At 39.1% G+C, this 144,179-nt stretch overlaps 4 protein-coding genes and 1 long non-coding RNA gene across 7 annotated transcripts; 3 read left to right on the forward strand and 2 right to left on the reverse strand.

Annotated features, from left to right (window-relative positions):
* Positions 1-483: 483 nt before the first annotated feature.
* On the forward strand, positions 484-5,243 carry PIGZ (phosphatidylinositol glycan anchor biosynthesis class Z). Its single transcript, XM_064385761.1, has 2 exons — positions 484-747; positions 1,179-5,243. Exons 1-2 carry the CDS (start codon positions 630-632, stop codon positions 2,735-2,737), a joined length of 1,677 nt encoding a protein of 558 aa, XP_064241831.1. The 5' UTR covers positions 484-629; the 3' UTR covers positions 2,738-5,243.
* Positions 5,244-5,853: 610 nt separating this feature from the next.
* NCBP2 (nuclear cap binding protein subunit 2) lies at positions 5,854-9,419 on the forward strand. Of its 2 annotated transcripts, XM_064385766.1 has the most exons (4): positions 5,861-6,045; positions 6,133-6,314; positions 7,028-7,166; positions 7,741-9,419. In XM_064385766.1, exons 1-4 carry the CDS (start codon positions 5,965-5,967, stop codon positions 7,810-7,812), a joined length of 474 nt encoding a protein of 157 aa, XP_064241836.1. In that variant the 5' UTR covers positions 5,861-5,964; the 3' UTR covers positions 7,813-9,419. The 2 variants fall into 2 exon arrangements, with proteins under 2 accessions (XP_064241835.1, XP_064241836.1); XM_064385765.1 differs by lacking the exon at positions 7,741-9,419 and having other exon boundaries at positions 5,854-6,045; positions 7,028-7,714.
* A 9,693-nt stretch (positions 9,420-19,112) lies between these two features.
* On the reverse strand, positions 19,113-37,659 carry CPB1 (carboxypeptidase B1). The gene is made up of 11 exons (XM_064385762.1): positions 37,503-37,659; positions 37,332-37,407; positions 35,664-35,788; positions 33,246-33,345; positions 32,582-32,683; positions 32,130-32,231; positions 29,703-29,813; positions 29,530-29,620; positions 28,674-28,876; positions 20,554-20,638; positions 19,113-19,340 (listed from the first exon to the last, which is right to left on the reverse strand). The coding sequence occupies exons 1-11, from the start codon at positions 37,571-37,573 to the stop codon at positions 19,153-19,155; spliced, it is 1,254 nt and encodes a 417-aa protein (XP_064241832.1). The 5' UTR covers positions 37,574-37,659; the 3' UTR covers positions 19,113-19,152.
* On the forward strand, positions 27,582-35,979 carry LOC135278883 (uncharacterized). Its single transcript, XR_010346262.1, has 4 exons — positions 27,582-28,955; positions 29,519-29,650; positions 30,122-30,172; positions 30,778-35,979. It is a non-coding gene; the product is annotated as an uncharacterized LOC135278883 (long non-coding RNA).
* Positions 37,660-56,522: 18,863 nt separating the features above from the next.
* Positions 56,523-80,351, reverse strand: AGTR1 (angiotensin II receptor type 1). 2 transcript variants are annotated; one of them, XM_064385767.1, is made up of 4 exons: positions 80,233-80,351; positions 76,488-76,588; positions 75,608-75,725; positions 56,523-62,258 (listed from the first exon to the last, which is right to left on the reverse strand). In XM_064385767.1, exon 4 carries the CDS (start codon positions 62,203-62,205, stop codon positions 61,126-61,128), a length of 1,080 nt encoding a protein of 359 aa, XP_064241837.1. In that variant the 5' UTR covers positions 62,206-62,258; positions 75,608-75,725; positions 76,488-76,588; positions 80,233-80,351; the 3' UTR covers positions 56,523-61,125. The 2 variants fall into 2 exon arrangements, with proteins under 2 accessions (XP_064241837.1, XP_064241838.1); XM_064385768.1 differs by lacking the exon at positions 80,233-80,351 and adding an exon at positions 77,694-77,787.
* Positions 80,352-144,179: the final 63,828 nt, after the last annotated feature.

Here is a 144,179-nt window from a genome sequence, read left to right on the forward strand (position 1 = left end):
CTGAACAGGAGCCGCTGTGTGCCCGGTGGCCAGTGGCATCCTGTCTGTCCTGGATCAGGAACAGCGTGGCCAGCAGTGATTGTCCCCTGCACTTGGCACTGCTGAGGCTGCACCTTGAGCGCTGTGTCCAGTTCTGGGCCCCTCAGTGCAGGACGGACATTGCAGGGCTGGGATGTACCCAGGGAAGGGTCTGGAGCACAAATCCCATGAGGAGCGGCTGGAGGAGGCTCCAGGGTGACCTTATCCCACCCTACAACTCTCTGACAGGAGGGGGAAACCTGGTGGGGGTCGGGCTCTGCTCCCAGGCCGTGACAGGACGAGAGAACATATGCATAGAGCTTATGCTTTCAAACTGTGCCGGGGAGTTCAGGACGGACAGAGGGAGGAATTCACAGAAAGGGTGATTAGACACTGGAATGGATTGCCCGGGAGGTGGTGGAGTCACCGTCCCATGAGGTCCTGAAGGGAAGGCTGGCGGTGGCCTGGGCTCGCTGATCCCCGAGCCCTTTCCAGCCTCATTGATCCCGGCATCCCGTCAACGCTGCGCATGCGCGCCGGGCTCCCGCTGCGGCGCCTCGTCCGTGCGCCGCGCGCCCCCTGGTGGTGCGCGGTGAGGGGCCGGGGCCGCCATGGTGGCGCGGGCGCTGTGGGCGCTGCTGGCGGCGCTGCGGGCGGGCTGGTGCCTCCTGCCGCAGAGCGGGTACCTGCACCCCGACGAGTTCTTCCAGGCACCCGAGGTCATGGCAGGTAAGGCGTGCGCCCGGCACGGGGTGGTCCCGCGCGGGGTCGAGGTGACGCGAGGCGCGCGGCCACGGGCGCCGTGTCCCGCATCGCCGGCCGGGCGGGTGTTCCCGAGGGATCCCGCTCCGTCACAGCGCGCCCCGCAAGCCGGGCACGACAGCAGCCGCAGGGCTGGCCGGCTGGGTGGGCTCCTGCTCTGCGCTGTCCACAGCGAGTGGCGCCTCGAACCACGTTACTGTGAGAGGCTTCTCGATGTTTTGTAGAAATGAATGGTACGCTCCTAAAAATGTCAAGGTTGACGCCAGTCTCAAAAGTTTAGGAGCTGCTCTGTATTGTGATACCTCTTATACCAAGTAGTATCCCTAATGCTGAATTACTGAATAAAATACATTATGTATTTTTTTATTATCTATATGTATTTTTCTCTTCCTTTGTAGGAGATATTTTAAATCTACAGGTCTATTATCCATGGGAGTTCCTTTCCAACTCTCCTTGCAGAACAGTTGTTTTCCCATTAATGACATCAGGAGTTACATACTGGGTGATCAAGTCTTTGCAGCAGTTGGACATTTGTTCAAGTTGCATCAACAGCTACACTCTCCTTGTATCTCCTCGCCTGCTCTTTACAATCTTTTCTTTCATACTCGACTATAGCGTTTATCGCTTGGCCCCTTTCTGGGGAGCAGATCCGTGGAAAGCGCTGGTACTTCTTGCTGGATCCTATGTCACGCTGGTGTTCTATACAAGAACGTTTACAAACACGCTCGAAGGACTTCTCTTTGCTCTTCTCCTGGTACTGGTTTCTTCAAGGAAGTCCAGTGGCTCAGCAGAGCCTACAAGCAGCTCTCTCATAGGTGTCCTAACAACTGCTGGGTTTTTCAACAGGCCAACCTTTCTGGCATTTGCTCTAATGCCCCTGCTTTACTGGGCTGGTTTAATTGTTGACTCTCAAAAGAGCATTAAAACTCTCATAAATGACTTCTTGAAGTTTATCCTATGTGCATGTTTTACCGCTTTTGTTTTCATAACTGCTGACACCTTCTATTTTACCTCCGTGAGCTTAGACAACCTCTACAGCACTAACAAGAGCAGCCTGACTGATGTAATCGTTCAATTACATGACAAAATGGTAGTAACCCCCTTCAATTTTCTCAGCTATAATCTTAATCCTCATAATCTTGCACTGCATGGAAGTCACCCACGAGTTACACATTTTACAGTCAATGGAGTAATGCTGTTTGGTATCTTACATATTCTGGCCATCGGTGCTGGCTTTAAAATGCTAAAGAAGTATGTCCATCAGTTAATGCTGGTCAGATGGTGCTGCCGTGGGCTGCCTGGGCTCTTGGTGCATTCTGAGGGCAGTCCAACGTTGCTGCTGTTTTATTTTGTTCCTTTGGCATTTCTCTCCCTGTTCAGCCACCAGGAGCCTCGGTTTCTCATCCCTCTCATCCTGCCGTTGGTCCTGTTCAGCGCGTCACCGCACAGAGCTGTGAAATGGAAGCTCCTCATTGTTCTGTTCAACCTTCTGGGGGCACTGCTGTTCGGGTGCTTACACCAGGGAGGGCTCATTCCCTGCTTGTTTCACTTGGAGCAGCTCATCCATTCCCCAGCGTCCTCAAGCCATCCGCGGCACTACACTCTGCTCTTTGCACACACCTACATGCCTCCAAGGTCTCTGCTCCATATCAAGAAGACAGATGTGCATGTGGAAGTCGTTGACATGGCTGGGGCTGCAGAAGAAACCCTCTGCCAGACAGTAGAGCAGCGAGCAAGCAATTTTACCTGCAGTGACTGTCACATCTTTATTATAATCCCTGGTACTGTCAGAGCCACAATTACAAAATGTGGTGTCTCATTCAAGAATGAGACTTTGATATTTCCTCACTTATCAATGGAAGACCCACCACAAATACCTGTCCTATCCAGTGGAAACTGGAGGAGTCAGTTAGGACTTTACATCCTTGAGCTAAACATAGATCATCAGAGCCTTTAGATTTTAGGAGAACAAAAGTCTTTTACTTACTTTGGGAGCTGTCTGATGGTGGTGTGAGACCTTCCTCTTTCATACAACCCCCTTTCAGCATCAGCAATGGCACTGAGAGCTTTCCCACATCTCTTTATTCACATTCCTCACACTCTTATGGTAGCCAGTTCTGGACAGAACCTGCTTAAAATTCGACTTACTCAGCCCTATGGTATTTTATATGAACTTTTGTACTTCTCCTGATGAGAGAGGATGAAATCAGAGCCCACCAAAACTGTGATTGAAGCTTAGCTGTTTCCATGTGAGATTTATTTTTGAAAGCTCTAATAATCTGACAGGGTTTGAGGACTGTGGGGTGTTTACTGATAATAGGCATTAATTCAGCTGCTGGAGAGATGTTACAGGGTTAGACAAAAGCTGGTCTGACTCAGTAATCTTTTATTTTATGTTCTTAAAAATTCTTTAGACCAGACTGCACTCGTCATTGCCTTGGGTGGGTCCATCTTGAAAAATCCCCAGCCCTGATTTAGAACGTGGAGGATGCTTCAGCCTAAGTGCTTGTGCTAAATCCTAAAATCCAAGCTTTGCCTGTTTAGCCTTCCCTGCCACAGTTCCACCCTCGTGAACGTGCTACCCGCGTAGCGGGAGGGCAGCACCGCGATGGCGTTCAGCGTGCGCGGTGTTCCGCGGCCGCAGCTCGGGCGCTCCTTCCGAGCGCGCTCCCGCCGCTCCTGTCGCAGCTGTCGCGGCTCTGTCACGACTGTCACCCCGGCAGAGCTGGATGGAGGAGCTGCGCAGACAGAAAGCGGGTAACGGAGGGATTTGATCCTTGGTGCCACTGGAGCAGATGCATCCATCTCTGGACGGGCTCAGCACAGATCCGGATCCCCCGGTGCTGCTGCCGTGCAGGGAGGGCAGCCTCGAGCCGCATCCCCTGCGGCCCCTCCCCGTGCACTAAGTGCTCCCATTAAATCAGCTCCGTGGGAAGGACAGCTCCTATCCTGGCTTTCCACTGGAGAGCAGTCTCTTTTTAAACTGGACACCAGCACCTGGGCTTCAGCTGACAATGACGTATATGCACAGCATGACCTACAATATTTGGTTTTGTCTGCGTGAACTTCTGGATCCAAAACATCCTGACTTGACACATGCATTGTAGATCAAGCCTCTCTCTCTGAAACAAATCTGACATTTGAATTATTTCTGCTCACAAAGGTGGTAATGCTTTTGGCAGTTCTTCACCCACACAACCTTACATAAGGTCTTAAGAGCCAGGCTTTCAACAGAGACAAGAATAATACAGGTTGATGCCAGGCTCTAAGGAGAATCTAGGAAAAATGAATGTATGAATGAGTTGCCTGTATTTTTCAACCTATAGGTATGACCTAGATGTTTAGGGAACATAGCTCTTGCTCTCTTGTAAAGCATTTTGTCTTTTGTTGCCTGTATGTCCATCCCACATCCTTCAGTGCTGGCCTGCCTGTAAATTAAAGGTGTGTGTTTGGGGGGAGGCAGGGGGAGAGAAGGTGCCTGTTTTTGTACTGGTGACTCACAAAATAGTCTAAGTACTTGTGAAAGCATTGTGACAGCAAATGTATTTTCCAAGTTAATTTTCTTTTTGCTCTTTTACACTGGGGTGACACAACCGTGTGCCACAGCTGGTAGTCCATGTCCTGCTTCCCATTTGCAGCTTTCTTAAACAACTTAAATCTTGAACATTTTCATGAAACTTATGAATTCTGGCAGTCTGAGTGGGGTACCTCTTGAAACTCTTGGGGGATGTAATGGAGCACCATTCCCAGGGATGATGACTTCTCTACCACTGCACAGGGAACCTGCAGAGAGCCAGCAACAGAACCTGGACTACAAATACCAACTCAGACTAACCAAATACTGCTTTTGTCCTGCCAGCCAGACCTTTGAATTTACACTGTAGATGCAGTTCCTCCATCCATGCTGGAAGTTTAACTTCACCAGCAATGCAGGAAACTGTATCTCACACACAGTACAAGGCTCTTCTCACCTGGGATGATAAAAGGAGAGGAAATGACCCTGCCCAGTTAACTGAGCCTCTTCTGAAGGAAGCTTAACTGCTCTAGTGTCACAGATGTCATCAGATACAGTGTCTAAGCAAGCCTTCCCTAGGCATTACACGTGATGGATGCATCATAGTCCATTATATAGCTGTATGTCTGTTTACATGTAGGGTGACTCTCATTTTTTCCCTATAAACCCTTCTTGCTACAGTAGACTTGAGGTGTGCTTTTAGGATAGCTACTGAATCTCTTTTACCTTCCTGTAAGGTGTCCATTATCCTGTCCACCACCATCACTTCAAACCCTTTTTGTAACAAAACTGTATCAAATATAGAGAATTACTCCTGTGTACACAGACATTGTTACAGGTACTCCTGTGAGAATTGTGATTTTATTTCAAGTTTCTTATCAAGAGCTTGAAGTGACAATCTTCACAGCATTGTAGGTGATTATAAAGTGAGTCTGCTTGTTCCTGAGAACCGTGGGACGTGTATTCTGTCTTTGAAATGGAAATCCATGAAACCGATGAGGCGCAGCTTCCCGCGTCCATGCATTCCCGAGGAGTCGCTCCAGGTCACGCGACGGGGAACGCACCGTCCAGTCCGCAGCTCCATCGCCAGCCGGGCCCCGCCGGGGTCCGCAGCGCTCCCGGGGCCCTTCCCCCGCCGCTCCCAAGGCGCCGGGAAGCGGCGGCGGTCCCGTCTCCTCGCGGCGCTGTCCGCAGCTGCCCCCGCTCCGAGCGGCGATCACGGCGCGGACCCGGGGCGGCCGCCGCGGCCCGGCCCGCGCGGCCACGGCCAGCCCCGCGCGCGGGCGCCGTCCTTGAGCTCGGCGAGGAAGGCGTCGCGCAGGCGGAGCAGGCGCGGGGCCAGGCGGCGCTGGCCGCGGGTGAGGGCGCTGGCGGTGACGCGCGCGGCGGCGCGGATGGGCCGCGACTCCGAGAGCCGCTCCACGAGCCGCGGGCTGGACAGCAGCAGCAGCAGCGCCCGCAGCACCGCCATGCCCGCCGCTCTCGCGAGAGGTGCCGCACGCCCCGCCCCGCCGCTGCCGCGAGAGCGGCGCACCGGCTCGCCATTGGCTGCGCGCCCGGCGGCCGCGGGGCGCGTGCGCGGGGCGCGTGCAGGCGGCGAGGCGCGCGGGGCCGGAGCGCTCGGTCCGGCTGCGCTGGGGTTGGGCCGGGCCGGCTCCGGCGGTGCCGCCATGAGCGCCGGCGGCACGCTGAGCATCCTGCGCAGCGACTCCTACGCCGAACTCAGCCAGTACCGGGACCAGCATTTCCGGGTGAGCCGGGGGCGGGCGCCGGGGGTCCGGCCGGGCCGGGCCGGGCTGGGCCGGGCCGTGAGGTAACGCTGTGTCCTTGCGGCCCAGGGGACGCGCTACGACCAGGAGCGGCTGCTGAGGAAGAGCTGCACGCTGTACGTGGGGAACCTCTCCTTCTACACCACGGAGGAGCAGATCCACGAGCTCTTCGGCAAAAGCGGCGACATTAAGAAGGTCATCATGGGGCTGGACAAAGTGAAGAAAACCGCCTGCGGCTTCTGCTTCGTGGAGTATCCTTGTGCTGCACGGCAGGAGCCGTCAGGGTGTGGGTGAACTGCTCTGCACTGCAGGCTCTAAATTATGGGGGAGTTCTCCGAGGATAAAATGAATCATTTGCTAAAGCGTCTGTGGGAGACCCTGGCGAGAGAGAGCAATGCTGGGCTCACGGTTGGATGCTGTGGTCTTACAGGTGTTTTCCAACCGTGATTCTGTATTTGAGCATACACTGCATGTCAGGGTTAGATTGCTTTCACTTTGATACTTTAACCCAGACATCTGTTGGGTAGTTGACCTCTGCAGTAAATTCATATTCTCCATGCCGAGGTTAAAAGGTCTTTCTTTTCATACACATGTGTAAGGTTTCCATTGGCATCTTTCATCCCTGTTCTGTGCCTTCGTTATGTGCACGTTTCTGAGGATCATTGTGTTGCTGCTTCCAGTGAATTCACCAGACTGGTGAAAGTTTGCAGCATGAACAGAGCATGCCTGGGGCTTCCCACTCTTTAGCAATGGAGCTTTGTTCTGTTGCATATCGGCATGATGGACAAACTTTTTAATGCTTGAACTGCTGCATGTTTCACCCTTTCACTAGCAGTTTTCTTAGATGGTGTACCTTCATAAAAGTGGTTCAAGCAAAGACTTGGTTTTGTTGCCCATTTGATATTGTTCATTTTCCCATGTGGTGAAAACAGAATTCTGGTTTTTTCATTAACATATTCCTAAGGTATTATGCCAGAGGAGATGCTGAAAACGCGATGCGATACATCAACGGGACCAGGCTGGATGACAGGATCATAAGGACAGACTGGGATGCAGGGTTCAAGGAGGGCAGGCAGTATGGCCGTGGACGATCAGGGGGGCAGGTAGGTTGTTGTACAGCCTGGGGTTTTAAGGGAATGGTGGCTTTGCCAAACTTCTTGATTTTGAATGAACACAGAAAAATTTCAGAAATAGCAGCTTAGGAGTCATTGTTTAAGATAACACTGGAAGGCATCTGATCAATGGCAGTGAAATTCACTAGGAATAAATAACTCCTTCCTGCATTTCACTAGAAGTACTTGCAGAAACAACTCTTGGCTGCCTGGGGAGATAATGCTTTTAAGTAAGCTCAGAAAAAGTAAGGGGCTGTCAGGGACATAGAGGAACATAAAACACTTGGGGCTTACCTCAAGTGGAGCAGGTGGCAGTGGCTTGTACTGCCAAAGCCCAAGGCTGGGCTGTGTTGATCAGAGAGTCCCTAGACATGAAGAAAGAAGTTTGTTTATGCTGTTCTGAGCTTCTGCGTGATGCACTTCACCTTCTCTTTGGTCAGACAGCTCTATGTAGCCACTTACATGTTGTGATGTCAGTATGATTGTATTCTAATGCTGTAGCAATTTTTGAGAAATTGTTTTTCCCTTGTCTTTTCTGGACTTCCCTTTCTCCCTCCTTCGTTAGGTCCGAGATGAGTATCGGCAAGACTATGATGCTGGAAGAGGTGGCTATGGCAAAACTGTTCAGTGCCAGTGACTCCTCAGCCTCTCAAGAGAGCCAGATCTGCATAGTCAATGTCCCCAGGCACAAAGTGGGTTTGTTACACACAGTTCACAGAAACTCCTATCCACGTTCCTGTGAGCACATCCGATGTTCAATACCTCTTTGCTTTAATACCAGGATCCAAAGCATTGCAGAGGACCTGGGAGCAAGGCTTTAAGCATTAGAATGCTGAGGCTTTGGTCTCAAAATGCTGCTATAACTTACTGAAAGGAGCAAAGATGCAATGTTATGGTGCTTTTTTTTTTTCTCTGGCAAAACTTGATTATTCTACTGGGTTTTGTTTACATTGGGATCACAGGGTGAGCAGCAGTGATAAAGGATGGTTGGTGGATGTTTCATAGAGGCAAGCAAAAGGCAAAGAGCCTGAAAAGGAAGTGGAATTTATAGGGAAATTTTTCAGTTTCTAGAGAAGACTTCTAAGTTGCAGATTTTCTGGTTTTAAGGATTAGCATCCTTTTCCACTGATGCTGTTCCTGAAACCTTTACATGAGCAGCCATTATAAGACAAATCAGATTGAGTTCAGGAACCATGAAGTGAGAAACAGAGAGCAGGAAACAGACTCTGCTGTCTTCTACAAATTACAGTTGTGATTGCATGACAGAGAAGAGCAAATACAATAATTACAGTACTATTATTTCACAATTTGAGTATTAGTATTTTGCCCCATCTGGTAGATCTCTACAGCCTTGATATTTGAGGGCAGTGTCTTCCCTGTGCCTGTAAGGGTTGCATGAAGCCAAGTTGCCTCCAGAACTGGGATGTTTGAGGAACTGGGTTTATAATGAGAAAGTTTCTTCCCAAAACAGGTTTTCTGTTTGAGAAACTTGATTTCAGACAACTTAAAAATAGAAATAAAAGAGTTTTGGGAGGAGTTTTGCTTTTTACTGAGCATGTGATAAGAATGGTAAAAGGATTTCAGGATTGTGTAGCTTGTTGTGTTTTGTTTTTTCTCTTTCCCCAGTGGATTCATTTGTACTGCTTGTTAATATGTTGGAATTTTTGGTGTCCTGCAGACGTTGGTTTAAAAAATGTGATCCCAAGATCAAGGAAATGGACCTGCTGAAACAAAATTGTTGAAAAAGAACTGTTACAGGGCTTTGAAATTTCTTCATGGACTTCTGAGTTCCATGTAAACTGCAGTTACTAAAGTTTTGTGCAAATACCTTGTTGCCCATGACTCCTTATAAACTTTCAAAGGTGTACAAAAGGTGTAGAACTTTACTCCGTGAAGGCACTGTAGGAAATTTTGATGTGTTTCTTGCATACAGTTAATCACAACTGTTACTGTAAATTGGAAGACAAGTGAGATTGAACAGCTCCTTAGTTAGGAAGTGCGAGTTTGAGGTTTTTTGGTGTGTCAAGTAAAACTAGACTTTTGGGATTACTTGGTGCTGGTCTGCAGATAAGCTTTGAACAAAATTACCTTTTCCAATACAGTACATTTGACTATGAGTTTACAGTCTGTCATCTGCTCTAGAGCACTGCTGAAGTTTATTTTCCTTGTATCAATTTTGTATAAAAAATATGTTACCAAAAACTCTAAAGTCACTTTCTTTTAAATAAAGCTGCAACATTAAAATGGTTTGTTATTGTGGATTTTTTAACAGAATCAGTGAACTAAAGGAGCTGTATCCACACTCTTGGTGACATCCTCTGTTTTAGTCTCTTTTAAGATAGAAAGAATGAATATTCTTTCCCTTTCACTGGATTTTCAGGCTTGTTCTGTTCTTACCTGGATTCTGAAATGTGTTCGGTTGACGTTCTTCGTTCTGGTTTGAATTTCTTTGGATTACAGGATAGAAATTGTTTCTTGATAGTGAAGTAAATGTGAAAGTCTGTTGTGTAAGAACTAATTGTCAAGGTGATTTCCTTATAAAAACGAGGTCTAAAATTGTTCTTTATTGTAAGTACTACCAGTACTTCTCAAAAAGTCATTCTCAAATGAGGTGGAGGTAGCAATAAGATTGTCTGTCACAGCAGTCACTGTTCTTTGCTGCTTTTGTGCAATGGGTCTGGAAAGAGTATGTTTTAAAGTGTTTTAAAGTAAGATTTTCTCTTTTGACAGATGCCAATCAATGGTATTTAAAACCACATAATATGTCATATAAACTCTTAGAATCTCAAAAGCTCATATAGAGGAAATTGAACGTGGTTTGATTGTTACCTTCCCTAATTGAAATTGCATCTGGGTCTTCTTAACCTAGTGCTTAATGAAAGGAACTGAATCAAGTCTTTGAAAGTTCTCCGGGGACTTCTTCACCTTTCTGGCACGCTGGTGCTTTGTGATTAGGTTGTCTTGGAAGGACAGAATCTCCCATGCTTCTTGGACAAGCTACTTCATTACAATTACAAACACTTTCATGGATGTTCAAGCTCTGTGTTAGCATTTCTAAGTACTTGTTCATCATAATTAGCTACTTTTATGGAATTGTATCCATAACAAAACCCAGCAGTAAAGAATATGAATGGAAACAGATATGCCCTGATGAAGGGGAGTATGTTAGATGTTAAAGCAGTGACAACTTCAGTCTCTCCCTCAGACTGGTGCAGGCTCAGGGGGTGATTTACATACATTGCCTCTCTTAGGCAGCAGTGGCTGCAAATAAGATTTGTATTCATAGCATTTGAGTCTGGGAATTACAGGGTTAAGTCAGTGGAGTGTAAAATCATTAGAGACATTTGTTTTCAATGACTGACACAGTAGTCCTGTTAGCAGTGTCTCAGGGCAGGCTCATTCCAGTGTGGGCTGTGTGTTAGGTTCCTGCCCAGGTTGGTGCAGGCACAGCAGCTGTTGGTGTTAACAGTCCTTTCTACACAGACAATTAAGTAAAATACTGAAACTATTTAAGCTAATATCCAGCACCTCATATTCCAAATCCTGTCAGATTAGGCTTCTTGTGAAGGAAAAAAATGGATGAAAACTACTAAAATGGACATGGTTTGTACATGGTTTCATCTCTAGAGGAAAGGCAATCCTAGTCAAAGGAATGCAGTCTACAGGGACTGACCTGCTCATAAACTTACCACTGTAGGTGGTGTATCAAAAAATTGGTGGAGATGGTGAAGTGTCCTGGGCTTCAAAACACTGTGGTTTTGAATCCATGAAATGATAGTGTTCGTTTTTAAGACTGTGTAACTGTACAAATTCAGAAAGTATATTGCACCGATGCCCAGAGAGGACAGAGTTACATGAGAGGAAGGTTTGCTGATCTTGAGAAACTCCTTTCTGAAAGCAGGTGGGATCAGTTCTTGTGTCAGGGTTCCACAGTTTATGAGGATGACCTTCCTGCCACTCTGCTTCTGAACCTGCTTTCTGAGACAAAGATGTGCTTTATTTCACTGAGATGACATCATTCTCCAAGGTTATTTTAGTTTCCACCTGAAGGCCATTTGAGTGTCTATTTGGGTTCTTTACAGAGAAGAAAAAAAAATAGGAAGCCAAACTGTTTGCAGCTCGGAGTAGCAGGTGAGGTGAGATGTGGCGATTGTTTCCTGCAGCAGGAGGATGAAGTTCAGTGTGGAGGTGACACTGCCACCGGCGGGGGTGGCTGCTGGCGGTGACATGGAGCAAGGGCTGCTGTTATGCTGTGGAGACTTCGCCTCGATTTGGATGGAGAAGTGACCAAAAACCTGATTTTCATTCAAGAGAAGTCTGTAGACCATTTCTCAGAGCAGAGGCAAATGGAGGTCAGGATTTGTAGGTATATATTAAATAATTTTGTTGGATTTAATTTTATTTGATTAGAGATCTCTGATTTCCTTTTCAAGGTGGGCCCAATTCTTCTAGGACTGACATGTTTGCAGTGGAATAGTATTGAAGCACAATTTTTGTTTTTTCAGGTATAGTTCAAAGACAGTTTCTCAAAACATGATTTGAAAACAAATGGGAAGTAAGATTCGCTATTTTGCTGTTTATCCAGTTGCATGCAACATAAATATCTGAATAAATTAGCCTAATTGAGTCAGTTTGTCCTTGTGTTTCTGGATAATGAAGCTTTTCCCTTCTCAATCAATCTCTTCCTCGAAGTGTGAAGAAAAATATAATTTTCTAGTTAGAAAGAGGTAAGAAATAGGTAAGAATATGTTAAGCGTTAATAATTCATACTTGTATAGTTGTACATCTGTAGCTCACATGCACTTCAAATTGTGTTTGATCGTTTCAGTTTTCTGACTTCATTACTTTAAAATAATGCTTCTATTATTTTATGCTTTGTGTCTTTATGGGCAATATTCCTGTTTCGAAAATTGTTGCTATTCTTCAGATCAATTGATTATGAGCTGGTGCTTTTTGTTTTGTGTTTGATTTTCTGCAATGTCATTGTTTCACATCTGAAGTTACTTTTTTGAAGACAGAAGCCCTGTCAGCTGGTTCTGCTGCCACAAGGTGTCGTGAGAAGCCGTGTCTGGCTCCAGGATGGGTGGGGGCTGCCGGGATTCTCAGCTGAGGAGCTGTTGTGGAAGGAATGATGTGTTCTGAAAACATTTCATTTCACTGTGCAGCTAAGGCAGCATCTGCATTTCTTGAAGAAACTCTTGCATCTTAGAATTCTGCTTGAAACAAAAGTGTCTGGTGTCTGATTCAATGGTCTTCTACATGCCCTGAAGCTTTCAAGTTAGAAGTGCTTTAAGGTTGCTTATGTGCAGGATGCCTCACAACACCAAGTACTGTAGAACTGAGAGATTGTGCAGGCTGTCAAAGGACTGGTTTGTGGTTTGGGTTTGTAGGGTTTTTCCCCCTCTCTGAATTTACTCCTGTAAAAGGAAGAGTACATTTCCATGAACTGGAAAGAGCTTCTTCCCATTAAATCTGCATTTTTACTTCTACTTTGAATTTCCAGCTGAAGTTACTCAGATCTCTCACACTCACTCTGTGAGTCATGATGGGTGTTTTGTTGAATTGCTTTATAGGGTCTTGTCAGGAACTTCATTTTATCTCCCATGGAGTTCAGTGAGATCTGTGTGCATAGTGCTAAAGTACTGAATGTGTTTTAATGAACTTTATCTACTTATTTCTCCATAAACTAAACATGTAACATGTTGGCATCCCAGGAGAATTCTTGTAATGCCTTTGGGAGCAGCACTGACTCCTGAGTTACATCTCAAAGTGAGTTAGGGAAGCTGAGCAAAACAGTGTCAAAAAAAGTAGTGAGAGCATTTTGAAAGGGATTCCAAAAACTCCTCAGGATAATTGTCCATAATCATGTGCAGGACAGAATTTTTCTCAGAATCCAAGGCCATGATGGCCAACAAATATTAGTTGATTTACAGTTTGACAGGAAAGACATTGTTTCAGAAGAGTGCAGAAACCTGGAAGGGTATGAAAAGTTAGGGAAGACTCCATCTAATTTGTCAGTAATTCAGGTTCTAGACACATAATGGTCATTAAAGCAAAATTAAATATTAAAAGAGGCCTAGAAGCCTGGATAAATATGTGGTGTCCATCAACAGTGTTGATTCTGTGTTTAATCATAAATTTTCCCCTAAAGATGTTTAATTGAACTTTACCAGGTGTGACAGTGAGTCATTCCCTGTTAGAAAACAAATTACTTTGATGTCTGTGGAGGAGTGGTGCTGTTCCTCTGCTCTGTGAATTGTCCTCCTGCCTGGCCAAGTGCTGGGCAGGCTGGAGCTCTCCCTAAGCAGTGCCACAGCTCCCTCCGTGGTGACTGTGGAACTGAGAATGAGCCAGGGCTCCAACTTCAGACAAATGTGAGGGTAATTAATGATTCCCAGATGAAGAGAGGAAAAAACATTTGCAAAGCTGAGTGCTGCAAGTACCAAAGCTTTCAGGTGCTCAGGGCTGTGATGGGCCCTGACAGTGGAGCAGGCTGGGCAGCACTGCAGAGCTGGTTGCACTGGAGGTTTACAGATGTGTCCACATGAAGTTTACTCTGGATTGAACTTAATGTGAGAGTACTGGAGTCTGTATTTCAGGTTTTTAATATATCACATTTTAATAGATTTTAAGTGAATATGTTAGTGCACATAAATTGCAGAATTGCCTCTCAAGAATTGCTTTTTCAGTATTAGCTAGGAGCTTATACTGGAGTATGTAATTAACAAGGAAGTAGTCTTCTCTTAACTGCACATCATTGTAATCCTAGGAAATGAGCTTTGTGATTTCCAAATGCACAATACCTCAGCAAAGTCAACTGTAAGTGTAGTGCAACAGGGCTTTTTAAAAAGCAAGTTTTATTTTTTTTTTTTAATTCTAAGGTGTAATTGATTTTCTAGTTTAGAAAGCATACAATAAAAATGCATTTTGTGTTAACATTTTAAAAAATCATTATTTTAAAACATTTTTTATTGCTTAATATATTGTTGCTAGAACTTCTATCAGTGACAGTATAACTTACAGTAGAGATGTGGGAGACAAACTGCAAAGGAATTGTGGTGACAAAAGCTAGAGGTAAAGCATCAATTTCTATTCATCCTTCCTTTTAAATGGAGGAAAGGTGTTCTGCATTTGTAAGGATTACATTGTTGCTTTTCAGAAATGATTCAAAGATGGGTATTGAAAGAGGGAAGGTATGAAATGTCATGTCATTAGGAATTCTAGTTCCATTCAAATAGGAAATGTTCTATTTATGATCCTTAAAGAAAGCCCTCAGGTCATGAACAGTATTTCCATTTGTTGAGAAAAATGTCAGAATAGTTTCCTTAAGTCTGTACAAAATGAATGTTCCTTTTGAACCCTTTATTAATTCAGTTTCTGGGCACATTTAAAAAATCATTGAAGAATTAATAAAAGCTATGTGTAAAAATACATAAAACACCCTCTGTGAAATGCCAATTTTTTTTGAGCATTCACAGCCTAGTTTTTGAGTGATATAACTGTTTTCAGTGGGCTTGAACTTGTTAGTTGAATTTAGCATAAGGAGGACCCACTTTTCCTTTGATATTTTTTCAGGGTGTGTGAAGACTTAATTCAGAGACCTTCATGGCATTACTGTGTATAGGCCAGGGAAGAGAATGGGAGACAGAGTTTTTGCTGTCATATGTGGGGGACAGTTTATTAAGAGAAAAGGATCTTTGTTTCTGGATGTGAGTGACATTAGAATATTTTTGCTAAGTGTGCTGAGCACTTGAACTTCTAAAACTTCACATATGTGAGGTATTTTCTTTATAAAGAAAACACATCCTGTGAACAAGGACATAAACCTAGAAGTGAAAAGCTTTTTGCATCTACTGCTGTATTTGCAGTTCCATAATCTGAGTATGTTGCACCTTTGCAATGGGGAAAAAGGCCCAATATTGGTGAGTGCTGATGCAACATACATGTCAGCAATGACATCATTGTTGTACTTCATAACAACACATCTGACTTTTGAGTTCTGTTTGCCATTTATAACATTCGCTAGCATCTCTTGATTTTTGTGGAAGGCTGATTAAGTTCTGGGCTAACTCTGGTGGGAACAGAGATGCTCTGAGCTGTGTCACTTCTGAACATGAACTGGTGGGTCACTGTGATATGGAGCTGTACTCAGTGGCTTCGCTCTCAAATCAGCAGCTACAACATAGGGATTTGTGAGAATGACAGCTGTTATCCCTGAGCTCTTATCCTTTTTTTTTTTTCCCCCCATTATTCCCTAACATATCAAGGTATTAAAAAGAAACCTGAATATTTTATTTTTCCCCATAAAGCCAGGAAATTGCAAGTTGATTTTTTTTATTAAAGCCGTGTGATTCATACTTTCCATGAAGAATTCCAGTTAAGCATCTTAGATCTTCTGCTAAATGCAGAAAGAAAATATTTTAGTGCTTGCCAACTGTTGAATTCCCTATTTCCCTATTTCTTGGCTAAGCTGTATATTCACTTACTGATAGCAAATTTTCTGTTTTCTGTGGTTGCAAAGTTTACCACAAGTAGCCTGGCATCCTTCCTGTAAAGGACAGGGACCCAGTCCCATTATCCAAAGCATTTGGCTGTTTCCTCCCCTCCTGTAGTAAATGCTGTATGCAGCTGTAATGCAGCTGTTCTGAGTGCAGCAGGGAACACAGAGACAACCTGCTTCAATGCACAGCCCACATCTGTCCATGGAAGAATTCAAAGTGACAGGAAGCATGCTGAGGCCATATGTCAGCAAAGCAGAGTTCAGAGCAGGCTGCACTGTAAGCATAGGTTTAATTTCTTGCACAGTTTTTGAGGCAGTTGTGTCTGGATCATTAAGAGTAAAAGTTGCCTTCTCTGAATTATCATTATGTGTCAGCAGTTGCTTGACAACTTTGAGCGAACTTGGAAATACCTTCCCCAGAAGCTCATGTGTAACTCTCACACAATTGTTGGGTCTTAACTGCACTTTATTAATTTGTGTGTGTGAGCTACCTTTTTATGTGTTAAAGAATCAAGAATTTCTAAGTGTTGCCTTTGTTAAGGGCCTTTGCAGCTGTGATCTGTACTGAAGGGACATTTCCTCTGTGAGTGATCTGGTATCTCCAATATCACTCCTGGGACACCTGGCAGAGGGACAGTACATTGTCTTTAAAGCAGTTCATCAGGTCTTAATCCCTTTTGAGTTTGGGAACACTGAAATGAATTGGCTGTTTGAATGCATTTGACTAAACAATAGCTTAATATGAGAAAGATGGCAACTTTTTGAAGTGATTCTTAATCAAGAAAACAGAATGTTCCTTTTCAATTTATCTGATTAAAAGAGCAGTATAAATCAAACAGGAAAAGCTGAAATTATTCATCTCAATCCTTGGTTGACCTGTATCAGGCAGACATTAACAGCATAGCACAAAGCAGGTTGCCCAGGGCCTTGTCCCGCTAAGATTTGAACATCTCCAAGGAGGGAGACTCCACAACATTTCTGGGCAACGTGTTCTGGTTTTTGGGCATCTGTGATAAGAAGGTATTTTCTTGTGTTCACATGGAGTTTCATGTGCTTTAATTTGAGAACAGGTTATCAACCAGTTTTGCATGTGAAATTTCCATGTTTTTGAAAGTGATGCTAGAGTTTGAAGTTTGAATGTGGCTTCTTGATGAACTTTTGCTTCCTCTCCATGTTTTCTTTCAGTGTCTCTGCACCAGAAGCTTACCTGCTAGCGCAGTGTCCTTCCCTGCTTAAAATTTTCCCATATTTGGATAAGCCATTCTTTGGCTTATGTTCCAAAGTGCATGGATGATAATACCAGATTTGATTGCTCTTCTCTGCATCTGTCTAATTTGATCAGCAGTGCTAGTGAGTGCCTTCTGGGGAGAATTTAATTGATAAAGCCAGATTTGTCTGCTGAAAATGAGGAAAGCATAAGGTGACCTAAAGGGAAACTAAGGCAAAAATATGAACTTCTGGGGAGAAGGCACAGAAAAGCTGCAGATCACTGCCTTGCTGTGACTTGATTTGTGAATGTCAGAGCCACCAAATGTTTGCTATATTCTGCCTCAGAGTCACACATTTAAGTTGACTGGGGTAGCTCTAATGTTGGAGCTGGGTGCTGTGGTGTGTGTGCAGCTGGGTACAGCTGGTTGCTGTGACCTGGTCTTCAACTGCATTTGTAGCTGTATGTTTGCTGCCTGCAGCCTTACACAGTGCCTGCCTGGTGCTGGATCATAGAATGGAATCATAGAATCATTAAGGTTGAAAACGATCTCCAAGTTCATCAAGCTGATGGAATTTGTCAATTGCACCATAGTACACATTGCAGTTGGTGTAAAATCTGTGGCATCTTCCCAAAGAACATAGTTACAGTCAGGATAGTCCCTGGATGGTTGTTAATACTTAGTTAAAAATAGCAAAATATTTTATATTCCAATAAATTTATTTTCCTGCCCTTTGTGACATGTTTGGCTCTGGCCAGTATGTTCTGTTCACATCCTGTGCTATTTTTAGTAACCTTGGTTATCCTTCCCCCCACTTCTTCTGCAGAACAGAATGATATGTCTTTTTATTGGTATGTGTTACTTTCACACCTGGGTTTGGTTTCACCAGTGATCAAAACCAGATGGATCAGTCATGTGTCAGGAATTGTTTAATCTGAGTGCTGCTGGACTAATTGGGGTGGGCTAGTGGATGTGTGGCCTTTCTTTCTCTTATACATGCAAATTAAAGTGTAATTTTAAATCAGACCTTGTCTTCCTGTTTCCTTCCACTGAAAAGGGACAAAAAGGCAGAACATGTAGTTTTTGACAGGTCTTGAATTTGATGATTTTCTTTGGAGAAGCATTTTCTATAAAATGCATTTCTGGGCTGTGTTGAGTGGATTGGCTAAGGACCTACCAGAAATGGGGTTAATTCCAGGACCATCAGTGGACAGTGGAAGTCTCTGTTCAGAGCTTCCGGCAGTGGCAGGGAGATCAGCCAGATTCTGTGTTGACATAAGGTTTTTCCCTATGATTGTGCAGAGTGTGTCCCATATAAGCCAAGCTCCAAACAGTATTAATAGATGCCAAACACATTTTCTGCAGCTCTGTGGGAAAGATGTCGAGTGGCAATTTATCACTTTCACTCACTCTGACCCAATCAGACCTACATTACCTGTACAGAAAATTGATTGGGAGGGGATAATTCTCTACAGCTTTTCATGAAAGAAACAGTTATTCATTTATCATCAGACTCTTTATGGCTGTTTATGATTCTTCCGCTCATGACGGTAGGAACATGTGGGGCCCCAGGAAGTACCAGGCCTCTGAGAACACTTTGGGAGATGCTACTGTAGTGAGCATGAGAGCCTTAAATGCAGGGTAGCATGATTTACATCAAGTTTTGGCCATTAATAGTAATTGCAATTTATATAACTGAATCCAGGTTGGACTAGCAGTGACTGCAGATCCAAATTATTTTTCAGTGATGGGACAGATCCAAAGTGGGTTTTGAGAAAATTCACAAGAGGACATAACATATATAATTTTAAAAGTATGTGATGTGAGCTTCTCCTTGCTACTGTTGCCATTGAGGCAATGAATGTTTGGGTGAAAGTCCTTTCATGTGGATCACTTGGTTCTTTTCATTCTGGTTAACAGTTAGGTTGTATAAGCTCTAATCCTCAGCCCATCTCCTCTGTGTAAAGATGATTTTAATTAATAAAGATAATTTTGATCAATAAGGTGACCTTTACCTTAGGTTGATTAATCTTGTGCTCCTTCTTTTTCAACCCCCCAACTATGCCAGTTGCCTTAATAAAAAATATTTTATTTCTCTTGAATTTCTAAAACTTCTCTTGAAAAACTTGTAGTTCTAGTGACCTGTAATGGACTAAGAATATGACTTAAGAACATTAAGTATGAAGAAATAAAAAAGTAATTTTTGGGGAAGAAAAAAAGGAAGTCATCTTTGCATAAACCATACTTTAATAATTTTTAAAACTCCATTCTAATACAAGTGCTCAAGGACATAGTTGGCAATGTATTTAACAGCAAGGAAAGTCTCTTCACAGGTTGGCTTTATCTGAGATTCAGGGAGAAGGAAACCATATCTCCCGGTGTCCCGGAGCTCGAAAGTGAAAGAGTACTTGATGCCTTGGTCATAAGCCCAGTCATCAGAGCCCCCTGCAGCAGGGTCTGTAGGTAAAGAAATTAAATAAAACTTAACTGGAAAAGAGTGGCTACACATCAAATGGCAAATACTTTGGAGTCAAGTCACATATCCAGGAATACAGAAAGAACACATAAAAAGAAATATTTGATGACTTGATTGACTTATCCTGCTCATGGGAAAGCTGCTGTGATTTTAGGCCTTTTATGAGCTTTGTTCCAGCTGATTTGTGCAAACAAATGTAAACAAGCTAAACCGCTCCCTCCTTGTCAGTATTGTGGGGAAACCATAGGAGAAATGTCTGAGGAACAGGAGAGTGGCATGGTTGCATGGGGTGTTTAGAAATACCTGGTATAGGAAGCAAATGCCCTCTCACTGAGTGGCTTTTTGAGGTTCACAGAGATGGGAAAGAATTGCTTATCTGGGATTTCAGCTCCGTCGTTTGCTGCTGGACAAATAGTACCCTCCCTTTTCAGTAGCTGGTATGATAAAATCAGTCTGTTTTGCTAAGGAAGGAGCCTGCAAAATTGCCATTTCTAAAGGAAGAGTCTCCAAAAATATTGTAAAAATGGGAAGAAACTTTTTAAAAATGTTTGGGAGGGGGTGGTTAACAATTTGAGGAAGGAGAAACAGGCAAGAGAAATTAGCTTCCATATTTAAGTAAATTAAGAGATTTAAATATGGGAGATATTGAGATAACCTCGATTTGGCTTTTGGCACTGCAAAGTCCATATCACAGCTGAGTTCCCAAGAAGGGTAGAATAATTAGTCATTACAAATTACAAATAAGATTGTAATTTGTATGTGTCTCAGAATGTAATGCAAAGTAAAAGAAAGTGGTGTTGCTAGAGTGGTTGAAGGATTCACATCAAACAGTGGAATCTGAGGACTCACATTATCTTTGACTTAGAGATACTGCAAATGCAGACAATCTCAGGTCAAGATTTTTATGTTTAAATCTAAGCTGTGTATGATTTAGAAATTCATGCTATGCATGTGAATTCATAAACATTTTACTACATCACTTGGCTTTCCAGGGGTCACACAATTCCTGGGATCCTTGAGGAAAAATTATCCCATAATTTAGAAATGACAGGTCCCATATATACCTCTTTGTATATGCATGTGAAGGAAGAAGGGACCTACTTAGAAAGAGGATCAAGAGTCTCTAGAAAACTGCATTTTGTAGTCCTAGTAGTACTTAATATAGATTGACAGTATATTTAGGTCAATACTTACAGATTGTTGTTGCTCCTGGACCATATGTATATTTAGTGTTGTACAAACTGGCCAGCTCTTTGGAAGCAGCTCTAGCTATGGAATTCTGTAAGAAAAGAAGAATGATAAATGCAGATTTTCAGAAGTTTTCTGAATGAATTTAATCTTACACTGTTGTATAAACTCTAAAGCCATGCAGGAGAAGCTTTTATTAGAAAACTGTTGTTGACCACTCAGTGTGATTAGGTGTAAGTAGCTGACAAGGCCCACATTGTCCTGGTACTGTGAAAAGAGTTTGTCAGCAAAGAACTTATTTTCAAAGGTTTAATGGAGTGTGGTCCAGTCTGTGTATGGTCTGTTTGCAGCCTTGGTGTACAGGGGGTTTGGACAGATAAGGGGACAAGAGGTAACAGCACTTTCTAGACTTAGAAGAAGCTTGTACAAGGTTAAAACTAAATAAGGAACCTTACTTAGAGATAAGAGAATCTTAGAGAATGGTAATAACTTGGTACAGTAAATTGCAAACATACAATAGCCTTTCTTTTCCTTCTGTTCATGCAGCTATACATTCAGAGTCGAGTCTGCTCAGGCAGGGGAGTTGAAAATTGATACAAGTGGAAGCAGATTAAGGTCTTATAAATATTAACAGCCAAAAAAGGCATAAATTACCCTGAAACCATATGTAGTCTCATTAATTTCAATTCATTTCCTGTGCACAGAGGGACTCATTCAACTCCCACTGATTCAGTGAGGGTTGGATCAGGCCCATCAATAGTACTAAGAAGTTTTGTATGTTTGCATTAAGGAAAATTACAGACTTTTCTTTGGAACGTGTGGCTTTTCCAGTTCTTCATTATACAACATGTTGGTAATAAAACATGAAAACTATTACTAACAGATGATAAATATGAATGATTTTTGAAAGCATATGTTCAGTATAAGCAACGGGTTGCCATATATTTCTTTATAGCTTGCAGCTGAATGGCTTACTATTCCAGGAATTTCCTCAAGCCCTTTCCTTCTCTGTAGGTTACACTCTGGCTTACATCCCAGTGGAAGATATATTGTAAAATATTCTCTGTTCATCCTTATGCTTAAGTGTTCTTCTGATTTACTCAAAATGACATATTGGACCATGTATTTAGAAAATTTTAGTTAACTGAGAGAACTTTCTCAGCTGCTAAAAAACAACCTCACAACATGTTTGCATTTTTACTGGAAGCCTACTCTCTAGCAGAATTGCAAGTGTTTCCCCATTCCCAAATACTTGGTTTTGAACATTTTAGAATTATTTGAGTTTGCTCTAGAAATTTGTGGTCCTTTAGGATATGAAGGATATTTAAACAAAACAAACCAAAGCATACTTGAAGCTTGTCTTTCCACCTATAACACTGACTGCCTGAACGTGGGGTTTGGTTTCTGGCCTCTCTATCACACAAAGACAAGCAATTGCAAGGAAGTATGTTGTTGTTCTGCATTTCACAATCTTGGATCCAGAGCAATTGGAGTAGCTGAGCTCTCTCCTGTGATCTTCTTTTTTGTTTGGTTTGGTTTGTTTTTTTTTCCCTTTCTTTTTTAATCCCTCAATAAAAAGATTTTTCTGAAATCCATAATAATTTTTAACACATGTTGAGGGACTTGTAGAGGTTGGAGTCTGCTATCTGCTAGCGATGCCATGTTTTCTTCAGCCATCTGTTGTTTATAATGTACACATTTAATCAGCAGCTGAGATTGAGTCAAATCTTCTCTCAATAGCAAATGAATTTTTAAATGTCAACTGATCCTTCCTCTCTTCAAATATGTGCAAAGTGGCAATAAAATTTGGAAAGATTGTCTGGTTCAATATGCAGACCTGTTGGTAACTGGTATTTGCTGTCTTTAGTTAACTAAAGTAGGGACAATAGATCAGCAGAGCTGCTCTGTGGGGCTGTTTGACCCAGGGCATTTGTTCCACCCAGCAGACAAATGATGGCTTTAAATCATACCAGAACACATACCGGAAAAAGTATGTCAGGAAATCTTTTTACCTGAGGGATTTTTTATTGTTGGCCAGGAAGTTGTAAAAACCAGAAAATTGTAGAAAAAGCAGTTGAGATTTCCAGCTGTTTAGAGCCTAGAATCCAAATAAACAGCTTCCTCAAGCTCTCCAAGTTGGAGATAAAGGTGGCATTTTAAATGACCCTGTCTAAGAGAAAAATGTGCCTAAGCATTTATGACTTCATCATGAAATGAAGCTTTATCAGAAGTTTTGATATATTTTTGTTTTCCTTTAAGTGACTTTAACATTTACTTTCTTAATAGATTTGCAGTCCAAAACCCAAAGGTAGAAAAATAAATTTCAGCTTTATAGGAACTCATGTAATTTGTTAATAATGTAATATAAATCAGCAGGAATAATATGTATTAAGTAAATACTTGTGAGTATAAATACAAAATATGAGGAAAATATGTTTGGGTTGTTTTTTTGAAATAGCTCAATTACTCAAAGCAATCCATAAGAAGGAAATAATAGGGAGGTCAATACAGAGGTATATAAATAGTGCCCAAAGTTTTCCAATAGGGTGAAAAATAGTTTGGGTTTTCAAGCCTGTAAATTATTTGGAGTACACCAGCAAGGAGAAACATTGTTTTCCTTTTGACCTTTGAGGATACTCTTTGTTGTTCAATGATTTTCTGCATCTCTTGACGTAATGGGCTTAACTGAATTGTTGTGGTTTGTTTGGAGTTTGTTTGTTTGGGGTTTTATACTGTTAAGAATGCCTCTTTTGCAAGGAAAATGTTGCTGAGATTTATAGTAGCAGAGAAAAAAGTGGCGCCCTGCAGTCGAAGAAATAACTCCAGATTAATACCTTGTAACTGGGAGCAGAATTGGCTTTTCAGCTTGTACCTCCCAGCTGAGCTCTCAGAGCTGGTCATTTCAGCAGAAGGCAGCAGTTCCTGTGCTCATCACCCATCTGTGTTTACACTGCAATTACCAATATTTCACTTATCTGTGTACAGAGTGCATGAGCCAGGGAGACAGCAGAGTTGTGTTCTCAGTTGTTATCTTACATAATTAACAACTTTCAAGCCTAGGTTTTTTCAGTTATTAGCTTTTAATGAAAGATGTGGTACTGGCATCTCTTTCTCACCACATTGGAAGTTTGAACTAGCAAGATAAATTATCAGGCTAAGCATATTTTGTGTGTTAATAGGTAATTTTTATGGGAGCATCGCATCTCGCTCATTTTACTCTTGTATCATCAGGGTGGATTTGCCAGCAAACCGTGACCATTTAGCAACACTCCACAGATGTTGATATGCAGCTGCTGTTTGTGGACAACTCCCTTTGTCCTCTCAATCTGCGAGTGATCTGGAGAAGCCTTTTCACTGCTTGACTAGACCCCTTGCTCTCTTCCCTCACTGGGCTGCCAACTGATTTGCCCAAGGATGAAAATTGTATTTTCCCTTCATGTCGGTCTTTCATGCTTTACTTGTTAAGTAAAGGGACCCTCAACTTCCTTTGTAATGAAAGGCTGAAAATGTGGATTTGCTGTTAGCTTTAGCCATGTGAATTGAAACTTCTGAGCCTTCTTGTTTTGCCAGTAAAAACAGACTCCCTCCCTCAAGGGTCCATGATGATGTGTAATTTAGTTCACTGTTCTGTTGTGTCTCTTTTGCTCCAAAAGCCCAGGGAATCCAGCCAGTGAGGACTTCAATAGAATGATTTTTTTTCTTTACAAGCCTGTTTCTCTGTCACAGTTTCTACAGTGTTTAAGAAATTAGTCCCTGGTGAGAGGGTTTCCACTGCAACTCAGTTGGGCCCTACACCTGTTAGAGACTCTTGTCTATCAGCCAGATTCACCCGTCAACTTCATCTGGAAGATGCTGCTACTAAACACATCCTTTTCACAATTTTAAGACTGCCAGTACAGAACAGTTCTGTTGTGGTAAACTCTTGTGGAAGAGCTGTGAAGCAAATTTCAAATACTGCTTTGCTGCCCACATTCCTGTTTGTTGTGCTTCCCAGATGACTTTAACAATATTTAATGTAACGAGTAGTACAATCATAGTAATGCAATCTGTGCAATAGTGCAGATACAACAGCAGCAGATTGCAGCTCCTCATGGGCTTGTCTGTCTCTCTTAGATGTAGGATTTTTGCTATCCAACAGTTCTTACCCACAGATCTTCATATGTCTAAAGCATATTCAGGACTTCACAACTAGGCACTAAGTTAAATAATCAGACTGATGCTCACAGTCATGCTATATATTTGAAATTCACTCTTGCAGGCTGCACAGACTCTGGGTATACCTTTGAAATACTTTCTAATATGTTCTATTTCAAGCACTCAAGAGGAAGTGAAATGCTAGACCAATCCAACATGGAAGGTTAATTTTGGTGAGTTGAAACAACAACCCATGCAGCCAATGTGCATTCAAGTAATACAGACTGGAATTATCTTGGGTTGTAAATGAATGTAATATTCTGCAGCCTGTGAAACTGTAATAACACACCTACATTAATTTGATAAGTGAGTGTGAGCTGGCTGCACACATGTACTTGGTGCTGAGTTTAACTGAGAGATGGAATTGAACTGGGGAGGAAGGAAGAGCACAATACACATTCCTCTGCTGTCTCAAACTACAGTTCAGAGCCAATTCAAATACCAACAAGAACTGATAAAGCTAGATTTGTGCTGAAAATGCGGAAAGCTTAATGGGAGGCTAAGGCAAATATATGAAGTGATTAAAAAATATGGGCTGAACTGTTTATGAAAAGTCTGATTAAATACATAGTTCTTTTTTGCAAGAGGACAAAATGTGAATAGTAAAATAAAGATGAAAGCAGTCTTTTTGGGGTGTGGAGAGATACTGGTCTTGCCAAACACATTTTGTTATTGTGAAAAGCTAATACTTCTGTTCCCTGTAGGAGAGGGATTCAAGTGTGTATTCTGTGTTCAGGGCAATACGTCAGGGTATAGTAAAGAATGAGCCAAGAGGATTGCGAAGCAGACCAAATGTGATTCTCCAAAAGGAGGACATATTTCTTTAGGGGTGTCATCACAAGAATATTGTGTAACTTCTGAGAAATTCCTGACCTAGATTTTCCTATCTTGGGTGTTTTTATTTTTTGTTGTTTGGATAACAGCGGAAATTTTGTGCAACTCCTAGGTTAGGGGCACAAAACAACAGCCCTGAATAAAGGGAGATAAATTTGGGGAAAATCCTTGTGAGCTGTGGGATTTATAACCTCACAGATCTTCTTGCATCTCAGGGGAAGAGTGGGAGGTTGTGGGAAGGAAGGGACATACGTGACTTTCATCACATTTTACACCCCAAGACCAGGCATGGTTGAAGGATAGTTCTAGTCCCTGGCTTTAGGTCAGTTAAATAACTTTGAGTTGTTCTGATTTGCTGAGCAATGCAGTGGAACTTAAAGAGATTCTCTGAGTGTCTTGTTCTATCTGACAAACCAAAACAGTTTTAGACCTTCTGGTGATTTCTTGAGGCTGTAAACAGAAAAGGTCTTTTGGGCCCCAAGGACACACTGTTCACTACGTGTTCAGGGAAGCAAGGTACAGGCATTCTCTGGACCTTTCTCTTCTGCAGACCTAGTGTCCTTAATCTCAGATTACTCAATTTTTGCACCCTTCTGTATCTTGGACACTGGAATGCAGTGTATGGTATTATGTTACCTTTAATTAAATCAAATGGAACAAAATGCTATTAATGAGAAGCAGACATGCGAGGTTTTGTTTAAACACATGTCCAGTTGCTCACTGAAAGAGATAAGAAATTGCAGCTATATTTCCTTTAATTTATTAGATCTGTCAGGGTAAAAATAACATCTAAGATAAGATAATGGCACTATAAATTTTGCTTCTTCATTTAAAAAATTATTTATGATTATTTTATTTGCTAAAAAAATAGCTATTAAAAGTTAAGATTCTTATTCTTCAACATTTTTCCAAATTGTAAATTTAGACAGAACTTTTAGACATTAAACACAGCAATTGTCGTATAAAGAAATTCCACTTCTTGTAGCTATCTTGTCTCAAGCAAGTGCAGTTGTTGATTGAAAATGTTAAATTTTCTTTAATCATGGCTTAAATGAATGTATCTTAGTTATTTGAACTAACCCAAAAAGCTGCACTTGTGCACCTGACCCACAGCCTGTGGAAGTCAATTTTTCTATTTAATTCACTGACATTGGAATGCATGAGGTCCTTTATTGTTTAATTAATTAATTAATTAGATTAATCTCAACTACAGGTAATGTTAATTGGGTGATACTCTGGTCTCATTGTCCAAAAGGACTTTTGGCAACAAGTCTTCCCATGTAAAAATCAGATACTGCATAGGTTGAACACATCTAGGATCCTGCTGTCTCTATTGGGATCACCAATAGAGGAAATTCCCTCAATTAAGAGGTGAAAAGCAATCATAAGGTCACCTTGTCATGGTGGTGAGATTTGCAGTTGCTCTGTGAAGAATATAATGGAATTCCATCTGGTACCAGTGTGATTGATTTAAAATATAGGATAAAGTGATATTGGAAAGACTAATGTGAAAAGTGAAATCAAATGGCTGGAGAGGAATATATTTCCTGTATTCCTGAGCAATTCAGTTTTTATGCTCTGTGGTAGCAGCAGAATTGTCTTCTATGGCAGGAAAAGGGAGTTTAAATTTTACTGTGAATTAGAATAGAATGGTGACAATATAAAATTAAAACCTAGCAAAGCAGATAGGTTCTTTCTTGCTTCTAGGGATTGCTTTAGTAATGAGTTCTCAGTGTACTTTCTCTGTTTAATACTGTGAGAAACACACTGTACTTTTAGTTACATTTCATCACATTTGCTCTTCATTCAAAAAATGGGGACAGAATTTCATGCAAATTTTTCACAAATAACTTTGTGATTTTGACAACAAAGAAGCTTCAAGTGTATAATGCTATTTATTACTTTAGACTGAACAGTAATATGCGAATTATGAAGCTTTTGTAAAATATGAAGGCAAGATATTACTACCACTCCCTGAAATAATTTCAATTACAAAACTCCTGGAATAAAAATTAAGAAAATGAAATCTTCATTTTAATTTAATCTTCTCTTTTAGACTTAAAAAAAAAAAATCTAACAAGAAACTTCACTCTTGGCCCCAGTTTGTATTTGTGTTCGGAACAAAGACACGTATTTGGGAGTATTCATAAATCTGTCAAACCTGCACAGCAACACACATTGTTGTTGCCTTGGACTTTTGGCAGCATCGAGGAAAGAGGGGGAATCAAAATGTGTTTGTTTTGTCTTGCTGTGCTGTTTTCCCTGCCAACTGATTCTAATTGCTAATATGTCAGAGAACTGAAGTAATTTTATTATTCATGATTGTTGATTCTTGGCCTATGAAATGTTTATGGCTTTTATACACATTTAATAGTTTTAAACTCTCTATCTGTTTTTAAGGATCAAAAAAAAAAATCTCTCTTAAATGGCATTAGAGTGTGGCTTTCCTCTGGAATTGATAAAAGAGGAACTGTCCTTTAAAATATTGCATTCATCCTCTCTTCTAAAGAAAATGCTGTGTTTAAATTCAGGCCTCTTGGAAAAGGCCTCAAAACTGAAACTTTTTATGTCTTTTGTACCTGTTTTCAATTATACTTTAGTCAAGAGCTGCCTTGTTGACTTCAGGGAGAACTAAGGTTCAGTAGAAACTGGTAGAGATCCTTGCTTGCTGTTGATACCAGTTGAGTTATTTCACAGTTATTACGATTTGTCAAGCCACTACCTTGGTTTACAGGCCATAGTGTTTTTATGTAAAATATTACAGGTACACATACAGCAGCCTTTGGAGTCAGCCAGAGGCAGTGCTGCACAGCAGAGTGGATTTCTGGATGGCACGATTGGAAGACAGAACTGCTATTGTGTCAAATTCATTGTGCACGTGGAAATTAAATAAGGCTCTGAAGTTCATCCTGTGCTTCAGCTATCTTGAAACCATATTGGTTTCCCTTGTTCTTGCTAAGACTAAAATATTTTCACAAACTGGGAATATGGATTCTTTCCAGATGTTAAAGAAACTACTTGAAGTTAAAGGTACCTAAATAGCAAGCGATGATTTTTGCTTATTCTTTTCATAAAGTCAAAATGACAAAGAGACTTACCAGTTCCTGGTAATTCGATGGCAAACTGTAGGTGTATGAATAAGGAAACAGTAGCAGCTGGGAATAGGAGTGAATTGTCAGGTATGCCTTGATTGTAGAAAGATGTTCACGAATGAAATCAGCCAAAGCTTTGGTCTCATTTTCAGACTCAGGTGCAGAGCCACAGTAAGTGGAATCACAGGGGTAGTCTGAGGCCCCAAGAGCTGAGAAGAAAGGTGAATTTAGCGAGTACTTAATGAAGAAGTAGATTGTTAGGAGAGTCGTGTTACACCATGTTTGTAGGTAAGCCTTGGAAATCCTACTAATACACATGCCATATCACAGGAGGGAATATTTTATGGCATAGTTAAGATGCAATGAATAAATATGGCCTTTACAGTGTACATAGTTGGAAGAACATGAATATGGATGTAAAGACCTATATTATGGGAATGTTTTGGGATATTAATTTGCTTCAGTACTCAACAGTCCTCTCCTTCTCCATTTCTAAGGCACTTCTATGGAACAAAGTGGAAACAACTCAAAAGAGACTGCTTTTAATGAAAGCAAGCTCCTTTGGTTTCTGTTCTGAACTCATAGCTGTGTGTATGTCTATATGCATATATGTGTATACATGTGTGTATATATATGCACATGTGTGTGCAGATATGTTCATAGAAGTGACCATGCTGATGATGCTAGTAGCCAAAGTTTGGCTTTTTTTCCCAAAACTGCTTTAAAAATTAACCTCAAGCTGATCCACAATGCTTCACTCAAGCTGAAGCTGGACCATCAGGTAGGGGACATCCAATAGTTAAGTATATTGGTTATTGCACTCGTGTGTAATTATTTGCAACTCTTTTTAGGAGACACTTACTGCACCAGCCAGCATCAAAATTCCTGTTGGGATCTGTCCCAATGCAGCTGGTGCCAGAATTTTTAGAGCGCGTCTTTCTCCACATGCGGTCCTGTAACAGAATCACAGATGAAAACTTAGAGTAAGTTCTGACAGTTGACTTTTCCAGCAATAAGAAAGAAGAATGTCCTTACCTTTGTCCAAGTGTAAACGTAACCATCAATGTTAACAACAGGCAGAACATAGAAGTCCAGCTTGTCCAGAAGTGTGGTCATGACAGTATCTTTTCCGTAGGTCTCCACAGCCTACTTGGAGAAAAGTAGAAAAAGCTGATGATGTCTTCACAGATGTGTATCTCCTGTGTGTATGTAAAGGCCTGGGTCTGGGTCAGGAATTAATGAATGTGTAGAAATACTCATCCAGGTCACTCCACCACATGAGATGGCACCCCTGTGTTCTGACGTGTGCTTAGATTTGCATTGACTCAAACCACACTGCTGTAAGAAAACCATCTTATACTGCTAGATAAATTATAAGATGAAGGAATGTCGATTTTGAACAGAATAATAAATCACTGGTAAGAGATTTTCATCTACTTTCTTCTTGGTTACAGGCAGAACAATATTGCTGTCCATATATATTCCTATATCCTAGCACCTTAAAGGTATGAGTTTAATTTATGTGAGAATAAGAAGTCATTTTTCCATTATTTGTATCTGTTGTGCAGAAATTTTATCAACAACCAGAATAATAGAGAATATTTCTAAGTAACATCCTAACACATTTCCAGTCATAATTCTATGAATGCATTTATTCATAGGGAGGCAGATTTTTCTCTGCACTTTTCCAGACAGATATTGACTAACAAACAGGAACTCCTGCAATATCCTCTGTATCCTGATTATGGTCTGGCACTTGCTATGCTTGTTCACAGATTCATATCAGTGTTGAGAGACCATACAATGTTCATGGAAATTTGCTCTAAGTGTGTTGTACCCATGTTTTGTTTACACAGCCATAAAGGGCAACACAGGGCAATGCAATGGAAAAAGGCATTTTTTGTCCTGTAACTGACAAGTAGGAAGGTGGGATATAAAATGTAGAAAAGCAGTTTCTAATCACTTGAAATAATTTTTCCTGAGTTTTATTTTATGCTTGTTTTGTTTCTTTCTTGTTGTTTGGGTGGGTTTCTCTTTTGAGATACCTATAACAACAATCCACCCTTGCTCATGTTTTTCTCTAATTTGGTTTTTTTACTTTTCTGTCTAGAAACAATCCCAAGTGAAATTCTGATGATACTCAGAGGTCTGCTCTTTTAAAGCACTTCTGCCTATGGACTCGCTGAGCAGAGGCACTGCTGGTGTCAGGTACACCCATGAATTAAGTGACCAGACAGTGAAAATGACAGCTGCAGTGACGTGAATTGCTGAGAGAAAAATGGTACCACATACTGTCTGCAGCCTTATTAGGCACTAATGAAATCATATTCCCATTGCCTCCACCAAAATGTCACTTCCAATTTCCACTGCTCCCTACACAAAACCGCATGCCTGTCTGATAAGACTGAGATTATACTTGCCACCAAGGCCTCTGCCAGCATGGCTGGCTCATTTGGGTTGGCTTTCCTCATCTTGGGTTTTAGATTCCTGCTGCTACTTCTGGTGTGGTTTTATTTATTTGTTTGGTTGGTTTTGTTGGTGTTTTTTTCTTAATCTTCCAACAGAAGTTATTACAAAATTTGAGATTTTGTCAGTAAGTTGCCCTGTTAAATTACTCCATCTGAGAGGTAATATACCTGCCTCAGGTATAATAATATACAGGTAATATACCTGTGAAAATGGCTGTGCAGCATTTGATAACCCCCACCTGCTTTATATTGGTAGTGAGAAAGAAAATATAAAGGACATAAAATTGTTTAATTCAAGACCTAAAGTCTCCCAGACTGAAGTGAAGCTAATTTCACCTGTGCAGCTCTTCCTTCAATATGGTTTCATATTTAGCATGTTTCTATACAGCCTGAGGTGGCAGCTCAAAGGGTTGTATATGCATTTGCCTCTTCCTGAGTGGAGCTCAGGGAGCTTCATTTACAGTCTTCCTCCTTTCTTGGGCACATTTCCTCAGTGCTGAGCTGAAGGTAGGTTTCCATCCTCTCTGTTGCCTTACTGCATAAAGCTGGTTGCAAGGAATCCACCATGTGGCACTGTAGCAAGTCAGCTGTTCTGAAGTGCATTCAGGTGCCTTCTGATGTGCCCTTGAATTTTCTTATTCCTGATGTCTGTGTGCAGAACATGGCTATGTTTGTGGTGTTACTAGAGCTACTTGCTTTTCTCTCACCTTTCTCCAACTACAGGTGCAAAAAGAATTTACAAACTGAGCAACTGTTGTAGTTGTCAGTACCTCTTAGACACGTTTCATGTTGCCTTAAGCTGCTGAAAGATTACAGGTCCAAGGACAAAGATCTGGTTTAAGTAGTTGCACCTTAACCCTCTGAGGTGAGAAGAAGGCACGAGCAGACACGTATTTAGAGGGAAAAAGGCAGTGGCCTAAGCTCTTCCTTCTCATTTAAGATTTTCTTAAACATAGGTTTTGTAAAATACTTTTTCATCATTAGGCTTACTGACCTCTTTGACAAACCACTGGCAGAAAGCAGGGCTGATCCACTCTCTTGCATGGAAACCACAATCCATAAAGATGGCCTTCTTATTTGCACCACTTTTTCCCATCTAGGAATAAAAACCAACAAAAACAACACCCCAGGGCTTGAACAAAATAAATTGTATGCTGAACAAGTTAGTCAGCTTGCTGACCTAAAAAGTCAAACTTTATACAAATATGGTATTCCTTGTTTAAAATGGAAATCTATGGAGAGCTCCCAACTGTACCTGACCTTGATATTCAAGCTAAAAAAAAAATCTTAATAATTTCATTTTTATTAATGTTGACAAGCTTCCCCTAATTATTTGATTACTCTGCATTGTTGATTTATTTCCTGCAGTGTCTCTAAAAGTTTATCTTGTATGCTTGAATGATATATTACTGTAAATAGAGGAAAAGAAGAAATCAAGGCACTTACTTTGAGAAGGTACATTGGCCGTCCTTCATATGTTTTCCCAATTTCACTACGAGAGACAAGGTCTGGGTTCTGAGCAGCAATATCAGCAGTCCAAGCAGCAATCTGTTTAATAAAGAGGTTAAATCTAAATCTCTGTTCCTCAGGCCCAGACTGATTAATTTGCAGATTTCAAGCCAGAACAGTCTTTCTGAGCATCTAATGTGGCCTAATAGTTAATACAGTTTGTAGATTTCCAAGGAGCCACTGCAAAGATGTGAAGAGTTACATGGCCATGATTACATGTTAGGAAAAATGAACATGGCTGTGAAAAAAGGAGGAAGGGATCTTTTGACAGGACATGAAGGCTAGAACTGAGGCAGGGAATGGAATCGAGTTGTTTAGCAGAGGAGATGGGAGAAGTATTGAAAAGTAAAGGAAATTAATAGTGAAGCATCTCAGCCTGGTCATTGGATTTCTGCCAAAGGTTCTTTGCAGCATTAGGAGCAAAGCAGAGGAAATAAGAGTAGGTTACACAAACTAGCTCAGTAACAAAGAGCAAGGAGAGTTTGGAGGCATTATCATGTCAAGGGATGGAGCAGAAGAGGAAAAGGGAAGAAGGCTGGAAGCACTCTGACTACAGAAGCTAAGGTACCAAGCTGATAGTGTGGTGAATTCTAGACTTTACCGTGTCCCAGCTGTTGTACTTCACATAGCTGTGGCTGGCAGTACGAGCTTGGCTGTCAAACTGGGCATCCAGTGCAGCCTGCAGGTTGTCAATCAGAACTCTGCAGGAAGGCACCACAAAAAGTGTGAAGAGAAACATACAGCAATCCAGCAGGAAAGCAAGATATTTCAAGGTCTGCCCAGCATTTGGACTGCACAGATTGTGAAAGGAAAGGTGGGCAAGTTGAAAATAAGCTATGTGAGTTTCAGGTTTCAACCTACACCCTGCCCAGCCTTGCCACAAGAAGGACCAGGGAGCAACAGGCTCCTGCCAATTAGCAGCTGCCTCACTCCCATACTAACAAACCTCCAGGGTGGCAACAGTTTGGTTGCAGAAAAATGGCAATGCTGAGGCAGAGTGCGTCTCAAAACGAGCTCTAGGCTGATCTTATGTTGCCAGCTGCTTCTGCCTCAATAGGAAAAGGGTCTTCTTGAAATTTTGGCACTGAGGACAGTTAGACTGCAGCAATGTTTCAAAACCAGGCAACAACCCAGAGATGTTTGCCTGATGAAATTCTCTGTAAAACCAAGTTTCCAAAGGTTAGATGTGGTTTGGCAGCTCTGTTGCAGGTGGCATTATTCATCCTCCAAACTACTTTGTTGCAGGTGTGGTGAGCTATTAAATAGAACACACAATTGCAAGAAAACCTCAACAGCCTGTCTGGATTGGTTGGATCTCTCCTGTTCATTTTTCCCTGGGGCTGACATAAAGGCACAATTTATCACTGAGCAAGCTCTTGAGGACCTTTTGCTTATATTTCAACCTTGGCTATCAAAAAATGAAGTCCTCTTGTTTTTCCAGTGCCTGTCTTAAAACTTTTACAAATCTTATTCATCCAGGATATGTCCTTGATCATTTGTGATTTGGGTAGAGGAACAGGAGGCCAGTTTGTGAGGCACCAGCAGCCTTCAGAACAAACATTGCAAGTGACATGATGTCACGGCACTGCAGCTGCACTTCAAAAGGATTATAACAGCTTGGGTTGTCACAAGGACGATCCACTCAAGTTAGTCAGGGACAGCTTCCAGACATTCTGGCCTTTTGTTGCAATAAAATGATTTGTGCATGGACTTGAAGCAGTTCATGAATATTATAGGAAAACTAACACATGTAGAGTAACTCCTTTGCTAAAGAGGAAATTCCACTGAAACGTGATTCCTGTGCTGTATGTGCACTGTGGGATTATTCTAAACCATTTATTCTAGAGTGTTTTTAGATGTAGTTCCTGCAGAGGCATCCAAGTCAGACACAGCTGATGTGAGGCCAGTAAATTTAGTGATGGATTAACTCTGAATTTTGCAGATCATAAAAGTTATCCTGAGAACTGTGTGATGTCCAGTGAAGGAGTTTGGTCTAGTAGAAACAACAGTGGGGCTGAAAGAAAAAAACTCTACACTCAGCTAAATGAAATAATAAAAACTTGATCAAATACTACTGACTTTCAATGTCTGAGTACATGATGTTGACAGACTACTTTACACATCAAAGAAGCCTGATAATGAAGTTGGGCAGAGCTATTCTTAAGTGGAGTGAAAGGAGAAATGAAGACAGACAATGTCACTCCACTCCAGCTCAGTCAATTTCTCATCCTCACTTAATGCTTGCACAGTGATTGGAAGGTATGAAGTGAAGAACAGGATCAGGCAACTCCTCATTCTCCTTATTCTTCCATTAGTGCTCCTCACTGCAGAGCTTTTGTTCCCAGTGGTGTGTAATGTGGCAGTGGGCTCTGTTTGCTCCACTTGTGCTGCAGTTGTATTCGGTCAGCTCACTCTCTGGAGACATCCTTGCCATGGATCTGCTATGTGACTTCTGCCAGCCCAAGGCTTTCCTGGGAATCTGTTTTCCATGCTTCCTCGACCTTTCACCTGGCAGCTGTCTTCTGTCTGTCACCTGTTGGGGTTTTTTGGCCCTGTAGCTATTGTTCTGCAACTCACTGGGGACATGATTATGGTCCCCAGTCCCCTTGGGGCTCACCATTTTATTTTCTGGCTTTAGTTCCCTGTCAATTTCCCTCATCTAGTATATTTTCTGGCTCTTTCTAGACCTTTGCTGCATTTTGTCTGTAGTAGGAAATATTTCTATCCCCATTCATACTCCAGCCTTGTGTATTGCAGTGAGCTTTCACCTCAGGGAAATTTCTGGTACTGCATCTCTGCTTCCTGTCTCTTGCCTTTATCAACATTTCATCTCCCCTGTCAATGCAGAGTAGTTACAGTCCATTTGAACTGTCATAGGAAAGCTGAACCAGTAAAGGCATCTATAGGAGGGATGAAGTTTTTAATAGGAAAATCAGTTGACCAATATGAAAAGCTCAAACACATCCTCCATGGTGTTTAGTCCCTTCTATTCAAAGTACAGTAGTCAGAACAAACTTACTGATACTCCATTCCACTTTCTTTCAAAAGATCTTCAACCTTAAAAGACTTCTCAGCTTCAACTCGGAAATCAACTTGCATTTTTGGCCTTACCAGTGTGACAGAGTCTGGCTGCCAAAAGTCAACCTGAAAGAAAGGCAAATAAAGACATAAACAAATAAATACATATGTGTGGCTGTGATTTTTTTAGATTGGTGTATGTGTGCTGGTGAGGTTGTGATTAATATACTGAATTTCATGCCTATCCTATTACACTGATTCAGTATTGCTTCCCACAAGTATCAACCTAAATTTTAACTGGAAATTGATTAAGATTTTCTTAGGCCCTGCATTTTATATGGCAGAATTCTGGAGATGACAGTGACAATTTCACAAATATCAAGAATTCTCCGGCATCTGCATCCATACAGAATTGTGAATATTATAACTACATTTACAATTTTCATTTTTACAGCTTCTTTCATTTTTTTTGCTCAGGTTTTTGCCTACAAATGTTAGAGAGAAATTAACTCAATACCAGGGGTGAACTGTATGAATATTTTGCATAAATCAGCTGAAAAAGACTGTTGTCTGTACGAGTGCTTTTAGAAGAGATCACTGAAGTTGAATGAGAAACCTGTGCCTTTGAAGATGTTTCATTCCAAATGGACAAACAACAATTTCACTTATTTTTGCTGAAGTAAGCATCCAAGTCTCTGAATTTAGTGCTCTGCTGAAGGCCAGTGGAAACAAAGATGATTTGCCAGCCTGATGCCTTTTCACCCTTTCATCTCATGAAGGTAAAAGAAATTTGGGCTGGTTGTTTATGAATTATGTGTTATCAAATGAGGTGATTGTTCCAGAATATACAATTACATCAATCCTGACTAGCTGCTTTGTATAACAATGGTAGTTCAGGGGTCTTTTCTTAAAAGAAAAAGAAAACAAACAATCCTTTGATACTTCACACTTAAAAGCAAGCATGGTATATATTAATTTCCTTAGTATTGGCAGCATCATTCCAATAGTATGTTGTTCTACAGAAAACTGTTCCAGCATGCTGTAGTAGCCTGTTGACAATAGGTCTCCACATCTGTACTTCATTAAAAATACCATCCTTTCATCCTACAGCTAATGGTGTCTTTTTCACCAACAGCTATTTTACAACATCAAAGCTGAACAGAAATATTGAAAACACATTTGCTGTCTTTGTTGTTTTTCATCGTGTCATTGTGTCATCATATATCTACATCAAGGTCAGTGAGAAACATGCAGCTTAGAGAGAAAGGAAGCTTTAAAGAAAAGTCAGAGAAGAAAAGATAACATGAGAGACTAGAGGCCAAAGGAAAATTCATTTTGCTGGGAGTATAAATTTTTAGATTATTTACATGAGGAAAATGTTTCGCCTATAATGGTAAAAGTTCTGGTAGTTGGAATTTCCATGGTTTATCTGAAAGAACATTCTTGAAAACACCTCACACTGAATACAGAATTTAAGATTTATTTATTCTATTAATAAAGTCTGCTGGGCACTTTGACATTCAGATTAGGTAAACTAGATTTTCTTGGAAAGAAATCAAGATTAGGTCTTTAATTCAGTAGCACAATTTAAAAAAAAATCTGTTATTTGAGAAAAAAAGGAGAAATATTTCTTTCAACTACAATATAACCACTTCCCCAAGTCCTTTACCTTCATGATGCTGGCAAGGAAATTGAGGATTTCCACCTGCTCACCATTCTGTGGAATCACACGGAACACCTTCTGTCTGTAAGGGGAGAAAAAGATTTGATTTGAAAAAGTTGAAAGCCTTTTGATCATACAGAAGAAATCACAGATATAAAACTTGATGTCTGTTCTTACCCATCAAAGGAAAGGTCCTGCAGGTGAGCAGAAACAGATGCAGCACCTATGAGAACCAAGAGTGCCCACATTTTCTCAAACAGGTTTTCTTTTCTTTTTTGTGCTGCTTTTATAACTTGTTTTGTCCTTCTTTTTATCAGTTATACACAGAACAACCCACTGATCAACTGATAGTTTACTCTCTTGGCCTTGTTTTATTTGCATACTATTTATAGTGTGTGTTTTCCTCTACACCTGTGAAAACAGCTGAAAGTCTCACAAAGGCCTAGCTAAAGAATCTTTATTTGAGCTGGAGGAATTCTAGATATGAGAAAGTGAATTTAATTTACTTTGATATTTTCTATTTGGTATACATTTAGATATTTTTTAATAAGGTGGTTGCTGAATTACATACTTTATAATATTTTGTTACTTTATGTAATGGTAGATGTCCATCAGATGTTGTTGCAGCATTTATTTAATCACAATGTTCCTCTTCATTAATAATATAGGTTTGGCTTTGATATATTTTTGTCAAAGAGGACTCTACCAATTGGGATATACCAATTGGCTTTTTTTTTCCCCAACCAAGAAGGAAAGTACTGAACTGGTTCTTTGCTCACTTCACTGAAATTTGTCAGGCAACTGCAGAACTGAAAGCACAGAAATTTCTAGTAGCAGTAAGGTTGTACATATACTACATGTGATACAGCTGCTGATTCTTGTATGTTCTCTAATTTCATCATGTGTGGATCAGAGGTAAATATCTTACAGGTTAAGCAATACTGTGGAATTTACTAAGATCAAATGAAATGTATTCATACAAAAGCATTTTTAACTTTCATGTTGTGCCTGCTCTGAAGAACAGCGGTGTGTTTGCAGCAGTGCACTTGCATCTGTTTAGGTTTCATTAATGAGTACTTGGCACTGAATGCAACATTAATTGTCTGTTGATGCTGTGTCCTAATGTGACTGATGTTTTTGACAGGGAGCCTCTAAATGAATCAGTGAACAAATAAATAAAAAATGGAATTTATGAGCTCAGTTCTGTCTCCTGTTATGCCTAATAAACTGGGCAAATTAAAGGAGTTCAGACACAGATAATCTCTACTGTGTATTACATAATATGTGAAAATTTATTAAGAAGAATAGTATAATTCATCTCCAATTAAAAGATGTAGTTACAGCTTCTTGAGCATTTTAAGAATGACTGTGACATCAGACTTGAAACCTAATTTTTTATGGGCTTCTCTGGAGTCAGATCACTAAAGCATAGATACAGAACAGCTGGAAATATAATTTTAAATCAATGTACAGTTCATGCATATCAATATAACCTGTTATTAATACTTTCCTAAAAGGAGAGTCAAAAAATCTGCTGGGCCTACTTATTGAAAACTATCTCTGCCAAACCATAGGATTTAAACTTAGGTTGCAATTAATGGCCTAATTTGTAGCACTGTGAGCTCTTGCCCAGTAATGATCTTACTGAGAGACAAGTCTCTGAAGACAGATGACATCAGAAACTGTTCTGACAGTGTCAAAACAATAATGCACAGTCTCCAGAAGTTTTAATTTTATGATGATGAGATCATCACTACCGATATCAGTATCAAATAAAAAGGTCTGATCCCATAAAGACAATTGCAAACACAATAATGTGGAGATGATCAAGCACAGAACCGGCAATGAATAAATGATCACAAGAAGTAATCAAACAATTTGCAGATGTCATCATTCCCTGTTGAGAAGCATTTTGGAAATAGAAACTGCCAGATTTCAAAGTCTGAGTTTACTTTTAATAAATTTCTTCCTTATTCATGCAGTTGGAGATGATGGGGTTTTTTTTTGGTTTTATGTTTGGGTTTTTTTTCTCCAGACAATTAGTGATGCAGCGTTGACTACTGAGTTGGCAAGCATCACTGAATACCAGAACTTGCAATGGCAGTTTTTGCAGTTTCCTTCCCAGACTACATCAGAAACAAACACTGACCTGGAATCCTATTTAAGTGATTTATTTTGCATCTCAGGATGGATATTTGTCAGGTTAGTTCATAAACTAGCTCTAAACATTGTCGTGTTCTTCTAACTGTATAGCATAAATGTTTAATACTTGTATATATACTTGATAAAGGGGCAGCATAAGGATAAATAAAAGAGCAAATCAGATTTGGTTAAGCCATCTGTCCTTTTTAGCATCTGATTACAAGCCAGCATCATCAGTTGGCCATGGCTGAGTAAACCTTGGCCTATTGCAGAGAGCAGAGCATTACCTATATCTCTGAATAGATTCAGAAGGAAAAATTAATTTTTTCATAATCAAGGAAGTTACAAAATCCAAAAGGAGAATGTGTGGTAATTTCCTTCAGGACAGGCATTTTGTCTTATACTTATCACAACTGAAGCTAAAAACAGTGACAGCAATTGCAATTTTGTTGTAGTTGTTTGCTTTATAGCTGATTAAAAATACAGTCTCCTATGATGCTGTCACTCACAAAGAATATTCCCTGTAAATAACTGGCTACATTCCAGCTGAAATTTATCTTTGTAGTAATTTCTTATTTAAGTTTTTGGAATAGAATTACTGTGGTACTCCACTTTGAAAAACATATGAAGGCTAACCACAGACTGATAAAAGGAAAAAATACACATCAATGTTAGCATTTCAGAAGCATCCTTTATCCCATGAAGCCTTTCATCCCATTTGTTATCAAACTGAGTCCAAAAGTCTGAGGATAAATAAGGTCTGTTTTTATAGGAGTTTCAGTAGATAGAGATTTTCTGAATCCAATAGTTTCTTGATCTACATTTTCTAAAAGTCCACCATTTTTTAGTCACAAAATATTGTCAGTTCTTACAATCCCTGATTGACAAATTTATCTTCTTAATATTCTTTAATATTTAATGTGTTCCAAAAGATCAGCAATGTGCAAATCTTAACACTGCTTATGTGTGTTATGTAGCAAAGTCCTAGCATGTGTTCCAGACCAGGCACATGTATTTGATGTATGGCACCCTCTTAGGGTAATTTTTTTGTTAAGGTAATATATTCTAACCTTAGTTTTGAAGAGTAAAACTATTGAATATATTCTGAAGACCTTTGAGAATACTTTGAAGAGGCCAGGATCAGCAGAATCTGCTACCTAGCATACGATCCAAGCTTTCTTGATACTTTCTCTTTATTTATATATTATTAATATTCTTTTAATTCATCAAAGGCTTTTTCAACTTTAGGGCCCTAGGACATGCTCATATCCTACTGTTTTGGTAGATATGTGTAGGTATCTTCTTTTTTAATTTTTTTTCACATTTGCAGATGCTACTTAATAGGTGAAGAGGTACTGGATAAGAAGATAAAAGAATGGAAGTGATGAGATCAAGGGCATGGAGCAAAAAAGGAGGGAACACTCATGACTTTGGGATGTAGTTGTACTTTTGTTATTGACTCGTCAGGGGAGAAACAGCAGAACTTGTGACTTGTTCTTTTGTAGAGTCAGTGGATTCTTGCCAATGTATCTCCTGTGAAATAAGTATCATATTTTTACTATTGGCCTTCACTATTGGTCAGGGTTTACTATTGACCAATTTGCTACTGGTCAGGGTTGACCAATAGTATTGCAGCTTCATTGCATGATGCATGCCCAGCTTGCTTAGGATTTAGAAAGTATTTTATTACCCTAGCTAGAAGTTGAATACATAATATATATTCAAATACATATTTGTTTGAAAAAATGTGTGAAATATACTAAAATAGAATAATGGTATTTGCAGTACCAGAATTCCTAGAAACCAAGAAGTGAGAATCTATTTAGTGCCAAAAAGAGAAAAGATGTTTAATGAAGCAATGAGAAGGACTGACCACACACCCATTGGTTATGGACATCTTCTTAATTAGCTGGTCCTTGGGCTGAGCTTTCTGTCATGTACAAGACTGTGGCCAGTTCTCATACTTGAGCCTATGCCATGATCTCTGAGGCTGGCAGGGTCATGGCAGGACCCAGTGACTGTTCAAAGACACAGAAGCAAAAGGCTCTTCTCCTTACAAGTTCAAGGCACTGAGATCAGCATGTGCTGTGAAGTGAGATCATAACCACAGCAAAAAGTTCCTGCTCCAGAAAAGTACAGGAGTAAGTAGACACTCAGTGCTCTTACTATTGGAAGCCAGTTTTGTCTCACATCTTTGTGCAGGTTCTGTCTGATGGGTTTAGGAGTTTTTCTTCTGGGGTAGATCAGCACATCATTCTCACGTGCAAATATCTCCAACAATGCCAGAACCAGATGCTGCTGAGGTGGTGCTAGAATTATTCCGTAGCAAGGCACAGGAGTGTCTGCCCACTGCTGAGGCCTCTCCAGGGTGTGTAGTTCAGACTGTTAGCATGTTGTCTTCCACAGTATTCCCTCAATTCCCATCCTGGGCTCTTCAGGGGCTGAAGGTAAATCAGGATGTCAGTGTGCACTCACCCACCTCCAGTTTTAACAGAAGGATTTAGACAGACAGATGGATCTGCATTTCAACACAGTAAATATGATCCAGATAGTGATGCTCTATTGGTGCTAACCAAGCACAGCAGGATCACCATGAGTGGGAGCAAAGGCACATGAGAGATAACAGGAGAGTCCCGGACTCATGAAAAATCATCAACAGGAGAGGTTCAAGGAAGAGAGTGGACTGAGCAGCTTGATTCCACCCTTAGGCCTAACTGAAATTTCTTTTTACAGCTTGGTGGGTAATTTACTGTTCTGTTTTGCTTTTTGTATGTGATGGCCCTCATGGGTGATGTAAATTATGAACATTTTTCTCCTGCATAGCTTGTATTTCACCTGCAGGCTTGATAAATCTGAAGCCTAGTGCTTAGATAGATACCTTCAGCTCTGGATGATTTTGAAATCCAGTGCCCTTTGTTCAGAGACAGGTTATAGCAACTGGTGTTATACCTGGGTAAAGGTCAGAGAGTTCTACCATTTCAGAAAAACAAGGCCATTTAGAAATTAATAAAGTTTTCTGTTCACATCTACTGAAATAACCCAAATTCACAAGCTACAGATGAGAGTAGAACTGTACTATAATCAAATAAAACTTTGGCTAATTCTCTGGCTTCCTTCCCAACAAAACATACATGAAAAGATCAATACAATTAGTTCTCTTCCTACTTTCTAGAGGAGTTTGGAGTTAGACTTCAAAAAACATACTGGAAAAAAAAAAAGAAAAGGAAAAACCCCAAACCCACACCAAATGTAGCATGTAAAAATACCAAACAAAAAAGTTCAAATAAATTCTACACATCAGTTTGTTCATATAAAATATATTCCCTTTTAAACAGACTGACAGTTATTAATTGATCAAGAGTATGCATAAAACTCTTCTCAAAGCAATTATTTGGACTAATAATCTCTACTTGGACAGCCTTATTAAAACATACTAATTGCAAAAAATAGTGAGAGCTCACTCATTACAAGAGTATGGGGTAACAAATTAAGTTGAATGAATTAATCTTGGCACTCATTGTTCCTCTATGAACGTGTAAGTAAACAAAACTCAAACTGAGCAGACAACCTGTCTGACTTAAGCAAATGTATTAATTTTTTGTGAGATATCACTGGGAAAAAATGAACAAAAAATCAAATCCATGCTACTGAGGAGTGTGGAACCAAATCTGACTGAGGTATGGATTTTTTTCCTAGGTTCCTTTTATTCAAAGAAGGATTTAATCTACAAAAGATAACAGTGGAATTTTTGAAAAAATTAATAATTTGCTATTTTCAGTAAACAGTAGGTTTCATGGAACAAAGGAAAACACAGAGTACAAGCAATTTAATCTTGTCATTATAGTCAAACTTCATTTCCATGAATTCATCTGAAAATAAATTCAGTTAGACAAATGTCTGTTAAACTTGTATGACAAGAGCCTCAATGAAGAAAAGAGAAGCAAGGTTCAGAGCATAAATTGCACGATTCTTGGGGAATACTTTTGCCTGTGCACATGGAAATATTAAACATCACAGATAGGATAGCTGCTTTAAATTCAGTGTCTGTATTCTTCTGTATTACACCCAGGCAGCTGCAGATGTTTATATTATTTCCATTTTTTTTTTTGCTTGGTAAAGCACAATAGAGCAAAAATATTCCTTGCACCAACTTGATTTGGAACAGTTTGTAAAACTAGGTTGTAATACACAAATACTGGGACTGATCAGGTCCAGTTTTGGACACAGGGTTTTTGCTACTAATTTATCTCTGCTTTTTAGTTATATTTTGGTGCACTTCTCAGCTTCCAACCCTGAAATCAGATCTAGTAGGAAGGGGTGAAGGAGGAGTAAAGAGGGAGACCATGCTTTGATCCGCTTCCTTCTGAAGCATCACAGCTACCTGAAATCCTCACATTTTCTGTGAATTATTTAAAACATTTTCTGAAAAAAAAAGTATTTTGATGTGGAAATGTTGCTGTAGTAGTGCTTCATAGAAAGGTAGAAAAGACATCCCAAGGCCCAGTGCTGTACTCTGCAGCCTGTATGTCACACCCATGATGGGCTGTGACTAAGGACTCCAGCCATGGAGCAGCTCAGCTGCTGGTTGTGTGCAAATGTCATCAGGAAATCTGGTCCAACAGCCTGGCCAGACAAAATAATAATTAAAATCTGCAATATAGGATCTTTAGCTATAGATATAAAAATAGTATTTTCTCCCCTATAAAGCTCCATAATACTCCTACCTTACCTTGAGAAGTTTCATAGTGAAAGGTGAGGTTCCTTCCCTGTTGTGGTTAGCTGATTTTGACTACTATGCAGCTTCTAGAAGGGTTGGGGAATATTTTCCTCTTGGCCAAAAATTTTCCTACCTCAGCAAAGATGCCTCTTGGTTTGTTCAGTATGTTGCTCACATTTGACTTTGTTTTCTCGCTGGAAGGCTTGAAACATAATATGTGAAGTTTGGGATTTTGCTTGGTTTTGATTAATACATTTTTTAATTAAATATTTTGCTTCCTTATTGCTGCTTTTCTCCCAGTGTATTTTCTGAATTAGGTAAATTGCTGAAACTCCTCTTATGTTTGAAGAAACTGGTAATTGTTGTCCAATGAGGAAAATGAGAACAGGTCATGATGTGCAATATCTCCCTGTCACTGAATAACAAACTTCTGGGACTTGAACTAAGAGATATTGTCATGAAAAAAATGACTACTTTGGCTTACTGGAAATAATTCTGGATCAAGTTAAGAATTTGTGCAAAATCAAGTTAAGGATTTATGCAAAATAAAAGGTGAGAGAATGTCCTCTCCATCAACTTTCTCCTTCATTATGCTCTAAGATGTGACCCTAACATCCACAATAGTGACATTTATGGTCTGTCTAACTCACATTTCACTAAATTCTAATGGCTCGAGTGGTGGGTGGGTGGAAGGTGAATCACTGTTCAGGGCAGATTTGTCAAATTTTGCATGGGAATTGCTTGGAAGAAAACCCATTAATTTTAAACCATTTTGTGTCACTTCTCCTTTGACACTCATTCTTGTCTCTTCATAGCCACAAAAGAAAGGAAGCACCTGCTTGTACCTTCTCCTCACACACCTGCTAGGAAAGCAAATCCTGCTTTAGTCATCAATGTCACTTTAGTCACTCTGCTGTAGCTGTACAGGAGCGTGTAGTGGAGCCTTCCATTTAAATGGCTGTTTTACTTCTACTTTTCCTTTGGGACCAAAGAACCACAGAAAGTAATGGGAATGCAGATTGGAAGTAAGAGGTATTGCAGACCCACTAAGAAAACCAGCATAATGAAAACTGAAGACCTTGAATGATAATAAAATAACTGAGTTGGTAAAAACTCAACCAATGGAGATTTCACGTGGAACATACTGTGTCTATAACGTTACAGGTAATTTCCTTTGCCTTTCTCTATAAACATGTTTTTCAAATTGGTTTCATGTTGGTCCAGCTGTTTCAATCCCAGTGTATTGAAAGCATATTCATATGACAGATGACCAGCAGCTGTTGTTGGAAAATGGACAAAGCAAAGGGTAGATGTTGCTTGGGAGGATGAACTTGAGCTTCCAGGCAAAACATCTTCCTCAATATTTTGCTCCTCCATGAGTTTTTCATTGCAAAGGCTGGGCCAGTGACACTGAGAGGCCTTTTTCTTTCCAGATACAGCTCTAGGAAATGTAGCAAAGAAAGAAGAAACAGAGATCTTGGTGAACTCTTTGGTCAAGGGACTGAATGATAGAGGAAACCTGTTGTTATTCTCTCTGGAATTGTTCTCTCTGTTAAAGAAGGTCCTGTCATTTGTTAATCCTGGCTCTGATTTATTCCTAACCATAGAAGTATTTTGTATTGAAGATCTGGGAATGGTGTATGAAGCAATACACATACCTCTATTCCAGAGGCAATCTAATCTATTTAACTGTGTCCTATCTCCTATCTCTTTAATTCAGACTTTTTTTTCCCAACCTTTTTTCCCCCCGCTTCAAACACAGTTTAGTTAAAATACAGGAAAGCTATGCTTTTAATGACTAAAAGAAATATAATTTTCCTTTCTTTTGATTCTTGTCTAAAACATTCCATGCTTGTCCTGAGAAGGAGAGAAAAACACCACAATCCGTTTAACTGGCAACATAACATGCATATTTTGTATTTAAATCCGTCAAGATATGTACTGCTTTAAGTTTATTGCCATTTTGATCCTACAAGTTCCACAAAAACATTTCTTGTAGCTGTCAAATACTGTGTATCTTCCTTAGTAAGAGAGAGTAAACATATACATACTTTGATCTACTTCATTGCTTCAAAGTTTGAAATGCACTCAGAGCTTTTCATGGAATTTTGAAAAATAATTATTGAAAAGAGCAATTATGAAAGTAGTGATTTTCTCCCTGATATTATTTTTCTATAATTGAGAGTTAGGCATTCTGTCTAATTTTTTCCCTGCAGTGTAATCCAGAAAAAATTTGATTTTTAAAATTTTTCTTTTTTTAATTCACTCTGCCCTGAGGAACTTCAGTCAGGCAGAAGGCAAAGAGACTGTAAGAACTGAAGCTTATGTATGGAAACAAATATAAACAAGCTGACAAGCACGAAGTATTGAAGAACTCCAATAAAAATCTGCATTTCAAATAGGGTTACACCACAAGTCCTTAAGCTTGTGGCTAAGGCCACATGGTTAAAGAAGGACTGCCTTGTGCAGCTCATATCCATTCACTCAGAAATTGTGCTGACCTTCATTCCCTTCATAATTTTCTATCATTACAGAAGTGGTAGTTTTCCAATTACTTACATAGACAAAGGGTTTAAATGTAGGTTATTACTTCTTTTACTGCCAGGAAAGTGTCTGCTTCCTGGAGACCCTTTTTGAGAAGTGCTCAAACTGAGGCCACATTCCAATACAGCCACAGGGATACAAATGTATGGAGCTCTTTGCGGATCATTACAGGGAGCTGTGTAATGTTACACGTTGGTTTTATTTTTAAGTTGCATTGATATTATTTCAGGTACTTACTAATTTTTTTTCCTTTTGTAAAAAATTGTGTATTCATTAACTAGCTGTTTAAGGATTATGATCTTTTCGGAAAAATGTAATAATTTTGTTATGAAGTAGCCCAGTGCTGACAGAAGGGGAAAGTGATGAACCTTGTAAAACGCATATGTTCACAGAACAAATGGTTCATCGTAAATATAAGTCATGACTCATGGCTCTTTCAAAATTTACAAATAACAGCATTTACAAACAAAGCAGAGGCTCTCCTGCCATCTTTGAACTGCATATCATGATACCAGTGTTTGAAGGTGGTTGGTGGGAGAGACTGCAAGTTCTGAAAGAGTCAAAAGTAGTTAAAGAGCATAGATTTTAAATGATTGCCTGTGAAACCCCACCTATGGTAGAGGAATACCATCCCAAGGGCCAAAAAACCAAAAAAACGTGCTGGAATTGTGCTGAAGCTCCGCCAAGGCCTTTTCTAGTTCTTCCAAGCTTATCACAGACTGTATTTGTCTGCTATAAATTAAAGTCAGTATCATGAACTGTAGCCTTAGCACAAGGCCAGCACTGTTTGTAGTGAAAGGCAGGAGCTTTGCCTGCTGGTTTGAACTGCAGCAAGAACTGAGGAAGCTGATGTCTAACAACTGAATTATTCCATCAGCTCCTCCTCTGCCTCAGAAGAGTCTCTAAACCCGTAGAAAGTTCTGACCAATTAGTCCATGGCTTTGTCACAAAGCTGGATAATTGTGTCATTCCTGACAGGTATCCAAACTCTCTGTTATTAAAATTTTCCTATGGTAAAGTGCCAAAACTTTTCCTTTTCTGTGTTGCAAAAAGAAGTGGTTATATTTGGAAAAAGCTATTTATGAATGGATTAAACAGGGTGAACTTTGAAATGTGGAACCCATGCCTGGTTTTTTGTCCAATGAGCCAAGAAGAAAATGGTGAAGGAGTACAGCTGCAAGTTCATCCTGCCAATACAATACCCCATTTGACATTCCTCCTCTAAGGGGTTTTATCACTAGGGCAGACCTATCTGCACAATTCTTCCCTACCTGGTTTTTAAATCTTGGCAGGTGGACTGCCTAGGTTTGGGAAAAACCTTTAGATCACCTTAAATATCCAACAAACTGAAACTTATCCCCAGGTGAGACTAAGCCTTAAAAAGCAGATAGAATCTAAGATGTGACTGAAATTATTTTGACAATCCTAACCAGTCATTATGAATTCTGATGAGGGACTTGTGAAGGATGCAATTGAGTAAGCTTGAGTGGAAAATACATCCTGATCTCTGCTATGGCCCCCTCTTGGCCCAAGGGACCAGAGTAACCTCAAACCTCTCAATGCTCTTCTTTGGGCTTGGTGAGGGGCACCTGGGAGGGGCACAGCATGGGATGGCCAAGCAGGGCCATGGAGGTAGAGCTGGGCTGGGACAGAGCTCAGTGTCCATCAGCATCGCTGGGGCTGGGACACAGCCCAGGCTGGGCTGAAGTGGGCTGCTGGGCCAGGGCAGGCTGGGAAGCCCTCAGGTGCTGCTGGTCAGGCTCACTGAGGCACAAAAGTGTCCTCAGAGGCTGGGCGTGGGTCTGGAGGAGTGTGGCAGCAGAATGTGTGTGCCCTGCCAGGAGCCAGGTGGGAATGGCAGCACCAGGAACCCTCTCTTGAGTGACAGGGCTGGGGTCTCTGTGAGCCCTGTACTGGATGGGGAGCAGTCTTTGTGCTGTGGGAGACTGATGAAAATGCTTCCCCTTCAGCAGGACCAAGGCACAGCCTCAGCAGCCACTGGGCACCCCGCAGTGAGAGGATGGCACCGTTCTCTGGGGCAAGCTGGTGGTTGGGTGGGCTTTGACATGACAGAATCACAGTCACCCTGTGCTCGGGGCAGCTGATAAATGAAGTGAGCAGGCTCTTGGTGTTCTGCTGGTCAGTGTCCTGGTGAAAGGCAACGTGAGCTCTGAGCTGCACACCAGCAGGGAAGTTATTGTCCGTGCATCTGTAAGAATTTATATAGCAAGGATTGTGCTTGTTGGGCCAGGAAAGCACAGATGCGGCCAAATCCTGATCTCAATTGCACGTGCACAGCTCCCAAGGTAGCAAGGCTTCATTGTGGCTCAGCGCTTGGCCTAATGAGGGCTTGCAGGATTGCCAATAATGTGCGTGGCACACTGGAGAGTGAGCAAACAACAGCTCCCTGTGTCGCTGTGCTCTGCTCCGCAGCATCTGTTTTGCTTCACCATTTTTTAAAAGAAAACCACAAATATTTTTCACTAGGGAGTTGATAAATAACAGTGCTTACATTAAAAAAAATAAATTAGTGGGGATAAAAGTAAATCTTCTAGTATATAAAATCCTTATGCTTTGATTTGAGTATTAATTCACAGATTGTCTCTTATTGTGTTGTTCCTAGCTCAGTAAATCTTATGGAGTTTTCTCCCTCAGGAAATCACATGGGGTGATGTCTTAGTGTGATTTATTTTTATTTGTATGTCTAAGTTTGCACAGAATTGTCTTTCACAGCAGCATTTTTACATGAAGATTTGTATTCCTTGGAAAATTTGGCAAACTGGGGAGTATTTAATAATTTGTCAATGAAACTTTAAATTAAATTTGTTGCAACTTTGTGGATACACATGACGAGTGTGATGTGGTATACTAAGTAGATATTTTAAAGGGATGTGTTCAAAAGATTATGTTACATATTTTTCATTCTTAAATGGCTTTCTGAGAGGAAATGTGTTCTGGAAAATGGCAGACTACATGTATGAACAGAAGCAGGGCTAGCCTAAAATCTAGTTTTACTATTTCTCTAATGCTTTGTTGTCTTTCTTGTCTGCATAACATTTAGTTTTAAAATTAGATATAATGAGGAGGTCAACAAAAAAGCAGGGGAAACAGCATACACATGTGAAATGGAAGAGGGGAGTCTGAGCTCTCTGCTATGGAGGGGCTCCCTCTCTGTCAGCCCTGTGCTCTCACTTGGAAAAGCAGAACAGGAAAAACCCACTTCTAGAAGCTGGTGGCATAAGCACAGGATGGTGCTCACCTCTTCTGGAGAGAGGAAGTGGTCTGTAACAATTACGTGTTTGATAGATGCATCTGCTTGCTTGGTTGGGATAGGGACTGCTATATTTTTACCTTTATGGTTATAAGCTGATGATGAGCTCTGCAGTGGTGTTTAGAGTGAGCTGTTGTCTGTCTAAAGTTTTGAGCCTTTTTATTTTTTTTTTTGAGTTATAGGGTTAGGACTGGACCTTTCCAGTTTATTGAAATAATGTGATTAGGTGAAAGATGAGATTCAAATAACATTAGAGAATACAAAGACAGAGAACCTTGTTTGGGAAACAAAAGAAAACAAAATAAAAAGGGCTATATCTAAATAAAGAGGAGAGTATGTGAAACAAAGAAGAAAAACAGACCCTGAGATCTGTGCTTTTTCTAAATGAGAAAACAATTGTAGTAAATGCACCCCCTACATGCATAACCCCTGCCCCCAAAACAAACGGATATGTAAAAATCAACAGAACACACAGACACACACATTCCCCTGCTGCCATGTCACTGACAATTTCCCAATATTGCTGTTCTGCATCAAGCAGCTAAGGCAGTATTGCAATGCAGTTGCTACAGGGATATTTTCTGATTTTTGAATAGGTGACCGGAAAAGAATGTGATGATGGGTCTGAATGTGGTCCCTGCTATGAAGAATTGTAGAAGCTCTCCATTCCATCCAAGCCTTGTTGTATGAACTTGGTAACACAAACCATTTTATATTTCATGACAGCATAGAAGTAATTTTTAGCTACTAAGATAAAGGTGTATCATGGTACAAATACTGTTGAAGTTTGGATGTCTTTGTCTATGTAGGCACACAGTTTGTGGTGATTGGGATGGGCTGGCCCAGCCTCATCCCCAGTGGGCACAGCTGTGAGCAGCAGGTGAGCAGCACTGACAGCAATGAGCCATGGAGTGCCCAGGGGCACTGAGCAACCACCAAAGGGAGCAGAGGGCACACAGGGGCAGGGCATCAGCAGGAGGGGATAAAAGGCTGGGACAAAGAGCAAGAAGGGCAGATGCTTTCAGCCTCCTGAAGGTGTTACTCTATATGGGCAGATGCCTGAAGCCTTCTGAAGTGGTAATGTGTTACTGTGTGTGGGTTAAAGCTTTCTGGTATTGTGTGGTGACACTCTGTGTGTCGTGGCCCTCTTGACTGTGACATGTGCTGTGGCCTGTGCTGTGATATGTGTAGACATTACTTTATTGCAATACTGATTTTTCTTTTTATAACATACATCTTGATGACAATAATTCTGGTTGATTTTGTTGAAATTATTTAACAGTAACTTATCTCTTTTTATCTCCATTAATTCCTTCACTCTATTTGATTGCATATTTTCTGTTGTTCAGCATGATCTAAGTACCAGGTACTGTAGTGCATATTGCTGCCTTAAAAACCCTGAGTGGGTGACAAGAATTAATTACAAGTTAGTGCAGAAGTCTCCTATTTGATAGTGGGAGCTTCAGGAATATAAGGGCACTGGGTGATTAGCCAATGTTAACCTAGGTATTTAGTTTTGGGTAGTCTAAAGTAAATTAGATGTTTCATTTCCTGAAATAAACAAAAGAAGTTTCTGAACTGTCAGAAAATAATAGTAGTTCTTAAGGGCTGGTTACAGATCTTTGTTGTGGGATTGTAGTTGTTCCTTGAATTCTGCTTCAATCTGGGAGAAATACTCATAAGTGCCAATAAAAATTTTTATGCTGCTAGAGTTTCCTCCTGCCTTCCTCCTCTCAACTTATGACTTTATTCCACTGTCTCTGTTACTAAGTGACACTTTGCATAGTTTGAATGTAAATTACTTCAAACTCCCTGTTAGTGAGGCAGAATCACATCAGGTTAATAGCCTGATTAGTATGTGCTACAAAGAAGTGCTGGGTACTGCACAAACCAAAGAAGATGGCTAGGAAGCTGCTTCGCAGCATAAGCAAATAGTGTTTAATTTTTTAGTGTTTTCTACATTGGCTTGGCTGTGTTTAAAGCAACCTTTATAAGCAGATGGATCAAATGCTTGGCTCTGTCATTTTGCCTTGATCTGTTCTGTGTTCATCCTCTCAGATGATTTTCATATCTGTCTTCGAGAAGATAAAATGATTTTTCAGATGCTATTTTTTCTCAATTTCTAAAGTGAACAGTAGTATGTGATATGTTTTAGAATCTAATGTTGTCTCTTCATTGAAGCCAGTAATTAAATTCCAGCTGATGTTAGTGTGAACAGGATTTAGTGTGTGTTTTGTGGTTTTGACAAACTTCTTTTCCACACCAGTGCCACTCATTATATTGTGCGCTTAGGTGATTGCAGTTTTCTCCTTTTTTTCATAATCTTAAGAATGCAGTCTCATTTACCAAACTAACAATTGTAATCATGTCCACAGAGCAGTACCATTTTAGATGGGAAAGAAACAGATTTTGGCATTGCCCAGCAGAAACCTTACAAGGCATGTATAGTCTGCACACAGGAACAGTTGTGACAGGTTTATGGCCAATGTTTACAGACCTGCTTTGACTTCTCTACATCAATGTCAATACTTGCTATAGCAAGCTGTAGTTTGAAGGTTGAAATGTAGAATACCAAGGGATTTAAAGTATACTTAAATGCATGTTTGCAACTTCAAGTCCTATAATTCCTGAAGATTTATATCTTTACAAAAGCCTGAAATAATAATGAGCCTTTGGACCACTTCTCTCCCTTAGAGAGGCTCTTAGTTTGAAATTGTACCATTTTCAACATAATGAAATTAATAGTGGGTAACACAGCTCTAGGAACCGCAGCTGCATTGACCTGTCTTCCAGTATTTATTGTTCAGTGTATATTTTAATTTTTACCCTCTGTTAAAAGAATATTTTATGTCCTGTTACTCAGAGGCCCTCTGAAGGACAAAGAAATACTGGAATGACTGCCAGCAAAATCCTGTCAAATGTGCAGTCAGCAGTTTGCATCTAAAATACTGTCTAAATTGTGATTCAAAGCTTGTGCAAAAGAATGTTTGTTTGTTTTCAAATTTGTTAGAGACCTCCTGAGAGTTGCTCTGTGCTTTTGGGAAATCAAACATTTCCCAAATTGAAAACATATAGGGAAAGTCTTAGATTCTTTTGTTTTCTGTGAAAACACATATTTAAAAACAATGTGGGATTAACACAGTGTGTGTTGGAGCAAATTGTTAGTATTGCCCATGTGTTTTTCTCCTGTGTTATAATGAACTTAACCCCTAGAGTATTTCGTGCATAGCTGTTAGGAAAAAAACCCATAGGGTGGAAAGCCCAAAATTTAAGTGTAGACATGATAAATTAAATGCAAGGCTTTGCCAAATGAAAATAAGCCCTAGTGTTTGTTCTAGTCCATACTTCCAGTGCAGCAGTGCTGTGTGTTGGTATGTGCTGGCTGGCAGTCAGTCAGTTATCAGTAAGTGAAATATTGTAGGTATTGCATAGGAGTTGAATCTCAGGGATATCTCTACCCACGATAATTTTTGTTCAGGATGTCATTGCCTCCATGGCTGTATGGGGCCAGGGGAGTAAGTTTTATTTTGCAATCAGTGAAACTGGATTCCACTGCTGTGCTCTGTGCTCACTGACCTCCTGTGCAGGTCTGGATGCCGGGGTGACAATTTCCTTGGAGCTGGGATTTCTGGGGCTTTGTGGTGTTGATCAGCTTCTCCTGTGGCATAACCAGATCATCAATCAAATGACATGTCAGGAGAGATAAAGGCATGTTTTGTCATGGGATAACCTTGTCAAAATAATTGAACGAACTTCACAGAAAATATAGCCTTTAAACAGCTCCAAGATAAGCAGTGAAGTGTAAGGAAAACTTTATCTTGCATGAAAAGTTTGCAGTTGACTTTTGGGCTGGAACTGAGATAAAAATTGGAATATGCCCTTAGCTCTTTTTTTTTTTTTTTGTGAAGTGTATACCTTTCTAGTGTCTTGACAGTATTGTGATTCAGTTCCACGTTTAAATCAAATGCATATTTCTGGGTCACAGTGACATTTTGGGACTGATCTGTCAAGCACTTTAAACAAATTTGATGTGCACATTAGTGGTGAATCCCTCATGAAGAGACTCATAGGAGCACATCCCTTGGTAGAATGTTATCTATGCTTAAGTAGTAAGTAGAGTGTATTTTTTCCAATAAATGTTTAAAGTCTTCTTTAATTAACAGGCTATTGAATCACAACCATTGCTGATTAAAAAAAAATAAAATTGAGCAACTGTAGAATTTCCAGGGTATAAGCTGTACAGGTAATGTACCTTTTCTAGAATCAAGTGTTCATGTCAGACTCTGTACATGGTCCCCCTCTATCTTGCTGAGTTAAAGATAAAAACAGTTACTTGTAGGGTTAATGATAAACAAAATTTGAGAGAAACAGTCTAAACATACAGTGTGAAGAATAAGTTAAACTGGCACTTATTTAAAGTTATTTTGTATTGTTTTAATATTTTCAGTATTTCAAAATACAACCAGTCTGATGTAAACAGCTCTGTGGAAATGGTTACTGGTTTTGAAGTTGTGTTAGACAGAAAGGTGTTGAAAATGTGTTATTTTCTTTTTAAAAAGAACAGTGCACGTAAAAATGACAGATCACAATATAGAGAACTATCACAGATAAGCAGAGAAAATAAAAAATGCCAGAAATATAATTTTTCAGAATTTAACATGTAAAAATGGCACTGTATAATACAGTCTAGTATACAGACTATGCCTTTCTACTGCTTCTTTCCACTTGTATCTAGAATATCACATCACAAAAATCAGGTTCAACATTAACAATGCTCTGGCAGGTGACATTCCATCTCAGGTGCACTTATTTATGTCCTGCCTTTGAAAGGCATCCTGCAAATCATACATGTGGCCTCACCTTATAGGTGCTGCTGTACAGAACGAGGGCTTTGGGTCTGCAATCTTGCTTCTCGTGCCTGGAGATCTTTTTACAGTACAAAACATAATGCTTACAGAAGATTAAAAATTAAAAATTACTTAACTTTAACAAGTTTATAGTCCTTTATTTTAGATCCTTTAGTGTTTCATAGGTGATTTAAAAATTAAATAACATTACTGCGATACATATTTTCACAAAATTAATTTATTTCTGTTTGGTTTTCTGGTTTAGCTGTTTTGGGGTGGTTTTTTTTGGTGTAGTTGTGTACCATGTGATAAACTAAGCATGAGGAAGATTCAGGCTTAGCTAAGCAGGAGGAGGATTCAGGCTAGGTATGCAAAGCTCATCTAAGCCCATAGGCAGTATGTTGTTTCACTTTCCTGAGCATGTATTTATCTGATGGATATCAAGTGCATAATTCAACTTTTTTTTCTGAAAGAAAAGTCAATAGCAGCAAAGTGGCTGCTAGTATCTTACACACATCTTTTAATTTCAACTTTTCTGTTTATTCACTCAATTTCACAGAAATGGCCAGGTTTGTGTTTGCTTAAGAATATGAGTTGGAGGTGCTTGAAATTCTCTGTAATTCTAAGTGGAATTGAAATTCTCTTTCACCATTTTATATTCTTTTATTTGCTTTATTATTTTTAATAATTTGGCTGACTTTGGTTCAAAAACTTTTTAAAAAAAGCTACTTAATGGGGTTAATTATCTTTACCGTTTTGTATTTGTTCAGCAACAGTCTTTGCTTTCCATCCTTTTCTAACAATTCTTAACCTCTGATCACTCATGATAAAGCTTCAAGGTATGGCTCTGTCTGTCTTCCTGCCCCAGAGCTTTTGCTTAATTGTAGCCTAACAACACTACCAGTACACAAAGCTCAGGAATAACTAATATACATGGAAAATAAGTGATGCATCAGATAAGCTATAAAAATTTCACAGGCCCAACTGTTAACTGTTTTTCACTTTTTTTCCGGTATGTGACACTGTAAGACACTGTACGATGTGAGGACTAACAGGGATGTGCAGGACTGAGTCCTATTTTATTTTCATACAAATTGGAAATGGCAAAATCCAATCTACCATTCTTTTCACTGTCAAACCCTCCTCCCCTCCCCAATCCCTTTTTATTATCTTATTATCATATCTTATCATCAGGTTCCCTTCTGGAACCTGATGCTGTTCCCACTGCAGCTGCACAATGTGGCACTGCTTATATTCCAAGTGGATCTATTTACATCAAATACTCAGGTACAGGCAGCCTGAGTCAGGTTGTTCAAGGCCATTATTCGTAATGGAATGTAATCCTGTGTTTAACACAGTATTCTAAATAAATCTGTCCCAAAAATTAAATTTACTTTCTAAAAGGTTAAGCCTAAATTTGGCTTCAAACTCCAACTTGTATGTAGGAAAATTGGAATTTGCTAAGTCTCCATTCCAAGTAAACTTCTTAGTCTGTTCTGGGATACAGAAATGAATTACTGAACTGCTGTTCTACAAGTGATTTTGGAGCTACCTAGGTATTTTCTCCAATAAGAATTGCAGACACAAATCTCAAAGATTTAAGGGAGAACTGGGTTAGGATAGAGGCTCAAAACAGTGAGGAATAGTGGTAAAAATGTTACAGTATTACACAGAAATACTTTAAGGATGATATTGCCTAAAAATTATTTCTATATACATATATATATAGCTGTAGTTGTACAGATAACAGTATAGTACTTACAACAACACAGAAACAGATCTTTGCTTTGGCTGCTTAACACAGCAGTGGAGATGACTTTCACAAAGACATTTACTGATGACCTGTATGTTTTCAGTAATACTTCAGACAGTGAAAGTTGCTATATAATCAAGGTAAACTTCTACAATATAAAACTATGGCTATCAAAAGAGAAAACAATTAACATCCACGAGTCACAAATTGCAACTGCACAAAAATATTGAAAAAAAATAATACCTAGTTTTTGTTACCTAACTTTTCAACTACAAAGCTGGAGCCCATGGCACTAGTCCACTAAAAAGATCACACAATGCTGTTCTCAGACATGATCTGCTCTGTCCCTGTCCCTCGAGTGTCCTGCCACACCTGCAGAGCTCACTGGTGGCACTGAGCTTGGGCTGGGCTGTAGCATTGAGGGTTTGTTAGCTCAGCCTTGGCTGGGAGGTCGCTGTGGAGGTGCACGCAGTGATTGATAGAACAGCCCTGGCTTTGCACTAAGCTGAATGATTTATTCTTTGTGTGTGTGTGTTTTTCCCTCCAGTCTGTTGCAAAACAAAAATAAATATTTACATTTAACACTTAATATTTACAAATTCAACAAGTCCCTGTTTTAGGCCTTCAACCACCCTCTCCCAAGGATTTGTTTCTCTTTTCAGTGGCAAATATTTCCCTGGGAATACCTGCACTTCAGTATCCTTAAAAAGGAGGTCAGGTTTATCAAAAGAAACCTTTGCTGAAGCTATTCAAGCAAAACTAGAAAACTTACTGTATTCTCTGCTGCTGCTGTCATAGTTTCAAGTAGACAATGGAAACTATCACCAAAATAGTAATGCTGGCAAGGTAAAGGACTTTTGGTCTTGTGCTTACCCTGCAACCTCTTGATTAACAATGTAAACACGAGGAAATTGTTAGGCTGAGAAGCCAGATTAATTCCTGCTCTATCTGTAATGATTTTGTTGGAATTCAGGCTAACCAGTGTAGATTATACAGTATGATTTAGGACGGGCGTGCAATGGGAGAACAAGCAGGGAGTAGAGCACAAAACATGAGTCACAGAAAGTACTATTGCACAACAAATAGAAATAGATAATATGCGTGTACATGTCAAATATGTAATTTAGTAATTATTCAGCAAAAAAAGAGTTGTTCATTCAAATAAATCAAATTGTGGTGGAAGGGGGGTTGTACTGCCTGTATATGCTGTTCCTATTAGTACCGACTTGGGTTCCTCACAAAAGGAGAGCACAAGGACAGATTAAGAGTTTGTAGTATTTTACTCTGGTCATCACAACAATGAAAAGCACAGTGGATGCTTCTTTTAAAAATAACTGCATACTATTGCATATTAATAGTTTTAGTTTTGTGGATTTTAAGGTAATGTGAATTTGTTCTTAAACGTCTGCAGCCAGTTTTCTTTTGATATTAAGAGGACTTAATCCAAAGTTCCCCAAAGATGGCAAAGTCATACAGAGCCAAATCTTACTCCCTCCTTTGCTGGCATTGGGTAGGTCCTTGCACCAAAGAATATTGTGCCCCTCAGTGGGCCAAGGGTCCCCAGCAAAGGCCAGACTGTCCCCTCTGCCTCGCCTGTGCTCTGCCTGCCCCATGCACAGGTGGGCAGGGGAGTGTAAGGCTCAGCCATCACATATTTCCCAGCACCTGCCTAGGTTGCAGATACATCATGGAAGAGGTGTGGGTGCCCATCCTGCAGGCTATTCCCTTGGGTATCAGTTTGGGATGTTGTGAAACTGCAACATCTGGTTGTACACAGTAACTCTGTGCTTCAAGGAGCTTACTTTCTGCTGCTACCCAGTTAGAGTGGCTTTCCAGTATCTGCTATCTGCTGGTTTTTTTTTTTTTAATTTCTTTTAAGGAGCTAGCATATTTGGCAGCTGATGATTGTTTCCTTACTCCTTCGGAGAATGAAAATCTCCCTGTGTTATTTAGGAAAGCTCTCCCCTCCACTTTCTTTGCCTATCGATTCAAGGTCTGTGCTGCCCTCAGAGCACACCAGGTGCAGTCCCTTCCTACCTTTCCTGCAGTAACACAGCTGAATGTGCACGCTCCTGCTTTTTCACATGGCACATGCAGGTGGCACCAGTACCTCAGGATGCACAGCCTCTTAAAACTGCAGGATTTGGCATGCAATGATCAAGATCAGTAACCAATGGCTTTGATTTTTGTCTTCTCTTTGAGACGACTCTTGTGGTAATGCAGTCAATGTTTTGCAAGTGAGTTCCCTGTTGTCACTGGGGGACACTGGGTTTCAGTGACTGAAGGGATGAGCAGGTGATGAGAAAACGCTTGCTTAGACCCTGTCAAGGAAGTTACTGGCCTCCCAGATGGACAAGTTTGTGTTTTATTTATAGAGGAGTTTAGCCACAGGTGAGGATCTTCAGATCCTTCAGGTGGCAGGGAAGTGTTCCTGTTTCTTCCTGTGACAACTTTTGAGATGTAAAGCAAATTTGTGGCTGCATCCAGCAGGTGGCAAGCACAGCACACAGAATTATGGCTGGACAGAGATGCTTCTGCCAGACGAAGCTCCCACTGCTGCTCAGCATGTGTGTCCATGAACAAAATATAGAGAAAAATGGCAATCTCTGCCCGTCCTTTGTCAGCTTAGAGGGTGCTGGGGCACTGGTCCTCTTCTGGGTGCTCTTGATAATGCATGGGCTTATTGCCATATTCAATTTAAGCAAATGGCTGTCTCACATGTAAGGATATGAGCTAAATAGAAAGTATTCAGTATAACAATTTAAATATGTCTTTAAATGACATAGTAAAATGACGTTCAGGCTTCAAATGTCAAGATACTAGCTTGCAATTAGTTTTAATGAAAGAGTTTTCTTTATCATATAGCTTTAGAAGTTGTGACTTGTCACAGCGCCTTGCAATGTATTTGAGTAGACACATTGTTCCCATTTTTGCAGCTGGAAGAACAGAGGCAAAACTGGAAAAAACTTCCTTTAGTATAAGTGAATGAAAGAGTAGGAAGATTTCTAGACCTGGCTGGAGGCCCATTTTTTCCTTAAGAAGTATTCAACTACAGAAATAACTTTTGTGTGTTTTGATTTTGATAATCAGAAAATATGGATAATCCAACCACTCGCTACTTGAGACAAAGCCACATTAGAGGTGTGATTTTGAAGATAACAAATACTGTAAGTTCTTAAGGAGCATGTAGTTTTCCACATGATATATAAAAAGTTGTGGATTTTTTCTTAAGTTTTGTAGTGTCAACAACTATTTATGAACTCGCTATCTTTGAGGACAATAAATGGGTGTGAATCAGGCATCAATATTTTCTGAAGCTCATTATTTGAGATAAAAAGGACACATATGAGGATATCATTGGTGGAAACTTCCCACAGTGCTTGTCACCTTTCCTCTTGATTTGTAATGAGACTTTGAGCCAGACTTTAGTTCTGATTTATGCTAGTATAAATCTCAATTTGTTCCATGTAAATAAAAAAAATGTTCTACAGTGAGAAAATACCCTGGGCATGATTTTATATAAATGGGGGGAAGGTTCCATAAAAGCCAAGAGTAAAGTTTGATCTTGGATGTTTTGCAATGGGACTAAAATTATTATTAGTTAAACTGATGCATAAGCATTGTCATTTTTTTGCTTATTAGTATACGAGTTTATTAGATGTGCAGGAATTTGAAATTTTTTAATTTTAGTCATACAGAGTGTGGAATCAACTCCCTCTGTATATAAAGCTGTTCAAAGTCAGGGAGGCTTATCATGAAAGGCTGAGTGAACCCTGTTTCTGTGCACATAGTTATTTTTTTAACTATTACAAAAATACCCACTGAGATAGAAATGTACATTTCTGAAGCAATGTTTGAAATGTAGGAGTAGGAATATAAATCTAAAAATATATTTATTCTATATTTAATAAATAAATCTGCATTTTATTGCATATAATATTATGAAAAAACTGCCATTAAAAAATAGTAGCATAAATCAGAATAAGATCAATTTCAAGGACCTTAAATTTCCATTTGAGTTTAAAATTGGGCCTCTATATATAGCATATATTTGAAAATATATTATAAATATGATTAGAGGACATTTATGTAATTAAAAATAAACCAACAAAACAAGAAACAAAGCTTCACTTCTTCAACAGAATAGCTCGCATATATGCAAGTCAGGTTCTTTGTGTTTCATGTTATTTATACAAGCTTTTCCTTTTGAAACACCTGTGAACTTAAGTTAGGAGTTTTCCCTCCCCTTCTTTCGTAGTTCTGAGCAAACGGTGGGATGTGGCAGGAACTCTGACACACCTGTCCAACACTGAGGCTGCTTTCAGTAAAGAAAAACCAAATGCAAATGAAGCAGTCCTCTTTACAACATGAGCTGAAAGGCCACTGCTGACTCTTTCCAGTATGATTTCTCTGAGGTGATCCAGTGTTGCTGTAATGAGCTGTGACGTTCAGGACCGCAGATGAATCTTGTTGTTCTTGCTGCTTCGCACACAAGGTTGTTCAAAAGAAGAACCCTGTGAAATGCCTCAATCGGTGTCGAAAGGCCCGGCAGTCTTTTTGGTGTGCAAGCGGATATTTTCTGGTGGCCGATAGGAGAGGGAGCTCATTTTGGTTGTGAGGCTTGGATGCGTGCTGACATTTGGTGGGATGTATTTTATTAGCTGAAGGAAGTATTTTTTAAAGTTTTTTCCAAAAAAAACATAAAAAAAGGGATTCAGACAGTTGTTAAAGTAGGCGATACAAATGGTGAAGGGCATAGCTGTATCCACAATATCGGTGATTTTGCAATCTGTTATTACATGTAATTGGATCAACACATCCAGAAAAGTGAACACTTGATGAGGAATCCAGGAAAAGAAAAAGAAAAACACAATTGCTACAATCATCTTGAAGATATCATCATTTCTAGTCTTATTTTTTTGAATTTGATATGCCTTCTTCAGAGTCTTCCAAATTAAGGTGTAGCTTGTTAATATGATCAGAAAAGGAACTAAAAAGCCCAGCAAATTTTTGGATAACCCTAACCCGACCCGGAGCGTCGTGTTATTGCTCTCGTAGCGGAAGCCGCAGACCGTCATGTTCAAGTTCTCGGCGAAGAAAATGTTGCGGTGGATGATGACGGGCAGGCTGGCCACGCCGGCCAGCAGCCAGATGGCGATGCAGGTGACGCGCGCCACGAAGATGGTGCGGCGGACGCGCGACTGCACCGGGTGCACGATGGCCAGGTAGCGGTCGATGCTCAGGCAGGTGAGCAGGAACACGCTGGCGTACAGGTTGAAGCTGATCCCCGCCGAGGCCAACTTGCACAAACAGTTGCCAAACGGCCACTGGTACTCCATGGCTGTGTAGGCTGCCCAGAGGGGCAGAGTTATCAAAAAGCACAAGTCAGCCAGGGCCAGGTTGAGAAGAAAGATGCTGGCTACGGTTTTGAGTTTCATGTAGCAGTAAATGACGATGACGACCAGGCTGTTCCCGAATATGCCTATGATAAAGATGATGCTGTAAACGGTTGGAACCATAATGTAGATGTAGCTGTGCCGTCCTGAAACGGGACAGTCCACGTGGATTCTTTTAACAGTTTCTTCAGTAGAGTAATTTGGAATCATCTTGAACTCCCCAGCTGTAACCTAGTTTCAGGGAGAAAATATGAAGCTCACACCTAGGAGGGGGAAGAGGAAGAAAACAGTATTTGTGACAGGGATTTAATTTTTAACAATTCTCAACTAAATGTCTAGTGTTCTGTCAAGTCTAACAAAACGTGTCAATGTCTTTGAATTTTAAAATAAGCCATCTTCAAGTGTTTTATCAACCAATTTGTATTTTGATACAGACTTTGCAGGGTAAACAGAGGTAAGAATGTTAGGAGTAGGCTGAACATTTTTAGTTTATTTTTAACATAAACGAAATCTAAAAAACCTCTTTCAATTAACAAAGTTCCAATTTAAAATAATACTGGTTAGAGAACATATGTCAAAAATAATAAGAGACTGAAAATAGTAGATAACTATAAAGTCAGCAGAGTATTTAGATTATTTTCTTTCCATAAATAGGTGACATATTTAATGAGGTAAGTTATTCAGATATCTCAGAAACTAAACTTAAGCACTCTGAATACTAATTAAGTATGTAAATACAAATGGCAATGAATTAAGAAAATAAGTGAATTTAGATTAGGTACTAATTTGTATCTCTGAGATTAATCACTAGAAATTTTTTTCTATGCATTGAATGTAATTCTTTGAGAAAATTTTTACATAACAGAAAAAGATGAAAACACACAGTCTAGTATTCTGTTCTGCCAAAAATACCTTAAATATTCAGAGGTTACTTAGCTCCCCATCTGGCTTGGAACAATGACATTTAACTACTAGTGAGGAGATAAAAAAAATCTGAAACTACAGACATGTCCTGATCTGTTGTACATTAATTACTGTACAAAGGGTTTAAGAAGGGTGCAAGGGGGAACATATTACTTTTTCAGTTGCTGACAAAATTTATGCATTCAAGAGTCGAAGGTGTATTTCTGGATCATATTAAGTGTTCAGCAAGGGTATGAAATCTCCTTTAAAGAGCACCTGTTTGGTATGCCAAGGCCTGTGTGTTTTGGAAGAATACTTTCCTTATTAATGACTGATTGCTTTGGAAAGCAGGTAATACAGTGTAAGTGACTCTAATACTTGTTACTTTCCAGAGTCTAAAAACAGATAGTCTTCCCTGAATAATAATGTTTAAAAAAAAATTTGATAGTTATTATTGCAGAGTGGTGTTTATCGCTGTTTTCAGGATCCAGCTATAAGCCAAACTAACTTGTGCTCCTTAAAACAAAGATTAACTGAAATACTTTGGCTTCAAAACCAAAAAAAGCCAACCCCAAAGAGCAAAGAAACCCTTTATAAATGTAAGACCCACCCTAAGACCCTGGGCAGTACAGATGCATTCAGAAAGCAGAGGTGCCCATCATTACAGACACACCAGCGATGTTATAGATGTGGCTGCTCGTTATTGGAGTGGTTCAGCACTGATGGTCCTTTAAATTCGGAATGCCACTGTGTTTAGTGCTTGACTGGCTCTTGTTGGAAGACAAATCTTTTTACAAATTATTCTATTTTTAATAGGGAGGCGAGGCACAGATTTGTTTCAGCAAAGCCTACACAGAAAGTCTGAAAGAGGCACGAACTGAACTCAGAATAAGGGTTGCAGGCAGGATCTTGTGAGCAAGGTCACCTTTTGGCTCTTAGCCTTTTGAAGACTTGTTATTTCTCTGTCTTAGCTCATGTTGTAGCATATGTTTGCATTCATAACCTGATTCACTTCTACAAAACTAGCAGGGTAATGCCAAGATTTAGGTTCTTGATAAGTCTATCAAGTTTAGATCATCTAGTAAAATACAACTAATAGACACTTTGTCAAGATGTACCAAGCAATGCTTCCCAGTTCCTTCAATTCATTCTGCATTGCTTCAGTTGGTATAGATGTCTGAAAATGACTTCAGCTATTTTTGCCAAGTTTAAGAAGTTAACAAGCCAAGCAAATAGAGCTAACACAAAGAAAGGTTCACCATTCTGACCACATGTGGCACTTTAGTACATCCTGAGCAAAACCTGGCTTTTAAACTGTGCCAAATCTCAAATAGAAGGTGTTTGGCTCTGTGGAAGGTCAGCCTATCCCTGGGACAGGGAAACCACAATAGAAAGATTAAGATATATCCTTATCTCATCCCTTGGTTATGAAAGTAACTTTGACAGTAACTGATATGTTCTGCAACATCAAGGTCTGGCAACATTTGCCTTGTCCTAGCTACAGGCTGGTGCTGCATGGTCAATTCTTTGTTCCCTTATATACCCACTAAAATTACAGCCCAGAACTTTGCAGTAAGAATGTGAAGTTTCTGCTCAGGAGATCACCTGTGCAAGTGTGACTGGCAATATTCTGGGTCAGGCCTGGTTATGGCTGGGCAAGACCTTTCTCAGTGACAACATTCACCAGTCTCTGGTACAATTTGGCTCTGTGGGTACTGAGGGATAGATTCAGTGTTTAAAAGGCAAATGCAGCTGAGAGTGAATATTCCCTTCTGGTGGGGTTGATTCTGCACAATGGTAGATGCCAAGGCAATTTTCCCATGGTCTCTTCACGTACCCCTTCAGTGTACTGTGTTGTGGTGTTTTGCTTCCAATTTCTCTTTTCTACCCACATGGCCACCTGTACTGTTTCATGTCAGTAGTAGCTTTAGCTGATACTAATTAATAGCATATGTACTTTCAATAAAGAGTAACAGTGATTCTATTACATTTTCAGAAATGTGTTAAAAAATAATTCAGTTAGGAATAATTGTCTGGCACTCTGAGGTATTGAATTGCTTGAGCATATTCTGGAGTGCTTGGGAAATAAAAAAAGGCAGAACAATTCCCATGAAGAATCATGAATTTTTTTCAAGAAATAGTATTATACCTCAATCTTCCTCTGCAAGACTGTGTAATCCTTCTGGAGGTAAAAGGCTTTTGTGTAACACAGAAATCAGTGGAATTGTGCAAATGATGTGTCTGGTATGCTGCCGCTTTTAACTAAGGAATTACAATCAATAATTAAAAGAAATCCATCAATATTTTCAGTAAATGACAAGGAAGCAGAAATATGTAATGTGGTTGCTTTTGGGTAAACACATATGGATTGCCATCTGGGTATCTGAAAACTGTCTGAACATTGCTGTGAGAACGAACCTCGTAGGAGCTCTACAAATGAAGCACACTAAGGAACGCACTGATAATCCCAAATGGAATTTTTATATTTCCTGAAAATTCTAAACTTTCAGGGCTAGTCTCAGGTTGGATGAGGACAACTGTAGCTTCAGAGCATTAGGAAAAGCTTCAAAGTTGGAGAAGGTAATTTTTTTTTGAAGGCATGGGCCCAGGGCTGTGCTGAGTAGTGAGGGCCACTGCAGCAATGTGAATTCCTCACAGGCAGTGATTTATTTCCCATACCACCTTCAGTTTTTCCTGTTATTCTCACTTGCCACAGTTCATCTGCTTGTCCCAGGATCATGGCTGCACAAATGCAAAGCAGATACTGGTCAGTTAAATGTGTCCATTAAGTTGTGCACATTGATAATTCCATGTAAAGCATCTCAAATGACCTGTGTTAACAAAATGATAATTAGATCATTTTAAGGCTGACACACAAGGTGCTTTTCTAACAGGACTGAATTGTGAATGGTGTGGTGGCTCAATCTCCAACAAATTACCTGGTGAGCAGCAAGTACCTGTTCTGAGGTACTGTCCTGTTTGACTTTTTATCTTTTTAATTACAATGATTACAATGAGTCACCGATAATGAAATTCTTCAGACTGCTCAACTATTATTACCACTCCATTCATTGCTTCTGTTGGGCGAACATGCATCCTCATTAAACTGCCTGTGGAAACAAGGAATGCTGGGCTCATGCAAGGTAAACAGCACTTTGCCTGCTGAAAGATAAGATAGCAGTGGCTTTCTGTGAGAACTTCATCAGCTAAAAATAGGTAAGCAGGTGTCACAAGTCAGATTTTGAACAAAAATGTATTTAATATTTGCTTTGACAAAGACTAAATAAACTTAGGCTGATCAATCCTGCCACAGCTCATCCGCCTTATCGCTAGATAATGCGCACTTTACTTCTGACAGTGGGTGGGTTATTTGCTTTTCTTACAAATGAGAAGATAGTTCCATGTTTAAGAGGATACTGCATTCTATTTTTGTGTAAATTTTATGCACAGTGAGAAAAGACAATGAAAAATGTTTGGAACAATATGTTCAGTATATTAGCTATATTTATTTCTTCCTGGTGGCATAAACTTTCCTTTATCTTAAGCATTTAGTCCCTCGCTTTGCTAATTTATTCTAATTGCTGCAAAAGTAATGACACTTACACATGCTTCATTGCAAAGGCTTTTGGGGTCTTTTTCTATACCATAGAGCAACCCTTTCTATCCTCATGGTCTTAGTGAATAGAGCTACTTCTGTTTTATACCTACATTTCAGCACCCTCTGTGCTTTCCTGGAGTTCCTGAGCAGTACCATTGTGAAGCCACAGATTTACCTTCCTCCTAGCTCTTATTTCTTCAGCTACTTCTAACAGTGGATTTCCCACTGATGGCTTTCCTAAATACCTTTAATCCAGAGTTGACAGATGAATTGTGAAGGGAAGGAGCAATACAAACAAGGGTACATAATTGCAGCTGTGGTGCCATTACAGTGGGCTCTTGTCATCACTGCTGGTACCTTCCAGAGGTCAGCATCTCACTTTGTAAGTGCCAATAAATCAAAATGCTGCTGGAAAGGAGCTGTGATAGGTAGTACAGCACCAGACAGTGTCTGTACATCAGCTCACAAACACCAAGAACACAAAGCAAACCTCAGCAGACCTGTGTCAGCAGCTGTCCAGCTGCTCAGCAGTTTTGGATCAGGAGGTGTTCTGACATCAGAACAAACAGAACTTGCAGGACCTTGTACTGGCTTTAGCATTTTCTTTTAACAACTGTGTAACTGAGGCAACTGCTAGTCTGTTGAAATTGCTGTTAATTTTGAGGTGTTTGCTTTATTTATTTAAAAGTCTGTATCTTTTTAATGCTCTAACCTATTTTTGGATTCTTTGTGCCTTCCCCTTGCAAGAGCTCAAGCTGGTCTGCTTCACTTGTGCTTGCTCTACGTAGCTGGAAAATAAACTGCCTGTGGCCCTTTCAGGATCTGGTTCTCTAGAAGATCAAAACCTAAATTGATTATTACTTTTTTTTGTGCTAGCAGAACAGTTCCTGTTACCTTGCAAATGTGAACTGTTTATGTACTCTGACCTTCTCTGTAAGAACTTCTCAGTATTTATTTCCTCTGCCACACTTCAAAAGAGTCTGTCCTTCTGTAGGATGGCTTTATAGCTTATTCTGAGAAGCATTAACATCCATCTTCTGTTTGTACTCATGGACTACTCTCATTAATTTTCTCTTCACTTCCCAAGTATCTCTCAACTACTCAGTTTCAGTTATAAAATTTATGTGAAAAAGGACAGAAGAAAGGGCTTTTTCCTCTGGGAAAAATCAATGCTTGTGGGATGTTTGAACAGTGGAATTGGGGGTGTGTATGGTTTTGCATGATTATGGGGGAGGAAAATGCAAAAAGTTAAGCATAGTGACGTTTAAATTGCTTCAAGTTTAACTCCGTATAGATTTTGACCACTAGAGGTCTGTATTTCCTATTTTAAAATAAGAGGAATTGCTGTTTTAGACTCAAGTACCATCACTTTTCAAAATATCCCTTTTGTTCAAGATTATTTAAAATGAAAACATATAGCAAAATATATATAATTGTACCTGTACTTATTTAAAGTCCCAGAGGTAACTATTTTCATCACTTTATTTTAGCATCTACCAGCTCCTATTTAATTTCCTATATTCTGGCACATTCCTGGTTTTGCTAACCTTCAGTCCAGTTCTTGCACTTTTAAGACTTGGAATAAGATTCTATTTTGTTTTTTTTTTTTCAAAGACATATGCAGCTTATGGTCACTGTTTGAGATTACCTGAATTAAGAATATTTTAAAGCAACTTCACTTTAGCACTGCAGATGGAAAAATAGTGATACTTATTCAATTAAGATTATTTTAGATCTAACTAGCCATGTTGTTAATCCAAATATCAGACAATTTTGAATGAAGATATTTTTACTGCTGAAAATTACACTTTAGAATTACCTTTTTTTTAAAGCAACTTAAGGGACTTTTAGAAATTGAAAGGTAACACAAGGATAACACAGTGCTATCCAAATGGTGTGTATATTTTATGAATTTTAAGCAATTAAATAGTTTGAAAATAGAAACATATTTAACAGTTTTTACACCACCACCAACCCCCACTTTTACTAATATGCTTGGATTTGTCATTACCTCTTTGCACAATGTCAGTGCATGATACTGCTATTCTGTTTCAAATTATGTGTTTACCTAAATACTTCCCTAATCCTGGAAAGGGCAAACAGCTTTCAATTCAGATGGAGCAGAAGGGTTGTTTGATAATGTTTATTTTATTGAAAATAGTAAATGAGCAAACTAGAAACAAAAAAAAAGACAAAAACTGTAGTGTCTTGTGCCAGATGAGTTGGACTAATGAGTATCTTGTCCTGTACTTATGTCCAGTGGGTCATTCAGTGTATCTCTGTGCACTTAAGGGATGTTTGGGTACAAGCATACAGTGTGTGTATCTAAGTGGCTAAAAATAGGAGCATTTAGAGAGAATGGAAGTGGCATATAGAGATAGCAAACCAGCAAGCAGTTGGCTAGATTTAAAATGAAGAATAAAGAAATATAATCTACTATTTGGACACTTACACTTTGTGGTAGAAATCAATGTGGCAAAAAATGGGTGTAAGTGTAAGGCCATTTATAAGCACTAATTTATGGGACTGTGCAGTGATGAATAAAATCTTTCAAGTTTTTTTTTTGGACATTAAATGCTAATATACTACAGTGACAATTTTTCTCTTTTTAGCAGTCCACAGTGTAATGATGTCACAGTTATAATGAGAGCAGCTGCAGTAGCAGGGACATTTTGGACTATTGTTGGCATATACTCTCACTGTACATACAGAGTCCACAAACACTGGAAATATCTCTTCCTACTACTTAGCTCTTTGGACAAAGCTAACTATCTATCCCCAACTTGTGTATGTGTTTTTTGTTTTTGTTTTCTTTTTTTTTCCCCCCAGATTCTGGGAAGCCCTGATGTACATACTTCTATAAAATTTTACTTGTAGAAGTTAATGCCAAGAGAGATTGCTCAACTTCACAAGAGTTGCTCAACCCCACCAGAACTTAGTGATTTAGTGAATGCTACCATAGCAATGATGATGGGGATTTTTTTTTTACAAAATTTGTTGACTGACAGATCAACAGGGCACTCATTAGAGCTAGCCAAAAGCAGAGAGTAAGTATAATTATTTTAGTTTATAGGTTACATTTTTAGGATTCTCTAGATTTAAGTTTCAAAGTAAACATTGATTTCCTCTTATACACACATTTCTTTTCTCTGGTGTTAAGGGTAAGGAAATCATTCTTGGGTTCAGTCCATGCAGGACTGGACTCCAAAACACTGAAAGATTAACCACTGTCAACATGCAATGTGTTTAATCTCTTGTGGAGAATCAGTGGGGTGGTGGTTTTAGACACTGCTGGCTCTGGCTTGACAGTGTGTGCCAGATATTTTAGACTTTTCTAATTAATTTTCTGGTCTCTTTTCCCCATTTAATCATCAGAACAATCTCTGTTTTCTTTCTTTGACCAAACCTGCATGAATGTGTTGAAAACTCTCTGGTGTTTAATATGTCTTAGGTATCATATAACCTTAAGGATATGAATATAAAATTATCCCCAGAGCAGTAAGTTAGAACTGAAAAGATAATTAAATAAACAAAATATATTTCTAGATTAATAGTTCTATTTCAGTACTTCTGAAACTAAACATCACAACACTAAGCTTCAGAAAAAAGATGTTAGAAAGGATTCTCATGGGGTCCTGTCATCTTGGCTGGTCTGTCTTGATAGAAACAAATATCATCTTTTCCTTATCTAGGTTATTAAACCTATAGGAAAATTAGTTTTTAAAGATGAAAATTAGTTGTTCTAGCAGGAAGCAGTCACTGGTCTTGCTCATAACACAAGGTAAAAGATTCTCTTTCTGTAGAAGAGGCTGAAGACATGCAGGCAGCATATTAAGACCTTGAAATAAGTGCATTAACCACCATCATCAATCCAGGGATTTTGCACCTCTGCTCTGGCCATTAGCTTTACCAAAAAGGAAGATTGGCACCCTTCTGGGAGACAAAAATGATCAATAATCAGCAGGCTAACCTAATGTCTGCTCCTCAGGATCACGTCATTGCCTCATACTGCTCACAATGTCATTTGCTGCACATTAGATGAAAGTAAATGAAAGACAAAGGTATTTCTGAACAAGGCAGGATTGGCATTTCTAAGGTTTTCTCCACTGACATGAAAAGTTTTTTGAAGATGTAATATTTTAGTATGAATACACATTTAACTGCAGGTTTATAGCTTCAAATTTGATGCTGGGTTATGAAGTATCTTTAGGGTATTTGGAAGTACCTGTAAGAATCAATAATTAACCAGAATTAAGCCATCAATCCCAGAATGAATAAAAATGAGATGAGTTTGAGCTGTGAAAGGTTACATGCTGCACAGTTACTTTCTCTGAGTGATAGTAAATGAATGAATGAACACATTTCCTTTATTGCAGTTGGAATTGCCTATATAAAATACAGTGTGCCCCATGTGATTGTTTTTAATAAAAGACAGAAATCAAATTCAGGTTTATTAAGTGCAAGTGAAATAATCTGATGAATTTTAAGTTTTTTCTAATAGCTTAGTTGCATGAGTAAGAAGTTTTAAAGTTTTTGTGTGTGGTTTTTTTTGTTTTAAAGTTTTGTATTATGTTGCATGGCACATCCTACACAAATGGATACCTAACTCCACATCTGAAATCTCTCTATTGCTTCCATATGTAATGCACCATAAGATTCTATTGTGAATGCCTCCAATCTGAGAAGTAAGGGAATTTACATTAACTCTGGCCTTGATCCAGATTTATATTTCAGCCTTATATTAAAATTGCTATGGAGAGGTTAGAAAGAAAAAACCATACTGAAATGAAAAGCGTTGCTGTGAGCACAGCTTATCATGGCCAGTTCTAAGGGCAGAGGTGAGGTACAATCTCACATCCTTTCAGTTCCTGTATAAACCACAATTGGCTTACTGGGCATCCCATACAGTCATGAGTCTGTCCCAAGTCACACAGGAATCCTCTTCACTGAATCTTGAGGATTCCTTCTTCAGTATTCAAAAAATAGCTGTTACAACTATCCTTCCTGCCCAACTTGTAGGAGAAATGCTGTTATATTACTGTGATTTCAAGCAAGTAGAGCTTAAGGGGTTACAATATATTTTATGTGCTGTTTTGAGTATCACTGGTCTCTGATCCTGTTCTTGCTGGAAGGAATGTTAGCTGGAGTGCATCCAACACTGAAAGAGTTTAAGTTTCATTGTCCAGATCTTAGTCAGTGGTTGCACTTGTCCTGCAGAAGGGAGCCTCAGGTGGAGAGTGGCCTTTTGGGGGGGCAAAAGGCTACTTCCATAAACTGCTGTAATTGCAAGACAGAGCTTCCTGACCAGCCTCTAGGTAAAAAGAGGTGAGATTTACGTAAGCTTAAACTCTTGGTTGCATTAGTGGTTGTTAATAATTAAGCAAAAAAAGCTATTTCATGCATTTAAATCAGAAGTAATTTCATAAAATGATTACTGCATGAGAGTGACATGTCCATAGCAATATAAAATCACTGTCAGAACCTCTGCTGGTTCTGTTGCTGACAGAGATTGCAATGGAAAACTTCAACTATTTCCTCAAGAACCAAATCCCCTACTTCTGGGCGAAAAGGATTTTTCTCAATCTTTGCCCTTTTTCTGTCTTAAAGCTTTAATGTGAAAAACACAACACAATGGTGTTACTAGTATAAATGTACCGAAAGTAATGTTTTAATTAGGTTTCTGTTGCTCCCTCTAGGCAAGGATGTTTCTAGGAAGAGGGGTAGGGGATACAGCTAATAATTTTGTAGACAAAGTTGGGAGGTGATAGCACTTTGTGGAATTTCCAGTTAGTCCAAATAGAGGCTTCCTTTTTTTCCCCAGTAGTTAATTTTTTTCAGAGATCCCAGTGTCATTTGCCCCTCTCCCAGAGGCGTCTAACTCTTCTGCTGAGGCAGAAGATACAGAAAGCAAAAATGAATATTATGCAAGCAGTTTATTTACACTCTTGAACAACTTGCCTTAGCTAAAGGTGAGATACTAATGAGATCAGCAACAAACTCTGAAAAATAACTTCTGCTTTTCTGGTACAAGGAGCTGCCTTTCTGTACCTTCCTGTAAACCTGCAAGAAACGGGCCACCAGGGAGCTTACATAGATTTGTTCAAGTTGCAAAGCAAATCAGCAACATTTTGATGTGCGTGGCAACATTGTGATGTGTGTTGAAGCCTTACCTGGTATGCTAATCCTCAAAAGAACATTTTCCTGCCACTGAGCTAAATCACCAGGCTGGGGCCATGATGCACCAGTGAGCTTTACAGGCTCAATATGCAGGATAGGCTTTTTCATTTTTACATCCCTCTCCCCCCCAACTATAAAAGGCAAATGTAAATTAATGAAGGACAAGCTTTAGAAATGCATTGTGCACAGCAATTACCTTTATCTGTAATGATGGCTAATCAGAAAGCAGAAGGGAAAAGAAACACTGAAAATTCTCTGCTTCTACTCCAGAAATGGAGAGATATCCTCCATACAGGGGTGTTCACTTTTTGATCTAATGGAAATGAGATGAGTTGACTGAGAGTAGCTCAGATTGCATAGTGTTACCTAAAAAGACTTTCCCTCTAATGAATCCCATTCCTGTTACCTTTCACCAATGCGGTTAAAGTTAGAAACAGAATCTTTTGCTTTGAGTGATGAAGACAGGAACTGAAATACAAACATGTGTGCAGATGCAGCATTTCTATGTGAACACAAGACAAACCAGTATCACTGAAGTGTCTGTCATGGTAACTAAACCAGCTAATGTGAAAGCTTTATCACGACATTTCCAGTGTCATGGCAGGTGAATTCCATGTAACTTCCCACCAGTCAGTGCTACAGCTCTGAGGAAAGCAAACCTTGCATTGAACACTTTTTTTATTTTGACTTTGTGCTGAGAAATAGTGTTTGTCTTACTGCAGAAGCAAAGGCAATGTATTGTGGATTTCTGGGGAAGGAAATGGATCTGATGTTTCAACACCTTAGTTCAGAGGAAGCTTTGTCTTGTAATTCAGCCATCTGTAATAGGATTTGGTTCACTGTGTCTGACTGAGACACTTGATTACTTTTCTTATTATATAATTAATTTGGACATCCTTAGTGCGGGAAAATATCACACAACGGCAATACCCCTCAGAAAAGACTTTTCTTCCCTAAATGAGAATGTTAGGAACAGCCTGGAGGGAAAAGTTAAAAGATTAAAAGCAAAAGATCAGCATGGAGGCTCCTTAATGAATCGCTCATTAGGGTCAGAAAAAGGGAACCAAAGGCAGAAAGAAAACAGTATGAGTAACTGGCAAAGTACAAGATTTTATTCAGACAAAAAAAATCTTTTAAAATGGTAATGTAGCTAAGCCCAAGAGAAGTTAGTATCATTGTAACTGTTGGTAGGTATAACATTGAAAGGATAGCGGCCCAATTGTGCTTTCAGTTGCACAAAACTCGTGTTAAGAGCAGATCATTATGAGGACTAGAAGAAAATTTGAGAATATATGAGTCAATTGAACCTAGTGAGTTTCTAAGGGGTTAATCAAAGAGAAGGAAAGGTCAAACATAGACACCTTAATCCATGTCAGTGTGAAAGGTATTATCACCCATGGAAAAACAAGTTACTATGATCCTTAGTGCTTTGTCTGGAAGGCAGCACACTTAATAGAATGATCCCAAAATAGATGTTCTGACAAATTTGTACATCTTGCTTCCTGTTTTTTTCCCTCAAAGTAAAATTTATTGCTCTATTTTGAAAATAAAATCAATTGGTGAACCCTCTTTGCTGTCCTGAGATGTTCCTTGTGGGTACTGAGGACCAGCCAGAGATAGCAAAACAAAGACAGCTGTTGCAGCTGGAGCGAGCTAATCCATGATACTGTGAATCAGTGCATCCTCAAGCAGGTGCAGTCTCAGTCCTCAAGCAAACACAAGCTCAGAGAAGCCCAGAAGGGGTAGTGCTGTGCCTTCCCAGAGATGCTAAATGAGATTCACTTCAGTGCTAGGAAAATTACTGTGCAATTCCTTGGGTGTGTGGCTGTCCTTCACTGACATGGCTTTTTTTTTTTTTTAAACATTCTGTTTAAGAACATGGAATGGCATCATAAAATGTATTTGAAGGTAAAATGATTTTGAACCCTTTTTATTTAAAGTGCATTCTAGGAAGACCATGTGAAAAGAAATGTTTTTACCTGATTTGAGAAAAACTGTAATTGTTTAATCATGCAAACTGCTAATAACAAAACCAAGAGGAAAACAATAAAGACAGCACAACTAGAGTCCTAGTTTGATAACACATGTTGATTCTGGTCCCATGCCTTCCATTTCTAACTGTTGTACATCTAGTAGAGAGCCTGAGGATGGAGAAAACAAACCCTGAGCCACTCCAGTAGTAGCACACTTACCCCTTGGCGGGGAAGAAAGTAAAACTGCATAAACACTTAGGCTTGGGCAACAAGAATGAGTGGAGAAAAGATGAAAACCAATAGGAGTTTATAAAGAAAAAGATGAAAGGGCAATATACATCTTATAAATGTAGACTGGGAAGGGCATGAATGGTTTCTCAGTAAACAAGCCCAGGCTGCATCTTTGTACATCATGTGCTGCCTGCTTCGAGGAAAGGCTCTGGCCAGGCTGTGCTGATGCTAAAGCAGAGTTAAATGGAGGCCAGCTGCCAATAGAACATTTTTTAGAGAAGTCAGCTTGTGCATTTTTCTCCTTGCGTAAGCCCCCCATCATGACAGTACAGCTGTTCAGTGGTTTTCTGGAATGTTTTACTTATTTGAATGTGTCCCTCTCAGCTAGAAATGTTGAGGCACAGCACTCCTCTTCAGTGTCTCCTCTCTGTTTTCTGAAAACTGAGTGGATTCAAGAATCCACTGAATTTTAATTTCTATTTCTGTTCCTATACTTCACCTACTGATTATTAGATTGTACTAGCCAAGGATCTATCAGTAACTCACAAAGTTGAATGACCTACAAGTAAAGAAAGGAATAGATGAATTAGCTGAAATTAGGAGTTTAGTTAAATCATTCTTTGTTCTGGCTGTAACCCTAATTATAGCTTTCGCCTCAAGCAGTGAAATATTGTCTAAATATTGACCTTGCCCAAATTCAGTACTAGTTTCTTCAGATATTGCCCCTTACCTTTTGCTGTAGCCTGCTTTTTATCTTGTCTTCAATCATGCCACTGACTGCTGCACTGCCAATCTGATCTCACTCTCCTGCTGTGAGGCCATCTTCGGTTATTACCTGTGCTCTGTGCCTACAAGAGAAATGCTACTCAGCTGCAATAAAAGGAGATAAACACCACAAACAGTAACCAAGCATTCTAGCTAGCCTTGTTATGTAGTGAATACCTGGACAGTTTTGCTATCAAACAAAACACAAATGGAATAAAAATGTTAAAAGACCTGACTAAAGGCCAAAACCCATAGTTCTTTCGCATGATGGTGCAGCAGAGAATACTAACAGCATGTCATTTGGAACATGATAGTTTCCTATCCTTTGCAGCAATTCACTTGAAAGCTCAGAGTAATTTTAGTATAATCTGTCATTTATCTGAAGATAAGACCAAAAATTATTAGACCAGCAATTTTATTTCATATGTGCTTTGTCTCAAACAATCACTGTAGCTGTAGGACTTACAGTCAAGAAAACCTCTTTTCCTTTGTTACAGCTGAGGCAAAAAAATGTTAAGTATGAGTATCCCCTTGTTGGTCAAATTTGTTAAATTCCCCAAAATGTTCCAAAGGGACAAAGATCCTTCCAGGGTACATCTGGCATTTTAGGTTTTGTTTTCTTTTGTTGGCAAAGGACACATTTTAGAAAATGGTATAGAACATGGAATGAGTGCTTTGAGTAGAATGACTGTCTATTGGTGAAAGTGATCTTAAGAGACAAATTTGTTGATGGAAAAGGAATGGAAAGAAACACTGTCATTAGCAAAAGATTGCTGGCTTGCTCTTCACTGCTAGGGTGTTTGGGATCAGAAGGAAGAGACAGAAAATGATACTGTGATTAGTACCTTTCTTACATAAAGCCACAATTGCACTGAAATTGTTCTCCTGGAGCCTTTCTGTTCTTCAGGCTGCAGTGTTTCAGCTTCATGAATGAGCTCTGTGCATCCTGAAACGCAAAGCGTACATTAGGCTGCCACCTACTCAAACTCTCCAATGCATTTGAATTCACCTTGTGCTTACATGCAAAATTTTTAACTTTTATGCAAAGTTAATTCCATGTAAGTAGGTGAGGTTAAATACTCAGAAACAGCAACTTCTTTATTCCTGTTGGTGTTGTGGAAACTAACCCTACAATAGTGAAAAGAATGATGTAATATTTCCCTCTCTCTTCAAAAGCGATCCACATTTTTTATTTTGTTTTCAGAATTCCATGAGATTTCTAAGTATGTTTCTTTGTAACAATCTGTCATTTTATGTTCTCAAACCTGAACCTGAAGTGCAGAGGCTGACTCCTTAAAAACACCATAGTCACCCTTAGGACTAGCTGTCCAAAAATGTGAACTTCCATCCAAGCATACTGAAAAATTCCTAATTAATTTTCGAGAGGAACACAGGGTAAAACACAACATCTGTGTCACTGCATTTCTGATGGAATTGTTGTACAGCTGAGAGCAGGAGGAACAAACAGCAGCAATAAACTAGATAAGACTTGAAAACTGAGCCAAGATTACCCCAAGGCTGGAGATTTAGCTGAACATGCCACAGAGCCTACATGACAAGCAGGCTGCTGTGGACCTGTAGTGGCCCAGCTGTAGCTTCACCCAGTCCTCCCTGCTGTGAGCTCCCAATCTCACCATGCTTGCAACTCTGGAAAGATTCTAAGCTTATGCTTCTCCTTTTGGAGAGATGGTTGCTGTGCTGCCAGCACTACTATCAGAAATAGCTGAGGGCAATTCTTTGCTTTGCTGTCCACCACCCTTCCCAGCTTGGTAATTTACCCTCTTTTTTCATGTGTCCAATGTAAAGCCCAAGCAGATCTATTTGTAGGCCAACAAATCTTGATAATCCATCTCCCCAGCTCAGCTTCAGATACAACATATCCAAATTCAATTTTAGTTGATCTTTCCTCTCATTGAGGTAGTCTCCTAGCAGATAACCATTAAATTCAGTTTAAAAAATGCACAATATTAACCATGTAAGTCAGATGTAGTATTTGATTCAAGCAATGCATAAATATCTATGTTCTGTACCCACATCAAGAGGAATATAACCTTTTATGAAGTCACCAAGGCAGAATAGGATACTTAAGGTGCACAGAACATGCCAACAACTCAAACAATTGCATGCTTCTTAGAGTGGGATTAAGACCCCTAAAATTTGTGCAGCTATAGCCACAGGTGAGCTTATGAATGCTGCTGGTGACACCATAATAACTTCTGGAACACAGGAAGTTCCAGAGAAAAAAGAGAGGTAATGAGCAAATAGGAGTAATTTGTGACTGCTTAAAATGGTTTAAAGTAATACTATGCCTTTGTATAAACAAGATTTTAACTAGGGCAATGGAATGAGAGTTTGTAATTTATGTAACTTTAAATTACCATGTCAGTTAATGTGTTCAACAATAGGCAGTGCCAGAGAAAAGAACTACTTAAATAAGCTCCTTTTACAAACATGGAGGATAAAATTACCACAGAGAAGAAAACTTAGGAGTAGAAAAATGCTGTCAGTGCCCATTATCCAAAATAGAATTTTTTAAAATGGGCATTAACTTTGACACTGATTTCCATGTCAGTCCATACATTTCTAGAAAGTGTAAATAAATCACTAGGTTTACATTCTGCACCTGCCTCTGTTTTTATAGTATGACAGAGTGAAATTAAATATATTTTCCAATATTTAATACAATTAATATTAGTCAGGAAACAAATACCATCATTCATCTTGCTGTTCCAAGAGGACTGTAAAAAGCAGGTTGTTGAGTTGTGGTATTTGAGCGTTAAAGGCCGCACTCTCCTCACTTCTGCAGTGCTGTGGTACTGACACTTGAGGCTCGCAATTGCTGCCTTTTAAACCAGTAACTTCTAGCTGCAGTTTGCACATGCTGGCCAGCCCAAGATACTGCTCCAAAGCAGGGAGGCAGGATGCCTCACACCATAGAAAATGAACTTGCTTCTACTCTCCCTCAGTGCAAAAACTCTCTCTGTTTTCATCTATTACTGTGACAAAAGTAAGGGGAGAATGAGACTAGCTACATTCAAATTTAATGATAAATGTGACTTCTCTTAATTCTACAGGGCCACTTTGCTTTGTCAGTTCAACAACACCAACTAGGAAGCACACAATAATCACAACTGATTTTTCTCTGCTACGTAGCTCAAGTTGTAGAGAAGAAAAGAAATACCATGTTCCTGCTGGAAAGGTATATATTTTAAACTCTTAATACATGAGCAAAAGCTGAATTTGTAGGCACTTAATATTTTTGAAAGAGGCTGTAATTTAAAAGATTATGGTGGCAACAAGCAAAATGGACTGCCATAGTCAGGAGTATGAAACATTTGTCTGACACTAAAAGAGACTTTAAAAAGCCTTTCTACATCATCATGGTAATTACCTGCTTCAGGCCATACTTAATCCTCCCATTCAGACAAAAATCTAATCGTGTTAGTGCTGTGGGTTCATGCAAGTGACAAGAGAAGAGGCTTCCCTATACAAAAAATTCCCTCTTTATACCCTCAACCTGTGATTTTACTGAGCCAATTTACTACCCTGTCCCATGCTATGCAGCACAACACAATCCAAATGAGTGTTGCTACTTCTGGAAGTGATGGAAATTTACACTGAACTGCAGCATGCTCTGGGCAGAATCCTGCTGTCCCTTATTGCCATACATCTCATTAATTCTAGGAGTTTTTCAGAAATATAGAAATAGTGTAAGTGAATACTACAATTTTACTGTTTGTACACATCATGACCTGACCGATGCACCAGCTGACTTAGAGGAATATAGGGCTTGTAGTTGTAAGTAACTGGTAACATTAAGTGTTTTGATGCATGGAGAGAGGGGAAGAAAAGTAAATATACTACACGACTTGATCTAAACTTGTTGAAGAGCTCTAGTCTACTGTGAGTTCAAGTTTAGAAACTGGCCGGGGGAAAAAAAGGCAGGGAGGCATTTTAATGTTACTAACTAAAATTAATCTCTGGTTGTAGATCACTCAAATTCTTTCTCTGTAGAAAAAGGATAGATTTGGTTATGGAGAGTATATGCTACAAAATTCTGATTAAACCAATACTTGCTGCTAACTGCTGGAAGTGGCTTTGCCTGCCAGACTGAGAAACTAAACTGTTTGCACAACTCCCAGAAGCCACGAGCATCACTTTTGCTGTTTGATTAATTTCTGTCGCGAGCTTAGCACAGCGATAAAAATTTAATTGCTCATCTGATGCTGAGCAGAGGCGCGAGGGCTGCGTCTCAGGATGTTGGGATGAGCCTCGATGGAGCTCCTGCTCCCAGGGCTGTGCCTCCTGCCAAAGGGCGCCCTTGCTTTCTCTCAAACTGCTGACAAGACTGGAGAGCTCACACGCGGCACGGCTGGCAGCCTGTGGGGCACTTAGTCCTGTCTAAAAAATCATGTGGAGCGGGCTTAGCGAGCGGGTCTCGCAGGGCAAGGCAGAGCACGGGACATTAAGTGGCTGCTCTTGGTGCGGGACGGAGCCTTCCCGAGCCAGCTCCGCCTCAGCCCAGCAGAAATTCCACTCGCAAACGCTCTGGCTGCCCCTGGCCCAAGGTGCCGGCCGGGACGCGCTTACCTGGGTCCGGGCGGGGGTGGCTGAGCCCCGGCTGGGCTGGGCTGAGCTTGGCAGGGCTGAGCCGAGCTCCGGTCGCGCTCCTCGCCGGCCGCGCCGCTCCTCCCGCTCCGCTCGCGGCGCGGCCCCCGCGTTTATAGCGAGGGGCGTTGCGGCTCGGCCCCGCTCGGCCGCTGCTCTCCCCACCCATCGCCCGGGACCGACCCCGCTGACCCGGCTCCCTCCCACTTCCCCGCCGGGCGGGACGGGGCAGAGCCAGCGCCGGGGAGCTGCGGGAAATGCGGCTGCGGGGATGCGGCGAGGGATGCGCATGAGGGGCCCCTTCCTTGCCTTTGCCTCCAGCTTTCAGGGAAAGGGGTCGGCAGTGATGGATAAACATTCCCAGTTCCTCTAAGGCTCCCCCGGGCCGCCAGTGAGCACAACTGAAATGTTCTGATCATCACTAATGGAGTTAAGCGTGTACTTGCCATAATAAATCTGGCAAACTATTCTCTGGAAGCAGAAACAGAGGAAACCCCTTTGGAATACATGTTCTAGGGGGGCTTTTCATGTCACCGATACTGTCATTTAAAGAATGGATTTTGCTTATTTGTGTCTCTCTCATTCTGCTGAACAGGACAGGGAACAACTTTTCGGAATTTGTGACACAGAATTTCGGCAGAATTTGTGACCCAGAACAGGATTTCAGAAATCACGTTAGGGCTGTCACACCTCAGGTATGGATAGAGCTAAAGATTCCAATGGGAGCTGCACAACAGTGGATTGCTTCCTAATCTTTTTATACTCCTAGTGTGTTTTTGAAGGCCCTCTTAAGAAAGACATGATCTAGGATGGCAATGTCCTCCAAAGGTTGGGAGCATAACATTATTGTGACTAAGAATAATTACAGTCTATTGAGTCCTAATGATAGGAGAGGCAAATCAAGAGGAAACATTTGGATTCTGCAGTGATAGCAACTAGTTTTTCAGTATCTGCACATGCACAATCAGTAAGGTCTTGTCTGGCTATAATTTGTTTTTCAAAATCTGTTAGCTTAATCAGAGGTTCAGATAGAAATGGAGAACTGCAGCACATTGCATAAATTCAATTGTTCCAGGCTGTGTCTGATGGGCCATGAGTGTGTTACATGGAAGCACTAATTCACCTGTCACATAATCTTTTGCCCTGATGTTATTTATGTCGTGACAAGAAAAATCATCTGCATTTTCATCAGAACAGCAGTCAGAACTGAAGCAGTCTATATTGGCAGCATGCTGCCCTCCTGCCTCTTGGGGAGTTTGTAACTGGCTTCCTCTCTAAAGAGATGGTGCTGGGAGATCTTTGATGATGAACCCATGTGCATGTTCACAGATTTATCATGACAGGGACCAGAAACCACTTGCTATAAGTACTGTTCAGCCTGTGCAACACCTAGAGCTGGCTACAGCAGTGTTAGGGCTGTGTTACCCCCATTTTTGTTTTTGGTTTTATCACATGGAGTTCTTGATGTGTGGGACACATTTTTTCTATCCAAACCCTTCTTTGTACACGTGTGACTGATTTCCAGGCTCTGCTCAGTAGCAATATATTTGGCAGCTGTTGCCCACTTCTGCCTCAGTGTGTTCTGTGGTAGAACCTGCTGGGTGGAGCTGGTGGGCAGGAGATCTCCATGAGGTGACATTTGCAGGGCTTTCAGTTCTCACAGAGCTGAAGGAGCTGTAACCAAATCCCACCACCAGCATCAAATGCTGGCTGCTTACAATGCCTCTCTGTGTGTGGATCACTGCCTAGGAGCACTCGTGCCCTTTATTGCATTCCATCATCTCTCCTCTTCAGGAAAGGAGGCAGAAAGTAGATGATAACTGTATTTTTAACCAGAATAAAATGAAAAACACCACAGCAACTTCTTTTTCAATTGGATTCTTTCTGAAAAGATGCATGTAAAATTGAATTTGGGTCTGCATTTCTCTGCTGAGTTCAGTCCATCTCTGGGATATGAAAGAGAGAGATGTAATTTAATGTAATTTTGGGAAAATCTCCTCACTTCCAACAGTTTTGTGTCTGGAATCCCAATAACAGAATTGTAACATGATGAGCACTGCAACATGCACTCACTATAGAAATGTGATTTACAGGAACATCCAGTGAATAATAGACTTGATGACTAGAATTCTGTTTTCATTGAGCTGCTGTAAATAAAGAGGCTTCTTCCCACCAGAATTGATTGAGGTGTCTGTAATGTGGAAAGGGTTTCAGGGAGCAGGTTTCATTCTATTGCTTGTGTTAGACCAAAGAGCTGTCATTAGGAAGGTGACTGGACTGGGAAATTTGATTGCTACAAAATCAAATAAATAGCTCTTCTAATAGCAAGTTTTATTAAAGTCACTAGTGGTCTAGTGAGAATAAATAGTTTAAAACAAATTCTTTATTGGGAACTCAAAATTGTGTTGCCTTTAAAACCCTTTATTTTTTAGGAATATGTTTGGAATGATTCACATCTGAACATTTTAGCTGTTGTTCTTACATTTTCAAGATATTTTATTTCTTTTTGCTGAAACAAGAAGAACAAAGTTATTTTCTATGTTGAAAACAGCTTCTTACATATATCCCCCTGCTTCTGCATCTCAAGAACCAGGCTTGAGGAAGGCACCATAGGTTGTGAGATTTGTGGCATTCTGGTTCTCTTCATTGTATCCTTTATGTTCATTTCTGATGCATTTTCCCACTGCTGATTTTTTTCAGGAAGTAGATTGGACTGTTGCACTTAGAATATATCTGTGCATTTGCTTAGAAGCAAATTAATAATTCAGATGTAGAATTGCTGGAAACCTGGACATGTCCTGGTAGCAATCTGATGTGAGTAAAGCTGATGATTCTCCCGAAGACAACTTAGAAAAGTTATTTTTTAAGAACACTTTTTGTCAAAATACTCTTCTGCTGCCATAAGGAGTATTTCAGTTCTATCCTGTTTATATATCCCTAAACTTTTTCTGAGAAAAGGAACCTAGAATTGATCCCAGGCCAATGCATCTGTGGTTTAGAAATTTTTATCCACTTTTGTCTATGATGAACTGTGTTTTCAGAGTGTTTCCTTCTATCAGGTCTGCTGAAAGGAAAGTTACTGGGAAGTATTAAGGAAAGAAAACTTTGAAAAAGATAGATTTTCATTCTCACTGTCTCTGTCTAGATCCCAAACCTTTTCAGCTGCAGGAAAAATGTTAGCTTTTGCTGTAAGAACAGGAAAATGTATTACTGTTGTCATCCACTCGCTATGTGAGACCAGAACATTCTGCTTGGGCCAGCAGAGTAATAGCAGAGTAATCTGTGTTTGTGTGTGTGAGAGGAGAAGAGAGCAGGAGAGGGTGAAATGTTGTTTAGGACAAGTGAAGAAGGTAATTTGTGGGCTTTTGAGCAGCAGTGGTGCTAATATCCACAAGGTCTGCCTCTCCAGAGTGATGGAAATTTACATTATTATTTTTTCTGATGAGGTCTGTGAACAATTAAGGTATTTAATCTCTTTCCAGGAAGCTATATGCTTTCACTTCTAGTCTTCCTCAGCTGGTATGCTTTAATTGTATCCCTCATAATCATCATAGCATACAGCAAAAGGGGAGGTGGAAAATATGAAGATTCTAAAGAAGCCAATGTTTCAAGTCTCAGCATTTCCATAACGCTTTAAAGTTTAACTGGTTTGATTTTGATTGATAAATAGAGATTTTTTTGTTTGGCTTCTACTGTGAGAAGTCTGTGACATCATTTTCTGAAGTTTATAAAATACTACAATTATGTACTTATTTGTATATGTAGACTTGGTAGTGCTTGATCATTAACAACATGTTATTTAACAGCAGGTGGGTTGGGTTTGAGGGTTTGGGCTGTTGAACTCAGTGGCATTTATGCTATGTGTCATGGGCTGGGAGTGCAGGGTGCCAGCGAGGCCAGCAGAGAGCCTGCTCTGGACAGAGGGGGTGCAATGAGAGCCCTGCTCCCAGCCCTGCTCCCAGCCCTGTGGGGCAGCTGCCTTTGCTCAGGGGGACTAAAATGAGGTGGTTCTGTGGGCAGGGGAGGGATGGAGACTTTGTTTTACCTGTAGAGTAAATCCTACTTGGTGAAACTGCCCCCTCGCCATTGAAATGCAAACCTCTGGGACAGATACCAGGCTGGATTTGAGGCAGGGATCTCCACAGCAGCAGGTGCTGGGTGTTGCACTGCTGGGAGCCAGACCAGAGCCAGCCCAGGCACTGCCAAGGCAGCACCTGGGGCTGGGCTGGGCTCCCTAAACTGTGCTCACACTGCTCTGCAGTCCACAGGGTCAGGGAATGATAGTCAGCACTACCAAAAATAACTGGAAAGAACTGTAATTTTGGGATATTTCCTCTTCTTCTGAAGACTTTCTAGGATTTTTCAAAAAAATGAACTTAATGTCATAAGCTCTTTTAAAAAAGTCTTTAGAAGAGACTGTATTTGCTGCACACGTGCTCCTCTATCTGCATAGTCACAGGAGCTGCTGCTGGATGGGCTTTACAAAATGCAAATGTTTCCCTTCCTGTGTAGGCAAAATCTGTGTCCAAACTGGGTGCAAAGTAGACTCTGAACAATGACTGCTGGAGTCATTGTTCACTTTAATATTGGAGCAGGCAGCAATTAAGTTTCTTTTAACTACATTATGTGTAGTCTTCTTCTTGGGTATCCTTCCTTTTCTTTACCTTGCTCATTTCTCTGTTGTGCTTCTGTCAAAAACCTGCTGTTTTTTAAGGGAATGAAAGGCCTTCTGGATAAAGAACCTTTTCCTCTGCTCATGATGCCTTTCACCTCACTTGAGCAGAGAGAGCCAACAAGAGCCATCTTTTCAATACCTCCAAGAAGGGTCAGCCAGGAGTAAAAGCCTACAATTTGAAAGCAGTCAGGTATTTCAGGTCCTTTATTCATCAAACATATTGCTGTGGTTTTGAAAATCAGCCCTTTCCCCTCAGACTTATGCTTTACTTTTTAATAGTTTTGTTTTATCCCAGACACACATACCAACTAACTTGGGTTTGCCACTTAAATCTGGCCTGTGAATCTTCACCCCTGCTGCATGACCATGGCCATGTTCTCTCTGTGAACTAGCAGCAAAATGTTATATTTAAAATGTGTTTTCTAAAATTATGCATGCCATTAAATATAATATTACACAGATTGTGCCATTCAAAAGATTATTTTTATGAAATTCAGCACAGGACAATGAACACTGAATATAGTCACGATCCAAAGTCTGTGAAGTTTGGCTCCCATTTCCAGCACTGACAGTCCTCTCTGAAATTCAGCTCTGATCTCCACACAATGCCAAAGGAATATCATAGTTTATGTTTCAGGTTTTATGAAAGCAGGATTTGAACCAACAAATTATTCCAGAGAAAGGAATTGTGTTTAAATTCCTTAGAGCTGGAAGCAGTGATGATGACAGTGAAGTATGTTTGGACAGGCCCTGTGATTTGTTCTCTATATGTGATGCTGTTAGTGGGGAACACATTGTAGCCCTTCATTTACCCTTCCTTTGAGTAAATCCAGCTCAGTTGAAGAAACCTTTATGTAAAAACTATGTTCGGAGTAGAATGGAGTTAAAATTTGAAAGAAACAAATATTGAAATAGAGAATCTAAGTTATGGAATTGGTGACTTTTTATGTGGTTCTTTTGTTATGCAGTAGAAAAGGGTAGTGAAGGCACTTCCTCTTGACCTGTTAATGATGTAAAGCTCTTGCAGGTCAAAATAACTATCCCATTTAATTTTTAACTGATCATAAAATTATCAGTTTCTGGGAAAGGCTGCAGTTATGATAAAGAAAGATATTTGCATTAGTCACCTTTGAAAATGGGTGTGGACTAATGTGTAATTAGTAATTTTTTAAATGTCATTTCTCTAAATGACAAACAAGACTTCCCATTGTGGTAAACTTAAATACAATATGTATTCATAAACCCATATTTATACTTTGGAACGGGAAGAGAAACAGAAATTGGTGTTTGAGCTGGCCTCTATTTCTTGTTGACCCTAATAATTGTGATTAAAATTTGATGGCGAGTATATAGTGCCATCAGTGATAATTACTATGTGAAAAACTGTCTTTCCAGCCTGAACATGAAAAGATTTGAGGTCAGTTTTTACTTCTGGAATTCTGTAAATTTACCAGGAATTATAGCTAGAAGACCCTCCTGACACTATTTACTGTGTTCTTTGGGGTAAACAGAAGCACAAATAAATGGGTTTTCCTCTCTCTGCAGATTGTTTGGAAAAAGCACTATTTTCTAGTTAGCAGGGAGTTTTGCTGTTTCTGAAAAAGAAAGGTAACAAACAGGAGAGTAAAAGATGGTGTTTTTAACAGAGTTATGGACCAGCACCTTTTGGTTCTCTACAGAAAACCAGAATTTCTAGAACCCCTTTTCATCAGAGCAGTTCAGAGTGGGGATGGCAATCATTTGAGCTATGGCTGAACACCCAGTGTTTCCAGACACATATTGCTCATCAACCTAGCCCTGCCCAATTGCTGTGGGATGAACAGAAAGTGCAGAAGTGTTATCACCACCTCACAGGGCCATTAGGCTGTTTGATCACACAGTAACTTGGAGATCCTCACAATGCTTATTGCAGAGTGACAATTCAGTCTCCTAATTCCCTCAGCCCCAGAGCAGTGCTGTCTGCAAAGCACTGGGGTCTGAGAATCAGCACTTTCTAATCCAGTTATTATAAACAGAGCAAGCATTCTATAGAGTAAGATAAAAAGCAGCTAAAATCCAATACTCATCAGGCTTATAATGTTAAAAACAGGTGCAAGTTTCCTAAATGGAGGAGTATCTGATCTACTAGAGATATAACTCTTCCTTGAAAATCTGTCGCTTCACTCAAAAGCAAATCAGAGTGCCCAGTGTGCTGCTGAAAAGTTGTGTGTGAGCTGCAGAACCAAAGAGTTTGACTCTTTCTTGTCTTATGTCACTGCTCACTCACACCTCTAGATGGACAAAATACAATATCCTGGCAATTAATACCTAATGCAAACATACCTAATGCATATCTAGAAGATGGGAGCCACTATTTTTCAGGAATTCCTCACATTTCAACATATGTATGTGTCCTGAACTGGAAAAACAGTTGGCCTCTCTTGTGAAGGGAAAAGTTTGGAAAAGACATGCCTAGAATGACTGGGTTGATTTGAAAGGTGATAGTTTAAATCTTATACGTGTTGTGGTAAATGTAATATATGATTATGTGTTTATGCCTACTATGTCATTAGGACACCATGAAAACTAAGGAATATGTTATAAATACATCATTGCATGATTGAAGCAACTTATCTGATCAATGATTCTATCATTGCATGAACAAAACTAACGAGACTTTATCTTTCAGTGTTTCCGTGCTAGTGAAATACTTGATGACTGGCATGAAAATATGAAGTTTTAATAATCACCTTGGATCTATAACACTGTGTTTGAAAGTGATTTTTTTCCTTTCTTCACTCCTATGGATAGCTCAAAAAGTATCCATGCTCTATCTGACACAAAAGCCAAATTCCCAGTATGTAAGTTTGTTTACAATTTTTTTCCAAACCTGTGAATCTAGTTTGCAATTTTCAGGCATTCCATCAGTTTGGAATGTTTGCATTGGAGCCAGAACTCTGGTTTTGATCCAAATTTCATAGCATAAACTCCCCCAGAGCTTCACAGTTTCACACATGGAGTGTGCCTTTGGAAGTGCCCCCAGTGTGGAGCTGGGGGAGCTGCTGGGTGAACAGGCTGTGGCAGGAGCTGCCAGCTCTGCACTGGCACACACAGGAGCTCCCCTCTCCCCTGCCAGAGCTCTGGGTGAAATGACACTTCTGGCTGTCCTTTGTCTCTGCCCCTCCACTCACTGCATGTCACAGAGGGTGTTGGGATGAGAGAAATGTTGGGACTGCATAAGAAACCCGGGGAAAGCTGCTGGGGCAGGGTGGGGGGATGACACTAATTAGTGGTGCTAACTGCCTGATTGGAATTGTTGTCTTTCACAATTAATGAATGTCTTGAAGAGCAAGTTATTTGTGCTAATTTTGGGTTTAATGGTGTTAAGGACATCTCTCTATGATTACATATGATTTAGCAATCTTATTTCAGTGGCTGCTTTTTTTTGTTTAAATCTTGGCCAGCCCATGCTGTCATCCCTACTTGTAAGCCATTACCTCAGTGTTCTCAGACAGCCTGGCCAGGCCAGGGTGTGCCTTTGGCACCCCGATTTCATGGCTTTCGGATGTTATCTGTTTTCACTGCACATTTTGGGGCTGAATTGTTTATCCAGACTCTGGCTGTTTTTCAAAAAAGTAAAAGTAGTTCCTAGGCAACCTTAATGAACGTTGAGAACATGTTAGTTTGTTCATAATTGAGATGACTTTAGCTTGTTTACTGTGATGTTTGGTTTATTGCAAGGGTCTGGCTTAGCTTATTGACAGTATAAATATGAGGATGAGAACAACAAACCCCCAGAGGATCACAGAATGGTTATTAGTTGGTTTTTTAAAATCATTTAAGGTTTTTTATTGAATAGGTTTATACTGTGAAGCTTTTAGCAGCAGAGTAACATTTAGAATGCTTTTCTCTTTAAAAAACACAAGTTACGTAAGGTGAATCAGTTTCCTAAAGTCTTTCTTAGTGTAGCTACAAAGAAACAGAAAAATGTATAGATATGTAAACATATCCATATAAATTTACCTGTATTCTCTGTACACTTATATAAACATATATAAAAAAGCATGTTGTGTATTATAACTGCCATTCAATTTTTTTTCTTAAAAGTACAGTTTTGCATTTTTGTGGTGATCCTTTATTAACAAGAGTTGGGACTACTAGGCTTATGAGGGGAACTCTGGTCATAATGATGATGACCTCTGAAAGGGTCAGGATCACCCTGTCAGATGGTGCAGTCAGCAGTCATTAGATATTGAAGTCATCTAATGCATGATGTCAATGTGTTGAAACATTATCAAAATACTAGCAGGGGTATATAACTCTTTTAAAAAAAGTACTGATTGAAATACATGAGCTTCCTACAGGTAACCAGGGAATGAGGCTCTTTTTATGAATACATTTAATCAGTAAACTAAATTTTTTGAAGAGTCTGAGAAACAGAATATTGTTCCTGCCATCCCCAGTTTATATTCATTCCACAGTGTGTTCTCCTGACCTATCTGCAAGTATTTGGATGCATTTTCTGAAGGAAGAGCTGACACAGCCCAGCTGGAGCAGTGCTGTAGCACTGAAGGAATGTAGAGTGCTTTGAATAATTGGTGAAGAACATACTTATTACCTCCCTGTTGTGGCATGTTAACTGTAAAACATAAGCACATATAAATCTTGGGGAGTAGACACTGCCTTATAAACCTCTGTCTTGGAAGTGCCAGGTACATGTCTTTGTTCATATTTCAACAAACTGTTTAAAGACATCAAGATTCCACATGCTTTTCAAGAACTGCTGGTTTGTTTTTTTTCCAGTTTGAGTCTTTGTGCACAGGGCTATAACCACAAGAGATTTACTTCAGCATTAGGGAAAGTCGACTGGAAACCCTGTCTGTTCTGGCTTAATTACATTAAGCCAAAAAAAGAGAATCCATACAGGAAAATGTAGCTATGTGACATAATAACTCTTTATCAATTCACAGAATCAGCAACATTCTTGGTCATTTGCCTTGTATCTGAGCAATGTGAGATGGCAGGCTATACTTGGTTCTCATTTTTTTATTTTAGGGCTAAAACATTACATTCTTTCTCTCACAAAACTTACATTGTTTTCTAGTTTCCCTATTTATTTCTATAGGCCTGTTTAAAAAAAAAAAAAGCCGTTCTAATTTGAAGTGGTACTAGGAGGAAAAACTAGGTTTTTGCTTGCCTGGAAGTTACAACTGTAGTGAGCTCTCCAGAAGTGCACGTGGAGAAGCTGGCAGGACGAGAGCTGTCTGACACATCTGGCAGGTCTCACTTTCACTGCAAGCTTGGATGGGTCACAGGATCCAGAATATAGGAAAGTCACAGAGATGGGAGGAGGGACATTTGTTGCCTTTCTGGGTAGATTGTGTACAATGTGTTTCAAACCTTGAAATGATGCTTTGCAATCCAGGGTGGGAGTGTGCCAGCCTACCAGTAGCACCCAAGCAGAGATTTTCATAGCTGGGCAAAGAGTCTTGCCACCTTCTCCCACGTTCATTGTGCTGTGTCTGAAGCAGGGATCAGACAGGAATGGTGGTGCTGGCTGCAGCTTGGCCCAGGAGCTGGAGTCTCTGGTCAGCCCCTGGATGTGAGGACAGCATTGCTCCTGGGCAGGCTGCTCCAGGGCAAAGCAGGAGCTGCTTGTGCATTCCTTGAACCTTCATCCCTAAACACCTTGATTAGGAGGCCTTCTGCAACCAGCTTGCCACTTTGCCTTTTCAGAAGGATGTTCCACCTTGTAGCAGTGATCACATCCTTTCTCTTGTGTAGCTTTTTCTCTCATGTGATCTGTGTTTGTTTACTTTTTGTTCTTCATGATGTTGCTGCCTTTGCACCTGTGACCTTTATTTCACTCAGGGAGGTCTTAGAGCATTTGTCTGTCTCTGTGTGTTGTTTGGTATCTTTTGCTTGTGTGCTCTGGACAAAGCAAAAGCATAGTTTGTTTATTTGTTTATTTTTAAGAGCTATTTGGAAAAATCATTAGCATTGTAGAAAAGCCCACAATAATCAGGAAATGAAGGAGAAGGAAGAACAGCAATTTAGAAGCAGATATTTTGCTTGATTCATTGCATTCTCAATTATTTTATTTTATATTTTATTTTATTTTAGTGCATCAGTATCCTAAAGCAGCATTAAGGTCTGTGACTGTTAAATTACTTTTTGAAGTGCTCAGCATTTTCTTGTGTATTATTGCTCAGAAAAGAGCATAGCTCAATCCTAAAGCCTAATATAGGGTGGTTCAGGCTGAAAATTGGTAGCAAATACCAGTGTCAGGTATTTGTTTCCAGATGTATTTAATCAAGACAAATGAAAAGAAAATGGCTTGGAGAGTTTTAACTTGGTGGCAATGTCCTTTCTTGGAGATACAGTCTGTCTGCTATAAAGTGGTCACAGAGGTAATGTCTGTAAAATAAAGTGACTGAAATATTATTGAGTGTTTTTCTTCCTGGTTTTAGTGATAGGTGTCTACAGCTTGTTTGTAGTAGGGAAGCTCATAGGAAAGGCAAGAGCTCACCAAAGTAGAGTAGGATGTTATAAGAACTCAGGAGTTCTTATACTCAAAAAATCAAGATCTTTTTGCTCATTGACTCAGACCAGAAAGTCCTGATAGAAGTTCAGCAAATCAGAAATTATGATTTATTTTTACTCTCCTTAACCATTTTTTTTTAACTTTGCTGAAGCATCAGTGCTTACGATTTTCTAGCCCCATTATCTCCAAGATTCATTTTGAGACTTTCTTGCAAATGTTTGTGATTTGTTTGATTTTGTTTTGTTTGATTTTATTTTGGTGGAGTTGTTGTGTTGTTTTGTGGTTTTTTAATTACATTCCTTTATCATCTAAAGCATGGCTTAGAAGAAAACAATCTGCTTTGAGGGAAACCCTTAATTCTGTTTAGGTTAAGGGAAAGTGGTATGATGAGAATTAATTTGTCTTACTAGTGAAAGTTATAACCCAGAATTGAAGTGCTGCTGCAGGCAAAAGTGAATTCAGGAGAACAAAATTGGCAGAAAAAAATAGCAACAGGATTTTAAAAATATTTTATTAAAACAGTGGTGGAATTGGTCAAGATTAAAATATAAATAGGAAAAGAATTTATCATAAACCCAGAACATTTCTAGAAAGAATAACTGCATGTTAAGACACCCAAATTCTGTCAATGTGTAATTCTCATGCCTTTAAATGCAAAGGTTTATATGAACACTAATATTCCATTTTCCTTTTTCTTATGACATTACCTTATGGAAAAAAGTGTGATCAGATGTATTCCATATTTTGTCTCTGGGATGCCAGAATTACTGCCTGGAGCTCATGGATTTTTTAATTTGTTTTTGTTCATTTTAAATGTTACTTTATGGAGAAAATGGGATGTTCCTGAAGTTAAGGCTTGTTTTTTTTTCATGTGTTCAGTTTACCAGTTCGCAGGTCACCATTTGGATTAGAGATACATTTGCTAGAAATGCACATTTAGCCCAATATGGTAAGAGTGAACAAAGAACTGAGATGGCTCAGTTACCACATCCAAAAGGCAATGCACATGGTAGCTTTTGTCTGAAGGTTTTCACAAGGTGAATACATGCTTACAAATCCAGAGTTCTGCTCAAATACAATGAGAGGACATGGAGATGGCAACTGAGGAACAGGAGTATTTGAAATGTAGGAAAGGTTCCAGGAAGGGTTTGGAAGATGTTGCCTAAAGGGAGGCAGCACCCTGTCCCTGGAGAGGGCAGGCTCACTCTTCCAACCCCATGACTATGAGCAGACAGACAAAACCCAACAGCTTCTGAGAGACACAGGCAGGACTTGTCTGGTTTTTGAATCTGACCACTGCAGCTCTCACCTGGGGGAGGTGCATGTGGAATTTCTATCATCAGTTAGGATGGACTGGGGTGTTTGTGAGGTCTGGTGAGCCCTGTCCTACTGCATGAAGAGTCACAGCTGATGGAATGTCTGGGTGGATGATTTTCTTTTGCAGGTGATAAAAGAGTGTTCTGGTAGCTTAAAATGTAGCAGAGCAAATTGGTTCATGTTGTTTTGTTGAATAAGGAATGGAAATCATAAGACCCAGTGAAGCTGTGGGTACAGTACCTACATCAGATACTGTACCCACAGCTACAGTACCTGATGTAGCTGTGGAAAGGTGGGGAGGGGGCTAAGTTGTAATGAGCTCACCAAGGTGCATGCATGGCCTTGCTTTAGGAGAAAGACAGAAAGGAAAACAAGAGAGAAACTTGGTGGGGGCCTGTTCTGCTAGTGAAAATACAAGGAAGTAGAAATTAGTCATAACTAGGATTCATTAAAGAGAGTAACTGTTGTCAGCTGCAGAAAAATGGAAGGACCACTTCAGGGTTAAATTCTGATGCTCATGAGAGGCTTGAATGAGTGGAGCCCCAGCTGGATGATTAGGAACTACAGCTGCAGACCTTGGGGATAGAGAGGAGCAGTGACTCAGAGGTCAAGCAGTTGAAAAGAAACAGGCTTTATAAGAGGTGAGGCTGAAATGCCTGTTCAAGAGTGGGAGAATAAGTTAAAAAGGTAGGTGGCTGGTGGAAATATAAACATGTATCTGACTTTGAAGAGTTTTTATACTGCTTGTAGGATGTGTGAAAAACCATTCTCTCATCAAGGCATACAGTCATTAGGTTTTGTGGTTGACCTGCAAAAATGTAATGAACTCTTTCCTTGAATACAATCAATACAAGAGGAGCTCTCAGATGGTGCACAAGCACTTGGAGAAAAAAAATGGTGATGATCCAGCTAAGAAACATGGAAATTAATGAAATCTATTGTGGTCACTACAGTGGTTTTTTTTTAGAAGTAGTTGCTGTAATAATTTGATGTGCCTGGAAACTTAAAATGTAGCTAGTGATTAAGGATATAAATTACAGTTGTATTCAGAAAAAGTGGCATAAAAAGAAGAAAAAAAGCCAATTTGCTGTGGTGATTTGCAAATTGATGTGCATTTGAAAGACACTGATGTCAGGAAAAGGACTGGTAACTTGTCAGGAGCCCTGAGAATGCACCAAGTAGGTGACAGGAAAATACATTTTTCTATCAGCCTTTTTTAGACAGCTTGCACTCTACTTGTGTAGTGTTAACCAGGTCAGGTCTTGAGATGTGGGAATGTAGAAAGTACAACTTGCTATCCTGCTATCAGAGACAGCAGAGTTGTGTGTTTTTATGCAAACTAATTGTACTCATTTGTAAGGGCCTGGAGGTGTTGCCGTACTGATGATTTGTAAAATGTTTTCATAGAATAGTTTGGTTTGGAAGGAACCTTAAAGATCATCTAGTTCCACACCCAGCCATGGACAGGGACACCTTTCACTAGACCAGATTGCTCAGAGCTCCCTTGAAACCTGGCCTCGAGCACTTCTAGGGATGGAACATCCACAACTTCTCTGGGCAGCTTGTTCTAGTGCTTTGTGCAGAAGCACCAGCTATGGTTTAGAAGAGAGCCCTTGGTGAGTGTTTGTAGGTTTGCACTCTGTTTGAATTTAGGGGCTGTATAAAGTCACACTGACTGCCATGCTCTCTGTGTGCTGAAGGTGGCTGCTGCCTGCTCAGAACAAAATATAAACATTGCTGCTATAGCAGTGTCACTATTCCTTCAATTGCTGTCCCATTCTGTTTCCTAAAATTTACCAATAATTTGGACAGGTCCAGGAGTTGCCTCCTCCTCTTTTTAAGCTTCCCACCTGTTTTAGAGCCTGCTTTTCTCTGTGTGGTAATGGCAGTCATCCATGTTCAGGTGGGTGTGGGCATGGATCACAATGTTCAGCTGATTTTTGGTATGTCAGGATCCGTTATTTGCTACAAACAGGTCCTAAAGTAAACCAGAGCTGATACATTACACTTTCTTTCTAAGCAAGTCTGATCTATAGTGATTACTGGAAAGCCCGGGACAAGTCAGGGTTTGGTCAACAGAAATTTTTCCAAAACATTAATGATGTGAGGCTTGCTATAAGCCAGAAACTCCTGCAAACAGTGCCTTCATTTCAAACACACTTGTTTTGCTGACTAACATTTACACAAAGTTTATCTTGTATTCTCTCCCATCAATAATTATGTAATCACCCATGCTTTGCTTGCTTGCCTCCCTGTTTCCCCTCATACACACATGAAATGAAATGTCTTCTAGCCTTCAGACTGTTGTCTTTTTTCCTCCACTTTATTAAAAAAACCAAAACAAAACAATAACAACAAAAAAACCCCAAAACAAACCAAAAAACTCAAAAGCTTAACATTCCTTTAATTAAAATTTTCTAGTTCATCTTCACATGGGCTTGGTTTAGCATCCCTAGATGACATGATTATGACACTGGTCCTGAAACCTTTGTGAGTTTAAATTTGTACATGAGGGTTTGGTAACTGCTGGCTCAAGACAGCCAAGGTGCATATTTTGTGTGAGGTCTTATCCGATGACATTAACAAAAAAGTTTCCTTTAGCTTTGGCTCACATAAATCCTTGTGTCCTGAAAGGAAACATAAACAATGACGATGGATACAGCAATGGCTCACAGAAATCATGTAAACTAATGTCAAAGGGATGTTAACAGCGGGATCAGCTACTGAGATCTCTGTTATCAAACATTATTTCAGCAATCCTAAGTGGCAGATTAAAATCTCAGTGGAATTTCCCTTTCTTCTTTCAGGCAGAGCTTGCAGAATATTTGGCCCCTTTTAAAAGGGGCCATTATTTCAATGAATATGTTAGAGTTCTTGGCAAAAAAACAGTGATCTTTTGTCTAATTTTATGTTATGTAATGTTTCTATTAGAAGGAAATGTGGAAGGAAATTAGTACAAGAATACCCCTTCCATTCTTCCTAAAGAAACCTACAATCAGTGATAAAAACTCCTTTCCTACTCTTACTTTGTTTGTATATTGCAGCACTTTGGAGATGTTATTTAGGCTTCACAATAGATCAGAAAATAGAAAAAAATTGTTAGGTTCCCTTCCCTAAAAACATTAGGTTCTGGGTGGAAAAACAATATCTGTTTTAATGCTAGTTGTGATGCTCTGAAATAAGCTGAGGGAAGATATCACACATATAGTGACAGTCAAAATGTTTGAGAAAATTAGGAAGGGAAGGAGTAATTAATTAATTGGAAAAAATTGCTGGGAGCCTGGAGGTAACAAATCTAAATTTCTGAGAAAAAACCCACAAATTTCATAATGATTATATGCAGAACTACCCTTCAAATTTTTTCCTTGTACCAGTAACAATTTTGATATGCTAAAAAATTGTTTTATAAATTGAGTCTGAGATGTAATTATAAATCTGGTATCCAGCAACAGCAACTTAATGCTGCCTCGTAGCACTTTGGAAAGCAAACAACTGCCACGTTCAAAAAACAGGAGCAAGATTAATCTATGCTGTTCCTACAAAGTCAAACGCTGTGTTGGCTTAAGGCAAAATCCTTCTTTCCTGTCGTGTGCAGTGCGCTGGTGGCTGATGGGGAGGTGCAGGAGCTGGGGGCTGAGTGTTATACACTGCACACTTCAGTGCTAATCCTAAAAGAAGCAATCAATGCATGGTCTGCTTTCACCTCAGCATCTGTTTCCTGTCTTTGGGGCCGCAGCCGAGGTGCTGAGAGCTGGGGAAGGTGCAGGGCTCCCACCTCCCGTGCAGCACAGGGCAGCCCCAGCTGGGCCCCAGGTCACCCAGCCCGCTCTGCTCCCCTGTTTCACTTTCTGGCAGCCATGGGACAGGTCTCCAGTGCTCAAAACCAATATTAGCTGATTTTTTTCCTTTCATTTTTAATACATTGAGACAGATTAAAATGTTATTACCTTCCCTGCAAATTAAATTTTATTTCCAAAAGGTGCAAATCCTTGCTGGAAGCTTTCTGGAATAACACTATTGGTTGAATGTTAATGGCGCTTAAAATCCATGCAATTAATATACTTATGGACTTAGAATGATAGATATTGTCCATAAAGTCTGAAACTGTCAGAGGGTTATATACCCTTTAGTCAGTGTTTAACTGCATACATTTTAATAAGATTTTAAGTGTCTAATTTGTGTTTTTATTTCAAATAGCAATAACATAACAATTGCGTACAAAGGGGATTTATAAACTTTAAAAAAGGCCCAACCCACATAAATTTCATGATCTGCACTAATGCTTATTATACTAATTACAGTGGTCCCTTTTGAGGCAAGCTTTGGTGTAAAATAATTAATTTTGATGCCTGCAGCTTAACATGTGTAAGTTGCTTCCGCCAGTTGTCTTATTGTAGAGCCCACAAGGGTGGAAACTGATACTTAAGTATATTTTGTTATTCTAATCAGTCTTTTCATAGATTTATAAGCCTTATCTGCCTTAGGGGGATCCCAGCATACATCATTATTCAAGGTTAATATATTCCCAGGTAAAAAGAAACCTAAGAGTTCCCTAAAGCATATAGGAATACAGAATTGGATTAATTTTGCACCAAGTTGGCTGGCACATGTCTGCATTTTCAAGTGCATGACTATCTTCTTTCCCCAAGCTGGGGTTGCTGGTGTTACCTTTGGCTGTTTTTTCCCATTTGCTCTAACACAGGTTAGAAGTCAGTCTTGGAAAGGCATTATCAGTTTGAGAAGGACTTCAAGGCACTCCCAGTGATTGTGTTTGATGGGGAGGGCAGATGATTAAAACTACTTGAATACTGGAAACAGCTATCAAATAATGACAGCTCGCTGGGGGTGAGGGAGGTGCAATGAATGCTGGTAGCTTCTGCCTGCCCTGCATTTGTGGAAAATGCCAAGCACTGGCAGTGGAGCTTTAAGTGGGCAGAGGTGAGACAGCCCAGTTGGGTAGGCTTCTTTTTCCTGGTGCGGAGGCTCATTTGGTTTTAGTGTCATTTGGATCCCAGTGACAGCAGGTTATGGTCAGGTGGATACAGGTGCAGTACTGAGCCTCTTTCAGCCTGCTGGTAGGCTGAGAACAATACAATTAAAGCAGCTTGCAGAAACATTGGTATTGACCAACTACTTTGAGATGGCTCCACAGTCCTTGGTACATCCAGACAGAAATCTCAGACTGACAACCTGGTGTCCAAGACCTTTAAGCAACAGCAAAGAGGCTCTGCCCTTAGAAAGGCAACGTGGCCCACTGTGATTAGTCCTGCCCTAGGGACCTCACACTTAGCTCAGTGCTGGCAAGTAGGAGAAAAAAACATTGTCTAACACTGGCAAGAAGAGCAGCAAAACAAGGGAGCAGAAATAAAATGAGAATGATTAAAACATTCTTTCATAGAAATGGATTTGAAGGAGATAATGTTGGGCACATACATATTCTTGTTAAATGCGGTTTCTATCAGAGTTGTGTACTGCTTGTCTGCTTTTTAACTAAGAAAATAGACATTGTGACTTTTAAAAACTATTTCTGTAATTTGATTTGGCTCGTCTGCAAACAAGAAATTCATTCTAAATTATTATTTGTCCAAGAGTAGACAGGAAAATTGAGACCCCTCTCTGAGGTCTCTACTTTGCCTTACACCTTTACCATTTATGAAACTTGGACTGAATAAGAGCTGGAGTATGTATCTGGGATCACAGATATTTTAGCCTTGTTTTAATTTATTGTCCTTTTTGATTTTTTTTTTTCATTCTTAGAGAAAATCCTATTCTCCTTTACCTAGACCAGCTGAATTCTAAATCTATGTGAAATTAATGATGTGTACAAAATCGGCTTATTATGCAGGAGGAAAATCTACAAAAGCTAAATTAGAGTTTAAAGGGAAGGGGTTGGTTTGTAACTTTGATGTCAGACTGGGTAGGTCTTCTGGCTGTTTGGAGAGCTTTTTCTCTTTTGTGTGCTTAGGGGTTAAGAGCCACGTAGTAGCAAGCTGTAGAATTTCTGATGTTCTGCTTGAGGACCTCACCTCACTGGTGCCTCCTGGAGCAGGCAGTGTTGAGTCTACAGAGGTGGTAGCTGACTTTGATCCAAAGTGAAGCAATTAATTTCTTATTCTTGCACACTTATTTGCATCCGTGAAAAGATATAAAAGATATGAAGTGAAATTGCTTTTTTTTTAATATATATTCTAAAGCAAAGTGTGAAAGTTTTTGTTCTAAAATTCCAAAGCAGTTAGCAGTGTCAGATGAGTCAGCTATCTGGAAGGTGACCAACCCTTTGGAGCCTTCATGTGGCTAATAGAGAAATGATGTTTTTTTCCCCTCAACACAACTAAATGTTGATAGAGAAATGCCATTGAAATGCCAGTTAAAGGTGGGGGTTTTTGTCATTGTTCAGTGTAAAATCTATATTGTACTAATGATTTTTTATGAACAGCCAGGCACTGAAGTTACTGGCTTTGACTGCTCCTCCCAAAATGAAAGTTTCAGATTAGATAATGCAAAAAGACACCTTCCATTAATAGAAGGGGATATTTCTAATTGAAATGTCACTTATCTGACACCTTTAAGTTGTTTTCTGTTGCTGGCACACACTTGACTTTGGGTGAGTAGCTTTTTATCTAATATTGCTCATCAGTGAGGGCTGTAAAATTGAAAACAGAACTGCAGATGCCCATATGGCCATCTCTTCCAAAGCATGTGTGTAAATGGCCTCTGAACAGAATGAAGCACCATGTCTGGTACTTTCTGTCACTTTTTGTTATAACTGAGCAAGATATGGTCTCATGCAGAAGAGGGAGAGACAGGATTTACTGCAGTGCTGGAAGCAAACCCAATAACTAGCTCATCCTTTTGGTAAATTCTGAAGTATTACAAATGTAGGATGTTTAATGAAAATCTTGTCCTCAGCTGCCCTGTGATCAGTTTTCAGTGTTTTGGTCGAAGTAAACTCCATATCCTAGCTCAGAATCAAGAAAATGCTCATGTGTTTTACTTAACACTTTGAAGAGATTTGAGGTTGGGTATGGTCTTGCCATGTCTTGTTTTGTATGTGAAAAAATTCTCAAATATGGCAAAATGCACACTTGTGTATTTTACAGCAAGTGGTAAAATTCCTTGTCAGTATCTTTCTTGTTTCTACAAGAAAGCATATGTATTTGTCAGTTTTCTAATTAAAAAGAGTAAAGGGAACAGAGGTATCTGGTTTTAATTGTGGTGTTTATTGGATAATACATAGCAAATTCCTCACAAGTGTTTTGTCAACATGTGTTGCATTGTTCTCTTACTGTGTTAATGCAGTGCAGTGGCCACAGCCACAGTGTCAGATGTGTTTGCCAAGGTGGTCAGTGGAAGCACCAGCAAGAGCTAAGGGCAGAGTAAGGAATCCACTTCTACAAATACTACCAAATTCAGAGAGAATCACACTGATAAGTGAGATCTTGACTAAAGATTAGAAATGCACAGAACGTGGTTTCTGTAGTCTGTTCTTCAGCCTCAGAAAATTAATAATGGCCTCAGTAACAGAATGAATGTGATTCTTTGCAGTGAATGTATTTCCTGTGCAGAATGTGGGTTTGGATGTGCTGTGAAACTGAATCACTTCTGGGTAAGGGGGCATCTCACAGGCTATTGCTAAATCTTTTGCTAATGAGTCCTGATGGAATGGTGAAATCAGTTTTAGGCAAAAGCACTTCTCACTCATGGAACAAATTTTTGGAAGATGCACCTTTCACAATGTTCTCTTGAAAATCTGTTCCATATGGAATTTCTTAATATTTAATTATTCTGCAGTCTCTTGCACAGACAATATCTTGCAATGTGTGAATGTTCTTTTGTGTTAGTTACCATGCATGGGTGTTAACTTTGGATACATACATAAGTATTTTTTTAATCCTGTCCTTTTTGTAGCTGCTGTGATTACTCATTCTTATCTGATGGCTTGTTGATTTTGATAATAAGTTTTCTGCAAATAAAAGACAAAATGTTTTTGAAATATAGGGCTGAGTACATTGTGTTAGCAAACAGCCATGTGTTTGTTGCCTTCTAAACAGTGAAAACTTCACTCCAGGTCACCTGAGTTCATCTGAGCCTCACAGTTACTTTCAGTGTGTTGTTGAAGGTCCCTCCCTCTCTCTGGACTCCTTTCTGCACTCCAGCTGCAGTCTGTGGTGTGATTCCCTTGGTTAATTATCTGTCTGTCCTACCTTGTCTCACTGTAATTTCTGTCTTTCTCCTTCGGTACCAATGCAATCTCATCCTTATGCCAGTGGACCTTCAACTTGTGTGGTTCAAAAATAGACACACAAAGCACAATGTGCCCATTGTGAGTCCTGGCTTCGGCCAAGATGACATGGCCTAGGCAATGTTACAGTCCTTGGAATCAAGGCAGAATTTGCCATTAAGGTGGCTGCAGGAAAATGTATGGGCTTGGTTTCTGAAAGAATTGCCTAACACAGATGTTCCCACTGCAGATCTCTTTGACTTTGGCCTTTCAGTCAGTTTTGCTCAAGGAGTTAGATTCTTTTACATCCAGGAATCATAGAAATATACATTAAATAGAATTTGTCTACATGTCTTTCTTTCTCTTCTGATGCCTTTGTCCTGTTTTTCTATCTCAGTGTTTCTATTTGCATGATTAAATACTGTTGTATCTCTAGGCTAGAACTGTGCAGTGTTTACTGTTCTACATGGAGAAGATCCTGACCTGAAAAGACATTTCTTTGTCTGTGTTTGCTGTTAGGAATTAGCTCGCAGAAAATCAGTGTGTTACATGAGTTTCTATGTGCCTTTCTGACTGAATCTTGCCACATCCTGTGCGCTATATAATATTTTGTTTGTTTTTTGTTAGCCTATATACATTGACTGAGGGGTGATTGTCCTGAAGAATAAATGATGCAAATACAACACAATGCACATAAAAATACTGTCAATAAATACCAGTTTTACTGGGTATTATTTTTAAAAATGGTTAAAATATGGCACTTGGCTTCAAAGTGAAACAGGCTGATTGTGGGCAAATTGTTTATAAGATTACATCTCCTTAAAAAATATTTTAAAAAAACACCCTCATAAAACAATTAGCTTTCACCATTCTCTGTAACTTTTTTCCTCCTTCCCAAGTGCACTGGAGATAATTTGTATTTGTTCTCACTAATACCTGTTCCTTCCTTAAGAATCCATTCATTCCTTCTGAAATAACATGGCTGACTGGCAATTTATTATTATTTTTGCCTGCTGTTGGAGAATTAGTGAAGAATAAAGCTGACATTTCCTAGCTAAAGAATAGGAAGTCCAAATTTTCAAAGAAGGATTCATATCTAAATTCTCATGACCATAAGAATAATTGAAATGTCTGAATACCATATAGGCTTATGGTATCCCAAAGTGTCAAAAATCATCATGTTGCCCCATGAAAACTGTTCTTGGAAAGCAGAAAAAGTGCTTTAAAAAATATACAAATTACTTTTGTCTGCCGTTTGACCATGGCCTTGTTAAATGCACAGTTGTTTTTTCTGCATCTTTTATTAATGTCACTGTTGAAGAGTGCAGGACACTTTTATAATTAGAATAATTCTGGATTTTAATTAATTATTTTTATGAGTGTAAAAATGGGACTGGTTCTATGTTTCGTTAAATATTGCCTTTGCATGAAATTCAGAATGTCTGTATGGCTAATAAGAAAAATATCTTGGCAATGCTGACCCTTCAGAAACTTCCAGATTGTTTATCTGTTGATAAGTATGCAGCATTCTGTTTTTATTTTTTGTTTCCTGTGCTTCCAACAGAAAGTAAAACCTTGTGAGTGGATAAATACCCTCCCTTGAGTTATGCAGGACAAACACCATTTTCCGTTTCAAACACAAACCCTGTTATTATTGATGCTTTCCTTCTAGTTATATACTAGGGTACATTAAATAATAGGTGATGATACAGCTCAACCAACTCCTCTCTACTTGATGAGTCAGGTAACTCCCCAGTGATCTTTCCAGGCAATGTGAATCACATGGATTTTGGTGCACTCTGTGCTCCACCTTGTGCATCATTTCCCTTCTCACAAAAGCTTCCTGGTATTTTTTCCCCTTCTGGATGTGTCTTTTGGGCTTTCTGGCATCAGGTTTTGTATGTCTTGTTCTCTCAGGCTCTCCTAGAAGCTCTTGGTGGATTCTCTGCTGTAGTTATCCCAGCTTTGTTGTGTTGCTTTATTCCCATGTCAGCAATGACAGCAACTTCTAGCTGATAAAAAAAGTTATATTTTATATATTTTATTTTATATATTTTTTTTGTTTACTTGTTAAAATGTAGTCAGTTATACCATTGCTGTAAAGGAGACAAGAAAGGACTTCAGTCCTCCATTTCAGTACCTAGAAACAGCAAGGTGTAATATATTACTACATCAGCCCTAATGATGAACCACACAGTTCTGGTAGTGATACAGATCAATACTGCTTCTGCACCTGGGTGTGGAAATGGCTGTTGCTGGTTGCAGTCCCTGCTCCCTGGCTTCCCTCAGCCAGAGTGATGCATCTCGTGCGCGCGGTGTCTGTCCTGGGGCCGCGGAGCTGTGACGCATTTCTGCGCTCCGGGAAATGAGTCTCGTCGCCTCTGAGGACACTGTGCTGTCACTGCTGTCACACACACGCGCTGCACTGCCAAACAGCTGCTAGGAATGGCAGATTCATGCTCTGCTACGTTTATTTCACACTTCACACATTTGTTCTCGCCTCTCAAGTATTACATGGTGCTGTGTCTAATCATATTTTCATTTGCGGGCGAAGGAGATTTGCAGAACATCTCAGTGTGAGTGGTTTACATTAGCTATAAAATAATTTGGTATATTTGAGGAGGCTGATAAAGTGGATTCATGCTATACTAACAGATTTAATCCTAAATTAATAGATTCCTACCTCTTGACAATCTGTTGAAAAACTACTGCTAATGCAAATGTTTAAGTGAGTTGTGTATATATTTAGTTTTATACAGCCCTATATAAAAACCGCTTTATATACTTTTGACACATTGATTTCTAACATGACCTGACAGCTACTCTTTGTATAAACAGCTGCTATGTATATAAATGAGATTAAAAAGAATAAAACATCATAAATATAATTGAGAAAAGCCTGTTTACTTTCAATTGCAAAACATCATAAATACCAGTGACTGGAGTCTATTCTACTACATGCTGTGCTAGAATCTGATTTGTCTGATTTATTTAATGAATTGCTGAATAATTCAATTCTAAAATATGGGAGACATTGCACCAGTAATGCTTCAGAACGCAAAAGATTTGAAATATATTGTAGTACAGCAGCATTAAACATATTGCAAAATAGGTCCCAAAGAGCAAAATCTTGTAATTGGACATTATTTAGGCGTATAACTGGACATTTTTACTGTGTAATCTACCTTCATTTGTGTAAACATCTCCATTGGTAAATAAGGACTTAACTTCATTTAACACCCATAAAATTACTTATTGCTTCAAAGCTGAGCAAATTAATTCCTTTCTAGTATGGTAAAAGAGGAAATTGTCTTTTGGCTCTTTTTTCCTATTACAAAGTGCTCAAAGAGCACCTTCCTTTTAATCAGAGTTGGATAGCAAAAGGGAAGTAATGGAGAGAGACCAAGAGACTCCAAAATGGATTAAATGAACTTTCTTTCAGAACTCTAGGGAGAGTCTCCCGTGGCTCTGCTCTGTTTTCCAGCGTGGTGTTGTGAGAGAGGAGGGTCACTGTCCTGAGAGAGCAGCAGAGGAGAGGAGCCCTTCCCTCCTGAGGGACCCCCCTGCAGCTCTGCTGGCTGCTCCCTCTGGCACCGTGGCTCTGCCTTTCCGAGGGCACAGCTGCTGCAGGGATGGAGCTATAAAAGGCTGCCAAATCTCACACTCTGGGTCACGTTTTCCTGCTTTATTTATTGTTTCTGTGGGGCGATATCGTGGGACCTGTATTTGACCGTGTTGTGCTGTGTATGAGCTGCTGTCCAAGTCGGCCTTAGGTGGTGCAAGTGTGGCCAAAGTCAGAATGTAGCAACTGATCTGCCTGTGGTAGGTGCTCACTGTGTGTGCAGCTGTAGAGACAAGAGCTGGAGTTCTTTTTTATTTAACAGAACCCCATGAGGTTTGCAAAAGTGACCTGTGTTTTCCCCAACACTAGCCAAATAAAGAGTAAGGTATTAGAAAAAGGTGTGTCACCTTTTCTAAACTAATGCCACCATCTCATTCCTGAGATTTCATAGGCAGAAATAAGTGATTTTTATTTTTTCTAAGTCTTCTAGATGAAGCAAACCTGATTTATTCCTTCAACTGTGAGTCCTAACTCAGTGTGTGAAAGGAATGACTATTTTATTAAATTCCTAACTTACCAATCTAATAATAAAATAATAACTGCCTATTATCACTTGAACAAAATTCTCAGTTGTAACTAGGAAAACCCTGTGTACTTCCCTTTATCCATTTTTTCCAATCAGTTTAGATCTTACTTTTTTCTTGAGTGGACATATTGGTGCAATACCTCATCTGTCAGGTAGAATAATTTTGGAGCTGTATGTCCACATTTGAAGATAAGAGTTCATACAAACAAGCCAAGGTTAATATGTTGCCCCTTAGTCTATTTCCCACAGTAAGACGGAAGCACATCCTTAAGAGGAGATGCTTTTTATATTTAAGAAAAATGGTTAACCACTTTTCTGTATCATTGTTAACATTCCCCTTGGATAAAATCCAGTGATGAACAACTTCCTCATGGAAGAGGTCAAGGTTTTTCCTTCTCCCATAAGTATTAAATGTCAGTAATATGTTTGAGAGTAGTGATGCAGAGAAAGATTTAGAGTCATGGGGCTAGTGGCATTAAAAGAGTAATGTAAATTGTCTGCTTTTAAAAGAGGTACAAAACATGTTTATTATTAGGAGCAGGGTAAGAAATTAAAATTCTTTGAATTTCTTGATGTACCTACAGTACTGTAAGCATGGCAGAGCATCTACCCATGTATGGGAATGTGTTAGTGGAATTCTGCTTGTGCTGTGTAACTGGGCAGAACAGCAACATATCAGACACCAGATGCTAAGGAGGAAAGAAAACCTTTAGGAATTTTCTTCTTATTTGAAAGTCACAGAAGTTTGGTAAATTTAAAGTTCTTGTGAATGTCCCATGCTGATGGGTGGGATTTGTGCTGTGGCTGGCAAGACCCTGCAGCTGTCTGTGCACTGCCTTACACACATAGTGTGTTAATAGAATACCAAATTGTTAACCTTCCTCATATTCCACACTCTTGTTTCCAGCAGTATAACTTACTTTGGCTACAGTGTGGGTGGACATTTTAATTTGGATAAAGAACTAATTTATTTTTGTGGTTGTATAGTAAAGCAAAAACCACTGTTTTGGCACTGATCACCCAAAAAAATAGTGTTTTCTGATTTTTTTTTTTCTGGTTGGTATCAGGGAACTTTGATTCATTGAGGGAGAGCTGCTAATTCATACACTGAAGACAGCCTGATAGATTTTTTTTTTTCCCTTGCATTATTACTGGGAACACTGTCACCATTTAATTAAGAGATTAAATTAAAAAAAAAAATCTAAGTGGAACCTTTATTAAAACCTTTAAAGGGAAGACTTTGTTCTCAGAAAACACAAGAAACTGATGTTTTTTTCTTTGACAATCCATCAGATTTGTGTGGTCATTTCCCCTTGGCGTCAGACCTAAACTGTTATGAGATTTAAGTTTAAATGTGTGAAAAATGGGGAAGTGAATGGATGATTCAGGACTCGTGGTACTTTTGTCTGGGGCAGAAGAAAAATAGCTTTCAAGAAAAGTATTTGGATCAATTATTAAATTCAGTGAGGGAGATGAGATTTTATTTCAGAAAGTGTCCAAATTCAATTCAGAAGCTGATGTTTTAAGGCTTTCTTCTGCCACCCACAACACAATAAAGCTGGTGTTTCCAGGGAAAACCACTTAACTCCTGAATGGCTGTATAGGCTGAATTATTCTTATTTCATGTGATTAATACCAGGCATTTAGGAGAAATATAAATTTGTCCTACTGATGGATAGTGATAGGCACATTTGAAACATTCAAACCTTTTACTGAAATATCCCCAAGCTACACTGGGGCCAGAGAGTTACAGGAGAGCAGAGACTTGGGACTCATGCTACTGACTTGAGCAAGATCAAGATTTTGGTGCAGTTAACTGTAAGCACCAAATGGGTGATGGGAGAGCTGGAGCTGTGGGCTGCTCTCGGCTGTTCTGGAGTACAGAGCAGGAGCTGGATCTTTGTTTCCTGTGGCTCTTTTCAGATGGTTGGTGTGCTCTTGTGTGCTGCTGTTTTCCATGATGGTTGCCTGTCTGAAATCAAAAAATCATGGAAGATTTTAATTAGAACTTTGTATTGAATTCTGAGGGAAACTGTTTTCATAATATTTTTTTTAAGAAAGGAAGATATATTTCAGGGAACTTTTATGTTAGACATCCTATGCTTTGGAGCAGGAGGTTCCTGTGTGAAATATGGTCTTAGTCAATTTTTGCATGTGCTGTTTTGTGGAAAAAATGGAAAAATCACTTCTACTTTCCTAACTCCTTATGCCTGACACCTGGTCTTTGTGTGTTAGACCTGAAGGCAGGGAGTGTGTGCTCGGATGCCTTGTGAGGAGAGCAGGGAGGCCATGGCTATCATCAGGTAGTAGTGTGAGTGATGGGGATTTCACTGTAGATCTGCAAATTGCAAGTCTTGTCTCTTGAATTTTGTGATCTCTGTTCTGTGATGCAGGAACTGATTTTTCTCCTACTTATGCATGCACCTGTAAGCTGGTGATGATGACTAAAAAAAATTTTAATGGATAGATTTTCTGGGAAAAAGTTGTGGAAAGCTGCTAACAAATGTTGTTTAAAAAAATGGGTCCAACCACTTTTATCTGTTATTTTGCCTGGTTTTGTAAAGTCAGCCTAATAAATGTCTGGAAGCAGAGAGGCAGTTAGGTGCCCTACCTTCACGTCAACTAGCATAAGACATGGTTTAAAGTTTCCCCTCTTTCTGGGAATATACACAGAACTAAGATTTCTCAAATGCTTGGTTCTGTAAGCATTCCATTGGCCAAAATCCATGTAACTAAAGGAGAGCCCTAGCTCCACTCCTATTTGGAAGGCAAAGTGGTTTACACGAGAAATGAGTCCAGCCCTGGAAACATGAGACCCTACTCAGTGTACAAGAGGGTGCTCTCTGTTCTACAGTCCTGTGGTCTCATGATTTGTACTCAGTAGTGAACAGCCAAGGTAATTTCCTGGTTACAAGGCCTTTTAAGAGGCGTTTGCATGTGCTAAAATAGTTTCTACAAGGCTTAAAGCAGAGCTTAATTGTGCAGAGGCCTTTGAACATACATGTCTGACTTTATCAGTGCTGAATCATTAGAGCTACTTGCCATGATACATATCTTCATGTAGTAATCTGCCTTTTTTCCCTGAACTGTTCTAAATTAAGACAATGTAAAAATGGTATAACAGGTTGTATATGGCTTTTTATGAAAGTGTTCTTGCTTCACATGTAGTTCTTGTTGCTGTGCAATAAAATCAAACAGTAAATTCTAAAATCCATGTCAACTGAATGTTTTAAAGATGAAATTGCATCTGGTTCTCTTAGGCTTTGTACTTTACTATTTTGTATTACCAACCTAAATCTATTTGTGCAAGTTTTGCTTTTAGTGGCAGAACTGTAAAATAACCTAAGAGGTATCTGAGGAAGTGTCATAAAGGGTTTATGATGTCCATAACAAGACTGTCACTGCCACCCCAATCCTTCATTTAAGAACAGCTTGCTTGGCAGACTGATGGAGTAATGCACAGTAATCCTAAAAGGGTCTTCAAGATGGAGTTCTGATGAAGTTGTGTGGCATGGTTGTAATTTTGATGTGTCTTGCCAACTCTACTGAGCATGGACGTAGGAGGGAGTTTGGCACCGAATTGCATTGGCCTCTTCAAGTGCTTCTTCCAGAAGTTTGTCAAAATATTTGGAATAGGATCATTTAACTGTTAAGCAATACCTGATCTTTATAGTGAAGTTGTAACACTGGGAGAAAGGGAGAGACATAAACATTATTTTAAAAAAAGGAGGCAACCAATATAAATGACTCAGAAAATACCTGAGAAGTTTTTTTCCATTGCAAAATTTATCTAAATTAAATATACTGATATTAAATATCTATCCCCCTTTAAAGAGGATGGAAAGATTTCATTATTTCTACACAGCTGATATCTTTCCAAACGTGTATTCCATTGACCTGGCCAACTTTAAAATAATGTGTTTTCCTTCTTGGCACAAGATATCTTAGTTATTTAGAGAAGTTATTCTTGGTGAGCTACATTCTCTGAATAACTGTAGCCAGTGTTTTTCTTTTTATGATGAGTTAATAGTGGCCTTCTGTGACCACTTTTTTTTTTCCAGATAATTTCTTTTTTTCTCTATATCCAGTTTCTACAGATTTTGTGCCATTTAGATGATCTGTTTTCATGGAGTCCTAGATCTGTTTTCATTGTGCCCATCCAGGAATATTGCAGGGCAGTGATTAGGACAATCTTGAGCCACAGGCTGAGAGACTCAACCTGAAGCTGGAGCTCCCAGAGTGAGGTACAAACCCTCACATGGTTACAGCTGCTATCCCTTGTGAAGGCATTGTTTTCTTCTAAGACACTGTGTGCAAACCAAAATGCATTTGAAGTGTTAGTCAATGAGCTTATGAATTCTTTTTTGTCTTATGATATTATAAAAACTTATTGGACAAAATTTTAGCAAACTAGAACCAAATTAATGCTTTATTTTCAGTTCCCATGAAAATGTGTCTTTTTTCATTGTTTTGGTTTTTTGTATATATGTGTGAAGTGTCTAGAGTTATAATTTGCCATCACTGAGTGGTTTTTGTGGAGTGTATTTGGTCTGAGCATAGAAGATTCTTCTCTTCTATGTGCATTTGGAGGTTTTAGTGCCCAGCCTTCACCCAGACTCTGTGAGAGTTAAGGCTGCCTTCCTTTGAAGTAATAGAAAGTCTCCCTCCTCACTTCAAAAACTGGAGGAATATAAAGAGTTAATAATTTAGCTCCTTGTTTGAATTTGGTCAGAATGCTTTAGCATTCATGAACAGTTTTGTTGGTGTTTTGTTGTTTGTTTTGGGTTTTTTAACAATATCTTTAGTAAAGTGAAATAAACTTTGTTTCTTACATTGGAAAGCTTCACTCTCCTCACAAGTTGGGGCCAGTGCATGCAGGCTGCTTTAGAATTTAATCATTAGGAGACTGTAATGTCTGTGCCAATGCTCTGAACTCTGGCCATTTAACAAACATGTAGATTTCAACTAAGCTAAAACCTGGGAGTTGTTCTGTCTTTTTTTTAGATGTGATATCTTAATTTTTGCTTCTTACAGACAATATGTGATCTCCAGTTCAGCTCCATGGAGCTTTAAGTACATTTTGCCAATCTTAATCTGATTCAATCCTCATATTGGTTTAAATCAGGATGTATTTAATCAGATGGAGTGATGTGGAAGGATGGCTGGACTCTCAGGTACACTACTTTACTATCAAATAAAAAACCCTTTTAGACCATGAAAGACAAAAATTGATGTTTAGTTCCTTTTTATGTTTAGAATAATGGAGACTTTATAGACCAGTTGCTGCTTCTAACCCCCTCAAGGCCGGCTAAAATGAAGTCATGAGCATTAATTCATGAGGGGAAAATGTATTATGGAAAAAAAACCTCAGCACTGCCAGCGGTCTTGCTGGCTCCTGGCAACATGGAAATATGAATGGTGGCAGGCATGTATGCCCATATTGAGCTCTATATACTCTCTATGTGGTTTGTAAATTTTCTGTTCTTGGGTCATTTTCCAGTGTAATGCCCAGTTTCATTGTTGTAAGAACGGAGTAAATACTTTAAAGGAGAAGAAATTGTTTACCAGGAGCTATCCTGCCCTGCATCAATACAAACAATAAAAAGTCTGCAATGTGTGTGACATCTCTTTTGTAGATTCTCGTCTGTACCTGAGCCCTTTCTGAGCAATAAAACTGATGAAGCTTGGCCTCCCTCCATTATCTCATGTGGTGCTACATTTCTGCCTCTGCACAGGAGGAGACACCAGAGCTGTCCCATGTGAGGTCTGATACTGGTGATGAAGAGAGGAGGGGAGACTGAGTGGTGCTGCTCAGAACCCGAATTTATTGTGGGTTACATGTGCTTATATACTATTCTAGGAGGGCTGGTAATGTTTTACTACAATGAATGGGTTAATCATCACATAAACAAACGTGTATACATTTTGCAACATCTCCTGCTTGTAGAAGTTGACTGAATCTTCTTTCTTGATTCAATTTTCTTACAATCTTCAAAGCTCTGCTTGTTCTTACCAAGGCATCCTGATTATCAAATATTTCATTCTAATCAGGTGCAAAGTACAACAGTCTGACCTGCTGGTGTCTCTCAGGCTTGCTGCTTCTTTTGGTGGCTTACAAAGACTTGGAAAGCCTTGGCTCTTGGCTGCTGCACAAGAAATTTGTCATGTAGGGTGGAAATTGTCTTGTATAGAGATACAATCTATGCCATGATGGAGCTGAGGACTTTGTCTTACTTGTTTGAATAACTTGTATATTTGTGTTTTATCGTGAAATTTGGACAGACAAAAACTGGTATGTTTCTTCTGTAATGCCAGTGAACTTTAGGGAAACTGACCTGAAGCAACAGACAGGGACAGAAGCAAAGTAGAGCATGGATTTTCCAATTTCCAGTCCTCTGCCTACTATGTAATGGATAATTATACCATCAGTGGAACTGGTAAAGCTGGAACAAAACCGGGCTCTAACATTCAATGGAACCTCATTCTTTAGTTAAAATGCATTCTATAAAGCCTAAGCAAAAAAAAAAAAAATTGGTTCCTACTAGCCCAATTTATATTAGTTAAAAGAATAAAAATCCAGAAAAAAAAGAACAAACCTTTATGCTCAATCTGTAGGCAAAAAATAGTAACATCTGAATCTACTCCTTTTTTATCATTGTAAAATATTTTTCTATTAATGGAACTTCTTTGTTTTTGGAAGTGCCTTTTTTCCCCTCCCAGGAGATTTATTTAAACATGGGAAAACTGCAAAAAAAAGCCTTTAAATAAAATACATGATAATTTCAAAGGATTCTTGTCAAAACAGTAAAAATAAATGGGGAGTTACAATTTAGATTTATTACAGAGTTGTGGAGGGGGAAGCCATCTGTGTTATCTGATTCAAACATAAACACAGCAAGCACTTCTTAAATACAAGATATATAAACAGAACTCAGTATGCTAAATATTGTCATGGCTTACTGCGTACAAACAGAAAATCCTATATAAAAGTCAAAACAGGGTTTAAAAATGTTACAATCTGTAACAAAGGGATTGAACTCTTCCTTCCCTGTTGATTGATCATGAATGATACCTGGGTTAAATTGCTTCTCTATTAATTTAGTTATTATTTCTTCCGTGAAACCAGGATAAGAATTTCAAACAAAGCTATTATAAAACTAAAAAATCAGTTAGTATGGAGGGTTCAAACCAAAATAGATTTCATTGTAAGCTCCAAAGCCCTTGTTGAACCTTAAACTGCATTGGATTCGGTCTTAGTGAAAACTTTGAGGCTCCAGAGAGGAGTGAAACTTGCTCAAAGCAGATCTTAATATGGGAAAAGCATGTCAATAAAGCTGCACAGAGAAACTCCAGTGTAGGTATTAAGAAATAAGGATTTAGAGGTGCAGTTTTTTCTAGCTCCTGTGGAAAATCTTCAGTACCAGCTTATTTTGAAGTAGGTAAATAAAGCTTTATTTAGTAGCCACAAAGACAAATACTATAGCAGAATCTAAATGGAAACCAAAATAGGGATCAGAAGAAGAGATTTTTGAGATTAAAATGATAAAAAATTCTAGATAGAGATGTCAGTATCTCAATAGCTAGGAAAAAAAAGGACATTACAGATTGTACAGAAACAAAACAAATCATGTTTGAATATTTTTAAGGGGAATAATCATTATTTTTCCTTTGTGTCTGTGGAGGCCATGTGGTATGTGAATACTTGGTTGTCATGCCTTTGGTATTTAAAGTTCATATCCTGCTGGGTGCTCTGAATCCTATATGGAAGAAAGTTCCTGTATATGATAAAATTCTTCCAACACTCTCACTTTTAATATCAATGTTTTTCAAGAAAAAAGAGACATTCTTTCTTATGACTCTTGTTCTCTCACCATTTTTATTTACATGTGATATTTCCAACCTCTAGTAGGCAACTTATATTCCTGCACATTGCTGAAAACCCACATTAAGTGTATTCACTTTCTGAAAGGAAATTCATGGTATGGTTTGGGCTTTTTTTTAACAAGGTCACATCAAGCACTTGGAATCAGAAGAATGGCATTGCCAGTATCTCTAAATTTTCATCTGAGAGGGATTTGGAACTGGGGAAGATGAAGTCCAGCCATGCCATTGCTTTGTTTAGAGTTGTGACATGCCATGTGCTTTATATACAGTCGAGTGAACAGTTTGGAACAGTGCTGGGATACTGAATTGTGTTTCTGTTACTGACTTGCTGTGGAATGTGATTATATGCTTTAATTTCTTCTTTTCTTGATTTCTCTACCTGCAGAAGAATTATATAATAATATTATGATGATTTTTGTGAAAAACAAATTCTGTGGATGGGAAGATATAATTCTTACTAACTAGCAGTAGAACATCATCTGTTCCTCTTGTATAATTTCTTTTTACAAAGATAAAAATATTGGATGGTGTTGGAACAATATCAGTTCTATTAGTTCTGATGTGCCACGTGTAGGCATGTTTGGGTGCTAAAATATAAAGGATGTAAATAGGCATACACAGACCACTGACTCCTGTTCTGGCTGTTTATGGAGTGAATGGATGCAGGAGGGGTGTTTATGTCTTCTGCTTAGGACTGAATAAAGTAACAGGCAGATTACTTCAGAGTCAGAGGTTGACCACAGCAATCTGTAGTGTCCTGCCAAAATCCACTCCAAACGTGAATGAAATCACAGTTTTTCATTTAGTTTGTTCTCTTGAAAGTAGCTGAGAACATTACAGTAGCCAAGTGGTAAACTCTGGGTAAAGTAAGCAATCACACAGCTTCCTGCTGTTCCAATTTCTGTTTAGTCAGTACTAATGATACAAGACAGCACACAGTTGAGCTCTTAAAATGTTTTGTTCAGCACATTTTTTTCTTTCATGTGCAGTTGACAGTAGAAGTGTTCTTGTTAATTTCTCTACAGTACAGTTCACTCAGCTGCTTCTAAATCCAGATGTGGAATTGTGGTCACTGCACTAATGAACTCCATGTTTAAGCCAAATTGAGGGTATCTCTGAACTCTGACATACATATACATATATTATGAAAAGACATATAGAAAGATGTGTCTTTGCATAATTATGTCTTGGTGAAGTGCAGTGCCTTTTCCTTGATGTGAAAATTTCTTATTTTTGTACCTTGCATTATTTGGGCAGTGGCTGCTAAAATTACTTATGTGAAGCTGTGTCTCCCTATGATAGAACACTCCAGAAGCAGTGTAAAAAGTTAATATTCAGAATGTTACTCGTGCCATTAGATGGTGCTTTCAAGCTTCTCTAGCATGAAGCAAGAAGCAAAGGAGGGCTGAGCTTTGTGCAGGACGTGCTTTCACAGGGCTCAGGAGGGTGCAGTAATGAGGCCCAGCTGTGCTGGAACAGGACCCAGCCGAGGGGCTGTGGGAGAAGGAGGTGGGTGAGGCTGAGATTTGGCTTGTGAAGAGTTTGATGGAGGAAATCACGTGTGGTCTGCGTGCTGTAAGCCTGGAAGATGATTCTGAGCCAAAGAAGTTAATGAAGACAATGCTAGTTTGTATTAACTGAGGGTCTGGCTGACTGCTCCTTGACTTTGGATGTGCCCTAATGTCTTTAGCTCTCACTTTGCTGTAGATTGCCTGCTGTGCTGCCGTGTTTGTTTAGAATGAGATTAAGCCCTTTTCCCCAAGACATACACACTTCTGCTTTCAAGGAAGGATTTTTGAAGTGTGTACAGGCTTTTGTGGAATAGACAGGTATATTCTGGGGACCAGTTTTACTGGGATTGGCCTTAATCAGGCCCATTTCCACCTCCTCAGAAGCTCTTTGCACTTGAGGAAAAGAAACAAAAAGTTGAATCTGAGCCTGTCAGTGCAGTTGGATGGCTGATATTGTTTACCTGGGTCACTCTCCAAACAGCATTACTTGGACATTGTTGAGAAGTGACAATAACTTACATAGGTACATATGATGTACTTCAATCTTTGTCACTGTGCTAAAGGATGGGCTGGGGACTGGGCAAAGGGTTTAGGTGCTTGGCTGGTCCAGATAGGAGTATGAAGCTTCTTTGAGCTCCTTCCTAAGGTGATGTCCTTCTGCTCTGTAGGCCTTCTGAGGTACCTGCTTAGGAACTGTTGTCATCGCTGCACCTAAGATACAGAAATGATGTGGTTGGAGCAAACAGTGCCCTGCATGGAAGAGGGGCCAAGGCTCTCTTACCTTCTGTGTTAACCACATGGGTGGAGAATGTGTCCAGTGCTGAAAATACCCTTGGGGCACATCTTCATTTGTGGTGAAAATATAGCCTTTGGGATCTAAGTAAAAATATCTACAGGCAGAGTAATCTGTCCTTGTAAATTTTGGGGATTATTGCTGCCTCTGGAGAACTGTTTGGAATCACTGTCAGAGGCAGAACATTTGTGTTGTTGAATTACAGCTGCAGCCCAATATGGCAAGTCCAGCTTTATGTAATAATGTTAATTTTATGGTAGCTAGATCTTGTCCCTGCCAGTCTATTATTAGAGTACTTTACAGTAATTTTGTGGCTAAAATTTACTATTAATTGATTCCTTTTTCTGCTGTTCACATTCACATATTTTTGTTTTCAATAAAGTTCCAACTTGCAGTATAGCTAGTGGCCCTGTCAGGCACCTGCTCTTCAGTTTACAGAAAGCTTGTGGTGGAAAAATCCCACAATATTCAAATGACCAATATTCAAAGTGACATCCATTTTAATACACTGCCATGAGTTTCTTTCTCTACAGAAGTCTGTGCTTTTGCACCTTTTATTTTCTTTTTCAGTTTTTATGGAAATCTTGCCACTGGTGTTTCTTCTAATGGCTTTTGAATGCTACTGGTGCTAGTTCACTTTTCATGGGGAGATCTGACTTATGTGGATAAAATGATCTTATTCTTAAATATTATCTTTAAATAAGATTGCTATTCATTTGTTCTGGGTTATTTTTATTCTGATATCCAACTTTCTATTTCTGTGGTTGCTTCTCAAACTGTTTTCCTGGTGTTTGTGGCTGGGATCCCAGGGGATATACAAGCAGTCATTTCACTTGCAGTACTTTATTTATTAAGTGCTTAAACTCTTTTTTGGTTACATTTTTGCACCAGTATTTATACTAAAATAGTACTGAAATATTATATCCAACATTGAAATCCTTTTTCTGCAAGATACTGTAAGCATGTAGCTGGGAAGACACACTCAGAAATAAAAATGTGTTGTTGGGGATTGCATAGAGTAAAAAAAATCAACATGCAGGTAAGATAATGTTCAGTATTGTTGTCTGTGCTGTGGGCAGTAACATCTGCCTATGAGAAAGGGCAGTACCAGCAAGTTAAATTACTGTGGCTGTAAAGGTGTTATTCTAGGGCAGATCAGAAATATCTTTGCCACGATAAAATTAATTTTATAACCATTAACACCTAAACAGAAAGTTCAGCCTCAGAACAAACAACACTATGTTCTGTTCCTGGACCACAGTGCTGATCTCTGCCAGAAGCAATGAATTGTAGACTAACATGGAAAGGTTATTATGTTTTGACTTAGATTTCAGATCTGACCCTTGATAGGTTTTCAGTTTGCTCTTTATTATTACTATGAGCCTAGATTTCTATGTAATTTGATCAGTAATAATCTGTAACATATGTGCCATTCTTCTTTTCCATGGTTAATGAACAGATGTATACTCTGTTTCTCTTCTATGCAGCATTATTTTACTGTATTGTTGGAAACTACAAATGTCATGAAGATTTAATTTTTATGCAAATGGATATGGGACCAGAAAAATTATGTCTTAATTACCATTTATAGTTAGGTTGCTCTCTTTGAAATTAGAAAGGAATATATACTTGTGTGCTATGCACAGCAACGTATGAGTGGGGAGTGCTGTGTACTGAACACATGTAACTTGTGTGTCCTACAGAAGGAATGCAAAGCAGAAAAACAAGCTCCTGCTGTTTTGTTGTGGAAGAGAAATATTTCCATTTGCTGTACTGTTATTCCAACTTAGATGCATCCTTATCTTTGTTGAACGATACACGTGTGGGACTGCAGGGCTGACTCTGCCCACTCCATACCATTTTCCACACACAGTCCAAAGGAAAGGGAATTGTTAGACAAAATTTTATAGCTTGCATATAGTAGGTGTTATTTTTCATAGGACTTCAATACTGCCAAACTACTGCTGTGTGCCTACCAAGTGAGATAAATGACAACAGTAGGAGATAATTCTCCTGAACATAAAACACTTGTAGAAAAAAATTCAGTCTGAATTTTATGAAAAATCAATGAGAGTCTTGTTATCAATGTACTTTCTGTACTTGTTAAGACGTAAATTTGTTTCACAGTTAAGGGGTATATATGTTATTGCCTCTTGAGGGTGACTGTGACTATAATAGACTTGTTTTGCTAAGGCTGTATTGAAAATAAGGATTAAATTAAATTTGTAAATATACAGTATAACAAGTTGCAATGTCACTGTAAGTGAAGCATTTCTGGCATGTATTTGCCCTTTATCTCATTATAATGATGCCAGAGATCCAATGTAAATATCCTTCTGTTGTGTCCAGCAACACATACTTTAATTTGCTGTAATCAGAAAATAATAACCTCTGTAAAACAGCCTGTCAGGGAGAAATAATAGGGCTGTTAGACATTTGGCAAAACTCCATTGCATACTGCTGAAATACAACGTCGCAGTTTTCCAGGACGTTTGTCAAGACACTTGGTTGCTGTAATGTGCTGGGATGATCTTCTGTCATCAGATAGCACCTGACAGAAGACCATGAACAACCAACTCTTCCCAATTTAATGAGAAAATCTGGAGCAGTGATCCTCTTAGGAAGGGCATGTAGTGTACCTCTGATTACTGCATGTGTCACCAGGTTTGTACTTAGAGTTTTCATGCTTCTTCCTTCTTTCCCTATTGAGACATTATTTTTTCATGGCAATAACTGTGAATTAACCATATTCTATGGAGAAAAAAACCTTTAAAACATATCTGGGTCTTTCAGCTGTTTTTTATTTTCATATTTAAAAAGTATAATATTTATTTTTCTGAGCAGATTTTTTCTTCTTTATTTGCCGTACTTTGGGAACACCAAATAGTCTTTAAAGTGGTTGTTGGAAGAAGTTAAAGACTTCTTTTAGCCATGCTGTAGTGACTGGCAGCATTTCAATTTGCTGCTGTCAGAGGACTTTTAGTACATCCAGTATATGGACACGTGTGAAGTCTTGCATGTGGAACACCATGTGTTGAGAAATGTGCCACTGCCTTCTGTACACTCCTGACACAGTTCTAGAGGACTCGTAAATAAAAACTGGGGGGGAAAGGGAAGTCTATTTTGAACATTCACTACAGGAAAGACAACTGAAGGGAAAAAACCCATATAAATGCAAGCAAAAGCCATTCATTTAGTTATACACAAGGGGCAAATTAATGGAAAAATGGGATAATTTTCAAAACATAGTCCAAGACGACTTTTGTAAGCCTCTTTTTCAGTGAAAAGCTGTTTAAGTACAAGTTTTCCCAAATGGAACAAGTGTTGACATTTGGGGAGAAAGGAAAAAAGGCAAAATTGTTTTTGACTTAGAGAGAAAATATTCTTCATAGCACGCAGAATGTTGAGAGTTCTGTAAATAAAAAGGAGATCTGTGCTATTAGACATGGCTTTTTACCATTTTTTCTTACAAGTACATCCTATGATAGCTTTGTAAGTGCTGTCATGGAACATTTGAGCCACCCAAGATAGGATTTTTTTTCATGTTTTCTTTTTAAAATCTTGTTTCCAGAGTAGTCAAGATTTTCAGCTCTTTTAAAACTGGGATAGTTTGTAACTCATTTGTGTACTCTGTGCTGTTGAAGGTCCGTCCCATGGAGTGGGGTCTGGGAAGTGTTGCTTTTCCTGCTTGTGGCAGGAGAGCAAGAAAAATCAACTCTATCCATCTCTTTCATCCTGTGCTGAGAAGAGCACAGTGTGAGCTCTCTAACCTTACAGCACTGAGCTCAGTCCTTGTCTGCTTGCCTAAAGGACTCCACTGTTGATTGCAGAAATGTAAACTTGGTGCTGTTTTTTTGGATATCAGCACTGAGTGATTTCCCCAGTTTATGAAAGTGCTGTAATTGGGCTGGAGGTTAGCTTTCAACTCTCTGGATGGTTGACATGTGAAGAAAACTCAACCTTTGTGTTCTTGAATAGCATTTTTGGGAGTTGCATGTAGTAGAAGTTAACACAGATTTTGAGGACTGTAGCCAATGTGAAAGAAGACAGGAGCAATGAGTGTATGGACACTTAGGCTGAGATAAAATTGCAATTTCTCTTGGGAAAAGCAAGCTGGAGCACAGGATGGGTCCCATGGTGCTTGCAGCTTCCTTTACTTCATGCAGTTACATGCAGCTCTCTTTCTTGTTGTCATTGGTTTGTTTGGCACTAGAGTGACCATATTAACAACATGCCCCCATTCTTTTCTTTGCTAGAAGTGAGGTAATTGCCTTTGCAATGTTGGGAGAGCCCTGCTCCCACAGTCTGTGTCCTCTTCCAGCTCTGCAGTGTCTGAGTATTGTCAGGGATTGATCTGTGTGTGGTAGACTGTGGAGATGCCAGTCAGACCTCACTGGTAAGGGCAAAGTTGATTAGAGAACTGATTCTGTCTGATCCAGAGAGAAAATTTAATTCCAAGGAAAATGTGAAAGAAATATTAAAATCTTGTCAGGGCTGTGGAGCTCTGTTGATTTTCTCAGCTTGTTCTTTTTATTAATTTAAAGGTATCTGAATTTTCTATCTATAAATAATTTCATTAGCAGTTTTTTTCCTGTTTGTGTATACTTTATGTAAAAATCAGCATACAGGATTTTCCTTGTGGTTCTTACAGAAGTCATTCAATTGGAGAAAGTAAATGCATTGAATTTGCCAATCAGAGAAAATAATATACATTATTTATATATATTACTTTTTTATATAATGTATTTATATTTATATATTATAGTGTTCCAGTTTATATATGTATATACATATATATAGATTATATATATGTTATATATATATATATATATATGAAATTTGTTATTAGTACTATTACAAATGTATTTGTTTTTTTAGTTTTTCACCTTAGTTATTAGAATTCTACTACATGCTTATGGACTGTTTTGAATAAGAGAAAATGCATCTAGGGAGAATAATTAAGTATCCATTTAGATTTACTTATAGTAATAATATCCTCCTACAACATCACCTTACAAAGAATAACTACAACGCTTTTTTGTCTCATTAATTTGGTGAATTAAATAAACACTGGCTGTGGACTAACACATACTATGTGTTATATTAATGTCTGTTATTTTAAAATTACAAATAATTTTAAAACAAGGACAATATGAACTGCTTCAGATGCAAATGCATTATTTGTTAGTTTATCAATCTGTAGATCCTGTGACTTGTTTTTTCCCTGGTATTTTGTCTTTGTGCTGTTGCTGCCCCATCATGCCTTATTACTGGAGTTATTGGAATAATGTACTTTATTTCCATGGTTAGAGCTGCCTCCTTCTTGCTTAGTTACAAAACCTTGCTCATGCAAGCAGCTTTCTCCCTTGGCTTGTAAATCTCAGTCAACTGTGAAAAGTTCAGCAACCTATGTGTATAAAAGGGAAGTATGATCTAGTAAAAACCCTGAACATGATATCTTGAAGCAGTAATAAAAGTTATAATGTTTGGAAAGTGGCAAAATGGCCAACTATATTCTTTTGCAAATGAAGGTGAAGGTGCTAGTTTCAAGAAAATGGGATTTAATATAAAAAATATTATTTGTGTATTGAGTTGGTTTCATTCTGTGGTATCTGAAACTAGCATTTATTATGAAACCAGACTTAAAAAATATATGTGAAATATATAATTCACTTGAAAAATTTTCCTTGATCTGAAGACCAGCCTTCGCTGCTTTTGAAAGACTAATTCTCTGATGTGGATTAATTTTCTTAACAAGTACTTTTGCTAAAAGCAAGTTCTTTTACTATGGATATTAATATTTTTGTTCAAATAAAACAAAATAGATAAACTGATATTTTTTTCAGAATGCTATAAATAACTTACTGTATTTCATCTTTGGTTGTAATCTATATAATAATTACAAATGCAGATGGTGGTGTTACCCTTGCACTGAGCTGATCTACAGCTGCTGCTGACTGATGTAGGAACTTGTTGAGCCCTTTAAAGAAGGAAAGGAAAGGAAAAAATTCTGGCACTCATTTTCTTCATGTAGACTTGCAAATCATAACTTTTTGCAAAGAAACACTAAGTGAAAGTTTCTAGTGTCTGGTAAGTGTGATGTACCTTAGGGAGCTCTTTGTGCATTTCCTATGGTGACAGGATGAAGTTCATCTTAATGTTTGCCTTAAAATAGATGAGTTTTTATTAAATGTGCTTCTCAGAATTGGAAATGCATCTGTGCACAGGGGCACTTTCAACTTCTCAAACACTTCTCAAATTATTTTTCTACCACTGTTCTCTGAAAACATTGGGTGTAAGTGCTGAGTATATTTTAGGATTATTGTATAAAGGTACTGAAGTGGAAAACTTTGTCTATCAAAAGCATGATGATGGACCCATGCACATACACAGTGCCAAAACAGCCCCACCACACCCATAATACTTCTTAGAAAAGCAAGAGATTTTCTTAACCACTTGTTTTTATTATTTTTTAAGGCTTTCACAGTAGTCAGATGGTTGAGCTTCGTAGAAGGTAAATAATCCTTCAAAAATGCATGCACTAAATAAATGAACAAATTAATTATTAATTAAAAATATTTGTTGTGAAGGATTTCCATTCTTAAAAAAAATAAATAGTGATGCACATACATACCACATTTAACATGTTTTTCTTCTGTGTTTGAGAACAAGGACAGCTTTTGTTTCTGAAAATCTTTGGAGTGAGAGTCTTTGAATTTGTAAAATACTTTAAAAAGTACAAAAGTACAAAAAAGGACAGAACTTGTTTCTATAATATTATCAGTGGGGTGAAGCTCTATGGGAGGAGGCATATTATAGCTATATCTTTATGAATGTATCAAAAAGAAAGTAATAAAGTTGTTATTACAAAGGATTCAAATACAATAACTCATTAGGGATTTAGATTATTTTATTGATGGAAAGAAGAATTCTCTGTTAGGAATGGGTTCCTGGAAGCTGGTTTTCTTTGAAAAAAGAGTTATACCACTCTGGATGCATTTATTTTTTTATTAAAATTATCCAAAGAACAACTAATGAGATAAACTCTGTACTGATGCTTGTAAAACCATAGTGTGGGGGATTTTACTAGCTGTGAATTACTGCCTCACTTCATAGCTTGATTAACACTTCTAACTGTAGATTAATTAAAATGTCAGTCAGCTCTGAAAATAAGTAAAATTGCATCTTTATTTGATTTGCTGCTGGGAAGGCTGAATGATGGAGCACGTCCGACCCCCAGGGCTCTGCACAACTGGAGAGGGCAGCACACCCATAACTTCACAGAAATGCTGGTAGCTGGGGAGTGGCCTGGCTCTGATGGGTTGGCATGGTCTGAGCTGCATCTTGCTTGGAAAAAACCAAGATTGGGGGTTAGGGGAACAGATTGTTTACAAGGATCTCTACTGGCTTAGCAGGCCTTAGCCATGTTTTGTGCATAAAGTTTTGTACTATGACTTGGAGGTGTGAAATATAGCTCTGGTTTGTTTTTTTTTTTTTTTTTTTTTTTTTTTTTTTTTTACACACTAGTTTCAAACTGTAGAGATTTGAAAGTAGTGAGGAGAATGAAGAGAATAGGCCTGGAAGGAAAGGCCTTTTTTTTTTTTTTTTTCTTTTTTTTTTCTTTTTTTTTTTCTTTTTTTTTTTTGTGACTAAGATTTAGGTTGTGGTCTGAACACTAAGTTCTGTTATTTTGGCAGCACCCCTAATTCTGATAACTTCATGATGTTAGATTTTTGAAATTAGTTCTTCTCAAAATAGTTTCTGATACTTTTTGATCGATCTGAAATTGATTATTAATAAGGAAGTTTGCTTTTCGTAGAGATTTTTATATACTTTTATTCTGTCTATCCATTCTGTCTATCCATATAAATGACAAGATATGAGTCCTGACCCATGGGGCAGTGCTGGTCCCAGCCATGAACAAGGGTTTTTAGAGGCAGACACTTGGATGGGCAGATTTTATTACTGTTGAGAGATGCAATGTTCTTTGTTATTCTTAGCCTCTGATCATTACTATAGCTCAATGCTACCCACAGTTGTCTGCTGTTTATCCTTTGAGTTGTGGAATCTGCTATGCCTCTAGGGCACCAGGCAAGGGCTGGTAAATTTATGGGGCTTTGTTTCTTTATGTGAATGTCCTGTTCTGGACTTGAAGACCATTTTGAGATTGCATGTCTGCACATATTAGACTTTTATTCTGTAGCATGGTGTACCCATAGCCTTCTAGAAAGTAATTTATGACACAAACAAAACTTTGGTCTTGAACAAGTCCTTTCTTGTTAAAAGTATGTCATAAATGTTATAATTCTGATCAACTAATTCAGTTATCATTCTGCTTTCATCACTTTCTTTAAATCCAGAGCTGAGTTCATAACATACAGTAATACTTTTATGTATTGACAGATAAAATAATTTATTTTTAATAACTTTGTTTGAAAAACCTAGATATTATCAGACGCTGAAAGGGATCACATCTGCTGGGGTAAATGTCTTCTCTCTGTACTGTAGCTGTGGTTTTTGTTAGGTAACGCACTTCCATTAATGCTAACAAGTTGTAGTTTCTTAGCATTACACTGCAGATAGCACCCTCTTGGATGAGCAAGGATGCAGATTCCATAGAGTCTAAAATTACCCTTTTCCTGGAAGTGATACATAGCACTGATTTGTTCCTCCTGAAGTTTGCTGTGTAGCAGACATAACTGAGCATTTTTCAAATGAGCGCTTGATACAGGGGAAGTATTAAGATAGATTGTATTGTGATTTTGTGTTTGGATTAGGTAAAAATGAACATGACTTGTCTTCTTGAAACAAGGATATCCATGAGTTATGTTATTTATCCACACCCACTCCTCCCCAAATGCAAAGGTGGTGTGTATTTCAGTGTTGTCCTTGTAAATAAGTCATTGCCTGTGATTGCCTGTCACTAATCTCATAACTTGCTTTCTTTTGAAAATTTAAAAAATTCATTTGAATTTAATATCTATGACTTGAAAAACAAAATAATGAATTCCGTATGCCTTTCTATTTCACATTTCCAAACGTCAGCATAGCAGTCCAGTATTAGAAGTAGGTTGTTGGTGTAAAATGTGAGCGTTTATGACACTGCTTGATGAATCTAATTTTGTAAGTGCATAAAAGGGACCATGTAGGACCATCCCACTGTCTGCCAGGTGCTGAAGGGCTGCCTCTGTGGCCAGGAGAGGAGGCTTGGTCAGAGCAGGCAGGTGTGAGCATGGTTAGTGTGTGGTGACTGCCAGCTTCTTGCTGGTTTGTTTGCATCATTATCCAACCAAGCAGAGAAACTTTTGCCTCACAATGTGCAGCTCACATGGGGTATTGCTTAAAAAGTTCCCATTAGTAATGGGTGTAATTTAAAGTAATTTCCATCACTTAAATAGTAAAAAAGGCCTGAATAAATAATGTATGTGGTCAGATATAACCATTAACAACCAACCTGCATTTTTATTCATTATCATTGTTATTAAAAAAATCAGGTGGAAATTAGGGCAGGTCTGACTGCATAAGTTGTTCATGTTTGGTATTTAAATAGCCCTTGTTGGTCTTATTGATGTTAAATAGTCCTTGTTTCAAAATTTATGTGGTCATCACTTATTTTCTGGGAAGACAGCATCTTTGTGCCAAGACTGTAATTCAGACTTTTCCAAAATTTATATGAATTATGCAAGGCAAGTGAAAAGAGTAATGCAGGAAAAAATAAGGGTCATATTTCAATACGCATTTTAAGAACAGTGATTCCAAAAACTTCTGTGCTTATTGCTAACAAGACTGAAGCTTTGAGTGCCTGATATGTGGAAGCATATTTCAATACTTTTCTTTATTTAGCTCTTCAAATGAAATGTTTTGCCTCTGTAAGCAAGTGGAATGAAGGCAATAGTTGTAATTATTAATGTTTCTTTTTTTATTATAAAGTACACTCAGACATGTCAGGGATTGCTGGACTCTGCTGTGCTAGAGAAACGGAACGTGCTGTGTTATTTGGATGTAGATGAAGTGTTTATTTAATTGCACTGTGATAATAGATGGTTGCTATCGCCTGTAGCTCTGTACAACAGAACTGGATCCTGTAGTGCCATAGACAATTACAGCCAGTTTAAATGAAGTTTTCATGTGACAAAAGGGAAGAATAAACATCCTGTGTTTAAATTGAGTTAGAAGGCAGAGTGAATTATGAATCGATACTTTTCTACAAAAGGCTTGGCTAACAGAATAAGCAATTAAGCCTTATGATTATTGAAGTAAACTTCATAGAAAAAGATTGGTGGGGCACAAGTTATTGTGTTGCCTTTACTCTTATTTTGGTGCAAATAGAAAACTACTTTTGAGAAGAGGGATTCAAGTAACTAATAAATAGTAGGATACTGCATCTCTTTCTGGGGTTAAGATCTTCAAGAGACAAGGAACTGAACAATGTCTGTAGAAGAACTGGAAGGGTTTGTGGGCTGCTGAAATGCTATTGTATTGAGGGCTATCAGAGTCACTCCAAGTTTTTTACAGAACAATGATACAAAGAGGTGGATTTTTAATAGAAAGATAAAAGCAATATCAAAAGGCTTTCTAAATCACGTGGAGAAAATCAGAACAGAGCTTTGTGGCTGGATCCTGAAAAATTCAGTGAAAAATAAAGGAAGAGAGTCTTTTCTAAAACAAACAAGAGAACACTGCAGTGTTCACAGAAACGAGCAGGCAGTGAGAATGCTGTGCTCTGGCTTTGTCTTCAGACAGTGTGTGCTGCTTTGAGAGATGCATCAGCAGCAAACACAAACAACAGGAGCAGGACAATAGGCTAGGATGCACAATGTCACAGGGAGCCTTGGGGGGCCTCATTGCCTGAGAAGATTGGTGAGAATCTGTTAGTGCATGGTACTGGGAATAAGCAGTTAGTGACGGGCAGGAGGTATCACCCTGGGGAGCAGATAACTTCCGTCACCTGTGGATCACAGCTTTGCCTCTGCATTTGGTTTGAGATGATGTGCTTTTAAGAGGTACATATTTACCCTGGCAATTAGGTAGAAGAGAGCAGGCTCTTTGGAAGGGAACATTGTGTTTTCAGTCTTAGATGGAAAACCTTCATCTGTAAGATTACTCCAAATCCAAGAGGGCTTTCAGACAGGCATTTCTGAGAGTTTTTTGCACAAGTTTGCAGTGACAGTGCTCTTTTGTTGGTTCCATATGATAAAATTTAGACTTCTGTTTTCACAGATGTGAACTTGGGAATGTTTTTTTTTGGGCAGGTTTCATAACTGAGGTAGAAGCAGGGAGATATGTCACACCTTTTTAATAAGAGACTCCAATCCTTAATGATTGTACATGGGAATGGAGTGAACCTATTCTTGTTGAAGGTTACTAACAAAATGCTGACAAGAGGAGAATAGTAAATTTTTAAAGATGAATGATAAGGGAAAAAAGGAATAGCAAACTTTGGAAGTACTTAAGACCCAAGAGAATTGAACTTTGACTTTATATAAACATAAGTATGATTTGTGAAGAGAATGTTGACTATTTCCTCCCTTTTTCAGTTATTTCAATTAATCTACAAGAATATGAAGTGGTTAAAACCCTTCTGAAGTTAAGAAATGCTGAGGAGCTCAGACTTCAGGCTGAAAAGAGGCCAAATTTGGGGTCAGGCAGGGGGACACAGGTATAATTAGTACTGGTATGTGTGGCAGCAAGGCATAGCATCATATTTGCAGTGAATTGCCGGGGGAGAAACAAAATTCCTCAGCAAAAGTTGCCAAGTCTAATGTCTAATCAACAGAATTTTTGTTTTAATGAGAGGAAAATGAATGATTCCCACAGCAAAACGAAGTGTTGTAGGATTAAAACCTCCAAGATGCTTTTACCTCCTATACGGACAAACAGGGAAAGAGGAGGGGCCATCACAGGGTTCCTTACTCTCACAGAAGGAAACAGGTTTTGATAAGATTGCCCCTATGTCATTTTCCCTGTGTTATTTCTCTTGGTGTGGAGTTATTTTGATGATGATGATGATGGCTAAAGATACAGAATATCAAACTGAATCTGAATTATTAATATACTTATGGAATTATATGATACCAACCTTGCAACCTACCTTAAGCCCTTGATTTGAAAGCCTGAAAAAAGGTGTATTTCCACAGAGATGAGTGGTTAGGAGTTCCTGTTGCTTGACTTACTGTTTTTCTTATTTCACCTATTCCAGTCACCCACAACATAAAATGACTTGAACAACAAGAAGAGAAAAAATTTAAGGCTCACACTGTGGATTTTAAAAAATAGTCGTGAAGTGTTCAGAAGTGTTCTGAGCAGTCTCAGTTGTCATGCCTTTATCAGAATTGCAAGCAAACACATGATTTTTGCAAATACAGCATACAAAATTTTAATTCTCAGTGTAGACTCCTTATCTCAATACCTTTACACTGATGTTATAGGGATCATTTTCAATTTAGTTATCACACATCACACTAGTAAGATTGTACTGTGTTGATGGGGGAGGGGGTGTTTTGGTTTTGGTTTTTTTTCATTTTTTTTGTGGTTTTTTTTTTTTTTTTTTTGAATGTTCACAAATGCTTTTTTGACTTCAGGTTACAATATTGAAAGGCTGTGGATACTTTTAATCTGTGCACATAATATTTTGAATGACAATTCCTTAGAGAAAGGCTCAAACACAACATTGTGAAACACAGAACTTTGTGGCTTCAGCCATTTATTGTAAGGGACTGTGTGTAGCTTGTCCTCTTCTAGAAGATCAGAATTTAGTTTTCTGTATGAGGAACACCTCTATAGTAAGAGAAAACCTTAAGCTAAATAATGAAATTATTTCAAAGCCAATTTCTCCATTAACAGGAATATTCTTTATCTGCTTTTACAGTTAGCTCTTTGCTTGTAATAAATTAATGTGTGCATTTTATAAGAAGTTTTTCAGAGCTGTTTTATGTGGCATTATTCCTGCTGTCTAACAATAATTATTCAAGGTCTTCTAGCAAAAGTACTCTGTTGAGTAAAAGAGTTCCAAAATGCTCCTTCCCTTCAAAGTACTGTGTTTGCGTAGTCTTGTTTTAAGTAGCTCTAGCTGTGTATTCATCAGAGCCCCATAAACATAATGGGAATTCACATTTTCGTGGGCCCAATCCACAAGCCTGCTACTTGTGCCAAAATTACTTTCAGTGAAAAGTAGTTATGTGCTTTAGAGACGTAAATGGTTATAACAAATATGTAATAGGAAACAGTTCAGCATTTGCATTCATTTCAATTCCTTGTCAAAATTTAGAGACATGAAGGGAAATAAAACAAAAAAGAATAATGGTAACTGCATTACATATGATTTCCAAAATGTGATGAGGTAAGCTTTCTGAAATCCAATTCTCATCATGATGTATTCTGCCCTTGAACAATTTAATGTAAACAAAAAAATATCTACTAATTAATGTAAAAAGCAGCAGTCATGCTATGGAACAACTTGCTGTATAATTGAAAATATATGGTTGGCAGAGGCTCTTATATGAATTTGAAAGTTCCTTTGGAGTTTCTTTTCGGGGTAATTTAGTTACCATTAAGTATGCTGGCAGTGAAATGAAGTGTCTGCCCTAAATTACAAAATAAAGTTTTTGGCTATGAAAGGAGAGTTACTAGATTACCTAAACTTCTATATGCAATTCTTAGGGTGAGTACCTTAGCTATAGAACCCTGAAGAAAAATATGCACTTGGGTTATAGAGCAGATAATTAATGGTTGCCTGTAACACTGAGCCTGTTCAATCTGTGTAATTAGCGCAAATCAGGCAGAAACACAATTATCAGCTGTGAAATGCTATTGTACTACTTCATTTCTCCTTTTACACTTGAGATGGGACATGACACCTTAATTAAATACCTCTTGATGTTGCTGTCCAATTTTAAAGCAGATACAAGCCTGTTTTCCTCTTACCGAATGGTGGTGAAGAGTTTTAAAGTCGGAGAAGCTCACACAGACCACGCTGCTCAGGGCATTGATTGGCATCACAGGTTAAGGTCACTGCTGGTCAATATCCTTGTGACACCTTCATTGGTCAGGCTTTTTCTCTAGGTTTGTTGGCAGCTCTTGGCATTATGGGATATCGAATATTCTTGGTGGTGGATCTTGGAGTCTGTCTGCAGTGGTCAGCCCTTTTCACAGGCAGGCTCCCGAGAATGCTGCTGCCTTTTGTGTTAGGAGCTGTCCCATGCAGCTCCTTTTCTTTCATCCTGGTCAGCCTGTGAGACAGGAAGGGTGAGGGGTGGAGGGAGAAATGGGCTGGGCTGCAGTGCTGGAAATGACATAACATGGTATAGACCCACCAAAATGTCTTTGTTTGGATGACATGGCATATATTTCAGCATCGGGCTCAAATTTGATCTACAGGAACTGGTGATAGCCTTAGTATCCTAGGCTACTATACTATATCCATGATCTCATTAGAAATAAATAATTTTCTACCATCAGTCTGAAAGTGTATTTCATCTTAATGCCACTTGTGTCAGCAACAATAAATGTTGTGTTACAGTGCAAGTAATCTATAGCTTCACTGGTTTTTGTATCAAGGCTGTTGAAGTTTGCCCAAACAGGCTTCAAACTGGCATATTTTTTTGTCTCTATGTTTTCCCAAACTCCTTTTATTGTGAAAGTTCATATGAGAATTTGCAGTTAGTGCCCTGAAATGTGTTGACTTCCATGTTTGAAGGTATTTGCTATATGCTATTTTAGTCTAGTGCTGGATTTTCCCAGCAGCAAAATCCTTATATGTCTAAATTATAACATTTAATGGCTTTCATGACTTTCCTGTTTGCAGTGGTCAATTGCCATGACAGCAGCATTGAACAGGATGATAAAATGTACGTACATGCCTCTGGGATATGCTTTGACCTGCTGGGTCAGAAGTGAAGAGTGGTTCTGCTTAGGAGCCCTTGCCTTCTCTGTACCAAGCTTAAAATGCTGAAATGCTGCTTCTCAACTCTTCATGCCTATTCTTCAAACCACATCAAGGTGAATGTCCAGGAGAAGGTGAATCCACTCTCCAGTGGAGCTCACACCAGGACATTGTCATCCTTTGAACTTCCTTCCAAATCCAGTTTGCCAGTGATGAGTGTGAATGGACACTGGGGCTCAGTGATTGCACCATCCGTGTGCTTTAACTGAAAGTTGACTATCCCCTTGCTCTCAGTGGCTTTCTTGGTTCTGCCTCTTTCTACTCTTGGAGAGAAACCTCCTTGAATGCACCATTAATTATTGCATTGTTCTGCACAAAGCCCTCCTGGTTCTAGAAGTCTCTTTTTTTATTAGGAGAAGAGTGTCAATAAAATTACTAAAAGCATTAGCAAAAATACGCAATGAGATTGAGGCCAGTAATCTTTGGGGTTTATATTTTTGTTAAGCATTTTTGGTGGTTAAGCAAAAAACCAACCATAGGGGAAATGAGTTGGCTGTGTTCCTTATTTTTGGAAAGCTTCTTTCTTTCCTTTCCTACCCCTGTGAAAGAAACAAACTTTTTTTTTTTTAATTGAAACATGTAAAGAGATCATTGCTTATTTAATATATTTTTTGAGGACATAAGGAAGTTCTTTTGGAAGTAGTAGGGTAGTTTTTGAGATGGCTCTTTTTTTACCAATATTGGCTTGCAAAACAAACGTGAATATTTTAATCCATTTTGAGAATCTGTGTGTGTATAGCTTGGTTTTATATCTATCTCTCTATCACTCTATCTCTCTATCTCTATCTATATGTTTTTAATTTAAATTTCATGCAGATATCCAAAGAATCATAACAGTGGGTCTGTCTTTTTTTCTGTCAGTATAGGCCTTTGCAAGTTGTATTGCACAATGAGTCTTTAAGCAGAACTTGCCTCAGAATTAGTGGAATATTCTACTTAAAATCAATGTCACAGGATAGTTCTATGTATTTGCATACATTAATTATATAATTGAATTGTGAATCTTAATAATTATATAATTACATGCCTTAAATATGTAATTACATGTACTTATGCTAAGTGCATGACCAAAATCATGAAATTAGAGGGTGTAATTACAATATATACAGTATTTCAGCAAGTGTGAATTAGCTTTTTTGTGTACTAAATATAATTTAAAATGGAGTTCTGCATTTTACATAATATTCTGTAAAGATTATTATGAGGAAGCTGATAACAAAAAAGTCAAAAAATGCTTCACTTTTTTGTTTATGTGGAACACGTCTTGATTTTTATCCTGCCTACTCTGCCAAGGCAGAACGTGACACCTGCCATACAACACTGATCCCAAAGAGTGATCTTAAAAAAAGTAGCCATGCAAAATTAATAATAAATCTCTCATGATCTTCCAATATTTTTAAAAAATCTATTTAATGAATTTTTGTGTCTATTTGTAATAAGTTCTAGTGCTGAAAGTCAGGGGTGTTAGGATCATATGAAATAACAGTAGCATCAAGGTAAAATGAGTCTTCTCATTGCAATGAGTTGAAACTAATTGCGTAGATCAAATAAAGTCGGTATTTCCTACCCATATATCTTGGGTAGAGGCTAAGATAGACCACTTAAACCCATCTTTCATTGCACCATCACACCAAAATAAGATGATATCTGCCCTGGTCACTTGGAGATGCTGGAGGTCATGCGTGACAATACTCTTAAGCCTCTAGTGATTGTACATTTTTTTTCAATTAGGATTTCATTGGTAGGAAACTCATCTCCATCCTCTGTTTTTGCCACTTCAGACTGAGATACTGGTGTATTCACAGATTTGAGTCTCCAGAAAGTGCTTTACAGGCTGGGATTTTACCACCATGGAGCAAGTTGATGTTGTAGAAGATTTTTACAGGAATTTTTGTATAGGAAGCTCAGTAATAAAGCTAGCCTTGCTCCCTGTCTGATCTATTGCAAGATAGTTGACTGATTCTTCAGCTTGGCTTTGCAAGTATTTTAGGATGAAGGCATAGAGAAGTGTAACAACTGGGTTGATTTATGGATCAAGCAATGTTTTTGGAACTGAAAATTTTCTGTGGAGTTTGTAAAAGTAAGCTTTATTTTTTTAATTTTTTTTTTCTCCAAATACAGAGTGTCTCTTATGGACTATGAGCTTCTTGTTACCTTGAGCAACTTTATTTTTCAGTGCCCCAAGTTTTGATGTGCACGAAGATATGATATGCTTTGCTGCAATGCAGGAGTGTTGTAAGGACACTGGAGATTGCAGAGCTCAGTAGGAGCTGTGTGAATACCTTTTATAGGTAGGGATGAAATAGGGGAGATTGCTGAGGGTGAAACAAGTGTTCCTGCTCTTTCTTCACACAATCAGAGGTGGCTGCTGCTCCTGTATGAAGCAGTAATAGGTTGTTGTAGTCTCTCTTCAGGCAGCTGCCACCAGCCTTACCTCCTGCTGTTGACCAAGAGAGCCACTCACAGCAGGGACAGACCTTCCCAGGGAGAAAGGAACATGTCTGGAGCCTCCAAAGGGCAAAAATCAGTTAAACGAAAAAGACCCAAATTGGTCATTTATTCACCAGGGCCATGGCTTTGCTGCAAGGAAAAGGACACCAGGAAAATGGTGCCTGCTGTGCTTTAGATCTGATATGTTCCTTCGTTTCTCAGCCCTGTGTGAGTGGATCTATTTGTGTCTGCTGCCTTCTGATCGTGAGAATTGTTTCTTAAGAGTTATATAACAAACTTTCTGGTTTTATCCAAACCCAAGACAATAACAACTGAGTAGCAAACAGCAGAGCCACTCCATGTCCCTCATCTTCAGAATGATGTGCTGTATCTATCATGGTGGTGATGGTGATCTTAGACATCAAAATGACTACAAAACAAATTGTGCTATATTCAGAAAGGCAACTACTTAGCTTTATATAGAACTTCAGGTTAAAAGATCTTCAGGTTGAAGATTCCTAAAGATTTTTTCTCATTGTTATCCTGAGAACTGATGTATGCAGAGATGTAGTCTCCTAAGTAGGAGCTGTTCTGGTAGCATCTGCTATAATTCCTTGGTGACCCCAGAAAATGGTAAGCTTGAGTTTTCTGAAAGAGCTCACAACCATCTTCAGTCAGTATTTCTGTCTTTACTGTGCTTTAGAGGCAGGAAAACAGAAGCACAGGGAGCAGGGATGTCTAAAGTGGGAAAAATTTAATATAAAAAGTAAGACATAAATGAGAATAAGAGCAATAAGCCAAACAAGAAGACTGGAAAATGTACTTGCTGTATGCTAAGCCTTGTAGAAGGTATCTGAATGGATTAAGACACTTCTAATTGCTTGACACTGGAAATCTCCATCTCAGCTTTATAAAAAAAAAAAAGAAAAGAAGATTTGGAAATTTTTATAACATTGAATTTATGCATTAATTAGGGTATGAACCATGTGGTCTAGTAGTTAAAGCCAAGGGCTTGGCAATAAGAAGATCAGGATTGTTCTAATTATGTAGTTTGGATATTTTTCCATTGTATTTTATTATTTGTTTGTTTTACTTGCATGTGTGCAGTGGATGCTCTAAAATGTGAAAATCCGATTTCAACTTTGAGCTACAATTCCACATGAAACCTTTGTAAGGAGAGCTTGTGTAAATTTTGTATTTTTCATTATCCTGTTGTGGGGTTTCTTAGCCCTCACCTACTCTGGTGTTTCAATTATAATGCACACAATAGGGACTTTCAACCTGTCAAACAGAGCTGATCTCTCTCTATGCACAGGAGGAAATGCTCTTTGCTCTGATGGTTCTGAATTTCCCAATGACCTGTTACTTGCACAGTTAATTTGCAGAACCCTGCTTTCCTTGTGCATTTTAGTATGAATATGTCCACCAGGAAGGAAAGACTTTGTCTTAGTGCCTTGAATCTGAAGACTACACAGTCTGTACATCCTCCCTGCCTTGGTGTGCTCTCTCTACCCTATGAATCAGCTCTTTTCCACTATACTTGGAGGTGCGGAGAATATAAGCTCCCTATTGTCACAGCTGGTCAGAAGGTAAAAGGGAAGCAAGCAATTAGATAATGAATTTTAAGATTTCCCACAGAGTCAGAAGTTCTGTCTTCCTGACCTGCTTATGCATCATGAGATCTGTGTGTATTGCTGATGGCCCTCCTGAGATGTATTAATTTCTTATTGCTGTAGCCCCAAGAATGTTGCACATCCTCCTGTTAAGATAAAGCATAAAGTTTATTCTGCTTTCTTGAGAGAAAACACCATATTAGTGTGCACAGAATTGCATCAATACTAACCCACTCCCTCAGGTCTTGAACCTTGGTCACTTTTCACACATTCGTTTTCAACATGTGGCAGGATTGGGGAAGAGGCCTTGTCTTTTTCCTGTTTTGTGAGAAAATCCTGTTTATGGAGACCCCTCTTCATGGAAATCAAAATGGATAATAAATTCTGCTGTGAATCAGAGGAGAACTTTGCCTGAATTCACTGACACTCCAGGTTCCTTGTTCAGGATGTGCTGATGAACACAGCAGGAGCTGTGAATCCAGGGCAGCCAGAAGAAGATGTGCAACAGACCAGAGTAATTTTAAAGTGTAAGTACTATGCTTGACATCAAGAGTTGTGTAGGGACATTAATTACTATTATTATCATCAGGTAATGCAGGTCAAATAATAGGTCAGAGAAGCAATATGTCCAGGGCAATATGTACAGATTACCACGGTTAGCTGGCTCTGAGAACATGCAGTACTGTTCCAATTAATTGAGAGAATAGCTTGATACTTCACAGGTTGGAGCAGCCAGATCATTCTAAAGCAGTGATTATCTTCCCTCCTACACAGAATGTTTAATTTCAAACTTAATTGTATTCACATTTCCGTTTCTAATTAATCCAGATACAGAAATGCTATAGTAACCGAACAGCATGTCCTTTGAGGAAATAAAACATGGCACAATCCCGTGGCACCAGAGTAATCTGATTAAAGAGATGTTTATGTAACACAGGTCTTTATAAGTTAACTAATTTCCCATATGCTTACTATTCTTATGGTGCACTTCTAAGGAAGAGATGAGAAAATGTTTATCTTGCTTGTTTTCTGCTTTGGGATTTCCACTGTCTCTAGTTTGCCATGAAATTTATGGAGGTGATGGAAAAGGTAGTCAGCCATTATGTAGCATACACTTTGCACAGGGCAAGGGTGCAGTTTCTAGTAGGAAATTTCCACCACTGATGTCTGCTCAAAGGATTAGATGCACGGATTTTCATATAGTTAACAAGGTGTACCTGTGTAATTTGCATCCTGCAGTTCTGTGAGGTTCCCACAGATGGCCAGTATTCTCAAGGTCAGGATGACCTGTAAGAGACTGGGAATTAGTTTTTCACCTGTGACTTTGTGAGTATTTAGATAAAAGGCTGTGACTGCTCCAAGGTGGTGCAAGGGTTTGTATGGATCTGAACCACACTGAAACCCAAAGAATTATCAGAGTCCTGTATGTGACTGACCTCCATCACTGGTGTGTCAATTTTGTTGCTGCTAGACAAATACATAACCCTAAAAAATTCAAAACCTGGGCAAAACATATGGCTGAACTTACTCTGAATATTAATTTTCTTCTGAAAGAAAGCCTTCTGTAAAGAGCAAGTGGGATTACTTTGTTTTGCTCTGGGTTTTCATCTGGAAGTGCTGCACATGCACGTGTTTTGATGGACAGAAGTATGATTGACATTTTTGGAGCTGATTTGGAAGTTCTGGTAGTGAACGCCTACCAGTCTTTTCCTAGGAGGGAAATGGAAAAGCTGTAGTACTGATACATATTATTAGTTACACAAATAGGAAACAAACTACTGCTGGATCTTTAATTAGGTGTCTGGGTTGGAGTTAATTTGGTGTTTAGATTCTCTTAGTGGAAACTGAGTGTGCTGAGGAAACCTTGTTCATGAAGTGTCTCTGTGGGATTATCTTTTACCACTTGGTAAAAAAACTAAGAAATAGATTTTGTTGGGGTTTTTAGCAGCCTCTGAGAAAAGAGCTTGTGTATCTGCTTTGAGAGCCTCAAGCCCTGGTGGCATCCACTTGGTGGGCTGGATGAGAGAGACCAGCAGAGGAGACTGGGAGATGCAATGGGACATCTGCAGGCAGACCTATGAGAGGAGAACTGATAAATGCAGTGAGAAATTTCATTTCATTCAGCAAAACACCTCTGGGGGAAAAGGAAGAAAGTACTTAAGTATTTACTTAAATTTCTGATATCAAAATTCTGGTTTTGGGGAAAATTCCTCTGAAAACTGGTTGGAGTTCTTGAAAACAGTCCCACAAGCTGTAAAGCAGGCTTGGAGCTGTTTAATAAGAACAGAGCACCACCTTGTGTTAAGTCACTGCACCTTGTCACGCTGGATGTGGACGTTATCATGTACAGATGAATTGAAAAAGAAACATGTATATTTTTCCTTGTGTAGTGGTCTTGTGCTGTAGAAAACAAAGAAAGAAAAAGTTGGAAGTGCAGTGGTTGAGAGCTGAATATGTGGTGTGAGGGTCAGAGTGCACACTCAGCCCATGACAGAACTCTGGGCTTATAGTGAGCAGAGATTCTTACACAGAATTCAGACTTGTACGGAATTTGCATTTGTGGGATCTGAAGCTCTTCAGAAAAGCTTTTTTTGTTGAATGAAATTACAGCAAATGCATTACCTGGTTTGAGAGTTAACAAACGGAGTGCACTTCTCTCACAAGCACTAATGAGCAGCACTGCTGTGTTACGGGATGCTGCTCGCTGCATTCACAGACACAGTATCTCCCAGGGCCTGAGTGCTTTGCCGTGTCTGAACCAGCTCAGGCATTTAGAATTTATCTCAAATCCATCCATAGTAATTAGGATGATTATCTCTTCAGAAACACAAATACTCATTTGAGATTATTTTACCATACATTTCTAATGAAGCTTTATTTTTTCCCCTTTGATTTCTGTTTTGGGTAGTATATGGTGGGAGAATCTCTTTCATAGATTGGCTATTTGCAGTTAATATATATTATGATGTGGGGCTTATGGCAAGTAAAATTTTTAGATATTGGATTATATGTATTCTCATAAATTTGAGATGTTAATTAATATATTAATGTATTAATAAGTTTTGGGTTGTGTAACACACAATTATAGTATAGTACAGAAGGTTGCTTTGTGTCAAAGTTTCAAATGTGTCGGTAAAAATGTGTCCTACACTAAGTTCTGCAATCATCCTCAGTGATATTAAGAATAAGCAGGAGGAAATTTTGTGGCACTGATATCACAAGCTGAGCAGTTGGGAGCCACGTTTCAGTATCTTTTAAATATTCTTTAAAAATTGAGGCTTTGGATGTATATGGATATATTAACTTGATTGATTGCATAATAAACTCTGTAAGTGTACAACCTGACATTAATAATTCTAATTTATTCTTTATTACCAAAAAAGAAACAACAACAAAATTAATCTCTTCCAACACAGGACTAATACAGATATATTACATATTATCTCAAGCTTAGTGGACAGACTAGGGAAGTGTTCCCAGAAATATTTTGTTAAGGTACAGAGAAAAGGTGACATACACTAGAATTTAAACTTAGAGGATCTTTCTGGTTGCTTGACTATGGATGCATTTCCTCTTATCAATCTTCAGTTAGTCAGTTTGAATGCAGGTGGTGTTTTTGCATTGTTATTTAGACTTCATTTATACTTGTGAAGGAGATGGCAAAGGCTTCAAGATGTCATTTATTTTCTTTTATACAAAGATAAATTGATTGGGGTTTTTTGGTTGGTTTTGTTTTGTTTTGGTGGGTTTTTTTGTTTTTTGTTTTTTTTTTTGTCAGGGCGTGTTGGTTTTTTTTGGGGTTTTTTTGGTGTGTCTGTGTGATGATGAATATTTCAGCAACTTTAGTCACAATTTATTATTGTGGACCCAAAATTTATTATGGCCTTAATCCATAACATTCTCATTTTGTACAGATAATCTTCACTATTTTGAAGTCCTTTTACAAATGGACCTGTGTTCTGATTAGGAGCTCTTTTCAAAGGAGCTTAGCTTCAGGGAAGTGATCCTGAAGAAAAAGATCACCATATGATAGAGCCAGTGGAAAAGAAAAAAAAAAAAATCTCTGCATTTCTAAATTTGAATAAAAATGCCCATACTAAAATGAAATTGGATTGTAAGTGGAAAAACAGAAAACCACAGAAAAATAGGACTTTGAAGAACTGAAAAAAGCAAATATTTTATCTATTTGTGTTAAAAATATCCCATTATCAATGAAACAAATATACATAGTGTGAACAAAAACCATCAATCTACTTCCAAGAATTATGCTAGAGCTGTAAATATTTAAGCTCTACCATACTTTTCAGATGCTTTAAAAGAGCAGCTAAGCTTCAAAATTAATTGTTTGATGTCAGAAGCAGAGGCATGATCTCTGACACGGTGCCCAGCAGTGAGCACTGCCTGAGCGTGGAGTCTGGAGCTGTGCGTGGTTACGCAACTCTTGCTTTGAGTATTTGCCCTGAACCATACAAACTAACCACAGTGCTTGTCAATCTACATGTGTGTTCCCCGCTGTTCCCAGAATCCCAGCATGTGTTCCCAATGTGTGTTCCCAGAGTATCCCAGCTGTATACTATCAGTTCTGCTCTGAATCCTTTGTAATACATCAGATAAAGCCTGTTTTCCCACCATGGAGGCACAGTAGATTGATGCTTTTGGTGAAAAAAGATGGGGATTGCTGCAGGTTGGAATGAGAATTCTTAGTTCTGGTGCCTGACTCAAAGCTACCATGGCTAAACCTTTAAAAGTGCAGGAAATTTAAGTGTCTTGTACTAAACATCACCTCCTACAAGTGCATTTCAATTTCCTGTGCAAAGGTGTTATTGATGCCTATTTTCGGAGAAGTAATTGAAGCAGGTAGAATTGAATTAGTAACTGGTAGGTAATTGAAATAGTAACTGGTTTAGGCCAAAGACTTATAAAGAGCCAAGGTGTAAGGAAACATTTCAATTCCAACATTTGACAATAATTTAAATCAAAATTAGTTGATTTTCATTAAAAGAGGTCTAATTTTGCATGTTTGCTTTAGTACTAGAGTACCTTTAGTGCTCTAGAATTTGATATTGCTGATGAAGAAAGATGAGAAAATGGAAGTAATCTTGGTATGGAGGGAATCTTATTTGCAATAACTGTTGACAGGTTTACACTGAGTGGCATGAAAATCCCACCATAACTACGTACTGTAAATGTTTCTTAGGATACTGAGATAGAATTCTGTTAGTAGGAAAACTAGAAGTATGGATATAAAAAGTGATTAGCTTTGAATACTAAGAGACCACTGTGTGAGTGTATACAGCAAAAAAAAAAAAAAAAAAGCTGAACAAAGCTCTACAGCTTTGAACTTAAAATCCAAACCATAAACCCCTATCTTCATATATTTATTTATATGCATTGAAACCAAGATACTTTTTCTCCCAAGAAACAAAATAAGTTGGTTTATAGTTCCTGAAGTTTGTAATCTGCCGTTCTTTCCAAAATGAGAAATGGGAATAGCGTGTATGAAAAGAAAAAAACTTTTCCAATTAGAGCATTTGGATATTTGTTGAAGGGTTAAAAAGTTTTTTCATTAGATAAACCTGTCTCAAGCTTCCTTTGTAAAAGGCTTCTCAGGTCTAAGTTGATCAGGGTGTGAATGAGCATGTAGCAAAGGTGGCTATATGGTATTTCTGTGTCATGGAGGAGACTGGGATTCATTCTCTGTTTACAGGAGGAAGGAGCATTGAGTGTGCTGACCTGCAGCCTCCCTGGGGATTGCCCAGGGAGGATTTGCCCTGGAGGATTGCTCCCTGAGGATTTACATCTTCTTGCCTCCTACCCTGCTTTGCTGTGGTGGAACATTTGTTTCTTCAGCAAAAAGCACTGTGAAGGCCCAGCATGGAGATAAAAAATGTGTCAAGAAAAAAAGTGAAATTTAAGGGGAGAAAAGTCTTCTAACACACCTCTGTGTAGAATATCTTCCAGTACTCAGTGAACTGAGTAAACTAGGGTAAGAAAGTAAACAATGGGTAAGGCCTTCCTTGTATAGAGTTGTGTATCTGCTCTTCCATGAAAAACAAAACGGGAAACATGGAAGCTGCTTCCCAGTGGTAGCTGCCACCTTTTTACAGCTGTTCCAGCATGTGTTCATGATATGACACAGTTAGGAAGATATCTGGAATTTCTGGGATTTATTTCTAATCAAAGCTGGGCACAGAGCTTAGTGAGCAAAGATGAGAGAAATTATATTGTCTGGTGAACAATAGAGCACTTGGAGGAGCATCCCCTGCTGACAGAGCACCTTGCCTGGGCTGCTCCCCCTGCTTGGCACGTGGAGCTGTGAGGCTGGATCCCCCCACTACACTGTTCCATGGAACAAAGAGCTGCTCCTGGTGTCCCCAGGCTGCCTTTGCCCTGCAGAGCACAGGAGAGCTCAGCTGTGTTCTCCCCAGGTCTCTCTGCCCACACATCCCCGCAGGAAGGGAGTTGCTGTGCCCCTCAGTGGCTCCTCCAGGGCTGCTCAGTTTGGCTGTGATTGTAGAATGTTTGGTCTTCCCATCCTTTATCCTATACCCATGCTTACATTTTTGAATGAAGAAGCTCAATTTTGTGCTCCTTCTGCCTTTACTCAGTCACTACTCTGGCTCTCATCTCTTTCAACTCTCAAAGTTTGGATTAAGGGCGATCCCTTTGCGACAGGGTTTCAGCCCCAAGGGTCAGTCATTCCACAGGTTTTATCCAACTGGCTCCTTCCCAGAAAGATGACCTTTCCCATTTTAGCAGTATTTGTTTCCTTACCTGTTGCTTTGCAATGTGGATGCTTCATTTTAACTGCAGTTGTGTGCCAGGGCTCACAGTGAATATCCACCTGTTAGGGAACGGCAGAAAACCCACAATTTTGAGGTTATGTCAGACAAACACTGCATAGATATTTCAGTGCTATCTAATTTAGTTTGTCCTGATAAACAAGGATCTCTTTTTAATCTCCCAGCTAATCAGAATTTCCCACTTGCTTGCAGTATTCTTTCTTCTTGTTCCTGTCTGCTGTTTTCCTTGGTGTTCTCTGCCTTTAGCTTCCAGCCCTGGATCTATCCTGGCCTCATATTGTGCCCCAGAGATCAGACCTGTAGTGGATCTTTATTTCTTTCCACCAAGGCACAACAAACCCAGGTTTTATGACATAAAGTGGATTCTAACTTCTGAAAGTTCTGGAGCAAACAACACCTGCTGTATTTTATGATGCAGGGGATGGGGGGATTTTCTGTCTTGCCCACCGTAGTATTTCAAAGAACAAAACCTGTTTGGTGTGGAAACAGTGACTGTTACTCTGTACTCCACCAGTTCAACACAAAAGCAGTTTATCAATGCTATTTGTAGGCTATTACATCCTTCCTGTGTTTTAGGCTCTTGCCCTGCTCTGCTTAAGGCTGCAACAGTTAAACTCAATGACCACTGTACTGTTAGCCTTTGTAAGAATTTGAGTATTTACCTGTAAAAGTGCATCTCTGGCTGTTTACTTGCCTGAAAGGTGGAGATTAATCTTTAAACATTTTCCTATTGTTCCTGTTCGAAATGTTGTGATGAATATGCTTTTTATTCACTGCTTGCCTTCATAGGTTCCCCCTTTTTTTATGATTTCAAGAGACACATGAGAAACAATAATTTGGAAATTCATTACAATGCCAGGGTTTATTCGCTCTCATTAAGCATTAATTGGTAGTTGATGGCTATTGCTATTTTTAACACCATTAGTTCATAGCAATGTAATTAGTGATGCTAAGTACAGGATCCACATTAATAGCATTACTAATTGTAAATCTGGAGATAGAAACACAAGATGACTGGTTAATTTCTAGGCAATATCTCATGATAATTGGTTATAGGACATTTGTGCTGAAGTAGAAAGGTAAATAATTTAAAATCTTTTCTTATAGTTTGCGCTGTACTTTGCAATACTGATACAGTCTGTGTTGCTCACATTTTAGTCTAGTGAAATACAATGCCATTAGCACCTCACAGCTTCTGCAGTTATTAATTTCCATGCTTCTCAACTCTTTTATGTATACTAGCAACTGTGAATTTAAAAAGGAACAGAAGCAATAAACCAACAACTTTATGGACATTTTCCTGAAGAAACTTTGTTTTAACAAAGCAGTGTTGTATAAGCAGAGAAGAGAGGAGCTTTTAAATAGTTTTTAAACTATAGAATGTTTGAAGGAAGATGCTTACCAATTTTTGGTTTTTGTAAATGAGATTCATATTAGCCAACAAAAATTTAGGTGTTCTCCTGGGTATTAATAATAGAGTGATTTAAATATTTAAATTCCACTGATCTAGGCTTTAAGCAATTTTTGCTCTGGCAACTATGTGATAGGTCTTTAGATGTAAAAGTTCTTGTGTGCAGATATCCAAACTGCTTCTCTGCTTCTCAGTGTCTCTGTACAGGCTCTCATTGAGCACATATCCACAGTGTAACTGGGTACCTCCTAAATATTAAAAAATAAGTAACAAATCAGCATGATCTTTTCAGCTCCCAGCAAGTAGGAGTACATGTCTTGATTAGATCCTGAGTTATATAAATAGTATAAGAATTGATATTAGAGAGGGAATGGATGTGTGTGAAAGTGAGGCTGAAAAAATTAATGATGCATCTTTACAGCCTTACTGAGACCTCATTGATTTCCATGGAAACCTTTTCATTGACTTCAGTGGGTCTCTTTGGTGTGATGCTGGAAAGGGTGGCTGGCAGAGGGTGAGGTGCAGGCTCTGGTCTCGGTTCCATTGTGCTCCCAGCACTGCCTGCTGCTCAGGGAGCCTTTGCTTTCAGCACGCCCTAACTGCTTCCTGATTGAGGCAGGCTTTAATTTGGAGCCATTTTCTGTGGTGAGGAAATGCTGATAGAGGCTTCCCAAACCAGGGCATCAAAGGTGGTGTGACTACTGTAAGGCCAGACATGCTATTAGTAAACCAAGAAATTGAAAATACAGGGAAAAGGTTAAGCTGTCAAGCTCTAGCCAAGCAGTTTTTCCCAGAGGTATCTTTGCCCCTTCTGACAGCATAGTGAAAACCAAGGAGAAAGATATAAACCCAGCCTCTGGAGTATATTTTTTTAAGATTTTTTCCCCCAGCTGAAAATAATTTGGTTTTCTGTGAATGGCAGAAACATTCTGCATTTCTGGATTCATTTCATACCTTTTCCCCGCCATCTTGTCTCACCTGATTTGGCAACTTGCAAAATGAAGCTCTGAGAAAAGGAGAGAAATAATTTCACGGTGATTTAGCAGCAAAATTTCTGTCTCTGGACATTAGAAAAATTGTTTGCTTTCTCTGCGCAGCATCATTTTTGGAGAGAAAATTTTGAAAATAGGAATTGTAAAGTAAAGTTCTTTTGTAAGCAGAGATCATAGAAAATACTTCATTAGAGTTCCTACTACAGATGTGAACAGTATTGGAACTCTGGAAATCACAGTTCTTGCTGTCACTTTTCTTACTTTATCTGTTTGTTTGCTGCAATCTGTTTAACAGGCAACTCTTACTGATGTCACGTGTCAGGAATTATGGAAATAAACAACACTTCCCCTGTTGTTTTTTTCTGGATTCCTTGTGTGATAGCCAACTTAGGGCAAGAAAGTTCTTTTTTCCTCATTGAAAGTGTTCCACACTTGTATTCTGAGAGGCACCTATTTTCCTCTATCCATGTACTTAAATGTATTGCTTTATAATTCCTTTCAGACTGCAAAGCCTATTGGAAGGAGAGCTGTTTTCCCTTTCTGATAATATAAGGATTGCTAACCTTGCTTTCATTGTGGTGATGACAATCCCTGATGACTTTCAGACCTAGAGAGAATTAGCAGAAAATATTATTTTATTTGTGAAATGAAGGTTTGGATCTGGATA

The sequence above is a fragment of the Passer domesticus genome, chromosome 11 (genome assembly GCF_036417665.1).
Source record: "Passer domesticus isolate bPasDom1 chromosome 11, bPasDom1.hap1, whole genome shotgun sequence".
Lineage (NCBI taxonomy): Eukaryota > Metazoa > Chordata > Aves > Passeriformes > Passeridae > Passer > Passer domesticus.

Coding starts and splice junctions, on each gene's coding strand:
- NCBP2 (XM_064385765.1), top strand. CDS start 5,965: ATGAGCGCCGGCGGCACGCTGAGCATCCTGCGCAGCGACTCCTACGCC. Junction 6,046..6,132: donor ACCGGGACCAGCATTTCCGG/GTGAGCCGGGGG, acceptor CTTGCGGCCCAG/GGGACGCGCTACGACCAGGA. Junction 6,315..7,027: donor TGCGGCTTCTGCTTCGTGGA/GTATCCTTGTGC, acceptor CATATTCCTAAG/GTATTATGCCAGAGGAGATG.
- AGTR1 (XM_064385767.1), bottom strand. CDS start 62,205: ATGATTCCAAATTACTCTACTGAAGAAACTGTTAAAAGAATCCACGTG.
- PIGZ (XM_064385761.1), top strand. CDS start 630: ATGGTGGCGCGGGCGCTGTGGGCGCTGCTGGCGGCGCTGCGGGCGGGC. Junction 748..1,178: donor GGCACCCGAGGTCATGGCAG/GTAAGGCGTGCG, acceptor CTTCCTTTGTAG/GAGATATTTTAAATCTACAG.
- CPB1 (XM_064385762.1), bottom strand. CDS start 37,573: ATGTGGGCACTCTTGGTTCTCATAGGTGCTGCATCTGTTTCTGCTCAC. Junction 33,346..35,663: donor GAAAGTGGAATGGAGTATCA/GTAAGTTTGTTC, acceptor GCCTTCCTGCAG/AGTTCTGATTGACAACCTGC. Junction 20,639..28,673: donor CATCGAATTACCAGGAACTG/GTAAGTCTCTTT, acceptor CTTTTCTTACAG/AATTCCATAGCTAGAGCTGC.